We start from the raw sequence: 122,490 nt of genomic DNA on the forward strand, positions 1-122,490 counted from the left end.
ATACATTGGTCTAGCATGGTGACTACCATCTCATGTTATTTGTCTCTTGGCTGTTCCATGCTATGTATCAGATGACTACTTTGTTCCATCAAGATTATAGTTGTCATCAATTTACAGACTGCTAATTATTGGAGGTTAAGTAGCATGTGCATGAGACTGGCTTTGTTGCAGTATCTGACATAAGGAATAAATCATGAGCTAAGTTATCACTACTAGCTTCTACGAAGTGAGGGAATGAAGTGTTGGAGCCTTTCACTGTTTAGCCACCACAGTGAGGAAGTCATAATATTGAAATAAATATTGAAGACAGGTGTGGAAAGACAAAAATCCATTTACTTGGGATAAGGCTGAGTTGTTGTTTATTTGTGTGTGGAAGACAAAGATCCAACTTATCGAATATGATCTGTCTTGGGCAACAAAAATAGACATATTAGTGAGTTCTGGAACTTGGCTTTTGTGTATGAGTTTGTTTTGCAGTCAGCTCATACATTTGTAGATTCAAAAAGTTTTCCTGCTTGCTGGATCGTTTTTTTGTTATGATTTTTTTATCGGATTTGATAATTATTTCTGAACTTGTTTCCGTGTGCACCAGAAGCTCTATATGTTCCTTGGTCCATTCATATAGTTGATGAATTGTTTGCAAATGGCTCCTTTTCAGTGAACTAGTTTAGTTTTTGAGAACTTCATTGAATTGACCATGGATATTGATTGCAAATCAGTTCATGGGTCTTTGCATTGATTCATTAATTTGGTTGGTTCCAGATACTTGTTTAATTCTGAAAGAATCATGACAGTGATTCAAGGGGAATGGATTCAAACATGCAGTTCAGTGATGGGAGCCGGGAATCAGTTGCAATTTTCTCTTCTTTTTACAATATTTGAAAGATATTTTATATGATGCTTTATATGATGAACTAGAGCCTAGGGCTAGAAGGAAACTTGCTCGATTGTTGAATCTTCTAGATGATCATGAAGTGTATGTTGAGGGGAAGGGGGAGTTGGGGTGGGATGTCATTTTGACTTGGATGATTGAGATTGTAGACAAGCATCCCAATTGGAATCAATGTTCAAGGTTTCACCGAAATGTCATGAAAATATTTCAGCTTCGCAATATGTAACAATGAAATTCCATGCGATATGTAAAAATTGCAAGATTTCAGTTGGAATTTTGGTGGATATGTGTGATTTTGGTATCATTACAAATGTTTAATATAAAATATATAGTTTAGAATGAAATATGTTTCGTTGATTTAGACTCTAAGGTTTGTGGAGACTTGGTTTTCTATATTTTTGGTCAAATCACTCCCATACAAGCATGGAACAAGTTTTGGGCAGTAGTGGAACACATAGAAAGCGACTATTTTTTGCGTTTGTGGAAGTTTTGTGCAAGATTCAAAGTTGAAGGTATATCAATCCTATAACTTTGACTCTTTGTAATGAGCCATGTATAACATTTGGTAATTATGAAATGGTTTATAGTTTTATGTTTATTTATTTTTAATGCATATTTTAGTTTTTAATTGAATTTTTTTTTGTATGTTCTAGTACTAAATTTTGTTTGAAATAGACCATATAAGAGAATGTATATAGTAACATACAATGTATACTACCAACCCTATGGTCTGAAGTCAAACTATCATTTTATTTATTTATTTATTTTTAAACAATCTAAGGGTTCCATTATGTGTAAAAAGGGTTAAAATAGGGTTTCCTAGAAGTTTCAGGACCTAATTTGCCCTTTAAGCTCTCTTGCCAGAGGCTACTCTGCTGAAGCATTCTTTCCCTCTCAGCCCTCTTCTGCCATGGCGATCCATCATAGCTACAGACAACGTAGTGGCTGACACATACGTTATCAATATGGGAGCCGTTTGCGATGACAATGCTGCCATGTCTATCAAGGAGGTGGCCTCTCTCGATGCTAGTGTCATGGGGATTGATGCAAGCGATGAGATAGTGGGTACTCCTCGTGTTGGACATGTTGTCAACTCCGCTAGCGTGGGGTCTTTGACTCCATTTTGCTACTTTGTGAAAGGTGCTGGCATTAGTGAACAAGGCACCATTGAAGGTGCTTCCTTGAGTGACCATGACAACGCTGAGGGTGCTACTGAGTGTGACCTAGACCACGATGTATCCAAAGTTGTGGGGCCCATGCATCTTGCTAAATATGAATGCGGTATGGTGAGAGATGGCATCACCTTGCATGATAGCGAAGTTGCTGATGCGGATAATGGCTTTGGATTAGGGGAGGGAAATTCCTCTAAGACAAAGACGAAGAAGAAAAAGAACGGAAAGAAAAATGGGTTGAGTGTATGTTAAAGAAACTCAAGGGTGCACAAGCCTCCTCCTCCAAGATGGGACCCTGGAGCTCCTGAGGTGGGGGACAAAACTGGCAAAGTAAAAGACTCCTCTCGGCTGAATAATTTTGTGGTCTCAGGTTCTGTCTCGACAATTGCAGAAGTAGGGATGTTGTCAATCCAGCTCGGAGTGACTTTGGCGATGAAGGAGATGTGGGATCTGAGGATGTTTTTTCAGATTGTGGTTCTCCTGTGGGGACCTAGGGTATGACTATGTCATCGATACTCAAGGTTGTAGGTCTCGGTTTCGCCCCTGGTTTCGCCAGGCCACGAAATTGAGGAGATATCGGGGGGTTGGAGTATTTTTTCCTGTCTTGACTCGGCAATGGGTTTTAGTGGCCAAATGGCCAAGATAGGTCCTGAAACTTGACACCCACCCTATTTTAGGCATTCTAAACACAACGGAAACATTAGTTTTTACAAATTCAAACCCAAAATGGTACTTTTACTTCAGACCCTAGGTTGGTAGTCTACGACGTATGTGAGCTCTACCTAGGCTATTCCACACAATATTTAGAACACATATAATTGAAGTAGAGGTAAAAACAACGTAATTAAGCATTAGGAATTAAAAAACATCAAACCATAAACCATCATAGCATTAGGCATCATATTCATAATCATACATGGTGATGGTTTGATGATTTGTTAATAATTGTTAGAAACTTGGAAAGAGACATAGATTAAACATATACAAGTGTAAGTGTGTAACAACTAACAAGTCCTACCTTTTGAAAGTAGCTAGTACTAAAACAAGTGTCGGGCCGGATCATCAAAACAACCGTGTTGTAGTTGTTGTTGTTGCCAAGGTTCTAAAACTCGGGTTTCGACTAGGTTTCAACCTGCCAAAAACCGAGATATGGTCGAAACTGGTCGAAACCTGTTATTTTTTTCCCCTTGGTTTAAAGAACAAAAATTGGATTTTCAGCGATAGGTGAAATTTTCAACTTTCTAATGCTGGGGTTTTTCTTAAATCTAAAAATTTCATAAATCGTAATATGGTAAAACATTGCTAAAAACAAAAGTGCGGTAAAATATTCATTTGTTTTATGTCTAAAATAATATTTTCATTCAGAGCGATTTTAAACAGCATTCTCACACATCAAATTAGGTTTGACTGGAACATAAGTCCTTCAATATAAATCAGATTTAAGCTACTTGGACTTCTTCTTCTTACGGATGTAAGTCTTCAGATCTGCATCAAGTACTAAAACAATGTGTAGAATAGGCAATATTAAATAAGGTATGCAACAAGGTTCAATGTTTACTACCAACAAAGGGTGCAATCCAAAACATCACTTTGTGTGAATTTTTTTTTTTTTTTGCAATTTGAAGGTTTATATATATATTTTTGGATGGATAAAAATTTATTACCAAAGGAAAGAAAAAAGGGGGGAGGGAGAGGGAACATACAAGTACGAGCCAAATACAAAGCCCTAGGCAAGCAAAAGAGGGCAAGAGCCCCAACAAAATCAGCGCACTAAAGAAGTGAAAAACCGCCTAGCCTTCAAAAGACAACCAAAGCCATCCTCAACGAAGTCACTCTATCCCGGATCCATGGGCTCGCAATAGAGGGCATGATCTTTGATATCCAAACTCAGAGGCAAAATCTTCTCCGGGCAGGGCAAGGAATAGGCCATGTAGGGATGGTTCTTGGGGACAGGAGGGGAGCTGGGGTTACGAGGCAAAAGACTTGAAGGGCCGAGGGAATTAGACTGGGACACAGAGGGGGTCAACCCAATGTTGGAGTTTAGGCCCAACCAAGGGGTGGGTTAGGAAGGAAGAGTTAGAGCAATGGGTCAAATGGCAAGAAGGAGCTGGCCCATTAAGCCAAGCTGGATCGGCCAAAGAGGATTGGGAGGTGGGTCGGGCTAGAGAGGGAATGGGCAAAGGAATAGGAACCACAGGGGTTGCGTTAGGGGAGGGTAAGGTTGGGGAGAGGGAGGAACGAGGGCCCAAAAAAAACTTGGTAAGCCCTTTGAGGAAGGGGGTAATCGCCAGGCTCGAAGGGACCGGCCTGGGAGAAATCGGAGGAAAAAGATGAAATGACAAGGTTTACATATGTTTATTTAGCCTAAAACAAGGTTTCCCTAAAGTTTTGGAGCCTACTATGGTGATTTGCCCACTGAAACAATTTCAGTGAAATTTCACCCAGTGTTTCGGTGGTTGCAACCTGACCGAAACACCGAAAGGAAACGAGTTTTTAAACCTTGCTTGGCATAGAAGCTGAATAGAGACACTATCACTATTATCAGCCCTCAATCCAACTTTTTGGATTGGCTAATGGAATCATGTCCTACCATAAAAGTATAAACATGACAGCGTTAAAAAAGAAAGGGGTAGGGGAAATAAGGGAAGTAGAGAGACACCTTTCAATTTTTGTTATAGTATTGAATGTTGTAATCTACATCAGTATGGAAGTGAGGCAAATGAATACTAAGCTTCTATCCTTTATCCCAACCATTTGGAGTTAGGTACATGAATCCTGTTGCACCACCACTCTAGAAAGAAAGAATTACCTAGGAATTATTGCAGTTCAACTTGGATGCACCATCCAGATGAGATGCAGTACAAATGGTAACACTGTGAGTAATGTGGTTGACGGAGCTTCTATCTAACATGAAGTTTCATGAGAAGGGGCAAAAGGATGCAAGCAGTGCTGGGAGTGAATTATGAGTTTGCTTCTTGCACCATCCCCCCTTCTAGGGGTATTTTTTGTATTTTATTCACAACTCCTATCTTTCTGATATGGGAAAATGTTGTACACACTAGTGAGGTGTACTGGATTCTCCCACGCGAGCACATTATTGACCATTGGATGGAGTGGGAAGCATTTCAGTTGTTGGACTCACTGCCGGTTAATCACCTACGATCCCCCAGAGTTGTAGCCTCTGCAATCATGGCCTTGAGCTTTGTTGCATCTCCACCTCTCTCTGCATCTCTTTTCCCCGCCACCATCAACACACGATCTCCCGCCGTCGTCCACCCACGATCCTTCGCTAACGTCCCCTACTGTCCCCGTCGGGACGGCCCATCAATCCCTTCCCGCTTGGCACCCCTGCATCCCCTGTTCTGTCTCCCCCATCCTCTGCATTTCCTCCTTGTGACCCTGTGCATCACTCTCCCCCCCCCCCCTCTCTTCATCTGTTAATTCATCGAGTCGAAATTATTATATATGACTTCCACTTTTGGGTGTGAATGGGTCAACTTCCACCAAACCCCGAGTCCGGAGTGGATAACATGATTCTACAAACATTTTAGAAGAAAATTGTGGTTTTCATTCGTAGCATTTGCACAAATAGATTGGTTGAGCAAGAGCAATCTGGAAACAATAGGGACGATTCTGAAGGCAGTGTTTAAAACGAAAAGGGGATCAGAGAGATTAGAGAAAGCCACAGCTTGGAGATGGATTTGAATATGAGAGAAGATTCATAGGCAAGCACAATAGAATATTAAATTTTAGGTCATTGTTGATGTCAATGCCAACCATGGTTTGATGAGGCTCATCGTCTTTGTGAACTCTGCCAATCCAGTAACCATGGGAAGCCATTCTATTCATGCCTCTAAGGAATGAAGAGATCTTAATTTGTGAACATGTGAACAGTGAAAAGAGCCAATGAACTTGAAGGTATCCCCGTTGAATCCGGCTCCTCTGTAGCATGGGGGTACGCTACAGATCTTGTAGTGTGGCACTAGAGCTCACCACGTGGACGAACTCCCATTTGGACGGCGTGGATCTAGCTGGAAATCTGAATTTCAAAATTAAGAAATCCTCCTATCCATCGCATATGCACCACGCTTAGGATTTCCAGCTCAATCCGCATTGTCCAAATGGGAGCTCATCCACGTGGTGAGCTCTGGTACCGTGCTACAAGATCTGTAGCGCACCCCCATGCTACAAGATCTGTAGCGCGGCATCCCCGTTGGAACTTGCTCCGTTTGGATGCCAAAATCCATTGAAGCATCTCTGGAGAGATGCAAGATGATTTACAGAATCATAACAAACCTAGGCCATAATCATCTTCCCACTATTAAGATTAAGGCCTTGCCCTTATGGAATCATTGTTGCTAAAACTCGTCAAACTTTAGCTGGAACTAAGTGATCTTTTGGCAGATTTCCAGGTCCAAGTTGGGGGAGTTTGTTCTTGGTTGAGGAGATGGGTGTTGTAGAGAGCCTGAGGAAGAGGGTCCTTCAGAAGCTCCATACATTCTATGGTGGATCCTATGAGGAGGTGAAGGTGCCCCTGGCAAGGCTTTCTGATCGGGAAGTACCTTTGACTCTTAGATGCACTGAAATTTCCTACTGAAAGGGTCGCTGGAGTTCACTAGCTCTGGTTTTATGGAGGAAGAAAGGGTGGAGAGCTTGATTTCGGGAGGGCCGAGGAGAAGAGACAGAGGAGCCATGTCAAACAGATTTGATGCTCAGTCATCTGCCATTTCCGCAGCAGTGGTGGGGTTGCGGAGGTGCAGTGCTGGACAGATGATGCAGCAGTGGTGTATCGCGGGTGATGCAGAGCAGTGGCAATGAACGGCTGAGATGCCTCCCGTCCCATCCAATGATCGATAAGGTGTTGGAGTGGGAGATTTCATTACAAACCGCTAGCCTATAGATCGTCTCCCTTCTGATATTTATATGTTTCACCAAGAAGTTGAGAAGTTTCAAAGGATCTAAGTGAAAATAAATTTTTGTACCGTTGCTGGTTAATACATATTTGTGTTATTGCTAGTCTATGGTTGAGTGAATCTAAGTGTCTTCTGTCAAGCGTCACAATCTCGTGTCATGAGCGTGACAAAACCAAAGAGAGCAAACCATAATCTATGAAGAGGAGAGAGAGAGGTGTGCTGAACCAGATGGATTCAACTTGTGATCTATCATGGTATTCACCTTTATTTATAATAGCAAACCAAATAGACTCCTAGGAGTATACACTGGACAAGACTAAGACTGCCGAAGACTAATTGCAAAGGAACAAGGATAGTAAAGGGACATAAACACACCTAAACTCTATAACTCACGATAGGGACACTCACCCTATTGTGAGTAACCTTTAACAATGAGCACTACGCCTAAACAAACGTCTACTTCAGTTCCATCAACCAGAAAGGATATCAGTGTCAAATGGAATATTCTAGTCAGGATGAGCAAGGAAGCTTGATGAGAATTCAATATTAGTGTCAAATTTAGAGGTAAGGAACAGAAGCTAGAAAATCAACCATGAATATGTTATGTGATTGAGCTAGTTTTGGACTGAGGAAGAGTGGTAAGTGTAAAATGGTTCCCAAGAATCAAACCACAGGCAGATATGATGTGAGCTATAAATGTTAGGTTAAATTGATGAACTCAGAATAACCTGCAAGAAGGATTAAATCAAAATTTTATGCTGCAGTTAAAACTATACCTCTTTTCTTAGCTAGTTTGTTGGAATCATTGCAGAATAAATAGAAGGTATCTTGATAATGTTGTTATTGATCTACATATATTTCTTCATCGTCTGTGATTGGAACAAGATTGAGGTTTCTTATAAAGGGTTTGAGTGCTCTAGTGAAACTCAATAATGAAATGAAAGGCTAGAAATTCACTTGGCTGCTCTTGTGAGCCCATAATTGATGCTTAATCATTTTTTTATTTTGGTTATCATGTAAGGAACTTTTCATTGCTTTTCCCCTGCATTGTTGTTTTGAATCATATTGATGGTTGGGAATTGATATGGATGCATGCTCAGAGTTGAATATCATGTGGACCAGCTCCACCCAAATTTTATGGAATACTGCTACTGACTTCAAGAAAGGGGCTGAATTTGTTGTCCATTGAGGTAAGAAGTTGACAAACGTAAGCTAGTTGGCCTTGCAGAGAATTTAAGTTATCTGTTTGTTGCCTTTTTAAGCTCATTGTTCAGCTCCCAGAGCTGAAGAAGCAAATGTGGATGCTGTTGGACATGCCAATATGATTTTTTTGGTTTTATAGTTCTATTGGATATTCCTTTCTTTTTTTCTTTTTTTTTTGTGTATGTGTGTGTGTGTGTGTGTTTGTGCTTCTCCGTTCATTTGTTTGTTGCTTGTTGCCAAGGTTCTAGGTCTCAGTTTCGCCAGGCCACGAAACCGAGTTCTGCGGAGATCTCTGCGAGTTGGTGTATTTTTCCCCATCTTGATTCAATGGTGGGTTTTGGTGGCCATATGGCTAAGATATGTCCTGAAACTTGACATCCATCCTATTTTAAGCCTTCTAAACACAATGGAAACATTAGTTTTTACAAATTCAAACCCAAAATGGTAATTTGACTTCGGACCCTAGGTTGGTAGTCTACGGCATAGGTGGGCTCTACCCTAGGCTATTCTACACAAGAACACATATAATTAAAGTAGAGGTGTAAAACAACTTAGTTAAGCATTAGGAGTTAAGAAACATCAAACCATAAACCATTTAAGCATTAGGCATCATATTCATAACCATACATGGTGATGGTTGTCAATTCGTTAATAGTTGTTAGAAACTTGGAAAGAGACTTAGATTATTAAATAAATACAAGTGTAAGTGTGTAACAAGTCCTATCATTTGAGAGTAGCTAGTACTGAAACAAGTGTCGGGCCGGATCATCAAAACAACCATGTTATTGTTGTTATCGAATCAAGCTCTGCTCTTCTTTTTACCTTAAATTGTTCTTGAGATGCAATGCAGCTCCCTCTCTTGATATTGAAGCTTCAATCTTGAATCTCCAAACTTTAATCTTCAGTTGAGGTGAGGTTTGCCAAAAAAAAAAAGCACCAAAACTCTCACATCCAAGTGTTTTTCCTTCATAGCAGAGCGAGAGAGGTGAGACAGAAGCGAGATATTGAGTTGAGGTTGAAATCTCGCCAAGAGGGTACCTTTTTGTAGCTTGGTTTGGTCCCGAGTCGAATCGAGATCAAGATATACCACGAGATCTCGGCAAGATACCGAGATCTTGCACAAATCCTGTATCGCCTACTATCTCGTCTCGGGACTTCACGAAACCGAGATATTTTCGAGATCTTGTATTATGCTTGTCGCTTCTTGTATTCGGTCTTTTATCACATTTTCCTAGTGTGTCAAATTGTGTGAAGATTTAATTTTTGTTCAGTATGGAGACTGGCATTTGGCCTAATGTCTCATAATTCTTGTTGCTCTTTTTGGTATTTTCTTTTTCTGTTTCTGGGGTCATATTGCATTGCTTTATATATTATGTTCTTTATCCAGCCTGTCTTTGCAGCAGATAAATTTTGGTTCCCGTGGTTAACATGTTAATGGAGGAAATTGTAGACCTATTCTGCAAACACATATTTCTGATCAGAAAAGTTTTTCATTAAATTCAATCCGACATGATTATTAGTTGCAGTTGTGTGCACTCTTGCAGGCATATGTTCTAAAGCGTATATAGAGAGTTGAATTGGGCTCTGATTGATCCGCCTTTTGTTAACTCATAAAACAAACAGGGGTCCTAGGTTGTTTAGAACAGATTAGAACAATATCTAGATAGTATTAAGACCGTATAAAACAAGAATACGAGGAGTTGGACACTGGTTGGTAAACTCTCATCCTTCTGTATACTTGATCAACAGACACGTGATGTGGTAATTCAGTAGTTTTATTCGGTGAACTGACATCCCAGGGTCTTGACAATGAAGTATACAGATGGATGTGAAGATGCAAGCATCGTTACATGATTTGCTCTATTCCATTTTTGTTTACTGTTATCACTTTAATAACTCAAAATTCATTATAAGAAATTTGGGGCTTGGAAATGACACATTGACTGGCTAAAAGCAGAACTCTTTAAGTGGTCTGGATCCCATATCTCAATGATTTCAGTCCAGCTTACCCATATCTCATTAAGTGAAACATTGTCTGCCTCTCCCTAGCTAGATGTATTGAAAAGCCATTTTCACATTCTTTACTCTGTTCTTTCGTAGTCTGCCAGCTATTATCAATGTTCTCAGGTCTCATCTCCACAGTTCTCTACTCTCTATAGAGCCAAGAATAGTGTCAACCTAGGGCTTCATTTTTAAAGGAATTTTCAAATTGACATCTTGATAACCTTTGTTTTTTCTTTGCCCTGTAGATGTAACATAATTTTTTTCAAATGAGTGTAATATTGTCATTTGGCATAACTTAAAAAATGTACTTGACAATGACACCTTTTAATAATACGTCACTTTGAATCTGTTTTTGAAAACACTTTTATACATTAAGAACATTTTATACATTTAACCCTCCCCATACCCTGCAAAATGCGGGAGCCTTGTGCACTGGGTACGGTCTTTTTTTATACTTCTAATTTTAAGGACTTTTGAGAATTAGATGAGAGCAATTAAAAGATGTCAAGTTTTAAATACGCATATAGTGTTGTCAGTCAGAGACCCCCATTTTTTAATGTATTAATGATTTCTGAGTCAAAATGGTCGGCCAGCTGGATCAACATTTGCTTGCCAGTTACGTTTTATTCTTGGATTTATTTTTTTCATCATTACGGAATTGCCATGGAGAGCTGATTGGAAAAAGAAGATCCATGTTGTCAATCTCATTTAATTGGGATAAGGTTGAGTTGAGTTGTGTTGTTACAGGAATCAAGACTTTAAATGCTAAAATGTTCAAGCGAGGATCTAGAAACTGAATTTATCCCCATCTTCTTGTCTCAATGGTATAATCCAACTTTGATTTTTTTGGAACTTCTCCCCAAAAGGAGATTTCATGATTTAAACTGGAAGTGCGTTTACTAGAAGGGAGAGGATAGAATTCCATGTTTCAAATGGACCCTTTAGAAAGAATCCAACAATGGATAGGAATAGAGAGAGGGAGCTTTATTCAACGATCGTATTGGGAAGCATTCCCATCAGATGCCGCTTTTCGACCATAAACAGAAAAAGGGACAGAAAAGTGAAAGAGAAAGCCCATCTGCTGAAAGTGTTCCTGGCAATTTAGAGCCGTAGATCTCCTGAGATTTAAGTTTTTCTTTTTTTTGTTTTAGTTATTGAAATCTCGTGGGATAAAATACAGTCGGCAGGTTGAGGCTTCTTTTATCCGTTGAAGCTTTTATCATGAGACAAATTTCCATTCACAGTGAAATGGACTTTTTGTACCTCTACTTTAGGTCATCTGAGGTTCAGGACTTTTTTCCTTTAGGAGGAGGGGCACTGATCCAATTGGGCTCCACCTTGAAAGCTAATTGAGGTTTTGCATCTATGGTTTTAGGTATCGGTTCAGTATTGGCTGTTCTGTATCGATATTACTGATCAAATACAAATCACTAACATGGTACGGACAAAGGGTAAAAAGGGTACGGATATCAGTATTTTTTAGGGCAAAATCGATACAGGTACAATACATATTAGTCCGATCCGGATAACTAAAACCATGTTTGCACGGCCATATGATGCTTTGCCTGCCTTCTCATGACCCGTTGTGGAAACTTAATCAAGGTTATCTACTCAGTTGATTTGGTGCTTTGCTTTGTCTAGCTAATCTTCTTATTAAGGCATGCTTCTATAGCTGTGGTATCCAAGCCTGTGGAATGTGTTTGATCATTTGAGACCTGATAGTGGTAGGGTTAGAGTGGTCCTTGACCCACCGTCAAAGACAAAAACCCCCTACTTTGTGTCCAGCTTTGTGGTGTGGAAACATCAACTTATCTCAACTTAGCTTGTGGTGTGCATGTCAACATGATTGGAGTTTTCATATCCACTGTCACATGATATCCCATACTGTGTTTGAGTCAAGAAACTCAGGATTGCACAGTGTGTGATGTGATGTTACTCTACTCTCTGCTTCAGATTGCTACATCTTCTTCCGAATCAGTGAGAATCTTCAAATTCTCCAACTGTGAGCTGTGACTATGGAGGTGAAGCTTCACCAAACCATTTTTAAGGATTCACAACCCCAAAACAGGGTTTTTTAGAATGCGAAATCACCATCACTTTACCCCGTGTCAAAATCGTCGGGTAGGGATTTCTTATCAATCAAACTGACAAAAAGAAGTTCAAAGCATGGTTTAAAAAAAAATCGGAATTTGATGGAATCGGCTAATTTTTATTGAAAACGAATCTTGGTACTGATAGATAAAAATCTGTTTCTATCACTACGATTCGAGTTAATTCTTACTCATTTGAATCGGTAATTGGCACTATCCGATTTGATTTGAAAATACCCTGCTCCCAAGTCTTACGGATTGAGCTCCTCTCCCGTGTGGGACAATGTCCAGCACACATCATCTGATTGGGGAGGCCTCGATCCAAATGCCATTGTACCGAAATGTGTGTAGAGATATGGATCGGAGATTCCCAGCCGCATAAATGTGCGTTGGACACCGTCCGGTTCACAAGTGCGCTAGAGAGGAGCCGGATCCAAATCTTACTCTAACCCTAACCCTAACCCTAAAAACAACAATCACTATTCTCTCCTCATTTAATGGGTATAGGGTTTCACAATCAACATGGATTACCTTGACTTTTAGATGAACTTTTTCTTCTTTTTTTCCTTTGCAAGTAATGGACAGTTAGCAGAATTTAGGCCGATTCCGGAATATTCATTCTCAATGATTCATTAGGGGGGTCAAGGTTCTCTTATTATACTTATTTATTATATTACATTATATTATTCATAAATAATTAGAGAATCCCATATTGGGCAGGTGATTTAGACCAGAGAGTGGGCCTTCCCACCTCCTCCCTTACAGACAATCACTTTGTCGGAGGAACGAAAGATGCTTTACCTAATTTCCAAAATACAATATAAAAAACAAAAAGGAAATTGAAATGTCAAAAAGTTTTCCAAGAATAAAATAATCTAGATTCCACCGGCGGGGAAAATTACTATTCATATAGCTTTTATACCTTAGCACTTTTAGAAAAGGTGTTTGGCTTTTTCTTTTTTGTACTTCTTCCAAGTCATCCGGAAAGTGGGATTGAGGTCCTCTTCTTGGAGGGCATAGCGTAAGGACTCTCTAAAGAGGCATCCAACGGTTGGATTGTGTTGCACATATCTCGATGATTGACTATAATTTGAGGTATAGATATTGTATCAGACAATACGGATTGGTTTTGCAATTCAGCAATTCTGATACTGTGCATATATTGTATCGGTGACACGGTATAAACAAGCGGTACAATAGTCAAAAACCCATTTTTTAGAGAAAATTAGGGATAAATTTATCCGGTATAGCCGATCTATGTCAAAACCATATTGGTATCGTATCAGTTTTGCATGTGATCAATCCGATACCGTGCACTAAAACCATGTGTACGACACCACGTGCTAATTCCAATTTACGATAATTTTGCTTAGCCCCACTTAGAAATAGTTGTCTAATTTACACCCAAGGATTGAAGTATTGGTATGGGGATAGGGATGTAAATGGATATTCAAAAATTCGAATTCAATTCGCATCTCTGTTCGTTTAGGGGCATCTGTATCCATTTAAAGATATCCAAAAAAAAATTTGAATAGTCCGAGGTTGAGAATCGTGAGGCTAAGAGACAAAGATTGAGAGTGGATCGTATTTGCCAAGGGAGAAAAGTCTGGGTTACACAAGTCAAGGATGTAAATCGATAGTCAAAAATTCGAATTCAAATCGCATATGCATCCTTTTAGGGATATCCATATTCGATCGTGAAATATCCGGATTCGATGACATCCGATCCTTTTACATCTCTATATGGGGATAGAATCAGCCTCCGATACCTCATGAATACATGACATACTATTATGAACTGTTACGATGGACAGAGTGGATTGGGGGGTGGGGGATAGAAGTCTTATGCCAATTCAATAAAGTTTTATCAAATATATACCTTCACATGTATGTCGAAGACATTAACGATTTCACTCTTATGTTACGTTTGATCTACATTCTTTCTCGATAATGCATTCAAAAAAATCATATCAACCGCAACCTTATTTTCAAAAAGTAACCATATGATTGGAATTACTTTCAAAATAGTTCATGCTCTTTAACCACGATTTAGAGTTGAGATCTTCAGGGTGTGGGGTGTTTGGGACCCACAAAATATCGAGGTTGAGAAGATGAGATGACAAATATACATTAAATAAATAGTGTTAAATAAATCGTGGGTTCATATGTTTAAGATTATGGATAGAAGACTAAGATTGTTTTTGGTATGATTTCTTGGAATGCATTATTGACTTAGAATGCATACAAACACATTCAAATTAGTCTCATCAAATTCTATTAATTGAACCTAATAAATTCAATGAAGTCTTAAATTTCTTAATTATTATAATTAATGGAGTTTCTAAAGACAAGAAACACTACTAGTACATCACATATGGGGAGTAGGTTCCCTCCAACGCCCATGTGTAGTTTCGGACGAATGAGAGGGTAGAAAAGAGAAATTTGTTCAATAAGGGGTATTTAGGACATTTTCTTAGAAAGGGTTATAGTGTTTCCGGTGGAGACGGGCAGTTTCAATTTTAAGCGGGCATCGTAGGAAACATTAACCCATAATAATCCCTTTTAGGAAGATAATTTTAAGAACCACTTCCCGTGTAAATTCACTCCAGTCAACCCTAAATCATTATAATCATAAAGACCATTGATTTGGCATCTCAAAACAATCGGAAGACCCTAGAAGTTGGTGATAGTGTAATAGGGTCCACAAGCCAAAATGAGATGGGAATGGATATTTTGGGGAACAGATTGTGATGGTGTTTTGCATAGGAACTTCCAAAAGAATTCCTCGTGAGTGACTCGATTTTTTTTCCTCTCATGTTCGTTGTCCGGTACGGTTGTTCGGTTTCTCTCATAGGGAGGTGGAAATGAAGACTTAACCTTACTCAGGCAGTGTGTTCGGGTAGGGGGTTTGATCGTCATTTTTGCCCCCCTATGAGAGGATCCGGACAACTGTACCAAGCAGAACCTGAGAAGATAATGATCGAAGTGACTCACCTCACACCTACCTTTCTCCTTTTAGATCCTGCTGTCATGTATGGGGCCAGCAAGCATGGACTAATGATGTTTTAAATAATGGGAGATTAAATAGGTGAATGAGATTCAATAAATTAAAATAAGCTTAAAGAGAATTCATTTCTAATACTAAATCGGCTAAATTTAGAGGTTTTAGTGTCACTAATATCATGAATCGAATTGTACATGTTATTATTGTATTTGTTGAATAATGTAGCGCTCTCTTTTCAATTTTATATTTCTTCAAAAAAAAAAAAAAATAGTTGAAAATGTTTAGTTCCACATTATTTATGGAAGAACGTCTTCTATGCTTGCTTGTATCTAGGTTCAAGATTTGTTTCATATATATGCATCAACCAACTATTTGGGCATCCAACTCTTCTCCAACCACCATTTAACGGCTGGGAAGATTTGAACACACATCCCAACACTTGAGGATACATGTCCAAATCCTCTCCGACGTTAGATGAGGGGTTGAAGAGGCGATGGAGTTGGAGATGGTTTGTTTTCAATCAGGCCAAACCCAATGCAGTTTTTAAATTTAGAATACAAGATCTTCAATTCTGGATCGTTCTCCTCTCAGGTTCCCTGCCCGGTCAGGTGCGCAGGTTCCTCTCATGGGAGGGGCGAAAATGATGACCTCACCCCCTTCCCAAAACACACTGCCCAGGTGGGGTGAGGTCGTCATTTACGCTCTCCTATGAGAGGAACCTGCGCGCCTGACAGGGCAGGGAACCTGAGAGGAGAAAAATTCTTCAATTCCATCCACTCCAGTCATCCAAACATTAGGAAAACAGGGAGAATTTCTTTTTCCTCCTTTTTCGTGGCATCCAAACATATCCCATGTTCGAGAACAAGCCAACCTATTGCGGGTGAAAACCTCTGATGCTCGGTTCGCCCACGGACGAGCTTGCAAAAATCAAGCGATGAGCACAAGAGAGCCAGTGTGGCTCCGGCCAAGGACTCTCCAACGTTCAAGTCAGGTCTCCAATGCAACAGCGTAACTGCGTAGTGAAAGCGAGATGGGGAATGATACTCCATACCTGGGTATTTATAGAGTGAGGATGAGATGAAGCGGTTGGGAGAGCCCTAGTATGGTAGGAGTCCTTCTTTCGGAAGGTTTTCTCGTGTAGGGCGGAGTGGAGAGCTATTTTCGAGGCCGGGCTCTTATTAAGGTAAGAGTCCATGTAGAGTGTGACTTCGTATCGAGCTGGGATCGTGACTCGATTCTTATCCCGTGATTCTCGAGATGCGCTGACGTGGCCCTGCGATCCCTGGTGGGACGCTATGGTAGCTTCCGTGTAGGAGGGCTCGGCCTAGGAGGTCGGCCAAAGAGGATGGTCTTGGCAGTCAGCTCGGCCAGGAGTTTACGACTGACCTGTGTGAGCTCGGCCTCAGCCACCGGCTAACTTGTGCGAGTCCGGCTCTGTTAGGTGATTTATCGAAGATCGGGTCGGCCCAGTCTTTAGCTCGGCTCAATTCGATTCTCGAACTGAGGTTAGGTCAACCACATGCCAGCCTCTGATTGGTGGGGTGTTTTATGCCTCATCTCAACCCAACCTCTAGCATTTGCAGATGAGTCTCCCTCAACTATTACATTATTAAAACATGAAATGAAGTGGAAACTGGAAAGGGATCTTCGTTCCTTGCACACACACACGTCATCTCTCAATTCCCATGTGCAAACTCCGCTAACTCAAATTCTGGGGTTTTTTTTTTTTCCAGAATCTGAAACTGATAATAAGGAATCTCAAGAACCTCTAGGTCTGTCGTGTCAGATCTGTCAGCGGTGCAATGAATAATGAATCTCACCAGATTCAATGAAACCGTACACACTCCGAAATTAATTTAGATACTGTTTGGTTTGGCATGGCTTGGTGGGGGGACCAATACCATTTTGGAAGCTCTAACCCAGTTGATTCTAGGGTTTTTCTTTTCTTTACTTTTCTTTGTAGCCAAACAAACCATTGGACAAATGTAAAGTGCGAATATGAAACTTTCAATCTATTAAGAGATATGCTTCTCAGTTTTTTGCATAAATTAGTCTACATTTTTGTTATAGATATATAACTCACTTTGGTCCAAAGTTTTGGAGACTGTCTATATCTATAGGAGAAAAGTTTTCTGTGGGGGAGTGTATCGCCCACATCTACACACAAAGGGGGCAAAATGATAGTCCCACCCTCATTATGCTAATGTGTCTGTCCTCATTCCCCCCCCCCCCCACCCTCCGTGTGCAAGGGCCACACTCCCTCATAGAAAATGTCGATCGACCCATATTTTTAGGGCAAGAGATCACGGTTTGGTTGTGTAGTCCCTGCATCAGTGTGGGAAAGAGCACGTATGGGCATCAACACCGATGAAATTTTTAACTTTAGGAGGGGATGGGCGGTAATTTCATGTGCTCCTGTGTTTAAGTGCACGAACCGTGCAATCAAGAAGTGTTCTTTTTCCCTTTTATTAAATATTTCATATTGTATTTCTAGGGTTTTTTATTGGGAGAATGTTGTTTGGTCGCGTGGTTCCTTTGCCTAAACACAAGAGCGTGTGCAATTACTGTCTAACCACTCTTGAAATAAAAAATCTCATTTGTATTGATATCTTTACGCATGCTCTCATTGACCCCCACACTAATGCAAGACTACACGTCCAAGCATTGATATTTTGCTCTTATATTTTATTTCCTTTTATCTTTTTTTCTTCTTAATATTTTGTCACTTATAATAGGTGATATCAAAATTTTATATATATTTTTTTCATAAAAGTTATATATTTTGAAAAAATAGAATAATGAAAACACAAGAAATATCAAACTCATACAATAAATTAAGATTTTTTATCATTTCCTGTGTCCAACAATTTCTCACAAGACAAAAATAATTAAAATCTGAGTGGGAGACAGTGAAATGGCACCAAACCCAATAATTAGGGCAAGAGATAGGTCCTAATCTTAAAGAACAAAGGGATGATGAGGTGGCTCATTGGTCCCTTCTTGTTTTGGATTCCCCTCCTTCAGAAGAAAAGACTAACTAAGAAATTTCCAACATTTGTCTCTTAGGATTTCATAACTAAATGGGTCACCAATCTTATCTGAATCAATTCCAAAACATAAAATAAAGAAAATCTTATCTGAATCAATGAATCTACCTATACTGTTCGATTCCTTTCTTATATTCTCTCCCCCCCCCATGTCCATTAAAAAGGGTTATTTGACTGATGAAGATTAAAGTTTCCTAAACAAGTATGAGTGAGTATTGTTTTACTTGTTTAATTAACATTTGATCTCTCTTGAAGTATTACCAAATCTCACCAGAGAGAATTAAGAACATTATATATTCCCTGTATCTCTTGCAATCAATAATGGTTTTAGTGCACGGTATGGGATTGGGTAACGGTCATCTTCAAAATTGATACGATATCGACATGGTATCGATATGATTGATCATATCAAACAAATTTATCTCTAGATTTTCTTTAAAATGAGTTTTCTTGACTATTTTACCCCTTATCTGTATTGTTCCATCAATACAACATCAACCTAGTATCAATATCAATTATTTTCAAAACTGCATAGTATCGCCATACTATTTCAAACCATGCAATCAATGCACCAAGTTTTTCTTTGTCTTGTTGGTAAAGATTACCAAATTTTAAACCACAAACACTTTGGACTTCACCTTATCCATTTAGGGCACTTTTCCTCAAGATCCCATCCTTTTTTTTTTTTTGGGGGGGGGGGGGGGGGGAGACCATCCTTTTATATGAATGGATCAGATGTAATCATGAAGCTGCCATTATCTATCTTATGGTGATTTTATTGGCACTAAAATCTTATAGACAATGATAGTTATCCTATGTATTGATTTCTATGATAATTCTATAGTTTTTTCAAAATGTCATCTTGCACCTTCACCTAAGAATCCTTTTATCATAATAATGGTTACTTTGAATCATCTTTTGGCATTTGACTCCAATAGACCTAAATTTTGTTTCATAAGGTTATCTGTGTTGCATCTATTTTGCTTTCATTTAAATATTGGAGGTGTTAAGTAATATGTAACATTTTTTTTATCCTTTTGGTTTAGTATACTTTTTTTTTTCCATTAGGGTTAAACTTCTTATTGCACATGTTTACTTGAGAAGCATGTGAAAGGATGACAAATGTCAAAAATGACATAATAACAAATCACTTTCAAATACTTTTGGAATCCTCTTTTACCCTTAACCGAAAGCAATTTGACTCTCCTTCAGCCGTGCCGAGAGCTAGAGGGTCCAATCCAGCAAAACAAGGGGGTTTTGGTCATTTCATAGGTAGGATCTAGCTCTCCTCTAACCGTGGTAGGAGCTGGAGGTCTAGCCCAACAAAACAAGAAGGGAGAACCAGATCCAACCGAAAGAATTTTTTATAATAAGACAAGAGCCAATCACATATCCAAAAAAAAAATAAATAACACAAAAAATGAAAGGCAATCAAAAGACGGTTTCATGTTCCAAGTACATTGTATAACATCCATGTATAGCCCCTGTGCTCAAACACATGAGAGTGCAAAATTACCACCCCACCCCCTATAAAATCAAAATCCCTTCCATGGATATGTCCTTCCATACTTTGATTGACCTCTACGCTGGTGCGGGAACTACATGATCAGATAGCAATCTCTTGCAAAAACAATAATAATAATAATCTGTTTGACAGCTATCAATAGTTGACCAGTCATGTAATTAATTTTAAGTAGTTGAAATTTCTAGATATGCAAGTGACCAAACCATTGATTGATAAAGAGGAGTTGGCTAAATAATTGTTTATGTCTGAGGATAAGAATGATGCGGCTCCATCACATGTCTTCCCTTGTTTTTTGTATTTTTTATTTTTTGGTGCAATTCAAGGGCCCATCGGCCATCAACCTCAACATGACCTCATGAGGCAATGAGGGGATCCACAAAGGGTCAAATATGGTACCCAAAGGCTCCACTTCTTGGAAAGCAAATAAATGTTTGACTTAATATTAAGGGAGAGGGATGGGTATGCTAGTAGTATATCGTAACCTAAAACCCTATGTGTTTATTTCTCTTTTTTTCTCCTTTTAAAATGGCTCTCCTATCCCTCAAAGAGAGGAAAAGAGAGATAGACACATAAGGTACTCCGCTTACAATATACCGCTAGCATACCCAACCTTTTCCATATCTTAATTAGTTGATTGAAACTCTATTCAATTATGCAAGAAGAAACTTTGATTTCCATTAAGCCTTATCTACTTCAAGACCAATTCTCGTAGTCATCCATTAAAATAGACACACTAATACTATTTCTTTGTAGAATAATTCAATATAGGCCAAATGTTCTCTATGTCGGGGGCGTAGGCTGCACTTAGACGCATGGGGGTGGGCAAAATGACCACCCTACCCCCTTGAATGGCAGGAATATTCAACCCATGTTTCTGGGCATAGACTGCGCTATGGCATAGAGAACATTAGCCCTTCAATATAATAATAGGGAAGATACAAAAGAGAGGGGGAGGGGGAAGGGGGGGGGGGGGCGGGGGAGCTTGTACACGTTTTTAAGCATTTCTTCATGCTATTCTATTCTCTTCTACCATTGAGATTGGAGGGGTGGGTTGAAGGAGTATTGGAATGGGATTAGCTAGCACGTAAATAAGGCTAACCAAGAAAATGGTTATTTAAGCATTTGAAGCCCGAACCCAAACCCAACTAATTGTAGTAGGTTGACCTGCCATTAGCTACGCTAGTAAAACAAAAAACCTCTCTAATTCCCTAAATGTGCAGTGCGGTACAGTTTGGCGCTAAAAGATCGGCATGTGGAAGATTTTAAATCCAACGGTACCGAGCTGAAGAAAGGGAAAAAAAAATTGCACTGCACTTTTAGAGAATTGAAGAGGATTTTAATCCGTTGATAAGGAAAAAGGTTCTCGAGCAATCAGGTGAGGTATATTAACGGGGAAAAAAAATTTCTCTCCAATTCCCTTCAAGTGCAATGCTGTGCAATTTGGGGTTGAAATGTCAACACTTGGCTGGCGTGACATCCAATGGTGCCTTGTTCGAGAAGAAAGAACAAAAAATTGGCTGAATTGAGCTCGGACTGTTGGATGTCGCGCTTGCCAAGTGTCGACGTCTCAACCCAAATTGCACCACACTACACCCCTGAGGAATTGGAGAGGATTTTGATCCCTATTAACGTCCTATCTCTATCTCTCTCCTCACAACATGAAATGATCTTGCTATCCTCGCACGTATGAAATTGTTCCATCGCACTTTATTAGTAGGCTCATCTATGTTGCTTGCTCACAAAACTTTTTCTAATTGAGAAATAAAAATGTATGGAGTGAAAACTTCGGGGGGAAAAAAAGGAGAGCATTCTCTGTGTGGGAGCGCAGAAATCACATGTGCATGATAACCAATGAGAGTGTGCGCTGGCATCTCAAGAGGCGGAATTTCCACCTTTCATGGGAGCAGAGTAGGGCGATCATTTCACCTATCACTGTGTCTGGGGCCTCTAAATGGTCATTTTCTCCGAAAAAAAAATATGATAAAATTTTAAGGTGAAAATTTCCTTTTCACCAACGATGAAGGAAACACCAACAAATATATATAGTCATCATTATTAAACAACAAAGAAATCTAAATTCATCATTAGTTCTCCTTTATATGTACCAAGTAAAAACTTTCCTTCAGTGCCATTCCCTTATACTCATTCTGATTAAAATTAGAGTAAATTACATGTAACTCCCTGGTTTTCAAACAAAACTTAGATGATCCCTTGATTTTTGAAAAAACTCAAATCATCCCCTCTACAGTAACGGTTTTAGTCTACTGTTAGTTATTGGTATGAAAGGATTATTTTACCCTTGTACTAAAACAATAGAATTAAATTTATAATACTACCTTTCCTTCATCTTCAACATTGGTCAAGGGTAGTTTAAGGATTTAAATTTATTTAACTGGTTGACATCATCACTTAACAGAATAAAACTAACGATAGAGACTAATTTGTCATATTGGGGTCTAAACTAGGGGGTGATTTGAGTTTTTTCAAAAACCAGGGGATGATCTGAGTTTCGTTTAAAAACCAGGTGATGATGTGCAATTTACCCTTAAAACTAATACTAGCCGATTATAATTGGTATCGATCGATATCAATACTAATATCAATACTGATACTGATACTGATACTAATACCGATTGGTAAATCATTGGTTCACCATCGCTTGAGGGAATCTGGATGGGAATAATGCGAAGGAAAATTATTGCCCCTAGTACTGGGGAGGTTCAATGCGCATCGTGCGACTGAGAACTGCCCATGTGTGCACAGTGAGTCCCACCGTACACACATGAGTGGTACCCAATCGCATGATGCGCACAGGACCCCAGTACTGGGGGCTAAAGATCCTGATGCGAACGCTTGAGTTCATGACTGCACGTGAAAAATCGAGAAAATGCGGGAAAAGAAGGTAGAAGACACGTGGGGGTCTCTCATATTGAGAAAGAGGAATTGGAAAGGGAATCTCAGAAGGAAATAAAAAAACAAATTCCAAAAAGGGTGGCAGAGGAAGACTACAACGTGGAAACCAACCGAAGCCGCGTATATGCGGCGAACCAGATCCATTGTGTTCTTCTTCAGGCCATAAACACATCGCCACGTGGAGATTAGATGTTATTCTCCATAGTTCCATTCCACCCCGAATCTTTCTCTTTCTTTTCCCAACTTACCCCTTTTGTTTTTTTCCTTCTATTTCCTTCCTTCCTTTTCCCTCGGATTCCATTAAAAAATCATAGGAAAGGGAATATAAAAGTAAGGTTGGAATCTTGATATTTTATTCTCTTCCTTTTCTCTCTTTTTCCCACAAAAGGATGGACTCAGATGGTCTACATGTTTAAAAAGCCCAATAGCTTTTCCATATCTTCGAGCTAACTTAACCATCGACTCCATTATTGACCAGATTCTATTCCACTAATTTAATCTTATCAATTAAACTCAATAGGAATATTATTAATATCTTCTTTTCCTCCTTTTGGATAAAATAATTAAACAAAGATTAATTAATGTACCTCTTTTTTGGGTAAACATTAATGACTTAATATATCTTTGTCCACCATATACTTATGCATTCCAAATTGCTCTTACACGTCATGACTCATGAAACATCTAATCCTTACCTAATTACATGATGTAATTAATTATATGATTAGAGCATGTGCATTCAAGAAAATATGGTTTTGAGCTGTGATTTATATCTATTATTATTAATTCAATAATCAGATTGACCACATCAATTCTACTCGAGGTCACACTTGAGACAAAGGCCTTAGCTATGCATGTCTTTCCTCATCACTTCTCCCAGAGTTATTTTAGATCTGCCCCTATTTCTTTTAGTTGCTTCAATCTAAATCAATTCATTCATCCCTATCGAGGCATCTAAAGGTCTCTATTACACATGGTCATATCATTTTAAACGATTTTTTCATAACTTATTATATATCGGAGCTGTTCCCAAATCAACTCGAATTTGATCATTTTTCTTTGTTGATCATCTCAACTACACCGAATTTATCTATATAATGTTTCTCAATTATCCAACAATCTGCATCATATACCATAATCGATCGTATGATTATCTTATAACACATTCGGCAAAACAAGGATCCCTTCCCAGTTACTTTTGCATTTGATACTGATAAATAACTAACAAAGAATGAAAAACAATTTTATCATTGCAAAATGACTTTCAATATTCTATATGATAGCTCTAATGACAAAAATGCCCCTATATTATAGATCTATCTATCAAAGGTGAAGGGAATGAAGAATGATTAGTGGGAGTGTCTCACCGACCAAGCAGGCCAGCACCAATAACAATGATGCCTCTCCAAACGTGACATTTCAAACAAACACTAAGGACAATTCATATCTCACCTCTATTATTATTTTAGATTCCATATATCAACCATTAAAAAGAAAAAAGTAAGATAAAATGTTTTTAGGATTCCTTTTGGTTATTATAAGAAAGTCACCGTCAAAGCCATAGATGCCTTGAGATCCTTCCCAAGTTCCCGACAGTGACAAAGACAAAAGATAAACGTGGGTCACACTTCCTTTTTTTTGTTGGTAAACGATGGGTCACACTTCAACACCTCTTAAGTGTGTGAGTATGTTCATGCACCAAATTAATATTGATATTAGTGACTCATCTCTTATCTCTCAACATCAAAGATGCTGTGAACTGTGAGCTGTGAGTCCATCGTGAGAGGAGGGATTCTATCCATCATTTCTATCTATCTATGTGTGTCAACTTATTGGCCATTGGAGCTTAGTATCTAATATTCCTTTTCTTTTTACAGAAACAAGAGAAAATATTCCTCTTGTGGGGGAGTGGGGACACACACAACTAAGCTTGCACACGCAAGAAAGAAACAAAATAAATAAGGGAAAAAGATTTGATTTAATAATTTAATTAAGCCCAAGAAAAAACCTGCACATTTCTTCTATTCAAAAAAGCATTTTGGGATATTCTTTTTAGGGTATACTACAAATGATTCGAATCCATGTTTGGGTAAATTGGGTTTTTGAATGTGTTGATTTTAATTTAATGGGTTTAATATATTAACACCATAGAGGGCGGGTTTTGGTGTAACGGCAACGATAAGGTCATGGGTTCGAGTTTAGAAATAATCTCTCTACGAAAACAGGGGTAAGGTTGTGTACATTATAATCCTCCCCCAGATCCTGCAGTGACGAAAACCTCATGCACTGGATACACCCTTTTAATATATGGGAGAAAGTTCTCTATCCGGGAGTGTGGCCTATGCCAGCACTCCCATGAGTCTATCTCTCTCCTTCCCATTTGAAAAGACATCTTTGCCCTCTTGTTTTGAGGAGGAGAGAGATAGACACACGGGAGTGCTGGCGTAGGCCACACTCCCGGACAGAAAACTGCTTCCCTTAATATAGTAACCCATCTTCTAAAACTCTACCTAACAAAAAACCTTTATGCTTTCTCAAAGCCTAGTTATTTCAAGTTTTCAGTTTGTAATATTCTGTTTATTCTCTTTATCTCCAACTTATGTATGTCATTTGTCTCATCTCATCATTTGTTATGTATGTGATGAAGATGCTCTTGTGCATCCACAGATAAGACATATTAGTGAAACAAAAAGGTAAGCTGTACCTTTATTGATTACCAAGATTTGGGTTTAATTAGGGCCTAACTTTCACCAAGATCCGTGTGGAAGAAAAAGGGTTGAAAAAGGTAGATAAAGTTTATGTTAGTGTATCACATTTTCTACATTAATATAAGGTGAATTATTATTATCACAAACATCTATTATTCTTCAAATATTACAAGGTATCTACTCTGCCACATGGATAGTCTGGATCGATGTTATGTTTCAACCATTGGATAGATTGGACATGGTCTAATTCAACCAAATACCCCATTTTGTATTGCCATACATCTCGTGTATGTCCAAGCATATGTATCTCATTCCTAGATGATCATACGAGGTATATGTATCTCTACCTTCTAGAACATACAGCAAGAGGAACAATTTGTACGCCCATGTTCCTATTTCCACATACAAAAGTGAAGGATTTATCCATTTAGTTATTTTTCATGAAGAATCTTCATCACATGAACCATTATCTCATGAAAATGCAGTTGTTGTTGAACATGTTGTTCAAGCTGATAATACTTAAAATGAACAAACATGATTAAGAAAATCATTGAGAGCCAGAAGACAGGCAATATCATCTTATTTAATATATTTATCTCTAATATTGTGAGGTTGTTAATAGAATTGAGGCAGATCCAACATCATTTTCAAAAACCGTGAACTATCAAGACTTTTTTTTTTTTAATTTGTTCAATACCATGAAGGTTGACATGGATTCTATGACAAAGAATCAAGTATGAGAATTTGTAGAGTTGTTAGAGGTGCCTCCACTATAATATAAATGAGTTGTGCTGAAAGCGTTTAATAAATAAGAAGATATTGATTATAGATAAATATTGTCCTTAATTTCAAAAAAAGATTCTTTTAAAATCTTCATATCACTTATAGCTCATTTTGATCTTGAGCTACACCAGATGCAGTTCAAAATGGCATTTCTAAATAATAATTTTATAGAGAAGGTATATATGAAACAACCTGAAGGTTTTTCATCAAACAAAAAAAGGTCATTTGCTGTTAAGATCAAGGTATCCATTCATATCTAGATTAAAACAGGCTTCTTCACAATGATACCTAAAAATATTTTCTAAAGACTAAATTAACTCGGACAGTAGTAGAACTAAGTCGGTTTAGTCAACTTTTGGACATTGTTTCCCTCTTTTGGATTCCTTTTGGAATAGCATCCTAAATTAGATCCTTTTGCCTTCTCAATATAAATACTCAAGCAAGGTTGTTGGCACTCATACTACTGCCTTCGTTTTCTCTCGAATTCCCTTCTCTCATCTGAACCTAAATTTTCTAATGAATTTTATAAGGTTTACTCACGTGTCAATGTACGATTTTCGGGTTTTTGCATTGACATAATTATTTTAATTGATTGACTTTCATACCCTCATTGCTTTTGTTTATCAAATTTTTTTTTTAAACTTTTGAAAGGAAGAATCTCAACTTTGAAACCCAATATTTTTTCAAAAAGGAAACCTGATTAAATAAAAAAGAAATAAATTATATAGGCAAGCTCAAATTAATTTTATGGCAAAAGTATATTTAATTATGGGGAAAAAATTTGTTCAAAGCCAGTTCAAAAATGAAATTATATACCCCTCACATAGAGGGGGTGATATGTCATAAATGCCCCATCTATTTTTGTCAGATTCAAAATGAGGGTCCCTTACTTGCTCAAAACTGCACTCGGGCAGTGTAGGAAACCCTCTCCCATTAATTATATGGGAAAGGTTTTATACATGATCGCATAAAGCGATAGTTCGCAGATGTTAGCATGCACCTAAGTGCTAGCTAACTTACGACCATTGTTGTGCATTAATTAGCACGTACAATAGTTTGATTGTTGCTAGCGTGAAAGCTGTCAAATAGGGGGTTTTAGTCATTTCAACCCTAAATGTCACGAAAGTTTTTGCCTAATTGTATGGCAAAAGTTTTTCTAGGCTGGTAAGACTTCAAAACTTCTCTAGACTAACATCATATTTTACCATGTGAAGATCGACACAGTAATCTAAAGCATATGGCTGTATAAGCTAGAAATTTGCCAAGACTGGCCACATGTTGAATATCGGATTGAGTATATACTCTCCTATGTATTGGCACATTCCCTTATATTTTCAAGGAAGAAAGTTTTCTAGTTCATTGACCAAATATTTGACACTGTGGTTTGGAGCACCAGACCGCTCCTGACCAAGGAAATTGAATATATCTCCTTATTTGACAAAAGATTGATAATACCCTCCCTTTTTGTTTTTTCTCTCTATTTTGCCTCCAAATCTCCATGGTCTATCGGCCAACAAACCCTTTCCCAATTTTCAGATGTTCATTTCTTTTATAAATATTTTACTTTTCTACAAGATTTTAAAAAATTTATTTCATCACTTAGCCGGTTGTGACTGAACTTAACATACAAATAGAGATATTTCAGGTCCAAATATTCATAAAATTTCAGTTTACAAATATTTATGTCAATTTTTATAGACAAACTCTCAATCTACTAGATTAGAAAAACTGTGCCTTAATTATAAACACATGTATGACAAAAATATCCCCAGGTTGTAAGAACCATTCTCACAATCTCACCCGACAACAAATGGATGATGGACAACATCTGATGAGGTTGTTCTGGTAATTTCCATGGAATTCAATCCCAAATTGGAGAGTCAGAATCCAAAAAGAAAATCTACCAAAAATAAATAATAATAAAAAATTCAAAAAGAGAGGCTGATCCTCCTATCCTATCCTGTCCGAAATTATTAGATGGTGGAGGAGAGCAGAGGGGCAATCTTGGCAATTGTGGAAAGAGGAGTCGCTCCAAGAATACTGTTTGGATTCCCTTCAAAGACCCAAGGACAAAGGAAAATTAAAGGTGAGATACGAAGTCGTGTGCGTGCAGTTGGAATCTGACGGCTGTAAGAGGCTGTCATATTGCATGGGAAAAGCATCTTCTGCTCTGTCCATTAAAAAGTAAAATTTTAATTTAATTAATTAATTAAAATAAATCACCCTCAAAACCTCTCTATGGATAGGTTTTCTAATTAGGACGTTTTTTTATCTATGGATATGCTTTGGCTTGTTGAGTAACGGTCTATCATGAGGGTGTTTATGACTCTACACCACTTAAACGGTATGGAGCGGAGATATGATGGATGAACCTAAATTTTAATATGGTTGAGAGTACACCATTTCTTGTTTATGGATTTTCTAATTCCTATCGTTTTCTTTTGTCCATGACATCTCTGAGAACATATTGGATTTTGTTGCTACTAGTGAGTCCTTTGTTAAAATTCAGATACTCACCGTACAATCGACCTCATCCAACCTATTAAACAAACACCAAAGAAACACTAACAGGAAAGGGGAAAAAAAAAAAAAAAACAGAACAAGATGACACAGAGATTTAACGTGGTTCACAGACCAATGCGATGTGCTATGTCCACAAATAAAATTGAAGATGTTTCACTTTGTTAGTGGAAGAAGATACAAATAGAGATCTCACAAGAACACCAAAACGGCGTTGCTAGCTCTCACCCAAAAACTCTAAGATGAAAATTCCAAAATTTCACATTCTTTACAACAAGACGGGTAAAACATAGAAATACTCCTCTAAACGGTTCGATCCATCAGGTCGCCGCTACCATCACAAATTTCTATTAAAAAAAATCTCATTTGGATTGTCACAAAAAAATGTCAAAGTGGGTCAATCTTCAAAACGAATACAAGAATCCGAAACACACATAACACAACCATTTTTTGCCCGCAAAGAGGAAGAATAAATGCCATGGGAAATAATCAAAGTCAGATGGTGAGGCAGCAAGTAAGATCAATGGAAATCACCATGGCCGGAGAAGATAAAGCTCATCCGACTCAGCTGTTTGGAGAGACATGTGGCAGGTTAGGAGCAGAGAACGTTTCATTTCAGCCAACCCAATTGACAAATTCGAGTAACAGTCTATCAATTCAACGGCCATTAATTCCATTTATTTGCCAAGCAGTTACACAATTCAACGCTCATCAATTCTTCTCCTCATTTCACGCAACTCAACTCAAAATAAAGGAGTTTAGTTTCATGCAGCTACATCTTATCTTTCGTCGGTTATGGGTTCTAAAGCTACTCAAATGTCTATCAATAGTCATTTTCAAGAGGCTATTGGTAATTCTCATCACTCTCCCATAATGACCAGCGGTTACAACTCCATTCTTTCTATAACTCTGTATGATAATGAAGAATCTACACTAAAAGCGCAACTAACTGTTGGATCTTCTACCATCAATTCTCCTCATGTTCATGGGTTGAAGGATGCATGGAACAAACACTGGCCAAGTTCCCAGCATCGAAAGCGGAGTGCCAAATCTGTTGCGGGTGAAAACCTCCGATGTCCGGTTCGCCCACGGATGAGCCTGCAAAAATCAAGCGATGAGCACAAGAGAGCCGGTGTGGCTCCGGCCGAGGACTCTTCGACGCTCAAGTCAGGTCTCCAATGCAACAGCGTAACTGCGTAGTAAAAAGCAAGATGATGAATGGTGCTCCATACCTGGGTATTTATAGAGTGAAGAGGAGATGAGGCGGTTGGGAGAGTCCTAGTATGGTAGGAGTCCTTCTTTCGGAAGGTTCTCTCGCGTAGAGCGGAGTGGAGAGCTATTTTCGGGGTCGGACTCTTATTAAGGTAAGAGTCCATATAGAATGCGATTCCGTGTTGCGCTGGGATCGTGGCTTGATCCTTATCCCGCGATTCTCGGGGTGTGCTGACGTGGCCTGGAGATCCCCGGTGGGGCGTTATGGTGGCTTCAGAGGAGGAGGGCTCGGCCTCGGAGGTCGGCTTAGGAGGGCGGCCTAATGGGTCGGCCTTGGCCGTCACCTCAGCCTGGGAGGTTGGCCTTGGCCCTCACCTCGGCCTAGGAGGTCGGCCCGAAAGGTCTGTCTCGGCAGTAAGCTCGGCCAGGAGTTTACAGCTGACCTGTATGAGCTCGGCCTCAGCCGCCGGCTAGTTTGCGCGAGTCTGGTTCTGTCAAGTGACTTATAGTGGAGATGGGGTCGGCTCGATTTCCTGTTCTGCCCAACTTGGTTCTCGGGCTGAGGTCGGGTCGACCCTGTGGCAGCCTCTGACAGGTGGGGCGTTTTATGCCTCATCAGAATGGAAGGCCGGAGAATCTATAAGTCATACCCACTTGCTAGTTCAGTATAAGTGACACGTATATAGTTGGTAACTCTATGACCAGGCAAGATGTCAGACATCAAAGTGGACATGTATAGGGATTTTTCTGACACACATTCATTGGTGGTTTAATGTAGCCTATAGATGAATACATCATATATTAAAACTACATATATAATCCTAGTTAGGTTAGAAAATGGAGATTGCAATAGTTGCATGCCTCTACACAGTTACATATCCTTTTAAGTTTTAATTAGTCAGATAAGGGATGCCTACCCTTACCTCCCATGTTTGCTTGTAGAGTAAGCAACCCCAACCCTCACCTCTTGCCACCAGCCCTAGTATCCTCTCCCCCCCCCCCTCCCCCCTCCCCCCTAAGAGGGTACCAATGAGTATTTTCCTAATTTTTAACTGGGAAAAAGAACCGCACGATGCCAATATGTAGATTTTTCTACACGGCATCTCACATCTCCTCATTAGATGCGCACCCGTATTTGATGATTCATCACCTCCCCTCTTATTGGTGCAAAACTACATCACGAGAATAAAAACCTCCCCCTTTTTAACTTGTGAAAAATAAATTATATGACTAAAGATACAAAAGACTACGACCAAACCACCAATCAAATATTATGGTACTATACGAATAAAAAATCAGCATAATTATATTATTTCTAACCATCCGGTCTAGATGGTACCTGATGAACAAACAGCTTTAAGGAATCTTTTGAAATTGTCCTAATTAAACAATTAAGCATAAAAAATACAAGTTGGAATTATCTATCTATTTATATATATATATATATATATAATTTTATTTTTTTTGGACTACTCTCTCGAATAGAAATGGAATCCATGAAATGGTTGGAAGATCTAATCCAATCTTAAGATTAGAAAAAGTGGGGGAAAAACCACTCTTATTGGTTGGCAAAACCAAGGAATTAAGTGAACCATAGAAAAAGGAGTTGAGTACTACGTTAAATAATTCGATGACTTTTGGACTTAGGTATTTGTATATTTGGAAGTAGGGCATCATTTCTGATTTGAAGAAGAAGAAGAAAATATTGGAAAAGGACATGAGAATCTTACCACTGATGGAAGAGATCCCAAAGGAGCCATGTGGTGGATTGGCTTTCTTTGGATTGGAATCAATCAGAATCTTAAATTTTGGAATCAGAAAGAAAAAATAAAGATTTTTTAAAATTTATAATTTTTTTTATGAAAAAAATGAACTATTCTTCGAGAACATGGCACCTATGCCCACACTCTAGCCAATGAAAGAGCATGCATGGAAATTGATCAAGAGGTATGTGATGGTCATTTTACATGACTCTATGTCTAGACACAGAGACACACTCCCAAAAAGAACGTTTTCTTTTTTATTTAATAACTTTGGAATTTTGTAATAAATAGTAATTTTCATTGATTTTTTTTATTATTTTTACTAACTAAATGAATTAAAAATTAGCCAAGATCAAATATAAATAATGAGCAAATAATTTTTATTAAAAAAGTTATGGGAATTCACCTGATCCGATTCCGATTTCGATTCTGATTTTGATTCTGATTTTGAAGAGTTCCCAAAAGTGTCTTTCGGAGTTCCCAAAGAGCATGCATAAAATGCTAGCAACCCCTATCACGTTCTAATGAGTTATGACTACCTAGTGTCTACTTTATAATTATATTATGTTGATAATATATTTTATAAAAAAAACATTTATTAAAGGAAGGAATAACTTCGAAATACTTGTGGAGTAATGGTGGGGTTTGATCATTTCTCAATGTTATCTATGGTTGTGACCTAATTACTCCAACGAGAATTTGGGGACATCTTATGATGCTATCACACTTTGTACAGACATTTTGATTCATTGGCTTCATTAAGTCATAATTATTTCATAGAAAATTAGAGGGTGGACTTTGCCGCAAATTCGAATTGGAAAACAATCTCTCTACGAAACGGGGGTTACGACTTAAAATTGCGTACATTATGATTATTCCTAGATCCCAAAATAGTGGAAGCCCGCATGCGATATGATTTTTTCTTTTTATTTGATAGAAAATTAGGTCGTAAAGTCTCATCAAAATAAGAAAAAGGATAATGTATTGTGGTCACTTAAAACATGGTGAATCTAGATTAGTCATGGTTTGGCAAGAGATTTGAACCCAACTAAACCAACCACTTTTTAGGATTTTCCGTGACAATTTACACACAATTCGACTGTAAAATCTTCTATTGTAAGTTTTCACTATCTTAATACAAATATTGTTATAATGATATTTTATTTTAAATAATTTTAACTAAGTAAAAGAAATAAAATAAAAAAAAACTAAAATTGAAAAAATTTACGATAGCATTTTACATCATATTTTTCCTCCTAGAAACAAACATGGGAAATTCATAAACATATAAAAAAATTTATGTAAAATTTTCAATAAAAATAAATGGAGCCAGGGAAAAAATGAATCTATTCTACCCATCATAATATGCAGACTGATCCCTCACTTCCCTCTATGATTTAGTAACATGAAGGCCTAATTGGGGCTGAACCAAAAACGATCCTTGGATGATTATCTAGTCTAGTTTTAATATCATTGTTCGGAATTAGGGTGTCAGATAGTTGAAAATTCGGATTCGATTTGCATTTGTATCCGTATTCGGTTAGAGAATTTCCGGATCTGAATTTGGATATTCTAGAAAATAATCTATCTGATTTGAACAGATATCTAAAAAATAAAAATAAAAATAAAAAATTTAAGGAACTAATAATTTTGAGGGTTTTTGAAGATTTAATAGGTTATAGAGAATGAGGAAAAGAGCTAAGACAACTGAAAAGCATGGATCGACAGCAAATCGTATCTTGTGGGAGAGGAAGGTCCGGGTTACACAATTAGGGGTTTAAACGGATAGCGAAAATCTTGATTCAACTCGCATCTTTATCCGATCAAGTGATATCTGTCGATCCGTATTCGATTTGTTTACATCTGTATTCGAAACAAATTCAACTCCGCAATAGAATTAAGCTATGTTTGGCATACATTCTTGAAATGCATTCCATGTCAATTTCGCATCTGAGGATGATAAAAACATTATTTTTACAAGGCAACAGTCAGCATAATTGTTGAACTCTTTCTTTAGGTCGTTGACCATCAGCCATACGAGAACTTCCACTGCTTCACAGAATACATATTCCTTCCTGATTCCATTTGGGTCCGTCAAACTGCTAAACATTGATTACCAAAATAAAATTATAAAAAACTACTAAACAATTAAAAGATTATTTAGTAAAATGTTTTGGGGACCACTCTTATATTTGGACCACTTATTAACCTTCTAGTGTACAAGATTAGGGCAACCGTAGGCTTCATTTAATCATTTTGCGGAATTAATCTCTGTTGTATAGAATCAATTACTTTGATAAGAATCTTTGTGGTTGGAGATTTGGAGGCTACGAAAGTGAAACAAAAAAAAAAAAAAATTACAAATTTTATAAATTGCAAAAGCTTCCATGTGCGTCCATCTATATATTGGTAAGAAAAGATCTATATATTAACGTGTGATCAACGCAAGGTATCCGAATTACATAATTTCGATAACCAAGGAGTGGAAGTGGCCCAAGATGTCCGGCATGCTACGGACAAGGCTCTCCAGGCCAGAGAGTCAGCCACGTTGTTAATCTCTCTGAAAATATGATGAAAAAGACAAGAAGTAAAGGAAGCCGAGAAATCCTTGATATCCTGGACAGTGTTGATGATCTCCAAGGGGGGAGATTGCTGTTGGCTAGTGAGACAAAACATAAGATCCCGGTTGTCGTTCGCCACCTCTAAAACATCTATCCCTTCCACAATATAATGCAACAAATCTGCTCTAACAGCAAGAGCCTCACTCAGAAGGATAGAATGCTTAGGAATAGGTTCAGACACTGCAAACACCACCAGACCATTGAAGTCTCGAAGAACAAAGCCCACACCCCCTTTGTTATCTGTTATAGAAGCATCGACATTCAACTTAAAAGTTGGATGAACAGGGGGGTCCAGGGCTGATCAGGGATGGAATCAGAGTGATGGGAGGAAAGAGATCTGAATTCCTCGAACTCCAATTCGGCTTGCTTGCTAACCTCCATAGAATTTAGATGTTTACCACCAAAAAGAGCATCATTATGCGTCTTTCACAAAGACCAACGGATCTGCACTGCACGGCCATCCATTTACATGATTATATGAATGACGTAATCAAATTGACATAAATGCCCATCTAAAATGATATAAATGCTCCTAACCCCCTTATTTGATGGAATCGATGAAAGAATCTCTCGTATACAGACCTTTCGATTTGCAAATTGAAGGAATATTAAGGTTTTAAAACATGGGAACGGGACAACGTTTCTCCCCAAGTTTAAAACTTTAAGGTGGCTTAGTATTTTAAATTCGGAATCAGGGATCAAATCAGTCCCTTGGATCTGAAACCCAATGATCCTGTCCCGGGATTGATTGATTGTGATCCGACTTGACCACTTCCGCTTGCTATTTGAGTTTTAAATCCATGAGAAAATTTAGGAACCATGGTTTCAAATATCAGTATTGGATCGGCCTTGTTAGTCAATTCGTATGATGACTAATACCAATACCTAATCAATACTGGTATTGACGGTATGAAAGGGGAGAATGGTCAAAAAATACTTCAGTATCAGCTTTTAGGGGTAAAATGGTCCAATCAAATTTGGTCGGTCGATCCATATCGGTATACGATACCGATACTTTGAACAAAATCCCTGTTAAGAACCTGATTCTTTTCACTGCCAAGTCCCACCTACTCCAACGAAACGAATCCTCCACGACGCAATTACGCAAAACGGTCGAGTGAGATTCCAAACTCGCTAAGTCCTGACTCAGAGAGAGACTGAGTCACTCAAGCAGTATAAGATCAAGTAGAGCAAGCGACGCAGATACGCGACGAACCGAGAGTAATTTTTGAGTTGTCGAAAACCGGCGTTGTCTCTATAACCGAATCTTCGTATTTTAATCCTGCTTTCCTGGTTTCCAAAACCACCCTTTTTTAGATCCCCCGATTCCGGTTTTTTCGGCTTCCACAATCGTTGCGTATAAATCTTCTCTCACACTCTCTTTCTATCCATCTCTCGGTTTATCTGGGCTCTGTTAGAGAAAAAGCAAAGGGAGACACACACACACACAGAGAGAGAGAGTGGTACACAGAAGGAGAGACACTGAGATCTGAGACACCGAAATGGGTTCGAATCCGCCGGAGCTGAGCTTAGATCTCAATCCGGCGTACGTACCCAAAACTATTACAAGTTTTCTTCGAGAGATCTCGACGATCGGTGACGTATCTGAGAGGCTATCGAAACTGGACGAGTATGTAAAGAGGTTAGAAGATGAAATGAGGAAGATCGATGTCTTCAAACGCGAGCTTCCTCTATGTATGCTTCTGTTAAACGATGGTGAGTATCTTCTTCTGATTGTGCTTTTACGGCTTCTTTTCTTCAACTTTCTGTAATGGGTTTTTATTTTTGTTGATTTTATCAGATGGGTTCTGTGCTTGTCTGAAAATTGTATCTATCTCTATCTGTTGCAGGCATTAAAGCATTGAAGGAAGAAACAATGCACTGTAGAGCATCCGATGTTAGACCTGTAATGGAAGAATTCATTCCATTAAAGAGAAATTCGGACAACGATGGAGGGGTGAAGAAGGAAAAGGATTGCAGAGACAAGAAAAACTGGATGAGCTCTGTTCAGCTTTGGAGTACCAATGGTTGTTCAAGTGGTGATCTTAACAACGACCGGAAACAAAAATCGGTTGCAGATGTGAAAGAGGTAATAATCGAATTTGTCGAATTTTTCTTCCTTTCTTAATTAAAGGACGTCATATCGTAATTTCAAATGATTTAAACGAAGATCAGTTCAGTAGGAGATGATTCTTCCTCTTTTCTTTGACAAAAAAATTTTTGGGTAATGTGATGACAGGGAGCCAAAGAAGACAAGTGTGTCGCTCCTGAAAATCCGTTTCAGTCATGTAAATACAAGAGTGTAGGAGGAGGGGCGTTCATGCCTTTCAAGGGTTATATCGGTTTTCCGGCACAGCGCATGAAGGAAGAGGAGGAGGAGATCTTATCTGTACCTGGGCTTTCTCTTTTGACTCCTGGAATTAAGACTCCCGCAACTGAAGTAAGCTCGGGTCTAAATTCGAAGAGAACTGTTGCTTCGTCATCATCTATTAGTGCTCAATCAAATTTACAGCCGCCATCGACGGCGACGTCTTCGCAACAACAGACTTCGAGGAAGCAAAGGAGATGTTGGTCACCGGAGTTACACAGGCGCTTCGTTAATGCCCTGCAACAGCTTGGGGGCTCACAAGGTATAGAACTTTGAAGTGAAGTAGGAAAAGTAGAAAAGGAAGAGAATACAAAATATAATTGAAATTAAAGATTCTTGTTTCTAATTGACAAATATTATGGGTTCGGAGTTGGATACTTGAATTTGTGAAAATGGAAAGTAACGGTAGCAATGGTGCATGATGATTTCTGGCTACAACTCCAAATATAGATTCAGTTTCATTTTCTTAAAAAAAGAACATGAATCTGTGAAATTAATAATTAATGTATTTAGGAATGCTATTTTGAATATCCTTCATTCATCTGATTTTGATCTTTAATGTTTCTATGCAGTTGCCACACCCAAGCAAATAAGAGATCTGATGAAGGTAGATGGTCTCACCAATGATGAAGTGAAGAGCCATTTGCAGGTGGGTTTTTGAGGTTAACTGGGATTTTTATTTTATTTTTACTCATAATTTGTTTAATGGGGTGATGAAGATGGAGATTGTCTTATGGTGTTTCAGAAATATAGACTTCACACCCGAAGAGCTCCAGCCACTGCAACCCCAGTGAATCAACCAGTAGTTGTGTTGGGAGGATTATGGATGCCCCAAGATCAGTATGGGGGGGCCTCCTCAAAGCCCAGCACATCACAGTCTGGATCTCCACAGGGCCCTCTTCAGTTGGCAGGTACTACTGGAGGTATCTCCACCACAGGTGGTGAAAGCATGGAAGATGAAGAAGATGAAGAAGATGAAGCAGATGGGAAATCTGAGAGTTACAGTTGGAAAGGAAATCACCACAAGTCGGGTGAAGATGTATAGACAGATCCATCCTGCATAAATTTTGCAGATAAACAACTGTGTATGGAGAGTTTAGATATTCAGACAACTAAATTAAAACGTACAGACTGAAGGACCCTCATGAGAGACAGAGAATGAGAAAGAAAAAAAAAGCAGACAGAAAATCTGTGAAAATTTTGCAGGTTTTACAGATAAAAGTTTTTTGTTTTTTTACTTTTCCCCCCTAGGTTTTGGTACAATGATGTTTATGTAAGATCCATATGTGATATGAAGGAAACAGAAACAAAAACCTTCACCCATATTACAATCCTTTTCTTTGTCTATTCCAATTTCATTGTTGTTGAAAATTCAATTGGTACATGTTTCCAGTCCAGTTTCATTTTCATTTCCAGTTTCAAACTCCAATTCAAGATTGATCACCTTCTTCTCCCTTTGACCAGTTGAAGTCTGGACTCTGGATTCCATGGTTTGATGATACAGAGAAAATTTATCTATTCCTCGATAGTTTCTGTAAATCTACTTCGGCAGTGGACAGAAGCAAAAGTTTTAGTCATTCAAACAAATTAACATACAGGTCAGACGCCCATGGTCTTTACCAAAAAAAAAAAAAAGTCTGCCCATGGTTTCATACTTGGAATGTCTGAACAGTGAATGATACGTGATCAAAACAACACAGTAAACCTTGGCACTCCCTTGCTAGCAAGAACCAATATAGTCTTTAAAGAATAAAGGAGAGGTGATAAGATTAGGATTTTGGAATACCACCAATGTTCAGATGCCTCGGGTAAGGTTTCAACTTTTCATATACTCGCTTGCTGCAAATACCCTAGAACACTAAAATCCTACATGTTTGATGAAGTAATTCCAACAAATCTTATTTGGGTATTGGCTTGATTTCTTTGAGCACTGTTTTAAACTGAAGTAAGGGGAACCCATTTGAGAAGACACTCAAAAGAAGAAAAAAGGACCAAGAGAAGATCTCCACTGGATGTGGAAGGAGAAAACCAAACAGTAGCTCCCAAAAGGAGAAAAGAAGCTGGAGACTGGAACTCAGTAGCAGAGAAAGTTGGCTCAACTCGCTTTGTTTTGTGAATTCTGAGCAAACTGAAACCATTGGCTTAGATACCCTCTTTGCATCTAAATGTGCGCTGCACTTTGGTTTCCAAATTCTAACTGATGATCTCAAGCCCAATACCCTTTCTTTCTTTTTAAGTTTCCTCAGTAATGTCAAGTGGAAGAACCAATTAGTTCCTCCAATGGAATCTCTGGGCTTTTGGGTTGTTGCTTCTCTCTGAGGTTTCCCTTCACTTGGCCAGCATCTCCTACCAAACAATTCAGCTTATCAATTGAAAGGATCACACACTTAATAATTTATTTATTACATGTGTTGGGGATAATCTCTTTCCACAAACCACAACCTCCAACAAACTGGCGTGTCACATTTCCAACCAAAATCTTGGCTGCCCTGCCGTGCTGGGTATGGCATTCTGATGTTCTTAGCTCCACTGGCAAGTTTAAGATTGGCTGCTTAACTAACTTGTGCATTATTGTTCAACTAATAAATAAGGTGTCAAATGATTTATGATCCTGCTTTTTTACTCTTTTAGTATAACATGCTTTTTGGTTATCATAATAATAAGAAGAAAAGTCCTTAGTGCGAGAATGTACCGCCCACGCTCAGATACAGAGGAGATGAAATGACCACCCCAACCCCCATGATGCCCGCCATGTGTGCAGTCTCATTGCCCTCGTGCACACAGGGTCATGCTCCCCACAGAGAATGCCAACCCTAGTAATAAATCATTTTCGAATTATTTTTGAAAACTCTTTTATACCCTTAACTTAAATAACTTTTGTGAATTAGACAATGGTGCAACTAAAAGAAGGTGTCACCTATAGATTTGTCATTTAGATAATTCCAAGAAATATTACTGACTCAAGCAGACATCCGCACCTTAATACAAGAGATAAATGTGGACTAACAGCCTTTGGAGATTGGCAGGAGAGCCCCCTCAGCAAAATGAAGGGACTTCTCTTTTAAGAGTCAGCTACTTTTTAAGACTTCATTATCTATGTTCCCCCTTTAATGTGTGGCATAAACCCTGGTACTTGATATATGTGGAATCTTACTTTGTCATAACCTAAAGTTGTTCTCTATACTAAATTTTTACCTCTCCCAATCTTGTCATTGTCATCAAAGATTTAAAGTAAATGCATATTAATCTTACACTGATATTAATTATTGTGTTAAAAACACAATTGCAACATTGATTAGGACCTTGGATTGTTGTGGCCAGGTCTTGGGATCGAAAATTGTCTTCACCTCTCTTCTAATCATCTAATTACACATTTATTTCAAAAAATGTAAAATATAACAAAGGGAAGCAAAATGCTATCTGATCGTGTGGTTTCTATGTCCAGACACAAGAGTGCGTTGAATGACCATTTAACCCAATGAAACCAAAAATACATCCAGACAGCTACCCCAACACACACTTTCATTGGCCTCCACACTGTTGTAGGGGCTACTCAATTAAACAACGATCTCTTGCTCTATAATAAAAATAGATGAAAAAAAAAAGATAGAAAAAAGTTTCCTGTCCGAGAGCATGGCTCCCGCTCATGCACCCTTGTGTTTGTCTCTCTCTTCCTCCCTACAAAATGACCTCCTAGTTCTTCATAGATTAAACCAAAAGGGGGGGCGTTGATTAAGTCTCACATAGGCGTAGAAACCACACTCCTAGACAAAGAACACTTCCCCAAAAAGATAAACCTAAACCACTGACATATATAAAAAATAAATTATATTACTAAAATAGAATAGAAATTTTTGAAAAATAAATTTAAATTTAATTTTTTTTTAATGTTGTTTACCTAAGATGAGATAACTGGATCTTGGGCAGTTAAATAATTGATGTTTATGGAAAATACTATGCCCATCCTATGGTTGAATTATTTTCCTCAATCAATCATGCCTAAATATGTTTCCTTGTCATGTAAAATTTGAAATATTAAAAAGATAAATTAAAAATATATATATATATAATAAATTTTCTAACTACAAATTAATTTTCTTGAACCCATTGAAACAAATGGATCCATAGGTACTTACCAGATAAAAGCTATGTTCTCCCTGATAATGACAACTATTGTTTCACTTATATAAGAATGCTCAAATAGTTACACAATCTCTAAAGAGATCTCACTTGCTAAATCAATGGACCCACAGCCTTTGAAAATTGAATGCCTTGCCTCACAGTTTTACAAAAAAATAAATAAATAAAGGGAAGCAGTTTTCTGTACTGGAGTGTGGCCTACGCCAGCACTCCAGTGTGTCTATCTCTCTCCTCCTTAAAACAAGGGGGCAGAGGTGTCTTTTTACATGGGGAGGAGAGAGATAGACTCATGGAAGTGCTGGCGTAGATCACACTCCCAGACAAAAAACTTTTTCCCATAAATAAAACTGTAATTGTGTAGAATTTTTTTTTTTTATTTATTTATTTTTTTTTTTTTTGTGAAAATAGAATAAAATGTACTTTACACTATTAAAGTTGGATGGTACAAGATATCTCACTAAAGATCTTACTAGCTTTTCTTGTTGCCAATGGTTTAAGATTCCCTTTTACTATTTTGAGAATAATGCTTATCCACTACTGCATGTTCAGTACTCAATTCCAGAATTGGAATAAAATTCTAAAATTTTACATAGTTAATAGACCAATTAATCCATTTTTTTATTTATTTTGGAAAATTAACTGACCAACTTCTAGAATATTCCCAGTTTATCCTTAACCTATATTTTTCATCATAACCCACTAAGAAGCAACAGTCATGTATGCTTACAACCCCACATAAACAATACAGCAATAAATTATTCATTAAATGAGTGAAGGGCTCTGGGGACCTCATCGTTTAAGAAGAAACCATACAAGAAATGATGGAACATTGGAACCCCTTTTTTTTTACATTTATTTTCAGTATTTTTTTATACCTAGTATCAATATAATCTCTCTGCATTTATTTAAAGGGTTGATGTTCTCTGTGGGGGGAGCGTAGCCCCTGCACATGTGCGGAGGCCAATTAGAATACGTGCATTGGCATCATGGGGGGGGGGATTTTCGCTTTCATGGGAGCAGGGCGATTATTTTGCCTCCTCTATGTCTAGGCGTAAACGATACACTCCCCCATAATGAACTTTTCTCACTAAAATATTGTGTTTGGTTATATAATTGGATTATGACAGACATGTTATTATTCATGTACAGTAGTAGGAGTAGTTGTTAGGTGGGTGGCACATTCCCTCATGGCCACAAACAACAAAAACATAACCATCCAGATTCCATTCAACAACAGATGAAAATTTTGTATGACTTAGATGTTATTACACTAATTATTTTCTCTTTTAATTACTGTGATGGTTTATGAACCTTAAACCAACACAAATAAAGCTGATATTCTGTTGACCTCTTCTTGTGACTCTCCTCTTTTCTTTGAGAAGGAAATTCTCTAGATCCTTTAATTGGACCACATCAAATGCCTGGAAGATTCACCCATAATTTTATGTGTTTCTCAGGTGAAACTTGGACCGGGTTCGGCTCGGCTCACCATAGCCTAAACTAAACCCAAGCCCACAATGGGGATTTGTCAACACTAATAGACTAATTAAAGGGCAAATCAGCCTGATTAGAGATTGGGTGGGCCCAATTAGTTTTTCATATCTTTTGGGTGTTCACAGAATCATATACAAGTTACCATTTTATATATGGGGGATCATTTGATTAATATCTATAGTTTTTGTCATTTGGGGCCTTTGAGTAGTAGTAGGTAGCTATTAATTGATATGAACAATGGGGTGATATTGACTTTCATAGATAGTCATCTTGATAGATATGTATCTTTCAACATTTGCACCCAAATGTTCGACTTCTCCACTTGTATTCTCAGCCGTTAGTCAGTTCTTCTGATATAGACTTCTCAACTAATGTTTGGAAATATTATTAGATTCTTATTCTATCAGCATATCTCTCTCCCTCTTTTTTTTTGCATTTTTTGGTTGAAAATGATTCTTTAACATGGAGAAATATGCTTTTGGAAGGAAATTCTCCACCTCAATTAGGAGGTGACATGATGAGAGCGAGAGAAGAAGAAGAAGAAAGTGGTAAAGTGGGTTACATGCATACGACTCTTCTCCAAGTGCCAACTGAACTGCCAATGTAGCCTTTCAATCAAAGCTTTGAGTTTTACTGAAAATCAATATGGGTTGGTTTAAGAACTTTACAATTTTGATTGATGCCAGTGGAACTTACCTGACAATTGAAAAATGAGGGAGAGAGGGAGAACTCACACATTGATTTGGCAAGTGAGATGTTAGGTATTTGATCGATACGCCAAAAGTTCCAAAACTGATGAAACGCATTAAATCAAACCCTTTAACCTATCATATACTAGGTTGATCCAATCTAGCACCCATACATTAGATCTAACCCCAACACAGACCGAAGGAACGAGCTGAACCCTTTCTACAAAACAGTCTATGTATTCACATTTAATAAAACAAGCAACATAATGAACCATGAACGGGTTTCTCTCATTCATACCATGTGCTTGAAACCAATTTACCTATTTAAATTTTCCCAAAGTTGCTGTTACAGAAACACCAAGCCAAACCCCTACCATATCCTTTCACAAATTACTAAGTGGGAAAATGACCTAAGGTTTACCCTCGCCCACTAGAATCCCAACTTAGATCGCCTTACCAATCCATGTACTAAAGTGGTCACGGGTTCAATTCTGGAAACAGCCTCTGTGTAACCAGGGGTAAAGCTGCGTGCATTACTGCATTATGATCCTCCCCAAACCCCGCAGTGGTGGGAGCCTGATGCTCTGGGTATGCCTTTTTTAGACAGTAAAAATATTGCTATTGAGGTTCATTTCCAAATCTACATTGAACTAATGCATCTTAACCTTCCAAGTTTCAGATATATAATGAAGGGATGAGAAACATTGAAAGGAAACTATCCTTAATTTCCTATTTTAATAACGTTCTATACATTAATTATATACATCAAGTAACAGACTTAATGGTAACTGTTGAACAATCATCATAATCTGGTGTACACCATCTTGGTTTTCTACCACAAACTTTTGGAGCTTCTTCAGAAACACCCCAAGCCTTATCCCTTTCATTCTTGCTTTTCCATAGGCAAGCTGAAATGTTCAAACTCAAACCTTTACATCACCGGGATCAAATGCCAAACACAACTATTAACTATGAACAATTCCAAGAGACCATCTCTTGTGGCAAGCAAAACAATTTTCTCCATTCCCACATCAGTCCTATGATCCTTGTATTATTTTCTTCTTCTGAAGCACAGAGACCAGTTCCTCATCTGTAAAGTCCCAGAAAGACATACGGGACCATGAACTAACTGAGTCCTGATACCTTGTTCCACTCATTCTAGAGTCATGCAGTTGAAGTTGCCTAGTAACCCAAGGAGGATCAGATGAACCAAGCCACAAGGCCTCACCAGTATCCTTATGCTTAAAATCTGGAGCCTTAGGATTAAGCTTGCCATGTCTATTGTCCCACCATTCATTTGGATTAGCAAAGAAAACTTGCCACAAGTAGAGACAGTCTTTTCTTTTCTTTTCCCAATCCGAAACACCTAAAACGGGATAAACAGAATATGTAAGAGATCAGGGACACAAGACAAAAGAAAGGAACTAGGGTTTTTGGAACTTGCACCAAGAAGTAAAAGAAGTGCATTGGTAGCCCATGAAATTTTGAATAGAATATATAACAATTTTAGCACAAAACCCATGAACCAACACTATTTATTGACGAAAACCGGTAAATAATGAAATAAAATGAAGGAAAAAAAAATTTTAAGCAATGCAATTAGTTAACCCAATTTACAGTTTTTTTTTTTTGGGTAAAAAAAAAATACAGTGGGTTTTTCGTCTTTTTATCAATTCATGCAACAGAAAAGCAATATAATAAAAAAAAAAATGAAGATGAAAAGGAAAATCAGCATGATCTCTTTTAAAACCTCTAAGTTATTACAAATTACATCTATAAACCAAACATCATCATTCTATCATAATGTGTCCATACTGACACAAATATTTAGTTCCATTTGCAGCAAATCATTGTCTGGTTTCCTTGATAGGTAGGATGGTACAGATAGGCAAAAGAATGAATAAATATCAGTCTGTATAGTAGGAAACAGGTGGACATTTTACACCTTTACAAATAAAACAATCAGTACAATGTTGAGGTAAATCCACTTTATACTTACAAAATTTATCAGGGGACAAACGGATAGAATTAGAATAATAAGGGGCAATTTAGAAGACATTGCAGGAAAACCTTTCCCTGGACTGCACTGCCAACAAACCTACTTAGGATGATGTGGCAAATCCCACCATTGGATGTCTAGAAAATGATATATTGGAAATGCATAAAATTTCAGACTCAAATTCAATCATAAACACCGCATGTATTTGCATATCACCCTGGTATTTTCAGCCGTTCCTTCTCTTCAATTATTCCATTGGATTTTCAAAGCTTTATTTTTCCATGTGGCCAATTCCGTTCAAGCTGAAACTTTACATGAGAGCAGATGACCTTGAGGTCTACCTGATGCAGATTGTGGCCAGCAAGAAAAGGAAGGAATCATCTGTGGTTTGGTTTGGTTCATTACTGAACTAGTTTTTAACCCATCAACCCCTTGTGTGTGGAGATTTATGGTTTTCTAAAAACCAGATGTGAGACCCAGTTTGAAGATTTAAGCAAGTACTTGTAAAGCATGGGAGGAATACACTACACTAAGAGAAAATTCCATTGGGTGATTGACCAAGGGTGGCTGGTAAGGAATAGAACCAATCGGAAGGGGATTGACTACGAACCCACTGATCCAGAGCCAGGCTAAAAACGCGGCGTATAACATATATTGATCATAAGTGGTGGGTGGGTGTTGGGCACAAGCTTATGGCTTGCAGTTCCTATTTTCCAGGGTTCCTGAATTTCAGGAATCTTATCATCAAGTTCCTATCTTATTTGGGTTATTATTATTTGTTTATTCAATTCTACTCTACAGTTGTTTACGCAGACTGGAACATGTCCAGTCATGGTCAAAGTCTGTTTTACTTTATTAAGTTTCCTAGTCAGCACAACTCTCTATCATATCCTACAATTGAGAGGTTCAGATGACTTTATTTCTGTTTTTTTTAGTCTGTTCAGGATTCTTTCTAAGCTGGTCGACTGAAGTAGTATTTCCCAATCATATTTTGTTTCTACTTTGAGTTTTTATTTAAATACGGAATAGGCATAGCCTCACCCAAGCTTTTGATTAATGAAGAGAAACTTTTTGCTCAATCGGCTCAGTGGATTTCTGAATGCACTCTTGTGGATTCAGCAAAGATCAGATGGATTCCTGATCATATGCCCGCCTATCTCTTTCTTTCTATAATCTACATCAAATCAGTTCAATATTTCTTTTTTCTGTTCTTCAATTCTATTTCTAATTCCAGATCTGAGATTATATGGCCCCGGGCATGTTTGTCCTTCAGTCTCTGGTTTGATCTCTTGGATCTGATTTTGATTTCATACGCTGATTGTTTACTGTGCTACTGGTAATCCTATTCTGATTCTTGTTTGAAGATCAACATTTCATTGCCATCAAATTCTGAGACATTGAAGTTCCTTGTTTGAGTAGGATTCTAAAGTATCTTTAATCTGGCCAACAGAATTGACTGAAACTTCTCTGAGATATTCTCCTAGCCATTAACATCATTTGAACATTTTTTTTTTTAATCTATTTTTGACTTGTACATGATGAGATATTAAATTTCTCCTAATTCTGGTTATTTTGTATTCTTGAATGTCCTATTCACAGTACAATACTTCCATATTTTCTAATCAGGCCATCGGATTGTTTTCACTTTTTGATAGTCTGTTTCCCCACTGCATACAGACCCTTCGACCAGAATTCTAGTCATATCTGATGTACTGATCTGTTGTCATAAAATTTCTCTTGAACCTGGAAATAATTCTCTTCACTGCGATTATGGTTTACTGGGAATTCTGATCTGTAACCTTTAGGTGATTTAGAACCGCATCATTACCAATCCACAAAATTAAGCCCCATTGGACAGGACATGTGGCAGAACTGGGTGTGCCATCAAGGAAACCTCTCTTGATGTGCTGTCCAGAAAAAACATACTAAGAATACAAAGGTTTTTGTATTATGAGAAAAATACTAGCAGAAACTCATTGGGTTACTGTGCTGATGCAGAGATTTTATTCCTCGGCCAGGTTTTTTAATCTGGCAAAGCTAAGTTTGAATAATCCGATATGCCAAAGGTATAACACATCCAAAAAGTAAAAATTAAAAAAAAAAATAAAAATAAAAATAAAACCAGAAAAGAGCGTTCTGATCCAGAACATGAAACAGCCTAGATGAACTCTAGAGGAGAATAACAGCAGTGATAGAAACATCCCAAGAGCGAACAGACTTACTTAATAGAGGAGGTTGTTTTTCTTTTGGATCTGATTCCTCCAATTTCTTGCAAGATTTGTATTGCCCAATCTGTGCAACGTAGTTTAGTTCCTTCACAATTACCTGGAAGGAATGGATAATGTTAAAAGAAATTACGTAATGAGATGGTTAGGAACATACCAGCAAAAAGGAGCAAAGGCCATTGAGAATTTTCCCCTCTATCCTTTAAAACTATACCTGTGGAAAGCTGTTCGTTTAAAAACTTATCTCATCTAAGCCCAGCTTACTTCAGAAAACCAGAATGAAAAAAGGGTAAATTACACGTCACCCCCTGGTTTTCAAACGAAACTCACCCACTGGTTTTTGAAAAAACTCAACACCCCCTCTACAGTAACGGTGTTAGTCTGCTGTTAGTTATTAGTGAAAGGACTATTTTACCCTTGTACTAAAAGGGTAAATTATACGTCACCCCCTGTTTATAAATTCTTGCTGGATTGATCAAATGACTTGAGATTGGAAAAAGAACATGAGAGTAGGACTAACAACAGAATAAAACGAGGACAACTGCCTAGCGCAGTTCATAGTGAGTGTTGCGGTGGTCTTGCGTTCGAGCCTCCTGGTCCTCACCTTCCCTCTCCCCCCTCCCCCATAGAGTAGGTACCGGTCAATTAAAAAAAAAGAATAAAATGGTCTACATTGGATTTTAAGTGTATCTTTCAGCAAAATTCCAGGTAGTTAAAAAAGTAAGAGACTACAAGGCACAACTAGACACCTGCATCAATATATCCTACAGTGGGCAATATGATTAATTAACCAGGTCACCCATATTACAGAAGAGTTCTAAAGAAATTCATTTGAGAGAATAAGATAACATAACAACAAATAGAAAGGGGCTAGATCAATTTAACAATAAAAGAGGGGGTGAGAGTGGAGTTGAAGAAGGGACAAGAAGTTCCTCTGCAGAAGTCAGCCATAACATCGCATTTATGACATTACAGGATTCCAAATTTATCCATTCTACAATGGCAATTGATAAGGATGAAAGATATATTGGCATGCTTTGAAAAGCAGGTCAGGCCATGATAAATTGAGGCAACATAATCATGAAACTAAGAGAAAGAAATAGTGGAAGACGGACTCCACCCATCATGAAACTAAGAATGTGCTTAAAAATAAGGAATGTCTACAAGATATCATCCTTTGCAACAATAAACTGCATAATTTAGAAAAGAAGATAAATCACTAAACAATAATTAGTATTTGCGTACCTCATAAAAGGTCTTGGGCTTTCCACTTAAGACCTTTGTGTAAGAAAGTAAATGACCTGACACATAAATGAAATCATTTGGCCTCAAATGTTGGAGAGATATTTCTGCCATCTTGTCCCTCATCCTCAATAAAACCCTGTCAAAGTACTGTAAGAGTGTTGGCTTGGCCAGCAAAGGAATTGCATAACCAAAGCATATACTGCTTCTTGAAGGAAATGCATAATACCCATACCCTAACCCTAATAACCAGGAAAATAAATGATATACAATTTCGAATAATCAATAGTATGAAATATTATGTGGGTTTCGGATCAAATTGTGTACAGAGAGAGAAGACACCATTTTTCACTTGTTTACTCCGTATGCATGACGAATCCAATTGTGCACAGAATGTAATACTCAAAAGTTCCATATCATAAAACATTCATCCCATTGAGCAACAATAAAGAAAACCAAAATTAGCAAACGAAAATGAAAGAAATCAAAAAGGTTCGACAAGTCACAAATCACACCTGAATGTACGATCAGAGTCGCGGGAAGATCTCACTTCGAGAACGGTGTAAACAGAAAGGGTCTTAGTAGAAATACCCTTCTTCAAAGGAAATAAGACTGAGCCAATAAAGTTGACAGAGTTATATAGCTGTTTGTTCCATTTCATGGTCGTCGGGCGCTGGAACATAAGCTTATGATGGTAAACTGGGCTGCCGTCTTCGGTTCCGTCGAAAACGAAGTTACCCGACTTCGCCGATTTGGAGGATGAAGAGAATGAGAGGAACTTGTGCATGGAAAAAGGAAAGTTTTTTCTTAATATAGAGGAGAGACAAAACGCTTTCATGGCTTTTCCTTGAACAAATAACTGGAGTTTCTTCTACTGGAGGAGGAGCTCACAGCTTCTAGTGGGGTCTCGAGCGATGATGCGGCTGCAACTCGATTTCAAACTCATACATTTGGCGGCGTTTCGTTATTTATTGCCCCGTGGTGCCCTTTCTTCTCTCCCAGTCTCCCTGTTAAGTCTTTTGAACACTCTCTACTCTGTAGCCGTCTACCCGTGATGGAAGGTGAATGGAAAATGGGAAGCAGTTTTCTGTCCGGGAGCGCTGCTGTGCACATTGTGTGACGCAGCAGCGGCCATGTGTGTATAGTGGGGTCTGTTGTGCACATATGGCTTTTGCTGCATCGCACGATGTGCACGACAGCGTTCCAGTTACAGCAGCAAATAAAAATTCCAATTTGGGGAAGGGTTCTCTCAGCTTCAAGCGTTCCCCACGCCATCTCACATCTTATTTTTTTGGAAGCCTTTAGGCCCTTTACCCATTTGGCAAGACATCGTTGTCTGGTCACATAGCCCCTGCATTAGCGCGAGCCAATGATAACGCATTAAAGGCCAGAAAGGGTATATACATGGATGGAATATTTTATTTCACAGGAGGCAAATGGTAATTTTGCATGCACATGTGTTTGGGCATAGGGGCCTCGCGACCAAGTCGTGATCTCTTGCCCTAATAAAATGTAATGAAAAAGAGCATTGCTTGGTCACATAGTAGTGCACCCAGACATAGCAGCACGTGAAATTACTACCCCACCCCCATAAAATCAAAAATCTCATCCACATTGATGCTTGTGGGCACTCTCATTGGCCACCCTACCCCCATAAAATTAGAAATCTTACCCAAGTCATGTGGCCCCTGTGCCCAGACACAAGAGAACACACGAAATCACCACTCTGCCCCCCGAAATCAAATGTCACATTTATGTTGATGCCCATGTGCTACTCTCATTTATTTGCAACATACTTTCAAGTTTTAACCATGCGATTAGAAGGCTATCATTTTATTTTTTTCAAGAGGATGCACTTATTTGGAGAGATCAGATAGACACACTTCTTGATCATAAGAATATTCAATCCCTTCCTAAATTGTGATATGTTACCTAATCAAAAAAAAAAAAATTTGTGATATGTTTTCATAGCAGACAACGGTATTGGAGGGTTAGGTTTGTGTTTCGTGATCACGATGGCAAGCCTCTTGCTGCAGTTTCAAATCCTCTAGCAATCCCCTCTATCATAGTTTGAGAAACGATAGCGATTGCAGACAGCTTAGATCATATCATCGTCAAATCTAATAATAGGGAGTTGATCAGTTATCTAGTTGGTGATAATCTGAATCCACTTCTAACCCAAAACAAAAAAAAGAAAAAAGATAATCTGAATCCACTTATATCATTTGCGCCTATTCTGCATGATATTGCCCATGTCGCATCGTATCTAGAATCATGTAGTTTTTCTTTTATTCCAGGGTAAGGAAAACAATTTGGATAGCCAAAGTGAACTTGGTACTTACCTAGGTAGCACGTGATTGACCAAGGCAGGCCATAGTTAAAGTGTTTATATTTGGCTTCTAATAGTTGCAACTTCATTTAAGTCATTTTATGAACTGGTGATTTCAAATTTAATCATTCAACAAGAAATGCAGCCCTCATAGCACCATTGCGGAAAGTGAAAGCAATAGAAGAAGATTCATCAATAGAAAGAAAGGGAACAAAAAACTAAAAACTCTTACGCATTCACTAGGGCACCCTGTCTAACCCAACCAAGCAACATCAAGGCCAAATCAATGTCTAGGCGGACCCCTATTTAACAAAGGGGAAATTTCTTAGATCTATAGGATAGAAAAATAAAATAAAAAAATAATCACTAAAATAAATATAAAACAAAATCAAATTCATTTGTTTTGTAATTGATTTTCTTATCCCGTGGATCAAGGCAAGTTTCTCTTTAACTAAACATGATGACAACATGCCCCAGCTCCAAAAGGGTCCTGAAAACTATGCTTGTGAGTCTCACTTAAGTGTCTTAATTTTGAATAAAAAACATTTACGAAAATCAAACTGAATTGTTTAAAGTTTAATCTAGAATCGATAGATTATTATTCTGTTTAGTTTTGATTTTATTGTAAAAAAATTGTAATCGAATCGATTCATTATTCAATTTTGAACGATAAACCATTGATTTTAAACAATTTGTAATGGTTTCATAAACCAACCATTTGTAACGGTTTAAAACCGAATAAAACTGATTACGAATCAACTAACCAAATAAACAAACAGAATAACCAAACCAATTTAACGATTATGAACGTATAACTAGGGGTGTCAATAAAGCCGGCTGGCCCGAACCCCCTAAGCCGGCCGGCCCGACCGATTTTTGACCCGAGGCGGGTTTGGGTTTAGTTATAGTCGACCCGGGCGGGTCGGGTCCGTATTAATTATAGGTATATAATATTACATATATATATATATATATATATATATATATATTATATACTTAATATAAGTATTTTCTTGACAAACAAAAAAAAAGAAGAGAATTAACGTATAACAATAAAAGTCCACAATGAACCAAAACAAACCGATAATAAACCTCATAATGGAATTGATTAACCGATACGGTTCGGCTTTGTTTTGTTCTGTGTTCGATTACAAAATGAACCGAACCGAACCGAAAACAAGTAGTATTTCTAAAGAAAACTACTTGATTTTGGGAGATTTCGTCTTCGCAGTCCACAATGTTGAACCTTCGGTTATATTTAATTGCGTTCGCTTTCATTGGATTTATTATGTAGTAGGCACATGAATGGTGATCGGTGCGGGCTTGAAATCAGTTCTTCCGAGGGGTTCTGCTGCGTGTTCTTAATTGCTCTTGCCGTTCAGTTATGAATTTCGGTGCTCCGTTACGAAGCAAAATGGATTTGGTAGCTGGTTACAAGGTATTGATCTTCTATGGAAGGTCTATTTACGAAGCAAAATGTGTATTTGGTATCGATCTATTGGTACAACTCTAATTCTGTTGTTTACTTTCCTATCAGAACAAGGGCTCTCCTGATATTCAAAATCCCGCCATTAGAATTTCTTCAAATTTTGCAGGACTGTTCTATCATCAGAATGAACCAGTCAACCTTATTTTTATTGTTTGGACAATCTAAGTTTTCATTATTGAGTTATAGAATTTCTCTTCGACTGTGCTAATTGTGACCCTGATGAGCTAATCTCCGACTGGATTTTCTTAGTTCGGGTTAGACTACATTAGGAACTGGAAAATTGGTCAAAAAATTAAACACAGTATCAGGGAAATTGTTTGTCTTAAGTGTGCAGTAAGCTGGGCACTTGCAAATTGGTCTTATTGCAAGAAAATAAATAGTGAAAGATATTCACAATGGTGTAATTGGTTACTTGGTTAGCTTTAGTTGCATAATTGTATGAAGAGAGGTTGAAGTCTGAAATTCTTCTAGATTCTTAGTTCTTTGTTATTATTGCTTGGTATGTGAAAGTGTATGAATTCTTCTATATATTGATTGAGATTGCCATTGCTGTAATGGGCTGTTAGCATATATTGATTGAGATTGCTATTGCTGTAATTGGCTGTTAATTTATATGTTTTTGTAGCTTACTACTTTTAATGGGCTGTCAAATTATTCCTAAATCGTACTTGCTGAAAACTTTTGTATTGTTTTGTTCATTGGAGAGTATTATGTGTTTGTGACATTGTGTAGTTGGATACATAAAAAGATAAAAAATACTAAGGCGCTTTGGTTGCCTAGGCGACGCCTTGTCGCCTAAGCGCTTAGTCGGTCCCCCAATGTCTTGGGCGCCTTGTCACGTTGACATATAATATGCAAGAAGAAACACTCAAAGTCCTCCACAACAGCCCTATAAATGGCTTCGTCAATATACTGGAGGTACCCCAACCTATGGTATAGTTCTTTAAACAGTGAAGAACTCGACCGAGAGCCACCATAACTAGATGGTGGATGTGGAGCCGGCATCGACAACTATGGCTGGGGGCTGGAAATGAGAAGATGCTGTCCACAAATGACTATCCACCATGTGACTCACTCTCAAATTCAGAGGGTAATGACGAAGAAGAGCTATACTGTCCATAGCCACCATACCCACTTACCCACATACCCACATACCCAGTATAGTTGGAACCAGTGCTCTCTGTGGCATTGGATGGTGCTCGTCATTGCCCATGTACACTACTCTCCTCCAAACTCAGGCCTTTGAGAGTGCCAGTCAAGCTAGTAACATCAATATCCATGCTATCAGCTTCCTCATCTGGTCTAAATCGCGACGCTGGCCTCTCGAGTAGTTTGTGTGTGTGTGAAGGGCATGTGCACCATGGTCAGCATCCTATGTGGCATGATCAAACTGACTCTCATTTGTGAATGGGGTGGCTCTGGCTTTGGCTCTGCCTAGTCATACTCCTCGTGGAGGGATGCAAATCTATCATCACCATCACCATCACCACCACCACCACCACCACCATTAGACGGAGACGGTGTACGAGTATGGTCACTAGAATGCGACCAATCGATGTCCTCATCATCATCCTTGCCAGGCTTAGACTCAAAAGGCAGGGTGTTTATGAAGGAAATCGGTCCTCTTGGGGTTGGACTTGCTTCTAGGCCGATCCATGGTAGGGTCACCTCGATCCCTTACCCACTCATAGAGGGGATCCACCTCATCTGACTCCACTTGGAAAATGTTGCTAAGCTTGATTGGGTCTTTATCATTTTCCATGCCCATGCATATGTGCTACAACTTCAGTCTCATGTTATAGTACACAACACATACTGATGCAGGGGGATACCTAGAAACTAGGGCTCCTACATGAGTTGCTATTTAGGATAACTAATGGGTTACAATTCATAGGACAGCAGGCAACAGAAATGGGTAGCAGCAGCATATACAGACTCATATGCATTAATAAAACATTGAAAAGTCTATGCACTAATGAACAATACAGGATAGAACCTATAGCATCATTTCCACAAACATTTGATAGGCAAAATGGGGAAGGGGAAACAATATATAAATTACCAAATCAAGTGCAGAGACCTTTCAATACTCTAAAAAGAATTCATGCTGTACTAGTCCTAGGCATGCATTCCAATAGAGAATAAGACATAAGGAAGTATAAAGAAGATGTACCAAAACTAACAGCAGTATAAGTGCATATCAGGTCAGAAAATAAAAGGGTTCCAGATTCTTAATTAGTAAATATGACAAGGAGGGGAAGGGTAGTGATGAGCATGCATTCAGGTAGGGGGGGGAAATGGGGTAGAGCAGATAATGTAACAAACAGAAAAGAATGAGAACAAGGCATGTTCGATTGGGGGGGGGGGGGGAAGAAAGAGGGAATGGGGAAGAAGGGAAACAAATAACTTAACCACTTACTCTTTGTGTTTGCTATATGAGAGAAGGAGAGAAGAAGAAGAAGAAAATCCATTTGGGGGGTTGAGGGGAGAAGATGCTCCATGCAAGAGAGGAGAAGGAGACCCAAGAGCCAATAGCTTCTTTCATTTCATTTCTTAACATTCAACATTACCTGGCCGAATGGCCTGTACAAAGCTTAAGTAGAAAAAAAAATTAAAAAAATAATAGAATATTATTGATCTCCCCCTTTGGAAGACCAATACATAGGGAAGCACACCAGCTAAGCTCTTTCCTAAGGGAGCACAAGTTCCAATAATTCCTCTAGTCAACTAAAGGGGCTGATCCAAGTGGGCCTGGGCCTGGGCCTAGACCAGAATTACAAATGGAACCAAAACTGAACCAAACTGAACCAAAAAAAACTGAACCAAGCTGAACCAAACCGAACCAAACTGAACCAAAATTACATATGACCCAAATCACAATAAAAGATTAAAATTACTTAGGCCAGCAAAAGTACTCCAGATCAGCGCCACAATCCATTACGAAAGAAATCTCCGTCCAACCAATGTGAGCCTGATCCAAGCTGAAGATGTCTGTGCAATCTTCGTTGGTAAACTCTTCGAAAGTCTTTAGGAATGGGATTGATGTCTCCATCAATTCTCCCGGGCTTTGAAGAGTTCACCTCCGGTGAATAAAGACTCAAGTAGCGCTTAAGCATGTCGGGGTTGAGCTGTCGAAACTCCTCGATAGGAATCCAAGTGCAATCAATCTCCGGACGATTACGCCACTTAACTAAGAACTCTCGGGTTCCTCCGTCACGTGAAGAAACAATCCTTTCATCAAGGATATCCTCAACTTCTTCTGTTCCTTTAACAGTTTTGGGCACAGGAGGCAAAGGGGTGGGTGGAAGTGGAGGGGCAGGGACTGAAGTGTCATCAACAATAAATGGAAAGTCCTCAAGGTCATTGGGGTAGAAAGGAGCATCAGTAGGGGTGCTATGGTAAGGGGCAAGATCTTCAACATTGAAGATGTTACTGATTCCCATATCAGAAGGTAATTCCAAGACATAAGCATTAGCACTTACCCTTTTGAGAATTTTGAATGGACCTGCGCTACGAGCATGCAATTTGCTCGCTTTTCCTTTGGAGAATCTTTGTGGCTTGATTCTCACCATCACCATATCACCTTCCTCAAATGCTTATAGTCGCCGACGCACATCAGCCCTGGACTTGTATTGGTCATTACTCAACGCAATTCGCTGCCTTATACCTGCATGTAAGTCATGAATATGCTATGCAAAAGACTCGGCTGACGGGGAGGTTCTAGAGCTAGACATGGCTGGGATAAGGTCAATGGGTGCCCTGGGTTGGTAACCTAGACAGACCTCAAAAGGAGACATACCAGTAGTCCTATTCTTAGAGCTATTAAAAGCAAACTCTGCTTGGGTGAGGATTCTGTCCCAACTCTTAAGATACTCTCCAACCGAACAACGTAACAAATTTCCGAGACTCCGATTGATGACTTCAGTTTGACCATCAGTTTGGGGATGGAACGCAGTGGAGAAACGGAGTTTAGTACCCATCATCCGCCATAAGTGGCTTGTGAATTTGACATCCCTATCAAACACTATGGTTAAAGGCAAACCATGATACTTGACAACCTCATTGAAAAAAAGTTTGGCCACATTGGATGCATCAACAGTTTTTTAACATGGGATGAAATGTGTCATTTTTGAAAACCTATCCACAACCACAAAGATAGAGTCATGTCCCTTTGAAGTTTTGGGAAGACTAAGCACAAAGTCCATGCTAAGGTCTTGCCATGGAGCATGTGGCATAGGAAGGGGAGTGTACAAGCCAGTGTTCTTCTTTTGTTGCTTGGCAGATTGGCATGTGTGACACTGACTCACAATTCGAGAAACATCCCTTTTCAAACCGGGCCAAAAGAACCTATCTTCAACAAGAGTGGTGGTCTTGTCTCGACCAAAATGTCCAGCGACTCCTCCAGCATGCAATTCCCAAATCAGATAATCCCGAAGTGATGTCCTGGGAATGCATAGTTTGTCACTTTTAAATAGACACCCATCCTTTAGTAGGAAATCCGAACGAGCAATAGGAGGATCTTGATTCACTGAAGTGAAAATCTCACTAAAATCAGGACAAGTGGGATATTGGTCCTTGACTCGCTCAAACCCTACTACCTCAATGCTCATTGTTAGGAGCAAAACATTAGTTCGGTGCCTAGCACTCATGTGCTTGAACAAGATATTGACTCGACTCAACGCATCTGCTGCAGTGTTCTCAACACTAGGTCTATGCTTGAGTACAAAGGTGTACTCTTGAAGAAATTCGACCCACTTAGCGTGCCTTTGATTGAGCTTTTTCTGGGCATTTAAGTATTTCAGGGCTTGGTGATGTGAAAACAACACGAACTCTTGCGGTAACAGATAATGTCGCCAATAGCGCAGGGATTGCACAACCGCATAGAATTTTTTGTCATATGTGGAATAGCGTTGCCTGGCCTCATTTAGCTTTTCACTGAAGTAAGCAACTGGGTGCCCTTCTTGTCCTAAGACATCACCTATTCCAACACCAGAAGCTCCACAATTGACTTAAAAAACTTTGGAGAAATCTGGGAGACGTAAGACTGGTGCTTCCGTCATCAATTTCTTTATCTCCATAAAGGCCTTGGCAGCGTTTTTAGTCCATTGGAACTCCTTCCTTTTCATGCAATCTGTGACAGGAGACATGATGGAACTAAAATGATAAATGAACCTTCTGTAGAAGGTGGCTAAGCCGTGAGAGCTTCGCACCTCGTGAACATTGGTAGGCTTGGGCCATTCAACAATTGCTCTGATTTTCTCAGGATCAGCAGCTACTCCTTGAGCTGACGCAACAAATCCTAAGAAGATAACTTGATTACTCATGAAGGTGCATTTCTTGAGATTGACATAAAGTTTAGCCTTCAGTAGTACCCTAAAAACTTGTTGTAATTGATCCAAGTGGGAAGACGTGGTGTTACTATAGATGAGGATGTCATCAAAGTAAACCACTATGAACTTGCCAATGAATGGTTGAAGCACTTGATTCATAATCCTCATGAAAGTGCTCGGTGCATTGGATAAGCCAAAGGGCATAACTAACCATTCAAAAAGTCCATCCTTTGTCTTGAAGGCTGTCTTCCACTCATCCCCGGGTCTAATCCGAATTTGGTGGTACCCGCTCTTGAGGTCAATTTTTGAAAAGATGGACGACCCCGCCATCATATCCAACATGTCATCAAGTCTAGGTATAGGAAACCTATACTTGACAGTTATCTTATTGATGGCTCTACTGTCAATGCACATTCTCCAAGTGCCATCCTTCTTGGGTGTGAGTAAAGCAAGTACTGCACACGGACTTAGATTATCCTTTATGAATCCCTTTTGAAGAAGCTCATCCACTCGTCGTTTGAGCTCATGATGTTCTTTAGGGTTCATACGATAGTGGGGCAGATTTGGCAAAGATGAGCCAGGAACTAGATCGATTGCGTGTTGGATTTCACGCATTGGTGGTAGCCCATTTGGTAACTCCTCAGGGAATAGTTATTCAAATTCCTTAAACAAGGGTTGCATTTCTCTAGGAGCCTCAGTAAATTTGCTTGACGATTCAACTTTATTTGGCTTGGGAACTAGAGCGTAGATAACCCCCAACTCTTTACACTCACTCTCAAACTGCTGTTGATTTAGAATGTTGAGTGTTTTCTTTGGAGGTTGCTTGGAGGTACTACCCTTGTGTTCGAGGACCTTTACTTCCTTGGGTACACTAGGTGTCAGTCTAATCTTTTTCCCTTTAAATTCAAAGACACAGGTGTTAGATTTCCCATAGTTTGTGACATCTCGGTCATACAACCAAGGTCTCCCTAAAATGATGTGGGCAACGTCCATCTCTAGGACATCGCACCAAACTCTCTCCTCATAGCCCGTAAAATGCAAAGGGACTAAACACCTAAGAGTGACAGGAATAGTAGATTGGTTGACCCAAGCGACTTTGTATGGCTTTGGATGAGCTTGAGGTTTGAGTCCCATTCTAGCCACAACACTTTGAGAAACCACATTCATGCAACTTCCACTGTCAATAGCGACACGGCAATTCTTACCCTGGTGACAGGTGTAAGTGATGAAAATATTTGTTCGCCGCCAATCATTGTCGCTTTTGGGTTGCGAGACCATGCATCGAACAACACCTAATCGGGAGGTATTGCTCTCCTCTTGTTCTTCATCAGAAATGATCTCATTTGGATTGTGATCCTCAAACTCATCATCCTGACTCTCATCTTGGGTTTCACTCCGTCTTCCTCTTCAAGATTCTGGTTCCCAACGTAAAATTCCTGTTGGGGCAGTCTCTGACATAATGGCCAAATCCTTGACACTTAAAACATTGTTATTGACCATTCTTTTTGGGTGCTGCACCTAAAATGCCTTTATCCTTGTTGTTCTCAAACTGACGAGGAGGGTTGCCAGTTGTCTTAGAGAAACTTGAAGAACCTTGAAAAGGCTTTTTGGCATTTGACTCTCCACTTTGGAAACTCTTCTTTTGAGGAAAGGTCCTCATGGATGACTCAAGTTCTAAGGCAACTCTAAAAGCCTGATGGACATCTCGAACCATATGTGGTGCCATGCGTGTTCGAATGTCTGAATTGAGTCCACTAAGGAACCTAGAAAGGGTCTGTTCAATATCTTCATGAGTACGGTTCCTGATTTTCAGTTCATTGAACTTGCTCATGTACTCAGTTACAGACAACTTTCCTTGCCTATGGGTGTTCATCTCATTTAGAAGTTGAAGCCTATAGGTCGTAGGCAGAAACTCCCTTTTGAGTCTCTCTTGCATTTCCACCCATGTGGACATAGGCTCAATTCCTAAGTTCTGCTCTTGGTATTCTAGTTCTGTCCAGAAATCTTGGGCTGCTCCTGTGAGCTTGATTTTGGCAAATCGGAAGCGAACTTCCTCGGACATTTCATAGAAATCAAAATATCTGTCCATTTGCCTAATCCAATCCAACAAGACTTTGGCATCAATTTGCCCATCATAGGAGGGGGCTTCAACCTTGACCATTCTCCTAATGTCAAATTCTCGGTCTTGGGGTTCATAGAATTCCTCATCCCTATGTGGATGATAATTCCTTTGAAAATGATGCCCTTGAGGTCCTCGACCTCTTCCTCTACCTCGACCACGCCCATTGCCTAGGAAGTTATCCCCATACCTATCATGATCATCAATGTTACGATCATGCTCTTCAAGTTCTTGTTGGGTAACTTCTTGTCTAGGTCTGTTACCTTGAACAATGTGGTCTTGTCGCATGGATGTTTCCACGACATTAAGTCGGTCTGAAATTTCTTGGATAGTTCTTAAGGTTTCTTCATTCTGTTTGAAGATCCTTTCTAATTGTTCAGGTGTAATGGTAGAGCTATTGGAGCCTGGCATGTTTTGGTATGTTCTACCACTCCTGGTGGACATACGAGGGATCAAACACTTAGATTAGGACTGTCAACAACCTAGGAAAGGAATGGCTGTACTCAAGGTTGTCCACATTGAGGCTGGAACCGAAAGGACAGAACTATGGCAAGGTGTGGGACAGATTGCCCTAATGTAACAGCAACCTAAGATAGCTTAAACACAAGCTCTGATACCAAGTTGATGCAGGGGGATACCTAGAAACTAGGGCTCCTACATGGGTTGTTATTTAGGATAACTAATGGGTTACAACTCATAGGACAGCAGGCAACAGAAATGGGTAGCAGCAGCATATACAGACTCATATGCATTAATAAAACATTGAAAAGTTTATGCAATAATGAACAATACAGAATAGAACTCATAGCATCATTTCCACAAAAATTTGATAGGCAAAATGGGGAAGGGGAAACAATACATAAATTACCAAATCAAATGCAGAGACCTTTCAATACTCTAAAAGAATTCATGCTGTACTAGTCCTAGGCATGCATTCCAATAGAGAATAAGACATAAGGAAGTATGAAGAAGATGCACCAAAACTAACAGCAGTATAAGTGCATATTAGGTCAGAAAATAAAAGGGTTCCAGATTCTTAATTAGTAAATATGACAAGGAGGGGAAGGGTAGTGATGAGCATGCATTCAGGTAGGGGGGGGAAATGGGGTAGAGCAGATAATGTAACAAACAGAAAAGAATGAGAACAAGGCAGGTTCGATTGGGGGGGGGGGGGAAAGAAAGAGGGAATGGGGAAGAAGGGAAACAAATAACTTAACCACTTACCTGCTGTGCTGCTGTAACAGAGAAGGAGAGAAGAAGAAGAAGAAAATCCATTTGGGGGGTTGAGGGGAGAAGATGCTCCACGCAAGAGAGGAGAAGGAGACCCAAGAGCCAATAGCTTCTTTCATTTCATTTCTTAACATTCAACATTACCTGGCCGAATGGCCTGTACAAAGCTTAAGTAGAAAAAAAAAACAAAACAATAGAATATTATTGATCTCCCCCTTGGGAAGACCAATACATAGGGAAGCACACCAGCTAAGCTGTTTCCTAAGGGAGCACAAGTTCCAATAAGTCCTCTAGTCAACTAAAGGGGCTGATCCAAGTGGGCCTGGGCCTAGACTAGAATTACAAATGGAACCAAAACTGAACCAAAAAAACCGAACCAAATTGAACCAAAATTACATATGACCCAAATCACAATAAAAGATTAAAATTACTTAGGCCAGCAAAAGTACTCCAGATCAGCGCCACAATCCATTACGAAAGAAATCTCCGTCCAACCAAAGTGAGCCTGATCCAAGCTGAAGATGTCTGCGCAGTCTTCGTTGGTAAACTCTTCGAAAGTCTTTAGGAATGGGACTGATGTCCCCATCACATACAAAAGAGTGAACACCAGAATTCGATCCACAAAAGAGTGAATTGAAAAGCTTGACTTGAAAAGGACTCTTTCAAAATAGTACCGAGAATGGATATTGAAAACAGAAATTAGCAGAACCTAAGGTGCGAATGTTAAGTATGTAATCAGATCTGAAATCTCTAGTACATTGAGAGAGACTGAGAGAGTGAACTCAGATTCAATCAAACAAGGTATGCGCATGAACTAAAAAGGAATTCTGGTTACTAACTTGGTTTACTGGATTGATAATGAAGAAAAAGATATGATCCAAGCCTCTCACCTGGAACTAAATTGGAATCCCACCAACCTGTCTTGGCAACCCTCCAAGAGTTGCTGCATCTCACAACAATATTTTGACTCTCACAGAATTTAGAGGAAAACCCCAAGCTCAATCATCATTAAAATCGTGGGGGAGGCTCTAAGGCCTTTCATTGCTTTATAGAAATAAGCCTAGGCTGAATCAAACTCAAAACAGGAAATAAAAGAGAAAAAAAACCTGAGTAGGAAACATCCTCCATGCAAGCTACAAAGGTATCCTGTAAAGACTAGGAATCTACCTTATCTACTTAGAAACAGACTCGTACAACAAAATATAGTAAATAACTGAAATAAAATCCTAATCTAACTGGTTTTGACTGAACCAGCTAACACCCTAGCCATAAGGCTTTGCCTGAACCAGAATGAACCAGAATATGGTTCAGTTGAACTAATACTGGTTCTAAGGAGCCATAGGCCTGTGTTTAGCAGCCACAGGTCTGTTTTTGGTCTGGTTGCTGCATTGGTACTTCAAGGAGTACCTCCTCTGATCTGCATCAGGATCAGTCCTATCTGATCCAAAACCTTATTGAAGCATGATTTGCATATCCTAGTAAATTTATCCCATCCGTTAGTAGGTTGGGCAATCCATAGCAATCTGGCCTTGTATATGCAGGTGTTTCTGCAGATCCAATCCCTGATTGTGATCTCTGAATCCATAGGCCATAGCTAGATGCATGGCGTTAGTATCTAAGTGGTTATGTGAGCAATACATATACATCTAGAGTTTGTTCTCCTTGTCTTTTCGTCTTATAGATAAGCCATTACAATTTCAGTTAATAAAACTTTTATCGAATATATGGTCATTTTTCTATTTTTTTTTTTTACATTGCTTTGTGGGTCTGTGCAGGGGGTTGTTGGGCTTGTCTTTGGGAATGAAAGTTCTGCTTCCAGTGAGGATAGGTAAGCTGTACTCCTTTTTGTATTTTTGTATTTTTTTGGGTTTTTCCCTCACATGAGAAGAGTTACGATTAAAGAAAAAATTTCATGTGCTAATTGACGTGGGTTTTCTTTGATTATTTTGATACCTTTGTATTTTTAATTGCTACAAATTGTTGCATGGCATCCACCCTTTCTATTGCAAGTGTGTTATTCTTTAACTAACTTTTACTTATTTGTCAACCTTAGTTTTCTATGAGGTGCTTTTTAGACGTCCATTTATAAATCCAAGAAGAAAAAGGATTCTATTCACATGTACATCTACCGCTGGACGGGTCCTTTGGGAGTAAACATTATTGTAGTAGCCATTGGTTCTGGAAATACTTTTGTTGTGCTTTTTGGGTAGGTTTTCTATCTTCAGGGAATAAAGAAAACCTAAAAAATTATAACACTGTCATTCAGTGTTGCATCATTCATGCAATTTTTACCCAGGCAAAATAGATTCCAGAAGTTGGTGATGTAATGGTGTTTAAGTTTAATATGGGGTGGACAATTCTGATTGAGGTGACGGACTTGCAAAATTGTTCCATTATTTTCAGCACTTGTTTTAAAATTAATCGTATTGGATATTTGGATTGATTTAGAAATTCTTTTGCTGGTGTTCTGTTTAATATGCAAATTTTAGTGGGGGGATGATGAGAGAAGTAGTTGTAACAGCCATTTGCATTGTTTATCAGGCTTCAATAGATCTTACATGGCTACTGCTGCTCAGGAGTAGATCCTAAATGAAACAGCTCAGGAGTAGATACTTAAGGGTGCAGATTTGTGTTTCTTAGTGCTTCATTCCTTTGATGTCTTGTTTATTTCTTTTCCTTTGTTTATATAAACTCTTCTTAATTCTCCCTTTCTTTAAGTGTTAGCATAATTTTATAATCCTAACATGGTAGGATTTAAAATGCTCGATTTACCATCATGGGAAACCTACATAACTCGTCAGATACCCAATTCACAACTCAAGAAATTCTTATGTAATTTCTTATTGTTAAAGACTATTGTGCACTGCGATGATCCTTAGACATCTCAATTTGAACTGGTTTGATAATAAGTGTGCTTGGACTCTGGATCATGTTAAGGTCTATTTCTGCCTTTTTGGCAATCATAATAATCAAATTGATTTATATTCCTGAGTATTGCTGGAACTTTCTGTGGTGAGTCACATAATGATATACAAATATAAGAATTTGAAAAACCATGGATAAATTGATTTGTATTCAGTCACTCCCCCCCCCCCCCCCCCTTCTTCTCCTGCAAAGCTGGAGACACCCGCTGGGAAGGGCAAGGGGTTGGGCAGGAAGCATAGAAATTTACCACTAGTGAGTTTCATAGCAGGAGTAGCTAATGGGGACCATAAAATGTTGTCTGTGGAAGAAAAAGACCGTAAAACAAAATACTGATTAAAAAAAAAGAGGTTTCTACATGTTTGTTTATTCTCTTTCTTTCCAAAAAAATTAAAATAAGGAGGAGGAGGCAGTGGAAAACAAGTACATGCTCAATAGCTGGTCGTGTTTTTCATATTGAAGAGTTTAACTGTCAAGCAACTGCTTGGCCTTAAAAGGAAGAGAAACTGGTGACGACCTATGCTTCGCAGACTGGAAGACTCTCGGCTATCTGATTGTTCTCTCCATAATATCTCCACTTACCTGGTACGTGGGATAGAATTCCTTTCAGTGTGAATTCCATAAACAGAAGATTTTTGACAATCTGATCCAAGTGTTGCTTTTCAGAACTTCTGAAACCATGTTTCAATGCTTTTTGACCATCCAAATGAATGACTAAAAAGCACATATTGGAATCATCCATTCATGCTGAGTTTTTAAAAAAAAAATAATATCATTGATCTTCTACATGTCTACATGGAACCCACCTAGCATGTTTCTTGATCCTCTAACTGTTGAACACATGGCAAGTAATATGGATTGGACTTGTAGAATAATTCTGATTTTTTCCATGAAAAATTCGAAGACCATTGTGAAGAAGTGATTCACAACACTATTTCATTTTTTAATTTGATGGGTGGACACTGACACAGGTGTTTCAGACATGGACATGACAACCCTGAAAATACAGAAAAGGAGACATGATTTAATTAATTAATTAATTATGCTTGACATGTATTTAAATATCTCAAAATCTGGTAATCCAAGTTTCTTCAGAGAGAAAGACAACCTCATTGGGACTGTTTGATGCTTATAAATTATGGAAGATTACTTTCTATATTCTATTGCCTTTTCATATGTTATATAACAATGTATTATGTAGGTGAAAAAGGTAAGTAGATAGTAAGTAAAAAAAAGGTCAGTGCACAAATTATTTTTTTTGTACGTGTATTATGGTGCTTTTTAGTAAAGCTAGTCATAGGAAACAGTCAGTAAAAAATTTAGTATGAAAAGAAAAATCCAAGTAGGACAAGTTGAGCTAGGTTAGGGAAAAGACATCTCCAAACCAGTGTCTAGCTGTGTCCATGCAAGCATCTGACATGACACGTGGGGACGCATGAAAAAACTACAAGGGGAAGCAGCTGAAAAATCTTAGTTCTTCCACCCCCCTCTAGGCTTTCCCTGTATTGTTGGGGACAGCTATTCCTTCCTATTCTTCAATAATTTCCTTTTTACTAATGAATAAAACAATTTTGTTGTAAATGAGAAAAAGAGGGGAGCCCCAGTAAACATTTTAATATGTTTCTGATATACAAATTTGGAGCACTTTTTATATTGGGATCATGTCTGTTTAGGTAGCCATTTTTCTCTTTTGTCTCTGTTCAGGTGATCATTGCGTACTGTTTTTGGTGATGTTGCTTGGATGTATGCCTGCATGCATATTTTTGTGATTAATCTGTATTGCCTTGCTTGTTTCAGTAGCTATGTAGAACGCTTGCTTGACCGTATTAGCAATGGTGCCTTAGCAGAGGACAGGCGTACTGCTATTGCTGAACTTCAGTCTGTTGTAGCAGAAAGTCATTCTGCTCAGCTAGCTTTTGGGGCAATGGGTGATTGCTTGTTTCTTGTTTGAAAAGAAAAATTCAAGATGCATTTACTGTATATATGTCATGCGTTTTCTGTGTCTTTTGTTTACAGGCTTCCCAGTGCTTATGGGCATCTTGAAGGAAGAACGCGATGATGTAGAGATGGTGACTAATTCTTGTCCTTGTTTCTAAGTATATTTTCTGTTACATAGGTGTTTGATTTGATCAACCATTTTTTGTTTTTTATTTGACATCTGAGTGTCTAACAACTATAATGTAGAGCTAGAGCTCTAGGAGCCTAACTCACTGTAGGATCACAAGTTCTGCCAAAAACAGTATGTTATACTCCCAATTCCAGCAAACACAACGCCATCAGGAACAGCAAGGGTTCTTTAATGAGAAAAAAAAAACAAGTTCCCCAATAGCAACTACAAAGCTCAGATGGGAAGATCCTTGTGGTCGAAGGTAAGTCTCTTGGAGAGGATGAGCTCTTCAAAAATTCATGTCCAACTGAGGAATTTAGAAACTTGGAACAAATAATTAGAAACTCACAGAACCAGTAGGTTACTGCCAACAGGAGTGGTTGATGATGAGGTCGATGGTCTTATCCCGTGAATTCAAGATGTTCTTCAAGTTGGAGATAGGTCTGAGAAGGATTCCTGGGTTGCAAGTCTTCAAACCATATTTCTAAATCTTGGTGAAAATTCGCCGACATTTCGCTAATTTCGATAATTGCGACCTGTCCGAGAAGAAATACTAGATGAATTACAGTTTCATACTAAAATGCCGAAATTTTGACCTGTTTAGTGTCGTTTCGGTGAAGTGGCACAGTCCACTTGACTTAAATACCTTGTATCACGAGTTTTGGTTGAAATTGTTTGTTTCGTTTTTTTTGCTTGGAAGAAGAAGAAAACACCGCCTTTGCTTGGATTTTGCCACCTCACCCATCAAACTGCTGGAATACGCTGTTAGGGTGAAGATTTGGCCACATTCAACAATTCCAGATAATGAACTTTTCCCAAAAGTGATCTTTTGGAAGAAAAAAATGATAAATACGCGATGGTTGATGATGAAATTTTTATATATCGGACACTGGAGGCCGATCTACGACCTCACGGTGTCGCAATTGTTTTAGTTTATATATAATTTTGTATTTTCCTGGTTTTAAAATTGAATTTTCTTACAAAAAAAATGTGAAAAATGAGGGTTAATATAAATTGGATGGGGCTCAATTATATGTTTGTTGGAATATGTACTCCAGAATACCGAATACCGTGGGGGTATTCTGGCCCTTTTGGGGTAGTTTTTATGTTATTAAGTTTAAGTTGGCTATGTGGGTTTTAGTCCCACATCGCCTATTTCAGTCTCTTGTAACTTTCCCCTCTATTATAAATAGAGGGGCTTACCTATCAATGAATCTAAGCAATTATTCTCTCATTCTCTCTTTTCTAGCCCACGATTCTATCATCATGGTATCAGAGCAGGCAGGGGTCATGGTATTGAGTCCCCCTGGGAGCAGGCAGGTATTGAAATATTTATCCACTTGTGTCCCCCTTTGGATAGTCCGCCGTGTTAGAGCTCTTTTATGATATACATATTGTTTCCTCCCTTTCCTAAAAAGTCGGCCTTTTAGAGGAAGCGGCTCCAACATGGTATCAGAGCCAACTCTGATCTAGGTTAGAAAGAAGAAAAAAAGAAAAAAAACCCTTCTTTCTTCAATCACCTTTTTTTCTCTCTCTCACTCGGTTTCTCCTTCTTCTGGTTTTTTTCTTTTTTCTTGTAATAGGGCAGCACTAATGAGGAAAACCTAAACCAACGATTTAGTTGCTGCCCTCCCTCCAACCTACCTCTTTTTTCATACTTGTGATTATATAAACATTGATTTGCTCAGGTTCTGATCTGCTTTTTTGGAGATCTATTTTCTACAATGTGTTTTTTTGGAATCGATTGCTGTTATGTTTGAAGATTCCTTGGAGATCGATCAAGGTTATTATTGGGAACAGCTCTTTTTCCTGGCCAGTTTCAGATCTGGTTCTTGTTTGCCGCTGTTTTTATTCAAGGAGTTTATTCCTTGTTGGGTATGTGATACGCTGCCGGTACTACAATACCCCTGCTACCGTTAATGGTTGAAGGAGCTCTACTGCTATGGTTGGGTTCTTCGATGAATATGTGTCGGTTGCTTGCCGTTGTTCCTTTTTGAGGACTGGTTCGAAGGTGGAAGAAGAAGGACATCCACCTGCAATTTTCTGCTGGCTGTGTTATTTGTCTGGGGATGGGGCTGCTATTACTGCCCTTTTATTTTTGTTATTGTGGAGTGATTCTGTTGGAGAAGATGACTGCTGTTGTGTGAATCGAACCAACATCTGAAGAACCTCTGTTCGTTGAAGGTGCAGCCCTCTCTAGAAGAAAAAGGTCCTGCAGATTTACATATTGGTTTCCTGCTGGGCTGGTTGCGGTGTTTGGTGCTCTGGTTGTATGGTGTTTGCAGCAGCTGTGGTTTACTTCTCTTCCCTTGCGAAATTTTGCTGGGTTGCCGCTGCATCCACGACTACCGCCCCTGGTTTCGTGAAGGAGACGAGGGGGTCTTGAAGTTATTGATTTGATGGGGAGCCTGACTGAAGGATTTCTCTGCTGCATCAAATCGAACAGGTCCTTTTTTTCCGCCTTTGCTGGTTTCGTCCAGAACTTGAAAACATGGTTGCTTGAGATGTTGTTGGTCGAAGGTTGAAGACAACACCTTCACGTGGGTTTGTATAAAACCCATTTTTTTTCTCTGATTTTTCTCTCTGGTCACCGTGCACTTCCGCCTCCCTTTTTTTCCCTGGTTTCACGCAAGTCCCTTTTCAAGGTTGCGTGACTCACAAGTCCTCCTCCTTACTTTTCAAATCAGCCTTCCTTTTTACCTTTCCTTTTTTTTCCTTTTAAGTTTTAACTTATTAGGTAATTAATACCCTACCTTTAATTATTATCCATCCTTCTCATGATTATTTACAACTTGCCATTAAGAGTTTGCTCCTTCCAAGTATGTCCCCCATCTATAAATCTAATTCCCTACTTGACCCATTACTTTCTTATTTACCAAGGCCCCCTTGCAAAATTCTGGTTATTTACGGCACTGCCATTACTTTTTCATACATTCCCCTATTTGACTACCCAATTGACCCTTGAAAATTTTGGTTTATTACCAGTTTGCCCTTTGGCTTGAATTGCATTTAAAAGTGGATTTCCACCAAATTACAGCCATGCCATCCTTTTTTCCCAACACCGTTCCCTTTCAATAATTCTAATTCCCTTCATATCCCATACCTTTGGTGTTTACCCATACCACCTTTGGAAACTTCTGGTAAATTACAATTTTGCCATTCCTTCCATTTTAATTACCCATAGCACCTTTGGAAAATTTTGGAAAGTTACGTTTTTGCCATTAAACCTTACATCATTTCCATTATTTGTCCACATGTATTATTACACGTGAGGGGGAGATTATGTACAGTACACTTGCAGACATTGCAGAAGCAGAACTTGCAGGAACATTTGTGGCAAAACATAGAAGATCAGTGTTTTCCACCATTGCTATTGGGTATCTTTTGTAATTGGGTTGAGTTTGCCGTAAGGGGGAGATTGAAGTATTGAAGAGTATTGAAGATGTTTGGTTATTGCCTGCCTATATGAGGTTCTACAGTTAGGTTGATTTTTTCCGCTGCTTGATCTTTTCTGCTGCTTGATTTATCTGCTCGCTACCCTAGTTACTTTTCAAGATTATCATTAAGAGATTCATCACTGGACAATAATAGAAGATTGGTGAAAGCTACCTTTTTTGGAAGACATTCCAGTCCCGGTTTGCTGATCAAGTCTGCCCAAGTTTTGAAGATCTATTTTTTTTCAAGTTCTTAAAGGTTTATTTGGGAGCTGGATTCGTCTTGAAGCTGGATTCTGCTACAACTTAATTTTTTTCCATTTTGTTCAAGTTGGGCATTAGTACCTTGTATGCGCCAACTTGAGGGGGAGTGTTAGCATTATTATGGAGTTCTTTTTTCTTTAGTTCAATCTGGATCTTCTTTCTTTACTTATTTGTATAATTCAGCTTGAGGGGGAGTGTTGGAATATGTACTCCAGAATACCGTGGGGGTATTCTGATCCTTTTGGGGTTGTTTTTATGTTATTAACATAAGTCGGCTATGTGGGTTTTAGTCCCACATCGCCTATTTCAGTCTCTTGTAACTTTCTCCTCTCTATTATAAATAGAGGGGCTTACCTATCAATGAATCTAAGCAATTATTCTCTCATTCTCTCTTTTCTAGCCCACGATTCTATCATCATGGTATCAGAGCAGGCAGGGGTCACGGTATCGAGTCCCCCTAGGAGCAGGCAGGTATTGAATTATTTATCCACCCGTGTCCCCCTTTGGATAGTCCGCCATGTTAGAGCTCCTGTATGATATACATATTGTTTCCTCCCTTTCCTAAAAGGTCGGCCTTTTAGAGGAAGCGGTTCCAACAATGTTAGACAATGTTGGCCAATCTATGGCCTCACGGAGGCGGAATTTTTTTTCTCGCCCGGTTAATATTTTTTGTTTAAATTTTTGAAAATTAAAAAAAATTTTAAAAAGGGAAAAATAAAAATAATATTCTGTTTTGGTTTGAAAAATTATGAAAGTAATTTCAGCGTGTTTTGAATTTGGAATTTGGGACCATTCTAACCAACTAACCATCAGATTTTCTGTTACAACAGACTGAAGTTCAGCAATAGCAGTTTTTCTGTTCTAACCATCAGATTTTCTGTTCTCCATCTAACCATTTGGGACCATGCTAACCAATTTGGGACCATTCTAACCATCAGATTTTTCTGTTATCAAGATTTTCCCTAATCTGAACTATCCTTTGATGAAAAGATCCTGGTTTGGTTCCTAGTTTGATTATTCGAATCTAGGACTACATTAATATCAGTGGGACTTAATTCACAGCTGGCCATGTTGGCTCTGATACCAAATAATGTAGAGCTAGGGTTCTAGGAGCCTAATTCACAGTTGGACCACAAGTTCTGTCCAGAACAGTATGTTTTACTCCCAATTACAGCAAACACAACCTACTGCCTACACGAACAGCAAGGGTTCTTTAACGAGAAATTAATAAGTCACCCAAAATAGCAACTACAAAGCTCAGATGGGAAGATCCTTGTGGTCAAAGTTAATTCTCTTGAAGAGGATGAACTCTTCAAAAATTCAGGTGGATGAAGAATTACTGACCTGGCATAATTTAGAAACTTAGAACAAAAAATTAGAAACTCACAGAACTAGTAGGTTACTGCCAACAGGAGTGGTTGATGATGAGGTCGATGGTCCTATCCTGTGGATTCCAGATGTTCTTCAAGTTTGAGATATGTCTGAGAAATTCCTGGGTTGCAGGTCTTCAAATAGCAGCAGGAAATCAAGAAAACACTGAGCCACAGAGTTTGATCTTGGATCCCCAAATCCCACTTCAGCAGGAAATTCGATGGTGGTTTTCTTCAAGTAATGAACGGCAACAGAATTTCAAGGGAAACCAAGCTCTTTTTTCCAGTCTTGTGCAGGTAAGGAAATAGTAACATTAAGAGTAGAAAGTAAAGAAGAGGAAGAAAAGGGTAGGGGCTATGACCAGGCCTCTCACCTATGGCTTTGGTCTGTCTCTCGTGGACCTTGGTCTCTCACCAAAGCTGAATCAAATAAAATAGAAACTACTATTCTAAGATCTCTCTTCTAGAACATTACAAATTAGAAACTAGTAATACAAGGAAACAAGTTATTAGCTATCAAATAAAATCTAGCCTAATATCTTTTTAAAACAGAAATGGAAGCAAAATAAAAGCTTCTAATAGAATATTCCAGCCGCATCCAGCATCCTATCTTCTCAGCAGGGCCCACACGCAGCTTCTAGACACCAAATCAGGGCCCACACAAGCTAGCACTACTAGGCCTGGTCAGAACCAAAACCAGATCCAGAACCATGGGGATTAGCTGAACCCAGGATTTGACTTTGGCCATTTTCTTCTTCATGTCTAATTACAGGCCTAATTATGTAGAGTACACCCCAATATGAAGATAGACATAATGTGGAATTATGTTATCACAAGCATAATGGCAGATCCTTTCACTACCTGTGGTAGTATTGAGATAATTTTTCCATTGCCAGGCAATGAAATCAAACTTTTCTGTTGCTTGCAACTTATTGTGGGGTAGTGACTGGGACGGCAGACTCTCAGCTGCATAGGGGCTTGCATGGAAAATTCATACCATCCATTCTATAAGGAACCCCTCTAGATTAACCACTTTGCCCTTACCCACATAAGCCTCATTCTTTGTATTTCAGTTCTTGCCTTTAAATAATGGTAAGAATCTTCCAAATAAGAATGAGTGGGAAAATGATTTTTCTTTTTGCCACATGAACCTTCCAAATTGAATACCAGCCTACCAGGGAGAAACATGTGACTCATATTGGGCTGCCAACTTTGCCATGTGTAAATATATTTATGAACAGGGTTGCGTGTTTGTTTCCTCTAAAAGACAATATTTGGGAGCTTCTACTCATCTGTAAAGATAGGCTATTATTTCTGTTACTTTTTCTTTCTGGGAATCAGTTCTATGCTTTTCTTGTAAAAGCATGTTCTGACTCTATGTTTGTGTTTACTGGGACGGATCTCATGTGTGCAGGTTCGGGGTGCCCTGGAAACTCTTGTAAGTGCCTTGACTCCAATTGATCGTACATGGGGACCAAAGAATGAAGTCCAAGCAGCTTTAATGAACTCTGATTTGCTTTCCAGAGAAGCAGAAGGCATTTCTCTGCTTTTAAGTTTGCTGGTGAGAGTTCTCTAGTCCATTTATTCTATATATTTCAATTGATCTTTGCATATTGCATGTTGGGTTTGAATGTGTTATGTACCTAGCTGTAAAACTTTGTCCTTTTGGTACTTTGGCAGTCGGAGGAGGACTTTTATGTTCGGTACTATACACTTCAACTTTTGACAGCACTTCTTACAAATTCTCCCAATAGGTATCCTGCTTTCAGCTACGATTTTATTTTTCGACCTCTTATTTCATTGTTGTCCTATGCCTGTTATTCATCCACTCTTTTGACATAAAGTTCTGCTGAGGTTCCTGTTTCAGGCTACAAGAAGCAATTCTTACCATTCCTCGTGGAATAACTCGTCTTATGGATATGCTTATGGATCGTGAGGTATGCTCCTTTATAATTATGCTTTAAAAGTCCAGTATGAGGCCTTCCTCTCAAAAAACAAGAAATAAGGGCAAAACTATTGCACATCAAAACTTTCAAGAGATTTATGATTTTTTATGTCTTTTAGCTCTCTCTCTCTCTCTCTCAGACACACACACACACATACATTTATTTATACTGATCATGCAACTTCTTTTAAACTGAAATGTGTTTCTCTGCTTGGCAGGTTATACGAAATGAGGCTTTGTTACTTCTTACTCACTTGACCCGTGAGGCTGAGGTTGCATTCTGCCCTCAGCATCATTCATATTTGATATTTACATGATTTTTTAAAAATTTTTTTTTGTGTGTTTTCATGCTGATCAGTGAGCTTCTTAACTTACAGGAAATTCAAAAAATTGTTGTCTTTGAGGGTGCATTTGAGAAGATCTTTAGCATTATTAAAGAGGAAGGAGGTTCTGAAGGAGGTGTTGTTGTGCAGGTGAGTTCCTAGGAGCTTTCATCCAATATAAAAACCTGTTAGTGGACAAACTACTGTGATCTTTTTTTTTTTAAAAGCTCGTGTGTGTTGAAGTTATGATCTTCAATGCTGAATAGTTAGATGGATGCTTCAACCCTTTGAAATGTTGTCGGCGGTCTGAACCTTTCCCTCCCATGTCCGACCAACCTGTGGTGGTGCCAACACCACCCAGGGCCTCCCCCTCTGCCTCTCACCTTCCCGGAGACTCACACTCCTGGTCCTCCCTCTTTAAACAGTCAACACCTTCCCTCAAGAAGGTTTCCCTCTCCATTTTGTCCCTCCCACCATCATCAGTGGTTCCAAAGCTGCCCATTATGATGCTGATCTCCTTGTCCATGAAGCAAAGAAATGGTAATATTTCCTTGTTGGATATTTTATGGGTACCCGCCCACCCTTTCCCTTGGTAAAATCCTCCCTAATGAAACAATGGAAAACATGCGGCCGATTCGAAGCTTACCTCATGGATAATGGCTTCTTCATATTCAAGTTCTCTGATGCCAGTGACAAATGTCGGGTACTAGAAAGTGGTCCTTGGAATGTCGGTAGAAAACCGATATTTCTCTGACAATGGAATCGATACCTCCAGCTGAATCAACTCGACCTCAGCTCCCTTCTTCTTTGGGTCTCTCTGTCGGGACTCCCTTTGCATTTCTGGTGTGAAGAGGGTCTGAGTGTTGTGGGATCAGTTCTTGGCAAGCCGCTCTACTCTGAGGGGAGCGCAAAAATACAAGATCGACTTGCTTTCTCTCGACTTTGTGTGGATGTCATGTTCAACTCCCCTCTCCTATCTTCCATTCTGGTGGTGGACGACGAAGGCTTCTCCTTCTCCCAGGCAGTTCACTTCGACTGGATGCTGCCTCATTACCTCTTCTGCAAGGTTTTGGTTACTCTACTAAAAATTGCCAACACAACGACCACCCTGAGACCTCAAGTCATACCACCGCTGCTCCTGTCCAAGAAAGAAACCCTCCCTCTTCCGTTGGCAACCCTGCTATTGCACTCCCATTATCTCCCAACCCCCCTGCTGAAGCCACCGACGATGCAAACCCCCATCATCCAGATTTCTCCCTATCCACCATCGTCGCCAACAACCCTTCTTTGGGTCTGCAGTCTAAAACCATGTCTCTGTACCCTCCGCCTGTTGCAATCGCCCATGTCTCACACTTCTCCTCCCCCTCACGTGGTTGCCGACGAAGTCGTTTACAAAATAATTTTCGCCATCGTGCCTATACCTCAACCTCTCCCCGAGGCCATGACCACGATCATCCCACATCCTCTTACCCTTTGGTCCTTCACTCTGGGACCAATGGTCAAAACCCGCTACTTGGTGTTGGGAACTGGGGCAGGAAATTCTGACCTGTCGACCTCCGCTCCACCTGATGCTCCCTGTGCTCCTTTACCCTCTGACGCTACAAACCGTTCTCCCCTTTTGCCAGTTTCTGACCTACACTTTGCTCCTACCACTTTACCCCCTTTGGCCTCTGAACCTTCCTCTTTGAGCTCTCCTACTCGAGTCTCTTCTCTCCCCCATCTTGCCTCTCTCGATTTCTTTAACCTTTTTTTTTTAGGGGGGGGGGGGCACCTCTGTTAGGTCCAACCTTCGCCCTCGAGTTAGTTCTCCCCTATCTCCCAAGCGACATAAGCATTTCTGTCCGACCAATTTCCTTTCCTTTGAACCAGGCCGAACAAGTTAATGCCTCAGATCCTTTGCTATCCCATCACTCTATCGGGCACTCTTTCTGGACCTATGAGAATCACAACCCGACCCATCTTCCCTCATCTTCCTCACCCGCTTTTGAGCTATCATCTGTACAAATCACTCCCTGCCCTCCTTCCACCGCCACCCTTCGTACTTACCTTCGTTATGGGAATGTGTCCTCTCTCCATGGGCTTAGCCAAGTGTATGCTGCACCCCCCCCCCATCCCAACCCTGATGAATTCTGGTCTCATTTGGAATACCAGAGGGTTAAACTCTCCCTCAAAACTGTCAGAAGTCCGATCACTTATCAAATCCCTTAATGCCTCCTTTTGCTACCTCATTGAAACCAGAATTAAGGAGGCAAATGCTCCCTTTATTGCTTCTACCTTAGCTCCTTCGTGGTCCTCCACCTTCAACTATAACCACCACCCAATGGCCACTTATGGTGCCTTTGGGACCCTACCTCCCTCCATTTAACCTTCTTGAATCCTCCCCCCAACGTCTTCATTTCCATGTCTCAGGCCCCATGGGCAATCACCCTTTCTTCTTCACTGCTATCTACGCCTCTAATTCAGCTCAAGAAGGGCTTGTTCTTTGGGCTGATCTCCGTCGCATTGCTCTCCAAATTGAGCATCTTCCTTGGGACACTGTTGGTGACTTTAATGTGATACGTTTTGGCAATGAGAAAATCAGGGGTGACCATGGTTCGAGAACTCGCGAGATCTCACTGAGTTTCTCGGTTTCGTGAGATCCCGAGACGAGATGCCATACGCATTCTAAAATTACACTTTCTCGGCGAGATCTCGGTACACATTTTTTCCAGTTTTTTTTTTTGGTTTTAAAAGTTCAATATCTCGCCGAGATCTCGGGTTAGAACATGGTTTTTTACCCATTTTAATTGCCCATTTTTATCAAAAGAGGGCAATGGACAGAACTCGGAAATGTCAATAGTTCTGTCCATAGCTCTCTAAACAAAGGGGAAAACACTCAAACAACTCTCTCCCTCAAATTTCTTCCTCTTCTTTCAAATCTTGGGTGGATTGCATTGTTTGAAGTGAGATTCAAGTGCTAAAGTGAAGATTCAACTCCAACAGTCCAAGAATCATCACCTATTTGTAGGATTCCAAAGTGAAACTCATATTTGGACTTGTTTTTTGGCAAATCTGGGCATGCCATTGTGTTTAAATGGCTTGAAATAGGCTGGATACCAAGTTTCAGACCCAAAATATATGTAAAACCCACCGAGTTAGGGGTCCGAGTCAAAAAAAAATAAAAATGCAGCAACTCACCGAGGACTCGACTCGGTTTTTGGCTTGGCCGAGATGCCACCGAGACCCGAGTCTTAGAACCTTGGGGGTGACCATCTTTTGGACACCTCGGTGGATGACTCTAATGAGTGTTTTCAAGACATCGGAATAAATGACCTGAGATGGTCTGGGTTCAGATTTTCCTGGAATAATAGAAGAGCTGGTCTTGCTAGAATTGCTTGCAAGTTAGACCGGGTTCTGGTGAATGAATCTTGGCTTAGCACCTTCCCCTCCCCCCATGCATCCTTTGGCACCCCAGGCATCTGACCACTGCATTATCTCTTTCCACATTCAACCTTATATTTCCTTTTGCCCCAAACCATTCAAGTTTTTGATATGTGGACTTCCCACTTGGGTTAGTGGCTGATGTTTGGGCCAAACCAACCCCCCCTTACCTTTCCCCCCTATCCTCCTTTGCCCATAAGCTCTGTAATGTTAAAGTTGCCCTAAAAAAGTGGAACTCCTCTACCTTTGGCAATATCTCCTCCCTTGTCATTGCAAAGCAAAGCTATCAGACATCCAAACCCGTCTCCAATCAGATATCCACAACCCCCTTCTGGCTGATGATGAAAAATCTGTTTCCCTTAAACTTCAAACCCTCCTATCCCAAGAAGAAAGTTTTCTCCGTTAGAAATCCCGCATTAAATGGCTTGAACTTGGTGATTCTAACACGACTTATTTTCATCGCTCCTTGAAGGCTAGAACCAATATTAATTCCATTTCAGCCCTTGAATCCCATTCTCCCCCCCTTCCTCACTTCAGTGGAAGATATCAAATCCACTGCTGTGAATTTCTTTGAGCAGCTTTTTTGCCCCTCTCTCCCTCCTTCCCCCTCGCCCATCCCCGATGGTTTTATCTCCAAAACCATCCCTCCTACCCTTTCCCCTCCCTCTAAGCCATCCCCTCTGAACCTGAAATCCTATCCGCTGTCCTTTCTCACAAGGTAAACCGTGCTCCCGGTTCAGATGATTTCAGTATGGGTTTCTTCACTGCTGGTTGGGACATCCTAAAAATGGATCTTATCAAAGCTCTTCAAAGCTTCTTCCTCTTCAACCCTTCCCAGATCCATGGTATCAATAATACTTTTCTTTGTCTCATCCCCAAAAGAGAGGGTGTCTCCTCCATGAGTGACTTTCGTCCCATTGCCCTTTGCAACTTCCTCTACAAGTTCATTGCAAAAATCCTAGCAAATCGTCTCAAGTTGGTTGTTGATTCCCTAGTCGTGACAACCAATCTGCCTTTGTCTCTGGTAGAAGCATGTCGATAACATCCTCTTTTGCCATAAATTATTAGAGGATTGAAAGGAAAAACCATGGTTCAAAATCTCGCGATATTTGCGAAATATCGCTAATTTCGCGAAATATCGCTAATTTCGTATATCTCGAGCTTACCGAGATGCGAAATCAGGTCGAAATGAAAAATACCATATTTCGTCGATATCTCGTGAGATATGCGGAGATATCGACGATATCTCGTGAGATATCGACAATATCTCGATATCTCGTGAGATATCGAAAATATGGTATTTTGGCTTAAAGTGTCACGTGAAGGGGGCTTTAATACAATATTTTCGCAAATTTCGGTCCATATTTCGACCGAGAGCTGCATTTGCTAAGGAATTTCAGTCTTTTGCCTATTCTTCCACTCTTCCAAGCTCTCATCCAACACTCTAGCCATGTTCAACACATTGTTGTCGGATTTTCGCAGTAAACTCATGGAGGGTCATCTAAGCTCATCATCCAAGCTTTTTCCACTATTTAAGGTAAATTCTATTCCTCTAAAACTATTTTTTGAAAAGACTATGTACAAATTTTGTTGGATGGTGATGATATTAATATATGTTAGACAACGGAGGCCGATCTATAGCCTCACAGGTCGAAATTTTTTTCCATATGTATTTTTTTTTTTTTTTTCTGGTTTTAAAATTCATTTTCCTACAATTAAAACAGAAATAATTAGGGGTAATATGACTTAGATGGTAATGAATTAAATATATGTTAGACACCAATGGCCGATCTACGGCTTCACGTGTCGGATTTATTTTTCTGCTCTTAAATAATTATTTTAATTTTCGCACATACCACTCCATTGGCATCGGATTATGGTGCATCACAACCTTACGATGGATATAGATATGGATCATCATCATATGGCGTTTAGGGGGTAGGGGACTATGACTACAGTCCCACTCGAGGACATACTTGGATCATCTTTGTAAATAACATCTTTGCATACCCTAGCGGACCTAACTACCAACCTCACCAGCCATACATGCAGCCAATGCCATCGCCTCGCGGCGCCAACATCATATCACAGTGGATCATCTTCTTCACGATGGATCGATTGGTAACCCTAGTTTATATCCTAGGATAGGTTACCTACAAGATGTTGATGATTCCATTTACGTGACACTTGTGGATGACTACACTCGTTTCTTCTCCGATTCTATACCGTGGTCCACATATGTCCTTCAAACGAGAGAGCAATGGACGTCGACTCCAACGAGGCATGAGTGGGATTGATCCAGGGAGGCACAAAGAACTACTATTAGCGTTTAGCACTTGTAATTTGTAACTTAAGTTGTGATTTCATTGATCTATGAACTGTGAGTTGTGACTTGCGAGTTGCGAGTCTTGTGACTTACTAACTTTGACACTTAGTGTATTGCCTTTAAGGCTTTAAGCGAGTTATTGAATATTATGGAGTTTATGAGAATCATGGCACTCATCAATGTGTATTGGCTTTAACTTGATATGTGATGAAGTTAAATACTATTATTAAATATTAACGCCTAATCTATGTGTATTTAACTATTTATACATTAGGGTCGGTGCTCAGTATGTCAATCAAGGTGCAAGCCCAAAACACCAATTTGAATTCACATTTTTACAATTTTATGGTTTAAATGTGTTTATTAAGCTTAAATAAGGCTGTCCATGAAGTTTCGGCCTAGATATGGCCAAAAACCCCGAGATGGACCCCGAAATATTGCAGAAAAATGCAATATTTCGGTCATATTCGCGATATCTCGGATATTTCGGATATCTCGTAGGCCCGAGATACCGATATATTGAGATATAGTACTATGGGAAAAACCACTCTCCCTCGGCTCTTTTGAAGGTGGATATTCACAAGGCTTTTGACTCTTTACTTTGGGATTTCATTGTCAATGTTATGAACAAGATGTTGTTTCCCCCTATCTTCATAAATTGGATATACCTTTGCATTTCTTCTCCTCATTTTTCAGTTCTTGTCAATGGTAGTCCAGCGGGTTTCTTCCCCTCATCTACTTGCATCCGCCAAGGCTGTCCTCTCTCCCCTTACCTCTTCACCTTAGCCATTGAGGTCCTGTCTAGAAGTATCCAATCTCTCACTAACCAGAAGCTTATTACCCCTATCCCCAAGTGTAAAGTCCTAAAGCTTACCCACCTTGCCTTTGCGGATGACCTTATGCTCTTTTTCAAAGCTGACCCCTTTCTCTCCAATCTACCATGTCCTACCTTAACCATTTTGAGGCCATATGAGGGCTTTGGTTTAACCTCTCAAAGTCCCTCCTCTTCTTATTGGGTATCTCTGAGGACCTCAAAGCTACTCTCCTTGAGATTTTGGGTTTCACCCTTGGTTCCCTTCTTGTTAAATATCTGGGTCTCCCTCTTATCCCCTCCAAATTGACAGGGCACCACTGTACCCCGATGCTTGATCTTATGGGGAAAAGACTTCAATTATGGAAAGGCAAGCTTCTTTCCTTTGCAGGGCGTCTTATACATAGTTGTCACGGCTTCTAGGCGACCCAAGGCATTGGAGAGGGTCCAAAATCAAGGAGACGCCAACTAGGAGACCAAGTCGACCAAGGTGCTCAAGTCGACTAAGGCGCCTAGACACTTAGGTGATGCCTTGACAACTATGGTAAAAAAACATATCAGATCAGTTCTCCGATCCACGTACCTTTATTGGTACGGCATTTTCGGTATCCCAGAATCGGTCATCTCAAAGTTGGAAGCTCTTATGTGTTCTTTCCTATGGAAGGGTTCTGATACCTCCAAATATCTCCACCGTATCTCTTGGGCCTCATTTTGCCTTCCCAAAGCTGAGGGTGGTTTGGGTCTTAGGTGTATAAAGGACACCAATGCAGCTGGTATCTTACATCTGATTTGTGTTAAGAAAACAAAGCCCAGAATGGTGATTTGCAGAAGAAATACGAAAAACAGAGAAGAACAAGCAACACACAACACCAGAAATTTACGTGGTTCACCCCCAAGATGGGAAGCTACATCCACGGCCGAGCAATAGAACGAATTTCACTATTCTCTGGAAATGTTACAAAACCTCTCTTACAGTCCTCTCAGAGATAAGAACATTATATAGAGAAGCCCTAACCCGAAGAAGTACAAGAATACCCCTGGACCCAGAAATTGCCAAACCGGACAGGGTCGGACCAAAACATAACGTATATCCCATAATATACCGTTTCGAAGATCTCGACGAGCCCAACACAACACCGAGCCTCTGGTGGGGATATTCGCCATTTTTCGGCAATCTGAGATCGTTTCGAGGCCGAAATGGCCCTCCGAAGATCTCAACCACACATTCTGGACCAAAAATCAGGCTTCACCAATAACAATTTGATTGCCTCAAAGAAAAAGAGTATCTGGGTCGATTGGGTATACTCATAATATCTTCATAATGATTCTATTTGGACGGTCCCTATCCCCTTAGATGCCTCTTGGGTTTGGAGAAAGATTGTGAAATTTAGGCCCCTAGCTCTTGGATCTATTACTTCATTGATCGATGATGGTGCTTCTACTAGGCTTTGGTTGGATGACTGGCACCCTGCAGGTAATTTTCTCCATATGGTGGGGGACAGAACTATTTATAACTGGTGTTCTGACAGAATGGCTTTGGTCTCTCACATCATCTGGGAATCTTGCTGGGACTCTCCTTCCCCCTCCCCTCTTTCATTAGATCTCATCTGGACAGCCCTTTCAATTATCCAAAGGTCCCCCCTAGAAGAGGTGATAGGCTCGCTTGGAATGCTGCTCGTTCAGGTATCTTCAGTTTGAAGTCTGCTTGGAATCTTTTAAGATCAAGAGGAGAAGTTGTTTTCTGGCGTAAGGTTGTTTGGTTCCCAATCTGTATCCCCAGGCATAGCTTCACCCTATGGCGTGCTCTCCGCTGCTGTCTCCCCACACAAGGCTTTCTCATTAGTAGACACATGCTGTGTCCCCCCCCGCTGTATCCTCCGTTGGAATGGCCTAGAAGATGTTGACCATATGTTCTTCCATTGCCCCTTCACCTCCAAGATTTGGGAAGGGGTTCTTGATCGTTGCTGGCCGGTTTCCATCGTGAATGGATTTGAGTTGATATGACCTTTGGTGGTTCATCCTTTTGTGACCGTGTGGGTAAACTTGCATGCAGTGCTGCTGTTCATCACATCTGGTTCGAGCAAAACCTAAAAAGATGGACTTCCAACTCCAGATCTCTCCATCAGATTTGTGACTCCATCTCCTTTGACATTAACAGCAGACTGTCATCTGTCCCTATTAATATTGTGGATACTTCTAGAAATGGACACATTGTAACTTCTTGGAACTTCACCCATTAAGGGTTGTTTTGTTTTCTTTGCGGAGCTCTTGCTCCTTCTTGTCCCCTTTTTCGGGATCTTCTCTTTTGGTAATATATATTTTTATTCATCCAAAAAAAAAAAAAAAGTTATAATCTTTCTGTACCTAACTAAGTGCAACTAAAGGTTTGTGTGGGTTTCAGATTCTTTTTACCGAGAGAGCTTCTTAGTCTAGACTGAGATTATCATGCATCCTGTACTTAATTATTAAAATACTGTGCATGGCCCTTGGAGTCTTATACCTATCAGTCTTGCAGTTGAAGATTGTATTTATTAGTAAAATGAATTTACCCTTGGCAAATGGAAGAAAGAAATTTCAGTCCTAAACAACCAATGAAGTAAATAGAAGATATGCTCTTGGTATTCAAGGTGAAGTATAGTGGTGGAAATTCATAAATTCCAGAAATCTCTTTTTTTGGCGTGAGCTGAAGGCAATGTCTTTGATAATGCAGCTTGATAAAAGTTTCATTATTTTTATGTGAGTGCAATCTCGATGCTATTTAATTTATTATTATAATTTGATTTGCCATTTCTTCTTTGTAGTCCTGCCAACAATGTTTGATATTGGACCGTGTCCCCTTTAATTGAATTGCCTGAATCAAGGTGGAGGAATGGAAGGAGAGACCAAACTAACGTTCATTCTTAAGAGAAAGATGTATCATCTCTCTTCTTTCTATATCTTTGTACCAAGGTTAAAAATTTTGGATTTCAGTGGGATTTTGACCCCTGCCTAAACCGAAATGTTTCACTAAAATTTGGTCCAATTCAGTGAAAATACAAAAATGGCCATTTTGGTGCCAAAAAGTTGGGTTTTGCCCTGACACTTCAGGGAGTACCTATTTATGCATGATTGCACATGTCTGAATCATTAGATTGAAAAAAAAAAACCGAAGTTGTAGTTGGACTTCAGACCTAGGTTGCCAGTGTATAGTGTAGCCTATTGTATCCTTTCCCTTATATAACCTATTCTACACATAATTTAGTTCTAAACACACAACATTCAATAAAAAAACCTATTGAAATATGCATTAGGAATGAAGAACCATAAATTTGGAAAGCATTCTACAATGAACAAAGTGTGAAACCATTTAACATTGCACATAACACAATTGGTCATACTATGCCTGAAGAAACACTTGAAGTCCAGCACAGCAGTCCTATAAGTGGGCATCTAAGTGGGCATCGTCAACATATGCAAGGGAACCCAACCTAGGTACAAAAAGTTTCCCCCCTTCAGCCATCAAGCCTTGATCTAGCAGCTACTTGAAGGATTTTGGCTATAAATCAGGGATTCCAGGTGTTTCCAGATCTCAAGGGTGAAATGGATGAAATACTCAAAATTTGGGTTATATGTAAGAGGTTTGTATCGTTTTGACTGAAAGTTCAAGTCTTGTAAATTCGCATATCTTTTCGGTTTAGTTTTTGTCAAAACCTAAACACTTCAGTTGAAATTTCGAACCATGACTACTTTATACTACCACAGCTATGATCCTTTTTATCTTTTTGAGTGCACAATCTGATTCCTTATGTTATTTGTTCTGATCATTCTTTTTTTTCCATGGACATTGAGTCTTCTAACCTGTTGAATTAATAATTTCAGAAAACTATGAACTTGATACCAGCAGTACTAATGTTTTTGTTTATACAGGACTGTCTTGAATTGTTGAACAATCTCATTCGTAACAATGGGTCTAATCAGGTTTGTGATTTTTGTTATTGTCAATTCATGTTTTTCCATTGTGCAAGTGATCATGCTTTTTATTTGGCTCAGATATTACTGAGGGAAACTATTGGTTTTGAACCTTTAATATCAATTTTGAGGCTCCGTGGCAGTGCATACAATTTTACCCAACAAAAGGTAGGAAAGTAAATTCAATAATTTCGGATTTATCTGTTTGTTTTAATTAAGGTAAAATCTTGTTGTAACCAAGGTTGGTGAAAGAAAAAAAAGTCGTAACCTTACTTTTTTGCCCTTTTAGGATGACATACTTTTTTTTTCAATGAGGGTTAATCCTTTCATTTCACATGCCTACTCGAATAATGTGCAACTTTTAATAATGACACAATGACAAGTCACTTCTAAATTATTTTGAAAACCCTTTTTACCCCTCCTTTATATAACTTTTGGGAATGAGACAAGGGGAATTCAAAAGAAGGTTACTACTTTCTCACTTCACCATTTTGATGACAGCAAGATGCATCCTTTAATTAGTTTTATCTTCTTAGATTTAGTATTTCTTGGGATGCTGAGACTATGTTCTTGCATGGGCTTTTCTTGTGTTTGGTTTTCCTTATTTAATTGCATGGAAAAACATATGATGCCGGTAGGCTGTAAATCTGCTTAGTGCATTAGAATCCATTGAGTTGCTGCTGATGGGAGGTCGGGAGGCTGAACCCGGAAAAGGTGCTGACTGGTTGACTAACCAAACGGTCTTGTGTCAGGTTTGTATTAAAAAAAATTTAACTATTTCAAGTTGTACCTTTCAAATCTCCTTTTTTGAACTTGTGGACCTGATAATATCTCGTTCATTATTATTAACTTGAATCAATTGTAGAAGGTCTTGGACTATCTTCTAATGTTGGGAGTTGAGAGCCAATGGGCTGCAGTTGCTGTGCGCTGTGCGGTAAGTGAACATTTCTTTGAGGATCCATATATATACGTATATATATAGCGTAAGTTGGGGTTTCCTTAAAGTACATAGTTTCAAGTTGATTTATAGATCTCCTTTACTACTGTTGTACCCTAGCAAAATAAACAAAATCTTAAATCCTTCAAGAAAGGGCAGGGTATCTGCATGTCGCTCTCATGTAATGGCATCTCCCATGCCAAGCCAATGGGTGCACAATCACAATTCATATACGGGGGGCCCCACATGGTCAGTGAGGGGACAGAGTGAGAGCGATGTACGCACCATGGCATGTAAATAAGTAAATAACCACAGCAAGAAGAAAATCCGCATCACTATGCTCTTTCACAACAAGAAAATCCAAGATGCGTTTTGACTAAGTTGGCCTATTGGGTGCTTTTTACCATTTACTCCTTATCATCTGTTCTCACCTTTTTTAATGTTGGTCCATAATGATGAACTGGAACCCGCATAAGTGGTTGCAAGTGAACTATAGATTATTACCTGTAAGAAGCAAAACTTCCCCAAGTAGGTTTACTGTTTGGAGAATACTGTATATCATTTCTTTATATATTGCACTTAATATAGTCAGAAGACTTCATGAACACTAAAGTAATAGAATAATAATATACCGTGGCTTCAATTTTCCACTTTTCAGTCCTGCTAAGAAAAAGCTGTTTTTTGTTTTCGTTTCTTCTATTTTTGTCTTTTCTCATTGCCCCCTCTCCCTTTCTCTCCTTTACTTACAAAAATAATATTTTTATTATTCCCTTGGGAGAATAACTACAAATTTTAGGTAAAATGTGAACATCGCTATGCTTAGAAACGTCTAAAATGACCTTATTTCACGACCTACCTTGTGGCAGTACATGGGCAGGACCATGTGATAGAGGATCTTACCATGTTCAAGTCTCAAGTATATAAATAGATTTATATGATCACTTTAAAATATGGAGATGTTCATGTGATGAGTTTTAAATATTAAGAACTATTTCAGGCACTACGATGTATTGGTGATTTGGTTGCTAGAAATCCTCAAAATCTTGACACCCTTGCAAGTAAATTACTTGGAGATGAACCAGATGTTGAACCGGCCCTGAATTCAATCCTGCGGATTCTTTTGCGTACTTCCAGCTTACAAGAGTTCATAGCAGCTGACTACATTTTCAAGTGCTTTTGTGAGGTTTGTCTCTTACAGTGAACTCAAACCTTGTAGTACTTCCAGTTTACAAGAATATGAAGATTTTAATTTCTCCTGCATTTAGCTTGCTGTAGTTTCCTGTGGCAGCATATACAATCTTGCTAAAACACTTGGATGACTGTGTTGGAATATCCCTTACAGATTGAACTCTACTCAAGAATATAGAGAACCTAGTGTCATGAAAGAGGGAATTTCAGATACGAGATTAGAAGCTATATATAGACCGTGAAACTTATACACTCATTTCTAATTTTCATGGTCTTGAGGTGCTTTTTCTTGTTATGTTGTGCCTTATGTTTTAATGCTTTCCACTTTGTTTAATTCAGACAAATGCAGATGGGCAAGCAATGTTAGCATCCACGATGATTCCTCAACCACAATCAATGACTCATGCTCCTCTTGAGGAAGATGTTAAGATGTCATTTGGAAGGTTTCTTAGCATCTCAACAATCTTGGTTAATTAAGTTTGTTACTGTAGCTGAAGCTCCTACTCTTCGTCCTTTACCGTCTAAAAATGGCACGACTTTGATGATTATCTTTCCTGAACTGTTTGATTTTCTGTGGCAGCATGCTATTACGTGGTCTTACTTTGACTGAGACTGATGGAGATCTTGAGGTAACACAACTATCAGTGAACCTAGAACAATTATTTACCGCCCCAAAATAAAACCTAATTTATCAGGCAAAAAAGAACAGTTGAACTTGGAGATTTTGTCCATTGATTGGATTATGCCCTTTGTATTCTCCTAAAACTACTGCCGTCGCTTGACACAATTATTAATCAGGATAGAACATAGGTTGTTATTGCTACTCTGAAAATTATGCAGCTAATGTTTGGAGTGCAGACTTGTTGCAGAGCTGCTAGTGTTCTTACTCACATACTGAAGGATAATATCCAGTGCAAGGAACGGGTAATTCTCTCTCTCTCTCCCCAAAAAAAGAAACATGTTTTATTCGTCCTTCTTTTCTGTCCCATTTTAGATACGACAAACATATACTTAATGGAATCATTGTCATAGAAAGCTATTGAGCATTTCAGAGATTCCGAGCTCATTGCAATCCATTTCTTAAAGGTTTCAGGAAATCTCCTACTCTGAAACTAGGATTGAATGGGTAGATGGCAGCTTCTTATTATACTTTGTCTAATTTTCTGCTTCAACAATTCAGGTCTTGCAAATTGAAATTGAAGCACCAATGTCATCCATAGGTTCCCCAGAGTCACTCATGCACCTCATAGTAAAGTATTTGGTTCTTGCCGCCTCCTTGAGAAAGAAGGAAAATGACCACAAAAACAAAAAATCAACTTCAGTTGGGGACTCGTATATCCAACCCATTATCTTGCAACTGCTAGTCACTTGGCTTGCAGATTGCCCAGAAGCAGTTCGTTCCTTTCTAGATTCAAGGCCTCACCTCACATTTCTGCTTGAACTGGTGTCAAGCCCATCCGCTAGTGTGTGTGTAAGGGGTTTAGCAGCTGTTCTTTTAGGTGAATGTGTTATCTACAACAAATTTGGTGACAGTGGCAAGGATTCTTCTATGGTGGTAGATGCCATCAGCCAGAATATAGGGCTGACCTCATACTTTCTAAAGTTTGATGAGATGCAGAAAAGTTTCCTTTTTGCATCGGTAAAGCCAGTCCAACAGCATAAGTCACTGACTAGATCTAATGCTGCTAGTATGGTGGAGAATAAAGAAACTGATGAGATTGATGGGACCAGTCAGAAGCAGGATGAGCATCCAATTCTCATATCACTCTTTGATGCTGAATTTGTCAATTTTGTTAAGAGGCTGGAGACACATATTAGAGACAGCATTGTGAAAATTTACAGTCACCCAAAGAACAGTGTAGTGGTGGTGCCAGCAGAGTTGGAACAGAAGAGTGGGGAGAGCGATGGGGACTATATAAAACGGCTGAAGTCATTTGTAGAAAAGCAGTGTATTGAGATGCAGGTACTTATTGTAACTTGTCTTTGCTTTTCTTTCCTCATAGCAAGTTCAGCTCCATTATGCATGACTGGTATTGTAGTACACATTTTACCTTTTTTTCTCCATTATGTCTGCATGTGCATATCCCTACTTCTGAATTGTTCCGACATGGTCTTTTAGGATCTTCTTGGTCGGAATGCAACTCTGGCCGAGGAGTTGATGGAAGCTGGTGGAGGTGTTGCTTCCGGATCTGATCAGAGGGCTTCAAGTGGAGGCAGGGAGAGGGTCCAGACTGAGACCCTCCGCAGAGATCTTCAGGAAGCAAAGCAATGGGTTGAGATGCTCAAGTCAGAAAAAGCTAAGATTGAGGCTGATGCGTCCATGTATTGCAACCTAGCTAGCAAGCTGGAAGCTGATCTGAAGAGCCTTTCTGATGCGTACAACAGTATTGAACAGGCTAACTTTAGGTTGGAATCGGAGGTAGATACATTGAGGAAAGGAGAACCATACCCAGACGTTGAGGCCCTAAAGGCTCAGGCAAGGGAAGAAGCCCAGAAGGAGAGTGAGGCAGAATTGAGTGATCTGCTAGTTTGCCTTGGACAGGAACAGAGCAAGGTGGAGAAGCTAACACTAAGGTTGGAGGAGTTGGGGGAGGATGTCGACTCACTCCTAGATGGTATTGGAGATGACACTGGGGTACCAGATGATGGAGAAGAAGCGGACTGATCAGACCTGTATTTGCTTGCCTGTTTCAAACTTGTAAGTTCAATTGTATGGATTGCTAGTGTCAACGATATACCTTTATTTATAGTGAATCATTCATATTATTCCATTGGTTGTATAAAGCTACTGGAGAAGTATGAATGGGTAAAATTATTCCATGGGTTTCTTGTCTTGGAGATAGATACTCCTTCTGTATGGGTAATGGAGGAACGATAACAGTAAAGCTGAAGGCTTCGCAATTGAAGCATTTTCGGTTCCAAATAGCTTGCAGTGGAGTGGGTGTGTTACTGTTCATGTACAATTTCATCTGATTGGAAATTTTTTTTTCCAATAGTTAAAATTATCCATTCAAGGTGTTTCCCAATGCTAACTGTGCCATGTCAGCTGTCTGCTATGTGGAGTTCAATTAGTTGATTGGATCCATTCTAGAAATCAGCAGCATAAGATGGGCTATCATGTAATGTCTTAATCTTTCTGTCATCCTGATGTTGTGCCAACTCTGCCCTCATAACGGTGTTTGTTGTTGATAGGTATAATAGTAGAATTTTTTTTTCTTTCCGATATTAGCAGTGTCAACACAAGTGGATTCATTGGTTTTTTTTATTTATTATTTTATCAAGTTCTTGCTAACATTGTTCATTTCTTTCCTTTGGTTTATATGTTTAGAGTAATTTGAATATCGGCTTGCACACCATGATTTACTAAACAATGAATTGATTGATGTACGTACCGGATCCTACTAAGGAATCTTCTGATTTCTTTTTTGGTTTTGGGTGGCGGCATATCTATGATGGTTTTTATGTTGGTGGAGTCTACTTCTAATCCTCAGTGGCTGGCTATGAACCCTCGGAGTTTTCCCATGATGACATAATGAAATGACAGTACCCTCTTGTTTTTGGGAATTTTTGCTAGGGTGGACCCTCTAGCTCTCGCCATGACTGGAGGAGGAGAGCAAGATCCACTTTTTTTGTCCTCTTAGTATAATACATTTTTTTTAATAAGAGTAAATCTTGTCATTTCACTTGTGAAAATTATGTACTCTTGTGTAAGATGATAATAAGTTTTGATAATGATATTATGATAATTCATTTTCAAATTATTGACTTAAAGAACTTTTCCAATAAGACAAGGGGCAATCAAAAGAAGATTACAAGTTATAAATATATCTATAGAGATGTCATTTAGCAGTCTTTTATATAAATTATAATTTTAAAATTTAGTAAAATTTCTAATTATAATGACTGGAAATAATTAATAAATAACATTCTATTTAATATGAATACCATACTCTTACTTTAAATCTCGTGTACTAAAATAACATATTTTTGTATTTAATAACAATAACATTAAACAATACCATTCAATTTTGACCTCTACTTAACAAAGTAAATGATAAAAATCATTTTTTATCATTTTTTTCTAATATTTACTATACAATTGTTTTGCTCTTCCACAATACATTTATAAATGTATGAGGGGGATTAATAGATGTCAAATTTTACCTTCTACCAAATTAATATGTAACGATTTTCTTTTATTCTTAATTTCCTTCAAAAAAGGCATGGTCATCACATATACGTTCCATGATATGTAGGGATCATTATATGCTCCATTTCTCTACCCGATCCATTTTCCCAAGTTCCTCTAATAGAGGGGCGGAAATGATCACCCTACCCATTGCCCGGGTGGAGTCCACTCCCCCTATTAGAGGGACTTGGGGAAATGGATCTGGAAGGAAATGGAGCAGATCTACCATCTGTTTAGTTATCAAGAAATTAATGATAAGTATACATTGATTCTTAGTAGATTCTAGATTCCAATTATGAAGCTTTTCTGAAGAATATATTATTGAAAAATGACTGCATGCCAATAGTGTGGAGATTCTTTTACTCAATCCTTTACATAACTTACACTCTCTCTCCTCAAAACAAGGGGGCAAAGGTGTCTTTTCATATGTGGAGGAGAGAGATAGACTCATGGGAGTGCTGGCATAGGCCACACTCCCGGACAAAGAACGTTCTCCCTTAAACAAAATAAAAAACTAAAACCTAAAATCTTAAAGTTCAAACGCCGGTGAGAAAATCCCCAAACTTGAAACTCGAAGACTCTCATTCTAGCACTCTGGTTCTCTGATTCTCTAACCAACCTCGAAGACTAGTTCTAGTTCAAATCCATCAAATTCAGGTATCTTTCATCTCTCTCTCTCTCTTTCTGTTTGTGTTGATACGATTTATATAGATCTGCAATTCTTCACAAACTAGGATTTTTTATTTTTATTATTTGTGTTAGTTGTTTTCGATTTGTGGTGCAGGGGAATGCCTTTCTTTTTCTTTTTCTTCAAGGTATTTTCTTTTGCTTTGCTGCTTGTGACCTTATTATTTTCTCGATTCTCTGCTTAGGGTTTATGTTAGTCTAGAATTTGAATTCATCAAAACTGAAATACTTGGAAGAGTCACTGAATTTTATTTCTTTTGGGAGCTGAATTTTTTTTTTGGAGGGTGGGGGGGTGATTGAATTTGTCCCCCTTTTTCGTCTTCCCTAAATCAAACTCTATGGATAGTTGTTCTCGTTTTTTCTGTATTTTATGGCATGGACTATATTTTGTGGATTTCATGGGTCATGTGATGGATGCTATATATATATTTTCTTGTTTGATGAGATAATTTCAATAACGATATTTTAATTTGTTAAATTGTTGCCTATTATTATTTATTATTTTTTTTTACTGATACATGCTATTATTTGCTATGTTAGATTGTGGTTGATGTATTGCCTATCAACATTTGTTTTGATAGACATGGTTAAACTTAATTAATATTATATGTAGAGATACAAAAGAATGAGAAATATTTCAAATTGGAAAGCCATATTGGTTTTAAGGGTTCTTGAAGGCATGAGATATTAGAATTTAGTTGCAAAAAATTCAGTTTGCTCCTTGATTTTTACTAGGATAAACCTTTATTTTTGTTCCCATACTTTTACATAGCAACCGTATTAAACACGTACCATATCATTATCGTACACGTTTTATTGTACCAGATTTTTGAAAACATACTATTACCATATAGGCCGATTCATTGCCGTACATATCTATTTGTGTATTATTGTCGTACCTGAACTTACTTAACTACGATGGTAACCAAAGTCTTTCACGTTTTTTTGAAGAAAATTATAATAAATGAATTAGCAACTTTTCATCTCTAAAAAACTGGTTCTTGGATAGTTGGATGCGAGTTTTGGGACTATTTAGTAAAAGGACAATTCTTTAATTAATCCCCTAGAATCGATAAAAAAAAAAAACAAAAAAAAACATCCCTTTTAACACTCTTAGTGGACCCTATTAATGAATTTTATTTTCATGCATCAATTGGTATTACGTGGGAGTCGGTTAACCTTTTGGGATTGGTGTGTGGTTTGTGTGATTACACTTTCATCAGAAAAAAATATATAAAATTGGGGGAAGTTTTCATACACGGCGGTGTAAGCATGCACGGTCTTGTCCCCTGTCACAAACAGTTGGAAAAGTCATAAACCCCCACCCATTAATTAATGTGTTGAAACTCCCACAACTCCCACCCTCTCACACAACTCCCACCCTCTCACATACACGACTTACACAGCCATGTATGAAAATTTTCCCCAAAAAGAATTTAACCCTTGCCTACAAATTACAAGTGAAAGTTTTCCTCCATCGTGAGTGAATGAAAGGGTGTCATTATTATTCTGTTTATATGGAATCAATAATGCCCTTCCCAGTGTTCACGATACATACGGATTATCTAGGGATTATCAATTCACCGTGGGTGAAATGATTTTGCGTCCTAAATTATTTACTAGGGGTGAAAGAGGGTCGGGTTTTTTAAAACCCTAACCCAACCTTGAGTCTTCTTAGCTCAACCCAAGCCCAACCTGACCCTAGGCCGGGCTGATATATCTTAGCCCAAGCCCAACCCTGTCGGGCTCAACCCAACTCAATCCGGCCTTGATTGACCCTGATCGAGCCGGTCTGGGCCAGGTTGGCCCTAATTGACCCTAATTTTTGCTAGGGACTAGTTGGCTTTGACTTGCCCTGCTTCTTTGCCATTTACATCGTCGTATGCATTAAAAAAATGAGACACATGTGATTGGGTATTAGTTTGTTTCATACTGAATTGACTATTAGAACTTTCTTGGGTTAAAAAACTTAGCCCAATCTTAAAGTTGTAAATATTTTCGTTCAATAGTTAAATTAGTTTTTTTTTTTTGGGTAAACCAATAGATAATCAGATACTAAAAAAATAGCAAAATGTAAACAATAAATTGTAAAGCATAATCTAACACAACGTCGGGCCGGGCTGGGATTAGCCCGAGGTATCAACCATGGCCTAGCCCGACCCTGACCCAGGGCCTAAAAATTTCAATCCTAACCTGCCCTCAAGCCTGAAAAATCCAGCCCATGCCCTGTTCGGGCTCAGGGCGGGCTCGGGCCAACAAGGCCAAACTTACACCCCTAACTGTTAGGGTATATTATACCCTAATAGTTTTCCTTTCGAGTAGGCTTGTAAATGGATCGGATTCAACTTGGATACAAATCTGTGATCGGATCCGGATATTCCCTGGCTAAATACGAATACCTCTAAATGGATTCAGATGCGAATCGAATTCGAATTTTCGACCATCCGTTTACATCTCAGCCTTATGTAAGCCGGACCTTCCTCCCCCTAGCGGATACAATTCACTCTTAATCCATATCTCTTTTGATCATGATTCTCTTTTCCTCATAATCTAGAACCTATTGAATCTTAAAAAACCCTCAAAATCATTATTTACTTAATTTTTTATTATTAAAATTCAGATTTTTTTCCGGACAGATTTTTATCGGAGTATTCCGGATATCTCTAAACGAATACAAATGCTCCAAAACAGATCGAATTCAGATTTTCATTTATCCATTTACAGTACTAGTTTTGCACCCCAAAAAAAAAATTTACAACCCTAATTTCGAGTGAACCATTAAGGCCCAAGGGCTACAATAACTCACGCCGTCCGGCAATATGGAATTAGGGGTATTTCCGTCATGATATCTTCAAAAACAGGGACACATCAGGCACACTGTGAAGCAAATAAATGCTTGTAAGCTGCAATCAGAAAACCTAAATGCAATCATACGAAGATAATAATTACGATCGAACGGTCAGTGTTAATATCTGCAAATCTGAACGGTAGACAATCCATGTTGCTACATGCTTACGGGACTCAATATGACTCATCTGCAATTCTGCTCCCCCAGATATAAAAAGAGGTTCTGTTCTACTCTCGATGGATCGTTAACCCCTCGCTGTTCTATTTCGTCTTCCCCACCATTTTTAATTAATATTCTTCACTGTTATTTGTTTTTTCTTTTCTTTCTTTTCTTTACCGCATCGTTTAGATTTTTTTTTCTTCACATTTTCTTCTCTTTGGAAATCCTGAAACTCATTCCGGAAAATTCTAGAGAATCCGATCGAAGAAGAGGTTTCAGGAGAAGAAAAAGAAAGAGGAGACGACGAAGACGATCTTATTAATGTTATATGAAGTTTTCGGTATTGATCGATCTGTAGCTTCTTCTTTCTATCTCGTGAATGGTTCTTATTTGGTGTTTTTTTGGCTCGTCTGGACTTCCTTCTAGGGTTCAGTCTTTTTTTTTTTTTTTTTTGTTTTTCTTACAGATTTACGTTGATTCTGCAGTAGAAATGTTAATAGAGTAAGAAAGAAGCTTCAAAGTCTGATCTGAAGTTTCACCGAATCAAGGTTTAAAAGGTCAAGATCCATCTCCTCCTCCTCCCTACTCTTTTATTAATTTTTCCCTTTGTCTTCTTTTGCTTTTTTTATTGTTAATGGCCTTATGATCTCTGAAATCTAAAAACCAAAGATTCGAAATCTTTTAGATTATAGATAAAGAAGATCTTAACCAATTCGAGTCGAAGATTGCAATGACTCGATCTAAATGGAATTGATTTCTCAATTCGTCCTATTTTATTTCTATTAATTGTTCCTTAAAAAGGATTCAAATCCATAAAGAAACCTCTCTCTCTTGTTGCGAAATCTTATGTGTTTGAATTCTACAAATGTTACAGAAGCGAAGAGAAATGGCGTCGTCGTCCAATTCTCCGTGCGCAGCGTGCAAGTTTCTTCGGCGAAAGTGTACACAAGAATGCGTGTTTGCTCCATATTTCCCACCGGACCAACCAACAAAGTTTGCTAACGTGCACAAGGTATTCGGCGCAAGCAACGTTGCCAAGATCCTCAATGACCTACCCCCGGCGCATAGAGAAGACGCAGTGAACTCACTGGCCTACGAGGCAGAGGCGAGGCTTCGAGATCCTGTGTATGGCTGTGTGGGTCTAATCTCACTCCTACAACAAAAGCTGAAGCATGTCCATTCTGATTTGACCAATGCCAAGAAAGAACTCGTGAACTACATAGGCCCATCAGCGATGCTTCCTCTCAGCCATCAACAACATCCTCAACATCAGCTCATGTACCAACAACACCCATACCAGAACCCTTCTTCCAACATGGTTCCCTATGGAATGCCCCAGGTAGAGATGAATATGTCGCCACAAGCCCAAGCACAGGCCCAGCTATTATTGCGGGAGCAACAACAGCAACAGCAGATGATGGAAGCACAGCATTTAGCCGCAGTTGTAGCTGCTAGAGAGCAACAGGAGATGATGAGGAGCTACGCAGAGCAGCAGCAGCAACAGCAGGTTCACCAGCAGCAGCAGGAGCTTGACAGGTTCAATGGTGGCTTTGATGGGACTACCGGGATAACTGAGGGAGATGGTGTTGAATTTAATCAGTTGAGTGCGGCGATAACTTCTTCCTTGGCTTTAGACAATCCCTTTCATGTCCAACAACCTCAGCAAGAGCATCCGCATCAGCAACAAGAGCATCCACATCAGCAACAACAACAACAACAACAACAACAACAACAACATCCACAGCCGCAGTCGAGAGATCTGAACGATGAGGTTAAGAGCCTTCATCTGTCTTCTTAATTCTCGTCTTTCTCTTGTTTCTTGTTGTTTGCCTGCCATTTCTTTTCCTTTCCTTTGATCTCGGTACGGTCCTCTCGCTCGTATACGGTTTTACACGTGCAAACAAACCTCAAAATAATAGAACGTTGCAGGTAGTCTTGCAGGATATAATTTTTATAATATTATTATATTAGAAAATGAAAATTTTCTGAATAACATTGGTCCTAGTTTCTCCCATTTTTTTTTTTATTATTTTAAAAAACATGTAACGAACACCTTGCCTTTCTTGAAGAAGAAAACCGTGACTGGTTTTTCGATCTTTGAATTTATTTTAAATTAATAAAATGGCTATATGCTTCATTTTTTTCTTCTAAATAATTTATGTATAGAGAAAAAGATATAAAAAGAAATATACAGAAACGAAGAAACTAGGGGAGGGGAGGATTTTGCAGTAGAGTGATTTTGGTCGTATGTTCCCATGTACCCACACCCATGCCAGAGCCCTTCTTCCAGCATGGAACATCACAGAATGTCCCGGGTTGGAATGCGTATATCGTCAGAAGCGCAAGCACAGGACCAGCTATTAATGCAGGAGCAACAACAGCAGCAGTAGATGCTGGAGGCACAGCATCTAATCGCAGTTGTAGCTGCTAGAGAGCAACATGAGATGATGAGTAGCTACGGGCAGCAAGAGCAGGAGCTTGACAGGTTCATTAGTGGTTTTGATGGGGCTGCTGGGGGAGGAGATGATGGTGAATTTAATCAGTTACGCACATCGTTGCCTTCTCAACAACCGCATCAAGAGCATCCGCATCCGCAACAGCAACACCGGCCATTGCAGATAGATCTGAATGATGAGGTTAAGAGCGTTCATGTGTTTTCTTAATTCTGATCTTCCTCTGATTTTTTGCTCTTTTCCTGCTATTTCTTTTTCCTTTGAACTCTCCCTCGCTCTCTCCAATACGGTTTTTACACGTGAAAAAACGTGCGTGCAACCAAACCCTGAAATAATAGAACGTTGCATGCATGTGTTCTTCATTTCAATGAATGAATGAATGATCAGAATACCCATGGATGTAGTAGTGTTGCAGGTCAGGATATGATTTTTTATATTATTATATGATAGTAAATAATTTTTAAAATTTTCTGCCCGGAATATCATTCGTCCTAGTTTCTCCCATTTTCATTTTAAAAACATATAACGAAACACCTCACTTTAAAAGGGAGGGTTCCAATGCTCACACAGCTGGTTTCATTCTCTGGATCTTCCAATTCAACGTTTTCTACATGATCTATATCTTGTTGACTTTATTTCACATTGACTAGCTTCTTTATTATGGCATTTGCATTTTGGAATCATTTAGAGAGTAACAAAATCTGCTTGGAATTTCTGGTTACAGGATGATCAATGGATTGAATTTTTATAATCAATCAAAGACAAACAAAAGGAATGAAAGAAAGGAAGAAAGAAAGAAAAGAGAAAAGAGTTCGACGCGTCTGAAAAGAGGTTGAAGAGTTTTTGAGTATTTAGAGAGAGAGAGAGAGAGAGACGCATTAACAAAAGAGATACAAAGGCCATGGCGTCAAACTCTATCTCTGGTTATGGTTTTTCCTAATCAATTTTTTATCTTTCTCTTCTCTCCGTTCTCTCTTCTACTTGGATTCATTTATGAGAATGTGGATTGGAAATTGGTCCTTCCTTCTCTTTTTGTTTTAATCTGGAGGGGAGCAATGGAGCATGAATAGATGAATTAGGGACGAGATACTGAAAATTAATAAAGTGGTGGGTTTTCCCATCCCCATCCTCCAAGAGATTAACTGGAAAGAGCTTTCCCTTCCAATTAAGACTTTCTCAACACGGATTCCCACATGCCCGATAACACATAAGACATAAAATTTGGAGGAAGGGAAAAAATGTTTTTTTTTTTTTTAACAAAAATAAGCACATATAGTTTATATAGGCACTAGGGGAACTGGACTGGACAGGGAATTGCAGGGGATAAAGATCCGTATTTGTATTTTTGTTCTTTCATTTTCTCCATTTATTCTTCTACTCTTTGTTGGACCAGTGTAGGGATTTAGGTTCTAGTCTTTGTGTCCAGTCCATACTCCATAGTAAAGTTGAGTAATAATATGCTTATTTGTGGCTGTTAAGGATTTGGGCAGCGATGGAAAAGCTCTAATTTGTAATGAAGATGAAGAAACTGCGGGTACTGCCTTTCAGATCCTTGACGACGTTTTTTTATGTAAAAATTATGATTTGTGTAATTACCAGAAGATGAAGACGGGAGATAAATGAGAAGGAAGAAGATGAGTGTTTTTTTTACAAAAAACAACAACCATAACCTTATCCCAACAAAATAGGGTCGGCTACATGGATCCGAAGGGGCCATTACTCTAAAAAAAATAAAAGCAGTAGATGGAAGTAAAAAGGTAAAATGGGGTTAAAGGAATAAATAATAAAAAAGTAAATAAATTAAATTAATAAAGAAAAAGGTCTAACGAGTAGTCAAAGCCGCATCCCAGGAACATCCCCTTACGGGGGGTCGGCTGCACGGGTCCTTACCCTCCAAACAACTCTATATGCGGTCATACTATGATCGAGCCTTACCATCTGCATATCCTTTCTTACCACTTTTCCAATAGTCATTTTAGGCTTGCCCCTACCTCTTTTAGTTCCTTCAAATTGAATCCGGTCACTCTTTCTTACTGGTGCATCCATGGGTCTCCTTTGTACATGACTAAACCACCTCAAGCGGCTCTCACGAAGCATGTCCTGGATTGGTGCAACTCCCAATTCGGATATAATACAAACATTCCTTACTCTATCTCTCCTGCCGCACATCCTCCTCAACATCCTCATCTCCGCTACACTCATCTTATCTATATTATTCTTCTTAACTGCCCAACATTCCACTCCATAAAATGAATGCTTTTTTGTCCTAATTAAAATGTCATTTTTTTCCTCCTCCAATTGCCTCTTAAATACCAATTTTAATCTTTTCCATTCAGGATTTAAATCCTCTGCGGCCTAGGGTTGAGGCCGCAGCTATTGTGCTGCACTCACTCAACTCACAGGTTGCCACATGGAATTAATTAGATAACTAAACCTGGGACATATAACTCCCAAGTTATAACAATATGAAAATGAAATGAAATTTCAATAATTTATAAAAGAATTTCTTGCCTCAATCGTATATGCATGATAGTTGCTTGTGTATCTTTGAATATTCTTTTTTTTTGGTAGAAAGAGAAGAAATACTATTATGATAACTTGTAATACACTAGGGTGTGGAAGTAACCATTCCCACAATCCAAGGACCAGAAATAGGCTAAACAGTCGTACAGGTCAACGACAAGGCCCTCCTCATCAGGGAGTCAACAATGCTATTTTGCTCCCCTGGAACATAACAGAAAACACAAGCCCTGAAAGAAGATAGCTACAAAATATCTTCCAAAATAGGCTTGACTACCATTGGAGATCCACCACACCCATGCAAGAGATAGTTGATGATATCCTTGTTATCAGATTCCACCATTATAGCACTAATTAAACCCATCAAACTAGCTCCAATAGTGCTGATCGGATAGACCATGCTTTCCCAACCATTATATCATCAAGCAACACAGGTTGAGAAACTGCAAGCAAAGGGTGGTTGTGTGAATTTCTAATAACATAGCCAAGACTACTCTTCCCATCAGAAGCTAGAAGGCTTGCATCACAACTAACATGAACATAATCAGAGGTAGAGTCATCCCATTTATGCATATTTGGTACATTTACATCCATCGGATGATGAGTTACCATGGAGGGATAGAATTCTAGAATTCCTCAAATGCTTTTGCAGCTATCCGAATAATCTCCACATGACCCCTTGTCACACGCCCAAAAACATTATCACACCACGCCAACCCGGTGTGATAATACTATGTTTTTTGCGGTAGAAGGATGATATGACAATCTTGACCGTATGGATCTTGACCATATGAATGTTTAAGAAATGGTCTGTATATATTGACCAATTATTAAATTTTAGACTTAGCTCAACCAAATATTGCATTGTATAAAAAGGGAAAATGTTCACTAGGGGGTGCAGGCCACGTACAGACACAGTGGGGAACAAAATGATTGCCCTGCACCACCAAGATGACAAAGCGCGCTCTCATTGGCTGCTGCATGCGTGGCCCCTACGCTCCCCCAATTCCCTTGAATTTTCAACCGTCCATTCCTATTCAAATAAGTTCAAATTTTTTTCATTGGATTTCAAAACCTTGTTTTGCCGACTTGAACACTCTATTGTGACCGAATCTTGACATGTGAGCAAGGAACCTAGGGTGCACTTGTTTACAGAAATTCAACTCTATCAAATCTCCCATGTGGTAGGTATTTTGTGCCAGTCTAGAAACCCTCTACTCTTACTTGACTGAAAAAAACTTCACCCTAAGAAAAAAAAAATCCAAATTGATTAGTGATAGGAAATCAATTTTAGAAATGCTAATTCCACGCAACTATGGAGAAAAATGTGGATACACCCCCAAAAAAAAAAATAAAAAAATCTTCATGTGGGAAATATTAAAAAGGGGGAAAATATGATATAGAAATAATCAACTACATGGACCTTATTAAAGTGGGATCTAGTGTGAAAGTGGACTTGTCTGAGGCCTTAATTTCCAAATTTATTTGTATTATAAGAATTTAGAAATGGTCAATGTGGACCACATTTTGTAAAAAAGAATTTTATTTTTTTAAAGGAAAAACCCTCTACTTGGTGGTGTTTTTTACACCCTCTCATGGGGCACCTTGAAATGACGTCTTTGCCCATTGGGTAGATACCCAAGCATGCTTATCCATTGGTTCAGGTGCTTGTGTAGAGTCCATGGGACCAAGTAGAGATCTCTTGCCCTTTTTCTTTATATATCTCATATGACATTATAGAATGTGTGAGAGATTCATGCATAATTATAAATAAGCATTGTGGACATGGTTAGCAAGCCCTATTATTAATCGAATATCTAATTTATACTAAATTCCTACTAATGTGGGGTCTATTCTGTATTTATTTTTTATTAACCATCTAAACATTCACCAAGTTAGACTTGCCAAATGACCATATATTTATATAGAGATTCTTTTGAACATGTGCTTTACAAAATATAAAATATTTTAAAAAATAGATAAAAGGTTTTCTTTGTTGATAATCTTTAAATATAAAAAGGAATATTTTATTATATAATGAATAATAATCAAATGTGCATTTACAACCTATTAACAAGATTCTTAACCAAAAAAAAAAAAAAGAGACCCTAATAACAATATTAAAATTTTATTTAAAAACTAATAATATGGTATAAGGATTATAATAAAGAATAAATTAACACGTACAATAATTATTAATCTCAATATATTTGTGTAATTAAAAAAGACAAGGTAGCGTTGTGTGAGAAAATTGATTTATACTCGAGGGAATATTCTCTTGAGAGAGAAGGAAACAAGGATAGATCACTTAGATTAGGGTCTAGGACCCACATTGAAAACATATGACTCCATTTGAATCGGTCAGACTAAAAGATTGGATTCGGGTCAGGTTACAGACTAGGCAAGGTTAAATTGATCTTCTTATTTATTTTTTATTTTTCTTTAATAATAAATATTTTTAAAATACAACACATCATGCCATAATTTATATAAATAAGACATAAAAGTAATGTATAAAAGGGAATTAAATAAAAGATTATCTGAATGGCACCTCTATAGATGTGTTTGGAACATATAACCGTATTTTGATTGTCATTTATCTTATTCCTTAAGTTTTTTGAATGAAAATAAAAAAGGATTTTCAAAATAATGTCATTGTTTTGCACATTTTTCAAGTATATACATAAAATGACAAGATTTTGCCCTCAATAGAAAAAAAAAAATCTGTTATACCAAGAAGACAATAGGGGAAAAAATTATTATTTTACACCTTAAAGGGTGTTAATAAGACATCTCATTAAGTAAAAAGGAAAACAAGAACTTATCTCTATGCATGCGTTATAAAATAAAGATTAGTATACATAGTCATATAAAATTAATTAAAATAAATCATAATTAAAGAGTAAATTACTTGTACATCCATGCGCTATTTCCTCATCCACTGCTTCTTTTCTCGAGCTGTTTGCTTCATCATTGTGAGCAATTTTATGATGGCAACACTTCTCATCGATCAGATTGTGACTGTTCGGAACTGGGAGAGTGCTCTACAGGACCTACATTAGGATTGTATAAAGCTATTGGAGAAGTATGAATGAGTAAAATTATTCCATGGGTTTCTTGTCTTGGAGATAGATACTCATTAATCTGTATGGTAATGGAGGAATGATAATAGTAGATCAGCTGGTTTTTAAAACCCAACTAGACAAGAATCCCTGATGTGCTGGTTTTTTGCAGCTACCACATGCTAAAAGACTACTGGTGCAGTGTAAACTATAAAGCTGAAGGCTTCGTAATTGAAGCATTTTCGGTTTCAAATAGCTTGCAATGGAGTGGTTGTGTTGCTGTTCATTTACAATTTCATTTGATTGGAATTTTTTTTTGACATGTGACAAATTTTAACGATTGGACACATTTTAAAATTTCCCCATGTGTCCAATCGTTAAAATTATCTATACAAGGTGGTTGCCAATGCTAACTGTGCCATATCAACTGTATGCTATGTGACATCTGTATTTAAAACTTGTAAACTTTTTTTGATTGTCCCTTTTTGATGCCCTAAGGCCTAAGGGTTTTCAAAATAATTTGAAATTGATTTATCTTTATATTATCAACAGTTGTGATCGATTGTCTTACACATTTTTCGGATATATATGTGAAATGACAGAATTTACTCTTGTTAAAAATATGTATTATACTAAAAGGATAAAATCGTCAATTTTGATCTAAACTTACTTTTTTGTCTTTATAATAATATAGATTTTAATAAGAGTAAATCCTGTCATTTCACATGTGAGCTTGAAAAATGTGTAAGATTATAATAAGTTTTGATAATGATATTATGATAATTCACTTTCAAATTATTGACTTACAAAATTTTTTCCGATAAGACAAGGAGCAATCAATAGAAGATTACAAGTTCTAAATATACCTATAGAGATGTCATTTCAAACATTAGTTTTGTAATAGAAAAACATATAAATATAAACATAAAATTGTCTTTAAACTATAGTACTGTAAAATCTTAATTTATTCTATCAAATCTCAACACATTTCTAATTTAAAAACTTTAGTAAAATCTCTAATTAAAATGACTACGAATAATTAATAAATAACATTCTATGAAATATGAATACTTTTACTCTATATTTCATGTACTAAAATAACATATTTTTGTATTTAATAACAATAACATCAAAACACAGTACCATTCAATTTTGACCTCCACTCAACAAGGTAAACAATAAAGACTCTTTTAATCATTTTTTTTTATATTTACTAAACAATTGTTTTGGAGGGTGGGCCTTGGTGCGACGGTAAAAGTTGCTCCATTATGATCAAGTGGTCACTGGTTCGATTCTGGAAACAGCCTCTCTGCTAAAGCAAGGTTAAGGTTACGTACATTATGATTCTCCCTAGACCCCACAATGGCGGGAGCCTTGTGCACTTGGTATGCCCTTTGGAAATCTATTCATTAGAGCGAGCAAAGCGCATGGAATCCGAGTTACAAAGATCGACAAGCAATAGAGTGGATATAGGCCAAGATGTCAAGCACTGCACGCTATTGACACAACCTTCCTAGTCAAGGTATCAGCCACAGAGTTGAGTGGAATAATTATCACCTCCAATTCGCAATTCGCGGGCACCTCTAATTCCTTTAATAGGGGAGAGTGGATCCCAATTGGAGGAATTGAAGGGGGCAGCGAATTGGAGGGGATACGGATTTTACTAACGCTCTCTCTTTCCAACAATTTTTTTTCTCTTTTCTAACCTTGTGGGCCAGCCTTAAGGGTGCTAATTCGGGATCAAAATCTAAAACTGTCCTTGAACTAAGACACTAAAATCTAGAACCGCCTTATCCCAATTATTAAATGTGATGGGTCAGGAAGTTGAATTTGAGATTGATTATTAAATGGGACGGGACCATTCTGGGACAGGTTTTGTAACAGAAAGACCGTTAGAGAACTGGCTAGAATTGGAACTGCAAATGTTGTAACATGAACAACGGTGGATGACCACGTCATACGGATATGCATTGTCATCCAAACTCCTCTTCAGGTTGTGCCCATTAATTATCACCAAAACTCTATCACTTGAGGTTGTTTGTTATCACATGTGTCACAAGCTCCTTCCTTATTGTAAAGACTTGATCCTATTCGTTTTGTTCATGAGAGTTCAACAATTACTCTTTCTTCTACTCTTAGTTTTTTATTTTTAGATATCTGATTTCATGTATCACAGTATATAAAATAATATATATAAACCAATAAAAAATCTAAAAAAAGAATCACATTATCTTAACTTATAATAACATTATAAAAATAAGAAAACAAAATAAGATAATTTAATTAGATAGACTCGTACATACCGTTCGGCAATATGGAAGGAGGGGTATTTCCGTCACGATGTCTGTAAAACATAGGGACAAACTAGGCACACTGTGAAGCAAATAAATGCTTGTAAGTTGTAATCAGAAAACCAAAATACGATCATACGAAGATAATAATTACGATCGAACGGTCTGTGTTAATAGCCGCAAATCTGAACGGCAGACAATGTTGCAACATACTTACGGGACTGAATAGGATACTCATCCGCTGATCTAGAAAGAGTTTCTGTTCTACTCTCGATCGTTAACCCCTCGCTGCTCTATTTGGTCTTTCTGTTCACATTGTTTGTCTTCTCTTCGGGAATCCTGAAACTCATTCCGGAAAATTCTATAGAATCTGATCGAGAGCGTTCTTTCGCTCAGAGAAGAGGTTTCAGGAGAAGAAAAAGGAGGAGGAGACGACGCACGATCTTAGAATCTTCAATCGGAGAGAGCAAGCAAGCAAATATTAATGTTATATGAAGTTTTCGGTATTGTTCGATCTGTAGTTTCATCTTTCTATCTCGTAAATGATTCTTATTTAGTGTTTTTTTGGCTCGTCTGGAGTTCGGTCTTTTTTTTTCTTTTGGTTTATCTTACAGATTTACGTTGATTAGGTTGATTAGAGTGAGCAAGAAGCTTCAAAGTCTGATCTGAAGTTTCACCAACGGAATCAAAGGTTTAAAGGTGAGAGATCCATCGCCTCCTCCTCGCTACTTTTTTTTTTTTTTTAATCTTCTTTTGCTTCTTTTTATTCTTAATGGACTTATGATCTCCAAAGTCTGAAGCAAAAGATTCGAAATCTTTTAGATTATAGATAAAGAAGATCTCAACCAATTCGATACGAAGATTGCAATGACTCGGTCTAAACGCAATTGATTTTTCAATTCTTTCTATTTTATTTCTATTAATTGATCCTTGAAGAGGATTTGAATCCAGAAAGATTTTCGGAGAGAGAAGAAAAGATCAGAGGTTCGATTTTATCTTGTTCTCGATCAGCTTTTCTACTTTATACTCTATGCACGGGAAAGGAACCTCTCTCTCTCTCTCTCTCTTTGAGAAGCCAACAAAATCATTTTAGCGATATTTATTTATCTAAATTTTTCTGATAATTTGTCTGTCTTGTTGCAAAATCTTATGGGGTTTGAATTCTAAAAATATTACAGAAGCGAAGAGAAATGGCGTCCTCGTCCAATTCTCCGTGTGCAGCGTGCAAGTTTCTTCGGCGGAAGTGTACACAAGAATGCGTGTTTGCTCCATATTTCCCTCCAGACCAACCAATTAAGTTTGCGAATGTGCACAAGGTATTCGGCGCAAGCAACGTTGCCAAGATCCTCAACGACCTACCCCCGACGAATAGGGAAGACACAGTGAAATCCCTGGCCTACGAGGCAGAGGCGAGGCTTCGCGATCCTGTGTACGGCTGTGTGGGTCTAATCTCACTCCTACAACACCAGCTGAAGCATATCCAGTCTGATGTGACCAACGCCAAGAAAGAACTCGCTAATTACATAGGTCCATCAGCGATGCTCCCTGTCAGCCATCAACAGTCGCTCATGTATCCACAACACTCATTTCAGAGTCAGAACCCCTCTTCCAGCATGGTACCCTACGGAATGCCCTCGGTGGAGATGAATATGTCGCCACAAGAGCAAGCACAGGCCCAGCTATTATTGCGGGAGCAACAACAGCAACAACAGATGATGGAGGCACAACATCTAGCCGCATTAGTAGCTGCTAGAGAGCAACATGAGATGATGAGGAACTACGCACAGCAACAGCAGGTTCAGCAGCAGCAGGCGCTTGACAGGTTCAATAGTGGCTTTGATGGGACTACCAGGGTAACTGAGGGAGATGGTGTTGAATTTAATCAGTTGAGCACGGCGGCGATAACTTCTTCCTCCTTGGCTTTGGTTCCATTAGACAATCCCTTCCATGTCCAGCAACCGCAGCAAGAGCATCCACATCATTATCCACACCCGCAGCAGAGAGATCTGAACGATGAGGTTAACAGCCTTCATCTGTCTTCTTAATTCTGGTCTTCCTCTTTGCCTGCCATGGCTTTTCCTTTGATCTCGGCTTGCTTGCTCGTATTCTTTTTTACTCGTGGAAAACGTGCGTGCAAACAAACATTGAAATAATAGAACGGTGCATGTTTGTGTGAGTAATTTCAATGAATGACCAAGAATACCCATGGATGTAGTCTTGCAGGTACCATGGATATAATAACTGAATTTTTTTCTGAATAACATTGGTCCTATGTAACGAACACCTTGCTTGAGCCTTGAGGAAGAAAACTGTGAATGGCTTTTGGTCTTTGAATTTATTTTAAAATGGCTATAGGCTTCTTCTTTTTTCTTCTAATAATTTCCAGGGAGGAGGTAGTTTTCTGTCCGCGCTACACTCCCATGTGTCTATCTTTCTCCTCCTTAAAATAAAGGGACAGAGGTGTCTTTTCACATAGAGTGGAGAGAGACAGATTACGGATCCGACTCCTCTACTTCCACCTGCCTGGTACTATCGTGCGCCCCCACACACAAGCACGGTAGAGAGTACCACCTTACCCCCACTTGGGCAAGGCGTTCGGGCAAGGGTAAGGCAGTACATTCTGCCTTGCTTGTGTGTGGGGCACACATGGCTGTCGGGGCAGGGGGAAGTAGAAGAATGAAACAGATAGACTTATGGGACAGAGTTCGTTTTCCCTAATTTCCATATAGAGCAAGTGATGTAGAAATATACAGAAATGAAGAAGCTAGGGGAGGATTTTGTAATACAGTGATTTTGGTGGTATGTTCTTCCCAGGAGCAGGAGCAGGAGCTTGACAGGTTCATTATTGGTTTTGGTGGGACTATCGGGGCTGCTCGGGGAGGAGATAGTGAATTGACTGACCCTACGGTGCCCATTGCTCCTGTTCTCCATCTTAACATTAACGGGGTTAGAAGCAGGAGCAATGGGCACCGTAGAGTCAGTCCCACTGACCATACACCCAACACTCCGAACCTGTACAGTAAAAACGTAACTGAAACCTGCAGAAAAAACCTTCGCTCTTACTTCGCACAGTTAATTGGTGTGGCTTAGTGTGGTTCTCTTACACCCAACCAAGGTTCTCTTTTATTGCCTGATTGGCTGTTAATGATGCCCTTTCGACACGTGACAAGCTTAGACAATGGGGTTTGGCTGTTGATTCCTCATGTGTTTTGTGTAGTGGTGGAGTGGAGAACATTGAACATTTGTTTTTTCAATGTAACTTCTCGACTGCTGTTTGGGAGAAAGTCTTGAGGTTGAATGGTTTTGATAGATGTCCAATGCCTATGTGGAAGGATGAAGTTGCATGGCTATGTGATCATGTCCAAGGGAATTCACTAATCTCGAGGGTGAGGAAGTTCAGCTTGGTGGCATCAATCTACCGTATTTGGCAAGAGCGAAATGCAAGGATTTTTCACCAGGCTTGCTCCACTTCAAATTTGGTTTTTCAGCAAGTCATCATTGATACAAAGAGGAGGTTTACTGAGGTACACTCCGGTGTTATAGACAGCAGCAGTAATAGAGAATTCTTTGGTCGATGGGGAATTGGTGTTAACTTTATCCATTCTACACCGGTTCCATTTGTTTGGCCAAGACCCCCTAGTGGTTGGATTGCTATCAACTGCGATGGGTCTGTTAAACATGGAGTGGGTGGTTATGGTGTTATTGGTCGGGACCCGAGGGGCAATCCAGTCTTTGCGCTTGCTGGTGGGTTACAAAGTGATGATGTTCTCTATATGGAACTTTGGGCCATTAGGATGGGATTGTTGAAAGTGAGGGCTATGCAAGTGCAACAGGTGCAGGTGCGTTCTGATTCGAGGGTGGCAGTGCAGATGATTGTAAGGGCCTTTCAGGCCCGGTGGAATGTACTTTGGTTACTTGAAGAGATACGTGAGTTACGTGATGATTTTTACAGTTGTAGTTTCATCCATCATGTTTGGGAGATCAATACTTGTGCTGACTTTTTAACGGGGTTTATTAGATGCGTACATGATCTTGATTTAAGTATAACTTATCTGCCTGAGGCACTTTCCATCTTAATAAGGAATGACGCCTATCCTACAGGATGTAATCTCTATATTTCTACTAAATATAAGCTCCTTTTAACCCCAAAAAAAAATGCTTATTTGTATCTGTTAAGGATTTGGGCAGCGATAGAAAAGCTCTAAATCTTTAGCCAAGAAGAAGAAGAAATTGCTGGTGCTGCCTTCAGATCCCTGACGGCGTTTTCTATATATAAGATATGATTCGTGTAAGTGTATAACCACCAGCAGATGAAGAAGGGAGATAAATGAAAAAGAAAAAGACGAGTACCTTTTCGTCCTAATTAAAATGTCATTTTTTCTCTTCCAATTGCCTCTTAAATACCAATTTTAACCCTTTCAATTCACCAGTGAAAAAAACAATATCATTTTATCCTTGTGTTTTTTCCACTACTCTACCCAAAAAACAAAAGTGTTTTTTCCAAATATGGAATCAATTGGATTGATTCGGATCGAAATTGGTTTAGGCCAATCTCGATTCCTCTCATTTCAAAATGCCCGATTCACCAACAACTGCCTAGCTCAGTTGGTGAGCCATGGTGCGCTTCATGCCCATGCTCACCAGGAGGTCTCGAATTCGAGTCTCCTGACTGGTACCTTATCCCCTCCCCGGTTCGATCCCCCCCCCCCTATACAAAATATATAAAAAGCTCCTTATTCCAAAAAAAAAAATGCCCGATCCACACTTGTTTCTATGGTTCAAGTGGAATATTCCCAACCAATTATGATCGATTCAGAATGGAATCATACTGGAATCGGCTGAACCCAATCCTGATCTTAATTATGAGTAAAAGAGTACTGTTTAGAATTTGAATCATTCACACGGTGGGAGTTTCTCGAGATAAGCCATCTCACTCTCCACATGGCATGTATCTAATCCATGTCATGTCTAACAGGGTCCACCAAATACAAACCGAGAGAAAGAACATAAAAAAATTAGGGTTAATCTATGAATAACCTATCATCACTACTTGGAACACAATAAATAAAAGAGTGTTATTTAAAGCGAAAGATCGTCATGAGGTTGATATTTTCATTACCAAAAATGGCTCAATGTAAGAACCATGATTGCACCAAACAAAACCCAAAAAGAATATGATAAATGTTCAGTGGTTCATCAAGTTAAAAATCATTGGATTGGAATGTTTTTCCTTAAATCCTTGACAATTTCTAAGCATTTTGCTCTTGAAAATTTTAATATTTTACATTCAAATCCCTCGTAAATTTTTGGAGTGCCCATGTGCCAATGGTTTACTAAGTAAACGAAGTTGAAATTAATTAGATAGCTAAACCTGTGACATCCGACTCCCAAGTTGTTTTTCTTTTATAATAATATAAAAATGAAATGAAATTTCAATAATTTATGAAAGAATTCCTTGCCTAAATCGTATATACATAATAGTTGTTTGTGTAACTTTTAATATTCCAAAGAAGATATCCCAAAATATAAAGGCAAATGGTTTTTGGACTACAATGCAAGAGAGTATTTCTAGAGTGATACCATGTTTGTTTTTTTCGTTGAAGGATGATATGACAATCTTGACCGTATGGATCTTGACCATATGAATGTTTAAGAAATGGTCGACTTATATTGGCAAATTATTAAATTTTAGACTGTTTAGATCAACCAAATATTTGTATAAAAATGAAAAATATTCTATGGATGTGCAAGCCATTCCCCGAAATGTCAGCATGTACTCCCATTGGCTACCGCGCCCATGGCTCCTGCATTCCCCCATAAATATTCCCTTAAATTTTCAGTTGTCCATTCCAATTCAAATAAATGGTCTACATGTATTTGTGCCGATCTAAGAAAAATTAAATTAAATTGACTACAAATAGAAAATAAAGTTTAGAAATTCTAATTCCACGCAACTATGGTGATGAGGCATAAAACACCCCACCTATCGGAGGTCGCCACGTGGCCGACCCGACCTCGACCGGGAACCGAGATGGGCGAAGCAGAAATTGGGCCGACCCCATATCCGATAAGTCACCCGACAAAGCCTGGTTTGTGCGAGCTTTTTTTGCTAAGGCCGAGATTATACGGGTCGCCCGGGGACTCCTAGCCGACCTCATGGCCGAGACCAACCTCCTCTCGGGCCGACCTCCATGGCCGACCCCACGGGCCGACCTCGTAGGCCGAGCCCTCCTCCATTGAGACTCCCATAGCACCCCACGGGGATCTCCAGGCCACGTCGCACATCCCGAGAATCACGGGAAAAGGACCGAGCCACGATCCCCGCGCAACACGTAATCACACTCTACATGGACTCTTACCTTAATAAGAGTCCGACCCAAAAATAACTCTCCACTCCGCTATACGCGAGAGAACCTTCCGAAAGAAGGACTCCTACCATACTAGGACTCTCCCAACCGTCTCATCTCCTACTTACTCTATAAATACCCGGTATGGAGCTCTATTCCACATCTCACTTTTACTAGCGATTCTGTTGTCGCGTTGAAGACCTGACTTGAGCATCGGAGAGTCCTAGGCCGGAGCCACACCGGCCCTCTTGTGCTCATTGCTTGGTTTTTGCGGGTTCATCCACGGCGAACCAAGACGGGAGGTTTTCACACGCAATGATTTGGCGCCGTCGTGGGAACGACATCAACAAGCCTCGTCGTTCGCCCATTCCTAGGACAATAATAATGGTGCATACGAGGTCGGGCAGCATGGCTCTACTTCCCGTACGGAGGAGCCGCAACCCGTTATGCCGACGAGACGATCGTCGCCCCGAAGCCTCTCAGGATAAGCGAAGACCCCTAGGGCAGGTGGAGCGCAGCCCATCACGGCACCATTCCACCTCCGAGAGCGGGAATGGGGAGGTGCACTAACCACGGCCGCGGCTAGCCGGACAGGCCGAGCCAAGTTTGGACGGGAATGTCCTACGCACCGCCACCCTTGCCAGGAGAATTTGGACCCGAAGCCCCGGCAAATAATCGGCAGTTATGGATTTGCGGTGCCGAGATGCTCCACACCAACGAGATGTGCGCACCTTTATGAACCGAGATGGCCCGAGGAGGTGGTGGGCCAGCCGCTAGCCACGCCACCTCCACTCGGTGCTGTGGCGAAAGAAACATGCAGCAAAATGGTGGCCGACGTAGGGCCGAGCCGAGTCGGGCTGCGTCCTCGCATCCGTCTCGTCGAAGACTCCACCTCCGCGCCCCGAGAGGCGCTCGACGGGGTGAACAAGAACATCGCCAAAGCCCGCGAGCGGGGCATGAAATCGAACCAGCCGGCTCTCAGTAGCAAGGAGGTCGGTATTCTACGGACGGATCGGAGAGGACGAACCGCCAAGGATATTCCGAGAACAAAGGAAAGACCCGGTCGAAAGGCGCGCTCCAAGGCATGGAGAGGGATCGCGTCATACTCCCCGACGTCCGAGCTCACCTCCCGAGAAGAACAACGGGAGTCCCGAGGGTCCAACTTCCAAGAAGAAAGAAGAACAAGGAAAGATGGTGAGGACCGAGCTGCCGACCGAATGGCCGACCACAACGGGATGACCGACCCTATCTTCCACGGCCGAGGAGCTGGTTGGCCGAGCACCGAAACCGAGTGGAGAAACGGCTACGAGACTTGGCGAGCAGGTGGAGGGATTGAAGAAACAAGCGACCCCGGATGCCTACTCTTTGGTTAGGCGTCACCCTTATCCTCCGAGATCATGACCGCGCCGCTACCACACGGTTTCAAACCTCCCCGTTTGAGCCAGTATGACGGACGACGACCCGACAGATCACATCAACTACTTTAATGCGATGATGACCATGTACGGAGGAACCGAGATCGTTTCTTGCCGAGCCTTCCCTGCATCCCTCGGGCGCGGCGACCTCATGGTTTTCCTGGTTGCCGCCGAATTCCATAAAAGCTTCGCTCAACTCGTCGAGCCTTTGTCACGCTCTTCCGAGTAGCATGAAACATAAGAAGACCACGGTCAACCTCCTTAGCGTGAAGCAAAGGCCCGACGAGTCGATTCGAGCATTCGTCTCCCGCTTCAACAAGGATTCCTTAGATATCAAGGATTTGGATGAGGCCACGGCCCATACGGCTATGAGCAACGGATTGGCCGACATGGACCTCATCAAGGACTTAACTTGGAAGCGGACAAAAAACCTGGCCGAGCTCTTGGAGAGGTGCAACGAGTTCGCAAACATGGCCGAGGTCCTCCAAGCCGGAAGGGCAACGAAGGTCGCCCGACAAGAAAAGGCCGACAACCGACGGCCAGAAGAGAAGACAAAAGGCCAAAGACGGATCGCCGAGCGGGTCGGATCGAGCTCGGAGCCCCGACTACACGCCATTGAATGCATCTCGCAAGGAGATCCGATGCAAATACAAGATGGGGTACATCCGCCGACCCGACCGATGCAAGCGGGGTCATCTCGGAATCCCAACAAGTATTGCCAATTCCATAAGGACATCGGTCACGGCGCAGAAGATTGTTATCGGTGAAAAGAAATCGAAGAGGCGATAAAAGCGGCCACTTGAAGAGATATGTCAAAGGAGGCCGAGAAGAACGTGGAGGTCGGCGGCGGATGACCGAGAACAGAGAAGAACCGAGCCTAAGGCCGAAACCAGGGCGAGTTGAAAGAGACGATGACAAGGTCCGAGCCGAGAAGAAGGAGGACGGATCGGCCGGCGGCATGACAAGGGAGCCCCCATATACACTATCCTCGGGGCCCGGGCAAGAAGGTACTCAAAGGCTAAGGCAAACGCTCGCCGTCGGGGTAGCTGAGATGCCCGCCAAGAAACTCAAACCGGCGGTTACGATTTCATTCACGGCCGACCTTGAAGGTATAAGTTTACCTCATGACGATGCTTTAGTGGTGCGGTAGAAATTGCGAGCAGACGTACACCGGGTATTGGTCGATACGGCGCATCCGTGGACCTTATGTCATTGGAGCGCACGACAACCCGGCTCGGCGATTAAGCGCTTAAGCCCGAAGGAACCTCGCTTCACAGGTTCTGGGAGCGGCGCGACTATCAAGGGCTCGATCGATCTATTAGTCACAATTGGGCAAGCTCCTGCGGCGACGATCCCGATCAAATTCATGGTGGTACGGTCGGTAGTGGCTTTCAACGCCATACTCGGCCGTCCGTCATTGACCGCCCTCCGAGGCCATCATCTCCCGACTCACTTGAAGATGAAGTTCCCCCCGAGAACGGTGTCGGCGAGGTCGGGCGACCAAAAGAAGGCACGAGAGTGCTACGCGACCTTCGTCAAGCAAAACAAGGGTAATGTTCGAGGAATGGCCATGTGCCCGAACATCTCCCGAGGATCAGCGGGATGAGCTTATCGAGAGAAGAGGGCGGCCGGTGGAAGACGTGACCCCACTTCATCTCGGCGAGATGACCCAACCAAGGTGGTCGGCTCGGATCACTACTAAATAAAGATCAAAGAAGGCGGCTCGGAGTTTTCTTAAGCGGCCGATGTCTTCGCTTGGTCGGCTGGCGATATGTTGGGCATACCCGGACATATAGCCGAGCACCGACTCCATGTGGATCCGGTCGGAAACCAATCCGGCAGAAGAGAAGAAACTACGCATTTGATCGGCAAACCGCAATCAAAGAAGAGGGGAGAAGCTTAGCCGATCGGGTTTCATCCGAGAAGAGAAATTCCCGACCTGGTTGGCAACGCGTCATGGTCCCTAAACCGAGCGGGAAGTGGAGAATGTGTGTCGACTACACCGACCTCAACAAGGCTGCCCAAAGACGAGTACCCACTACCTCGGATCGACCTCTTGATCGACGCCACGGCAGTCACGAAATGCGAGTTTCATGGATGCGTACTCGGCTACAACCAAATCATGATGCATGAGGAGGACGAAGTCGTACACGGCCTTCCGAATCCGACCAAGAGAATTTCGCTACAAGGTCATGCCGTTCGGATTGAAGAATGCGGAGCAACATACCAACGCCTTGTGAACCATATATTCCGCGAACAGATCGGAAGAACATGGAAGTCTACGTGGGCGACATGTTGGTGAAAAGCATGAAGGTCGAGCACCACTTGGCCGACTTGGAAGAAGCCCGGGGTATTGAGGAAAAACGGATGAAGTGAACCCCACCAAGTGTGCATTCGGCGTAACCTCGGGAAAGTTCCTCGGCTTCATGGTCTGTCGTCGGAGGCATGAAGCCAATCGGCAAAAATCGAGCCATCCAGGAGATGAGTCCTCCAAGGACGATTCGAAGTACAAAGGCTAAACGGACGTGTGGCGGCGTTGGCACGATTCATGTCGAGATCGGGCGACAAATGCCTACCGTTCTTTAAGGCCCTAAAGAATATCCAGGAACCCAAAGATTTTATCTGGTCATCCGAATGCCAAGAAGCTTTTGAAGAGTGAAGAAATATTTGGAGAACCCGCGCTTCTCGGCCGACTGAACCAAAAGAGGAACTTCAAGTCTACTTAGCGCCACTCCGTAGCGGCGGTGCGGTGTTGATCGGGGAAGAGAGTCGAACTCAAAGGCCGATATACTATGTCGCCACGTTCTCGTTGATGCGAAACAAGGTATTCCGGGTTCGAGAAAGTAGCATTCGCCTAATCACGGCTGCAAGAAAACTAAGGCCGTACTTTCAAGCTCATCCGATCGTGAGTCTTGACCGACCAGCCACTCAAAAAGATATTACACAAACCCGACGTTTCGGGACGGCTGATTTCCTGGGCAGTTGAGCTAAGTGAATACGATATAAGCTATCGGCCGAGGCGGCGATAAAGGACAAGCCCTGGCCGACTTCATTACCGAATGCACGGGGCCCGAACATGAGGTTGGAGGAGAAAAGACAGCGTCAAGAGGTCGGGGCTACGGCCAGGCCCTATTTGGACAATGAATGTTGACGGCTCAAGCAATTCCGGAGGAAGCGGGGCGGCCTAATTCTTGTAAGCCCCGAAGGCTTTCTGGTCCAATATGCCCTAAGGTTCAAGTTTCCCTTCAAACAATGAGGCCGAGTATAAAGCCCTTCTATTGGACTTGAGTCAGCAAAGCTATGGGCATAAAGCGGTTGAAGGTGCGAGGAGACTCCCAACTCGTGGTCAACCAGGTCAGCGGAGACTATGAGGCAAAAGACGAAAGGATGATAGCATACTTGGGTCGAGGCCGAGATCGATCTCGAGCTCGAACACTTCGAGATGACTCGAATACCGAGAGAAGAGAATGCCGCGGCGGACTCCTTATCTAGGTTGGCCGAGGCCGATCTCAATATCCGAGCCGGTCGGTACGTAGAAATATTGGAGAAGCCATCCTTACAAGATGAAAGCATAAAGCACATTGAGGAGGATGGGCCGACTGGTTGGACCCCATAGTCAACTACTTGGAGAATGACCCGCTCCCGGGGAATCGAGGCGAGGCAAGGAAGGTCAAGATCCGATCTTCCAAATACTCGATGATCGACGGAGTACTCTACAAAAGGGCAATCTCGGCCCCTCTTCTCCGATGTCGGGACCGAAGGGGGCCGAGTATGCATTAGCCGAGTGCATGAGGGAATATGCGGGAGTCACATGGGCGGCCGAGCTCTTGCATACAAGATACTTCGGCAAGGATTCTATTGGCCAAGAATGCGGGAAGAGGCCATGAAATACGTGAAAACGTGTGAAAAGTGCCAAGCTGTTCGCGCCAATCCCAAGCCGACCAGCAACAAAATTAACCTCAATGCGAGCCCAATCCCATTCGCTATGTGGGGAATGGACATTCTCGGAGATTTCACCCCGGCATCGGAAAGCAGAAAATACGTAGTAGTGGCCCTCGATTACTTCACCAAGTGGGTCGAGGCCGAGCCCCTCGCCACCATCACCGAAAAGAACATGGAAAAATTTTTTCGAGATAAGGTCATCTACCGGTTCGGGCTCGCAAAGTTCTCATCAGCGATAATGGCGCGCAATTCAACAACCCGGCCTTCCGAGAAGTGCGAGCACTTCCACATTGACTTCCGACCCATCTCGGCCGCTCACCCACAAGCAAGCGGACAAGTGGAAGTGTCCAACCGAGCGTTACTCGCCCGGTATTAAGAGGAGGTTGGACGAGGCCAAGGGAGATGGGTGGAAGAACTCCCAAGCGTCTATGGGCATATCGGACGACGGTGAGAACTCCAACCGGGAAAGTCCATTCGCCTCGCTTATGGGACCGAAGCTCGCGCACCGGTTGAAGTTATGGCTTCATCATACCGAGTGCTCAACCGGATGAGAAGACCTATGAAGATGGGCTGCAGCCAATTTGGACTTCTCGATGAAGTCGAGAAAATGCCCTACTCAAGCGTGGCGTACCAACGAGAAGGCGGCAGCTACTATGACTCAAGAGTCAAAGAGCGGCATTTTCGTCAAGGGGACCTTGTTCTCGGAAAACTCAGCGCATCTCAGCCGAGGCAACAAGGAAAATTAGCACCAAGCTGGGAAGGCCCGTACATAGTCTCCAAGCAAATTCGCCTGGCGCATATCAACTACTGACCGGACTAGACAGAAGGTACAAAGACCTTGGAACTCGGAAAATTTGAAAAAAGTTTTTCAATAATTCAACATGATTGTATTCGGTTTCGGTTCCGACATTTGATTCAATAAAGTCTTTTCTCCAACAAGCAATGTATTGGCAAAGCTCCCAAGTCAAAGTCATAAGACCGGTCCTCATAGACCAGAGCCGACATCAAAGACCGACCCTCATGGGTGGCGGCCAAGTCATAAGGCCGGTCCTCATAGACCAGGCCGACATCAAAGACCGACCCTCATGGGTCGGCGGCCAAGTCATAAGACCGGTCCTCATAGACCAGGCCGACATCAAAGACCGACCCTCATAGGTGGCGGCCGAAGTCACAAGACCGGTCCTCATAGACCAGGCTGCCGACATCAAAGCCGACCCTCACAAGGTCGGCGGCCAAGTCATAAGACCGGTCCTCATAGACCAGGGCCGACATCAAAGACCGACACTCACGAGGTCATCGCCGGGTCGTAAGACTGTCCAAATAGACATGGCCGACATCTCGGGCCGCCATTCTTATTTGGCGAACCTAACAAAGTACAAAACTAAGCCAAGGCATTGGGCTCGGCCAGGAAGGATATTCGGCCATGTGTCCGCGTATGGGGCAAATTAAACAACTAAGATGAGGATCACATTGACCTCGGCATTGCATGGTGAAACCCCGACAACTTGGGAACATGGATAAAAAGGGACGAGTTCTAAGCTCGGCTAGGAAACAACTTGGAAGCTCGGCCACAAACAAAATATAATACGCAAGGAAAAGAATATGGAGGGCGCCGAGGGTTCAAACACTTAGACAAATTTTGACAAAAATAAATTGTTTATTCATTGAAAGCTGTTGACGGCACGGTTACAAAAGAGGCAACTGCCCCACACACCAAAAAAATATATATATATATATATATATATTTTACATCTCGCCTCCTCGGCGGGGACTTGAAGCAGCCTCGGAGCGTCCGCGGTGTTGGGCTCGCGCGGGGGTCTTGAGGTCCGGCTACGGAGGGACGATATCGGTGACGAGTGCCTCCGGGGCTGAGCTTGGGTGACCTCGGCTCCCTCCTCATCTCCCATCTCCCCTGCAAAAGTAGTCGCATCGTCGTCAAGCGGGAGAGATTGAGATCGGATACGCGACCTTGATCTCGGCCAAAAGCTCGGCTCGGCCGGCAAACCTTCGGCGAAAGGAGGCTTACGATCTCGTGGCGGATATTGGCGTACTCCTCGCAGTGGAGATAGTCGCTAATCGCGCGCTCCGAGCCGTGGCCAGATTTTCCTTGGCCTTCTCCTTCACCTCGGCGAGCCGAGCTGCGAGCCCGGACCCTCTCTCTCTGCACTGGCCACCTCGGCACGAGAGCTCTCACTCGGCCTCGGCGGCGGTGAGCTTCTCTTGGGTCTCCCGGCGTCTACGAGCGGCATCACAGGCGTCTGATAAGCCTTCTTACCTTTGGGGCGTCCGAAGAATAGTTCTCGTCGGAGCCGCTCGGGCGGAGCATAGTCTCCCCTTTGCTTTGGCGAACCCTACAAAAAGCATGAGAACAAAGAATCGGGATAAACTACACATATCGGATCATGGCGGGAGCCGACAGGAAACTTACCATATTGAAGTCTTGAAATAGGGTTGAGAGGAGCTCGAGGTCGGACGACGCCTCGGCTTCTCCTTGTCGGTGGGAGCCGGCCGGTATCCAGCCACTCCTTGGCGTGGCGGCCGCGTCAAGGCGAGTCCCCAGGAAGAGCGCCGGGTCGGCCTCACGGCGTTGTTGGCGAAGCCCTCCCGGGCGTATCGGGAGATGTTGGTGGGGAGGCCACGGGCGAAGGCCGCCACTTGTCGAGGTTAACGAGAGCTTCGGCGTTTAATGTCTCTCGGCGGGCTCCTCTCGCCTTTTCGGCCTTTCCCCTTTCTCGGAGACACGGCACTGACCGTGTTCTTCTCGGCCTCGGGCCGACCACCGCATCCGATGGTCGGCATCACCCCTTTTCCCTTGGAGGCCTTGGAGGACTCGCCCAGGAGTTTCTTCTCGAATTCTTCTTTTTCTGTCGCGATGATCTCGGCCCGAAGCCGAGCGGTGTCCATAGGAGGAATGTGGCCTACCTTTGCAAGAGAAATCGAAAACCGAGCGAGTCGAGACCAAGAAAAGAAAGCTAAATGCTTGAGGTCAGCTCGGACACAAAGACAGGCTCGGCAAGGGCTCCTACCCGGGGTCATATGCCAACTGCGGAGAAACCCCTCGTCCTGAAGGTGGAGAACATCAAGGGCGGACGCGGGATCAGGTCGAGCGAGGTCATCTCGTTCTCGGTCGGGGTAATACCCTATTGACATAATTGATTCATCTCCTTCCACTCGGTTCGGAGAGGGCTGTTGGGAATAGGCGAAGAAGAAACAGGGCTTCGTATTTGTTGAAGGTCGGCGTGCCGAGCCGAAGCTGTGACCGCCTAGAGCGCGCTCTTCCACGATCGGCGGCGAAATAATACCATCCCTTCTCGGGAGACTTCTTCAGAAGAAGAGCCGAGAGAAAAAGCGCCACGCTAGCACCTCGGCCCATCTCGCGAGCGGGCGTAGAAGCCATAGACGGCCAGCCAGGAGTTGGCACCGGTGACCGAGGAGATAGGTGGAAGTGGTCCAAGATCCCGGTCCAGGTGAGAACGGGAGCCGAAACCCGTACTTGAAGGCGTCGTGTGAGCCACCTCGCCAGGGCTCGATGAAGCGGCCATCTCCCGGATTAGGAACTTCGGGGTGTATGTCCTCGGGGATGGCGTGGGTCGTCCTCGAGATAGTCGAGGTCGGCCTCCGTGATTGTGCTCGAGCAGTGCGGCACTTCCTTCCTCGGGCTCGGGGCGTCGGTGAGCCGGTGGCAGAGCCAGCCCCCACCTCGGGCGAATCTTCCTCACTTGACTCTTCATCGGATGAGGCGACCCGGAGTTCTCGGCCCGACTGTTGCCGTGGATTGGGCCGCGTGGTCGACTCCATGGGTAGCGGGGTTGGCCACCTCGGCTTTGACGAAGCTCCACTACGTCGGGCTCATCGTCGTCGAGCCCGGTCTATGGTGGGGAGCGAGCGGGGAGTTCTCGGCTCGGACTCGTGCCCTCTGCCGCCCTGGCGAGCGGTTCGCCCATAGGACTACTACAAGCCGACATCTTTGGGCGGAGAAGACTTGTTGGTTGAAGAAGAGGCTGGCGGGGAATGAAGCTTGCGGCCGAGTTGACCACGAGCGAAGCTTGGCGAGTCGATCGAGGACAAACTTGCCGAGAAGACTACCGAGATCCACCAGGGTTGACGAGACCCAAACTTTGCCGCGAAGTCTACGAGATCTACAGGGGTGATGGATCCAAACTTGCGAGAAGTCAATAACAAAAAGTGAAGAATGAATAGTTAGGAGTCACCTATTTATAATCCTTGGGTCCCTCTTGATCCAGCGGTCGACGAGCTCAACATGATCCAACGGCCCCGGATCAAAGGGCGTTTGAATTTCGAGCCCGCCATAATGACTGGCTGACGTGACACGAGCCACCGTCGGATCGTGCGCGTCAAATCCGGAGCATTAAATAATCTCGGCTCAACCGCAAGATTCTTCCCGACAAGCGCCCGGAATTTCACTCATCGGTAGCCCGCGAGCCGACAAGCGATGAGTGGGGGGCTGTGATGAGGCATAAAACACCCCACCTATCGGGAGGCTGCCACGTGGCCGACCCGACCTGATCAGGGGCCGAGATGGGCGAAAGCGGGAAGTGGGCCGACCCCATATCCAGATAAGTCACCGACAAAGCCTGGTTTGTGCGAGCTTCCATTTGCTAAGGCGAGATTATACTGGTCGGCCCGGGGACTCCTAGCCGACCTCATGGCCGAGACCAACCTCCTCTCGGGCCGACCTCCATGGCCGACCCCACGGGCCGACCTCGTAGGCGAGCCCTCCTCCATTGAGACTCCCATAGCACCCCAGGGGATCTCAGGCCACGTCGGCCACATCCAGAATCACGGGAAAAGGGCCAGAGCCACGATCCCCGCACCACCCGAATCACACTCTACATGGACTCTTACCTTAATAAGAGTCAGACCCAAAAATAACTCTCCACTCCGCTATACGAGAGAACCTTAGAAAGAAGGACTCCTACCATACTAGGACTCTCCCAACCGTCTCATCTCCTACTTACTCTATAAATACCGGTGTATGGAGCTCTATTCCACATCTCACTTTTACTAGCGTTACAGCTGTCGCGTTGAAGACCCGACTTGAGCATCGGAGAGTCTAGGCCGAGCCACACCGGCCCTCTTGTGCTCATTGCTTGGTTTTGCAGGTTCATCCACGGGCGAACCAAGTACCGGAGGTTTTCACACGCAACATATGGAAAAAAGTTCTTCTTGTGGGGAACTATAAAAAGGGCAAAAAAATATGACATAAAACTAGTCAACTACATGGACATTATTCGTAGGGATTGTCCTCTATTTAAGTGGGACCTTGTGTGAAAGCGACTTGTCTGAAGCCTTAATTTCCTATTTTATTTGTTTGTTAAGAATTTAGAAAGGGTGATGACTCATGATCAATGTTGACAACATTTTGTAAAAAATAATTTAATTTTTTTTTATTCGCTTATGACATTATAGAATCAAGGGATGCAAGTTTGGCTCTGTCGGTCCGAACCCACCCTGAGCCCGAACAAGGCCTGAACTGAAATATATAGCCCTGAGGACAGGTCAGGGTTGAAAATTTCTGATCCTGAATCAAGATCGGATCGGGTTAGGGTTGAGGCCTCGGGCTAAGCTTGGCCTGGCCCGGCCCGACCCTGATTTAAGTTATACTATAAAATATATATTGATATAATATATACATTATAAAGTTTAAATGTCACCCATATTTTTTTATATAATATATTATATATAAAAACAATAAGTGATATAATACTTTTTATTATAATGTTTTTTTATGTAAAATTTATAATGTTCTCCCTAATTCATTCCAGCCCATGCATTTCTTTCCCCTTCCCCATGATCAGGGCGAATCAGGGTCAGCCCGCCCCGACCCTGAGGGCGGGTCAGGGTTGGATTTTTCTAACCCTGAGTCAAGGTCGGGTTGGGTCTGAGCCCAGCTAAGGGGACTTAGGGTTGGGCTAGGGTTCTATAAAACCCGGCCCAACCCGACCCTATTGCAGCCCTCATAGAATGTGTGAGAAATCCATGCTTATAAACAAGCATTGTAGACATGGTTATAACAGGCCTTATTTTAATCAAATAAAAAAATTTAGATTGAATTCCTATTTATATGGGGTCTATTCAGTATTAATTTTTTCTTAACCATCTAAACATTCACCATTTTTTTTTTTTTATGGATAAACATTCACCAAGTTAGACTTGCCAAATGATCATATGTTTATGTAGAGATTCTTTTGGCATGTGATTTATGAAATATAAAATATTTTAAAAAATAGATAAAATGTTTTCTTTGTTGATAATATTTAAATATAAAAAGGGAATATTTTGATCATCTGATAAGTAATAACCAAATGTGCATTTACAACCTAATTTTAAGATTCTTAACCAAAAAAATAAAGGTGACCCTAATAACAATATCAAAATTGTATTTAAAAGCTAAAAATATGATATAAGGATTATAATAAAGAATAAACACGTACAATAACTATGTAATCTCAATGAGTAATGAAAAAAGATAAGGTAGCGTCGTGTGAGAAAGGTGATTTATCCTTGAGGGAACATTCTTTTGAGAGAGAATACCAG

The 122,490-nt window shown here is 40.2% G+C and overlaps 4 protein-coding genes and 1 long non-coding RNA gene across 13 annotated transcripts; 4 read left to right on the forward strand and 1 right to left on the reverse strand.

Moving 5' to 3' along the window:
• Positions 1-19,950: 19,950 nt before the first annotated feature.
• Positions 19,951-49,487, reverse strand: LOC122660025 (protein OSB1, mitochondrial-like). Of its 5 annotated transcripts, XR_006332600.1 has the most exons (6): positions 49,043-49,487; positions 48,531-48,666; positions 47,283-47,385; positions 43,991-44,427; positions 27,770-27,774; positions 19,951-19,971 (listed from the first exon to the last, which is right to left on the reverse strand). XR_006332600.1 is itself a non-coding variant. In XM_043855199.1 (4 exons), exons 1-4 carry the CDS (start codon positions 49,363-49,365, stop codon positions 44,099-44,101), a joined length of 891 nt encoding a protein of 296 aa, XP_043711134.1. In that variant the 5' UTR covers positions 49,366-49,487; the 3' UTR covers positions 43,961-44,098. The 5 variants fall into 5 exon arrangements, 4 of the variants coding, with proteins under 4 accessions (XP_043711134.1, XP_043711135.1, XP_043711136.1 ...); XM_043855199.1 differs by lacking the exons at positions 19,951-19,971; positions 27,770-27,774 and having other exon boundaries at positions 43,961-44,427; XM_043855200.1 differs by lacking the exons at positions 19,951-19,971; positions 27,770-27,774 and having other exon boundaries at positions 43,961-44,427; positions 48,531-48,677; positions 49,043-49,183.
• Positions 35,798-37,956, forward strand: LOC122660024 (transcription factor HHO5-like). Its single transcript, XM_043855198.1, has 5 exons — positions 35,798-36,086; positions 36,221-36,459; positions 36,610-37,000; positions 37,311-37,387; positions 37,484-37,956. Exons 1-5 carry the CDS (start codon positions 35,873-35,875, stop codon positions 37,781-37,783), a joined length of 1,221 nt encoding a protein of 406 aa, XP_043711133.1. The 5' UTR covers positions 35,798-35,872; the 3' UTR covers positions 37,784-37,956.
• On the forward strand, positions 38,403-38,976 carry LOC122660027. The gene is made up of 2 exons (XR_006332602.1): positions 38,403-38,551; positions 38,685-38,976. It is a non-coding gene; the product is annotated as an uncharacterized LOC122660027 (long non-coding RNA).
• A 2,597-nt stretch (positions 49,488-52,084) lies between the features above and the next one.
• LOC122658366 (golgin candidate 6-like) lies at positions 52,085-88,857 on the forward strand. 3 transcript variants are annotated; one of them, XM_043853289.1, is made up of 19 exons: positions 52,085-52,294; positions 62,800-62,852; positions 65,744-65,874; positions 65,963-66,015; positions 72,536-72,682; positions 72,802-72,875; positions 72,989-73,058; positions 73,285-73,338; positions 73,444-73,539; positions 83,853-83,903; positions 83,976-84,062; positions 84,533-84,646; positions 84,760-84,828; positions 85,829-86,014; positions 86,359-86,462; positions 86,600-86,648; positions 86,878-86,943; positions 87,200-87,982; positions 88,139-88,857. In XM_043853289.1, the coding sequence occupies exons 1-19, from the start codon at positions 52,241-52,243 to the stop codon at positions 88,682-88,684; spliced, it is 2,787 nt and encodes a 928-aa protein (XP_043709224.1). In that variant the 5' UTR covers positions 52,085-52,240; the 3' UTR covers positions 88,685-88,857. The 3 variants fall into 3 exon arrangements, with proteins under 3 accessions (XP_043709224.1, XP_043709226.1, XP_043709225.1); XM_043853291.1 differs by having other exon boundaries at positions 84,763-84,828; XM_043853290.1 differs by having other exon boundaries at positions 65,747-65,874.
• Positions 85,780-106,365, forward strand: LOC122658368 (LOB domain-containing protein 36-like). 3 transcript variants are annotated; one of them, XM_043853293.1, is made up of 4 exons: positions 85,780-85,795; positions 94,409-94,456; positions 94,775-95,409; positions 105,923-106,329. In XM_043853293.1, exons 3-4 carry the CDS (start codon positions 94,789-94,791, stop codon positions 106,271-106,273), a joined length of 972 nt encoding a protein of 323 aa, XP_043709228.1. In that variant the 5' UTR covers positions 85,780-85,795; positions 94,409-94,456; positions 94,775-94,788; the 3' UTR covers positions 106,274-106,329. The 3 variants fall into 3 exon arrangements, with proteins under 3 accessions (XP_043709228.1, XP_043709227.1, XP_043709229.1); XM_043853292.1 differs by lacking the exon at positions 85,780-85,795 and having other exon boundaries at positions 94,226-94,456; XM_043853294.1 differs by lacking the exons at positions 85,780-85,795; positions 94,409-94,456; positions 94,775-95,409 and adding an exon at positions 104,874-104,927 and having other exon boundaries at positions 105,407-106,365.
• The last annotated feature ends 16,125 nt before the right edge of the window (positions 106,366-122,490 follow it).

This window comes from Telopea speciosissima, chromosome 4, assembly GCF_018873765.1.
Source record: "Telopea speciosissima isolate NSW1024214 ecotype Mountain lineage chromosome 4, Tspe_v1, whole genome shotgun sequence".
In the NCBI taxonomy this organism is placed as follows: Eukaryota; Viridiplantae; Streptophyta; class Magnoliopsida; order Proteales; family Proteaceae; genus Telopea; species Telopea speciosissima.

Bases quoted from the DNA above. Each gene is read 5' to 3' on its own strand.
- LOC122660024 (XM_043855198.1), top strand. From the start codon at position 35,873: ATGGGTTCGAATCCGCCGGAGCTGAGCTTAGATCTCAATCCGGCGTAC. The intron at 36,087-36,220 runs GTGAGTATCTTC...TATCTGTTGCAG, and splicing joins TATGCTTCTGTTAAACGATG to GCATTAAAGCATTGAAGGAA. The intron at 37,001-37,310 runs GTATAGAACTTT...GTTTCTATGCAG, and splicing joins ACAGCTTGGGGGCTCACAAG to TTGCCACACCCAAGCAAATA.
- LOC122660025 (XM_043855199.1), bottom strand. From the start codon at position 49,365: ATGAAAGCGTTTTGTCTCTCCTCTATATTAAGAAAAAACTTTCCTTTT. The intron at 47,386-48,530 runs GTACGCAAATAC...CATTCCTTCCAG, and splicing joins AGCCCAAGACCTTTTATGAG to GTAATTGTGAAGGAACTAAA. The intron at 44,428-47,282 runs GTAAGTCTGTTC...ATCCCGTTTTAG, and splicing joins AAAACAACCTCCTCTATTAA to GTGTTTCGGATTGGGAAAAG.
- LOC122658366 (XM_043853289.1), top strand. From the start codon at position 52,241: ATGAATTTCGGTGCTCCGTTACGAAGCAAAATGGATTTGGTAGCTGGT. The intron at 65,875-65,962 runs GTGATTGCTTGT...TTTTGTTTACAG, and splicing joins GCTAGCTTTTGGGGCAATGG to GCTTCCCAGTGCTTATGGGC. The intron at 73,540-83,852 runs GTGAGTTCCTAG...TTGTTTATACAG, and splicing joins AAGGAGGTGTTGTTGTGCAG to GACTGTCTTGAATTGTTGAA.
- LOC122658368 (XM_043853293.1), top strand. From the start codon at position 94,789: ATGGCGTCGTCGTCCAATTCTCCGTGCGCAGCGTGCAAGTTTCTTCGG. The intron at 95,410-105,922 runs GTTCACCAGCAG...TTATTGCGGGAG, and splicing joins AGCAGCAGCAGCAACAGCAG to CAACAACAGCAACAACAGAT.